Here is a 144,179-nt window from a genome sequence, read left to right as displayed (position 1 = left end):
GGCTAGGTAGCAGCAGCAAGACACAAGAATAGATTCAGACAAGAAAATGGACAGAATGACAAGGTAGGAAAAACTGTGTATCACCGGAATAGGTGTGTGGTGATTGCTTTTTTACACCAACAGGAACCAATCAGAGAGACCAGCTCACTAATGACAAGAATGGATTGCAGCTGTAAATCTACACGTATAGAGCAGCAAGTTTCCTGGTTCCTAGGCAACAGCCGGGAACCAGGGACAACCATGACCGCTTGGATTCCTGGTTGCCTAGCAACCTTTGGGACCACTGGGTGGTGGAGCTGGTGTGGCACGGCATCCTAGTTGATTAGCAATGACTGGGACCCACAATGGAGGACAGCCACAATGGAGGCTCATAACAGTATCCCCCTCCCCTTGAGGAGGAGTTAAGCAACCCTTAGATCCAGGGTTATCTGTAAATTCCTTGAAGAAGGCTTTTTTTGACATTGTCTACATGTACATTAAATTCCTTTCTGGTACCCATGACCTCTCTTCGGGCCCATAAATCTTCCAATACACAAAGAAATAAACTTGATCTCCAACATATTTAAAACTCAGGGGGTAATTCAGAGTTGATCGCAGCAGCAAGTTTGTTAGCAATTGGGCAAAACCATGTGCACTGCAGGGTGGGCAGATATAACATGTGCAGAGAGAGTTAGATTTGGGTGGGTTATATTGTTTCTGTGCAGGGTAAATACCAGCTGCTTTATTTTTACACTGCAATTTAGATTTCAGTTTGAACACACCCCATCCAAATCTAAGTCTCTCTGCACATGTTACATCTCCCCCCCCCCTTCCTGCAGTGCACATGGTTTTGCCCAACTGATAACAAATTTGCTGCTGCGATCAACTCTGAATTATCCCCCCCCAGGGTGTTCTCCACAACATACTCTTTAACAGCAAAGATGTTGTTCCAATGACTGATTTACACATTCGGTCTGTCCAGTAGATTGCAGATGATATCCAGAAGACAGGCTAATATTAATATCCAATGATGTACAAAATGCTTTCCAGAACTATGCAATGAACTGAGTACTCCTATCTGACACGGGGCCAGATGTAATGAAGTCCGAGATGGCCGGAGGTGCAGATACCTGGAACTCAGACATTTTGTTAAAGCAGCAATCGTACAAGGGAATACCATGCCCTTGCAAATTATTACCGCTTTAAAAAAATATCTGAGTGGCCGGGAACCTACACATCCGTCCAGCTCGGATTTAATTACATCTGGCCCCTGATCTCTAAAGGAAAACTGTGCAGCCTGAACATATGCTGAATTAACAATTTAGCAAGGTCTTTAGCACTAAGGAGCTTCTAAAGACAAACACAATAAGTTATCTTGCTGAAACAATCCAACACTACCCAGACAGTATCACAACCAGAAGAAATTGGCAGTTCGACAATGAAACCAGAAGAAATTGGCAGTTCGACAATGAAATTCATAGCCATGTGTGTCTATTATTTGGTGGCACTAGCCAAGGCAGGTGTTGTCCAACTGGGAGTGTTCAAGGATTTTTATTTCTCTATCGTCCTTGTGGATGCTGGGGTTCCTGAAAGGACCATGGGGAATAGCGGCTCCGCAGGAGACAGGGCACAAAAAGTAAAGCTTTCCGATCAGGTGGTGTGCACTGGCTCCTCCCCCTATGACCCTCCTCCAGACTCCAGTTAGATTTTTGTGCCCGGCCGAGAAGGGTGCAATCTAGGTGGCTCTCCTAAAGAGCTGCTTAGAGAAAGTTTAGCTTAGGTTTTTTATTTTACAGTGAGTCCTGCTGGCAACAGGATCACTGCAACGAGGGACTTAGGGGAGAAGGAGTGAACTCACCTGCGTGCAGGATGGATTGGCTTCTTGGCTACTGGACATCAGCTCCAGAGGGACGATCACAGGTACAGCCTGGATGGTCACCGGAGCCGCGCCGCCGGCCCCCTTGCAGATGCTGAAGTAAGAAGAGGTCCAGAATCGGCGGCTGAAGACTCCTGCAGTCTTCTAAAGGTAGCGCACAGCACTGCAGCTGTGCGCCATTTTCCTCTCAGCACACTTCACACGGCAGTCACTGAGGGTGCAGGGCGCTGGGAGGGGGGCGCCCTGGGAGGCAAATGAAAACCTTTTTTGGCGAAAAATACCTCACATATAGCCCCCAGAGGCTATATGGAGATATTTAACCCCTGCCAAGATTCACTAAATAGCGGGAGACGAGCCCGCCGAAAAAGGGGCGGGGCCTATCTCCTCAGCACACAGCGCCATTTTCTCTCACAGAAAGCCTGGAGAGAAGGCTCCCAGGCTCTCCCCTGCACTGCACTACAGAAACAGGGTTAAAACAGAGAGGGGGGGCACTGATTTTGGCGATATTGAGATATATATAAAGATGCTATAAGGGAAAACACTTATATAAGGTTGTCCCTATATAATTATAGCGTTTTGGTGTGTGCTGGCAAACTCTCCCTCTGTCTCCCCAAAGGGCTAGTGTGGGTCCTGTCCTCTGTCAGAGCATTCCCGGTGTGTGTGCTGTGTGTCGGTACGTGTGTGTCGACATGTATGAGGACGATGTTGGTGAGGAGGCGGAGAAATTGCCTGTAATGGTGATGTCACTCTCTAGGGAGTCGACACCGGAATGGATGGCTTATTTAGGGAATTACGTGAGAATGTCAACACGCTGCAAGGTCGGTTGACGACGTGAGACGGCCGACAAACTATTAGTACCGGTCCAGGCGTCTCAGAAACACCGTCAGGGGCGTTAAAAACGCCCATTTACCTCAGTCGGTCGACACAGACACAGACACGGACACTGAATCCAGTGTCGACGGTGAATAAACAAACGTATTTCTCATTAGGGCCACACGTTAAGGGCAATGAAGGAGGTGTTGCATATTTCTGATACTACAAGTACCACAAAAAAGGGTATTATGTGGGAGTGAAAAAACTACCTGTAGTTTTTCCTGAATCAGATAAAATAAAATGAAGTGTGTGATGATGCGTGGGGTTACCCCGATAGCAAATATTGGCGTTATACCCTTTCCCGCCAGAAATTAGGGCGCGTTGGGAAACACCCCTTAGGGTGATAAGGCGCTCACACGCTTATCAAGTGGCGTTACCGTCTCCAGATACGGCCGCCCTCAAGGAGCCAGCTGATAGGAAGCTGGAAAGATATCCTAAAAAGTATATACACACATACGGTGGTTATACTGCGACCAGCGATCGCCATCAGCCTGGAGATGCAGTGCTGGGTTGGCTTGGTCGGATTCCCTGACTGAAAATATTTTATTCATATAGAGCATTTAATAGGATGCATTCTATATATATGTACGTGAGATGCACAGAGGGATATTTGCTCTCTGGCATCAAGATAAGTACGTTGTCCATATCACCCAGAAGATGTCATGGACACGACAGTGGTCAGGTGATACAGATCCCATACGGCACATGGAAGTATTGCCGTATAAAGGGAAGGAGTTAGTTGGGGTCGGTCCATCGGACCTGGGGACCACGGCAACAGCTGGGAAATCCAACCTTTTTACCCCAAGTTACATCTCAGCTGAAAAAGACACCGTCTTTTCAGCCTCAATCCTTCCTTTCCCATGAGGGCATGCAGGCAAAAGGCCAGTCATATCTGCCCAGACATAGAGGTAAGGGAAGTAGACTGCAGCAGGCAGCCCCTTCCCAGGAAAAGAAGCCCTCCACCGCGTCTGCCAAGTCCTCAGCATGACGCTGGGGCCATGCAAGCGGACTCAAGGTGGGGGGGTAGTCTCAAGAGTCTCAGCGCGCAGTGGGATCACTCGCAGGTTGACCCCTAGATAGTACAAGTATTATCCCAGGGGTACAGATTGGAGAGTCGAGACATCTTCTCCTCGCAGGTTTCTGAAGTCTGCTTTACCAACGGCTCCCTCCGACAGGGAGGCAGCATTGGAAACAATTCACAAGCTGTATATCCAGCAGGTGATAATCAAAGTACCCCTCCTACAACAAGGAAAAGGGTATTATTTTTCCACACTATATTGTGGTACTGAAGCCAGACGGCTTGGTGAGACATAGTCTAAACTGAAATCTTTGAACACTTACATAAAAGGTTCAAATCGAGATGGAGTCACTCAGAGCAGTGATAGCGAACCGGAAAAAAGGGGACTATATGGTGTCCCTGGACATCAAGGATTACCTCCATGTCCAAATTTGCCCTTCTCAACAAGGGTACCTCTGGTTCGTGGTACAGAACTGTCAATATCAGTTTCAGACGATGCCGTTTGAATTATCCACGGCACCCCGGGCCTTTTACCAAGGTAATGGCCGAAAAGATGTTTCTTCAAAGAAAAAAGGCATCTAAATTATCCCTTACTTGGACGATATCCTGAAAAGGGCAAGTTCCAGAGAACAGTTGGAGGTCGGAAGAGCACTATCTAAAGTAGTTCTACGACAGCACGACTGGATTCTAAATATTCCAAGAATCGCAGCTGTTTTCCGACGATACGTCTGCTGTTCCTAGGAATGATTCTGGGCATAGTCCAGAAAAAGGTGTTCCTCCGGGAGGAAAAAGCCAAGGAGTTATTCGACCTAGTCAGAAACCTCCTAAAACCAGGCCAAGTATCAGTGCATCAATGCACAGGAGTCCTGGGAAAAATGGTGGCTTCTTACGAAGCGATTCCATTCGGCAGATCTCAGGGGATTTGCTGGACGAATGGTCCGGATCGCATTTTCAGATGCATCAGCGGATAATCCTGTCTCCAAGGACAAGGGTGTCTCTTCTGTGGGGGCTGCAGAGTGCTCATCTTTTAGAGGGCAGCACACTCAGCATTCAGGACTGTGTTCTGGGGACCACGGATACCAGCCTGAGAGGCTGGGGAGTAGTCACACAGGGAAAAAATTTCCAAGGAAGTGTGGTCAAGTCTGGAGACTTCTCTCCACATGAATATACTGGAGCTAAGGGCAATTTACAATGCTCTGAGCCTAGGAAGACTCCTGCTTCAAAGTCAACCGGTGCTGATCCAGTAGGACATCATCATGGCGGTCGCCCACGTTATCAGACGGGGCGACACAAGAAGCAGGAGGGCAATGACAGCAAGGATTCTTCGCTGGGCGGAAAATCATGTGATAACACTGTCAGCAGTGTTCATTCCGGGAGTGGGCAACTGGGAAGATTTCCTCAGCATAAATGAATTCCACCCGGAAAAGTGGAAACTTAATCTGGAAGTTTCCACATGATTGTAAACCGTTGGGAAAGACCAAAGGTGGTTATGATGGCGTCCCACCTGAAGCGCCAGGTCAAGAGACACTCAGGCAATAGCTGGGACGCTCTGGTAACACCGTCGGTGTACCAGTCGGTGTATGTGTTCCATCCTCTGCTTTTCATACCCAATGTATTGAAAATGATAGGAAGGAGAGGAGTAAGAACTATACTCGTGGCTCCGGTTTGGCCAAGAAGGACTTGGTTCCCGGAACTTCAAGAGATACTAAGAAGGGTCTTGATTCGGCAAGAACCGTGTCTGTTCCGGGACTTACCGCAGCTGCGTTGACGCCAAGGCGGGTGAACGCCGGATCCTAAGGGAAAGAGGCATTCCGGAAGAGGTCATCCCTACCCTGGTCAGAGCCAGGAAGGAGGTGACCGCACAACATTATCACCACTTAGGTGAAAATATGTGCCAGGGTGTGAGTCCAGGAAGGCTCCACGGAAGAATTTCAACTAGGTTAATTTCTACATTTCCTGCAAACAGGAGTGTCTATGGGTCTCAAATTGGGTCCATTAAGGTTCAAATTTCGGCCTGTTGATTTTCTTCCAGAAAGAAATTGGCTTCAGTTCCTGAAGTCCAGAAGTTGTTAAGGGAGTACTGCATATACAGCCCCTTTGATGTCTCCAGTGGCACTGGGCGATCTCAACGTAGTTTTGGGATTCCTAAAAAATCACATTGGTTTAAACAACTCAAATCTGTGGATTTGATATATCTGACATGGAAAATGACCATGCTGTTGGTCCTGGCCTCGGCCAGGCGAGTGTCAGAATTGGCGGCTTTATCTCACAAAGCCATATCTGATTGTCCATTCGGACAGAGCAAAGCTGCGGACTCGTCCCCAGTTTCTCCTTAAGGTGGTGTCAGCGTTTCACCTGAACCAGCTTATTGTGGTACCTGCGGCTACTAGGGACTTGGAGGACTCCAAGTTGCTGGATGTTATCAGGGCCCTGAAAATATAGTTTCCAGGTTGGCTGGAGTCAGGAAATCTGACTTGCTGTTTATCCTGTATGCACCCAACAATGCTGGGTGCTTCTGCTTCTAAGCAGTCGATTGCTCGTGGGATTGGTAGCACAATTCAACTTGCACATTCTGTGGCAGGCCTGCCACAGTCTAAATCTGTTAAGGCCCATTCCACAAGGAAGGTGGGCTCATCTTGGGCGGCTGCCCGAGGGGTCTCGGCATTACAACTTTGCCGAGCAGCTACGTGGTCGGGGGAGAACACGTTTGTAAAATTCTACAAATTTGATACCCTGGCAAAAGAGGACCTGGAGTTCTCTCATTCGGTGCTGCAGAGTCATCCGCACTCTCCCGCCCGTTTGGGAGCTTTGGTATAATCCCCATGGTCCTTTCAGGAACCCCAGCATCCACAAGGACGATAGAGAAAATAAGAATTTACTTACCGATAATTCTATTTCTCGGAGTCCGTAGTGGATGCTGGGCGCCCATCCCAAGTGCGGATTATCTGCAATACTTGTACATAGTTATTGCTAACTAAATCGGGTTATTGTTGTTGTGAGCCATCTTTTCAGAGGCTCCGCTGTTATCATACTGTTAACTGGGTTCAGATCACAGGTTGTACAGTGTGATTGGTGTGGCTGGTATGAGTCTTACCCGGGATTCAAAATTCCTCCCTTATTGTGTACGCTCGTCCGGGCACAGTACCTAACTGGAGTCTGGAGGAGGGTCATAGGGGGAGGAGCCAGTGCACACCACCTGATCGGAAAGCTTTACTTTTTGTGCCCTGTCTCCTGCGGAGCCGCTATTCCCCATGGTCCTTTCAGGAACCCCAGCATCCACTACGGACTCCGAGAAATAGAATTATCGGTAAGTAAATTCTTATTTTTTATTCACAAGCCTGAAAAAATTCTGACATCTTATGTAATGTTATACCACCAGACTGAACAAGAGAATTCCAGTGTCTTCTAAATTCCAGTGCACGCACAAATTAACCTCTTCCGAATTCACTGTGCTTTGTCATTTCTTGACTTGACAATCACAATCTAGGTGACCTTGGCTATCGCAATAGAGACATAGTCCTAGAGTACGTCTCCTAGTATTTTCCTCTGTAGAGAGTCAGTGTAATATATTTCTGTGGAATTTCGGCATTGCTTAAGGGCCCAAAAATTTGTATATGTGGAAGAGCCAGGTTTGGGTCATCTTAAAGGAGGCCCAGAGCTTCTAAAAAGGAGTTCACTACTGTAACTGTAAGACTGGGTTGTCTGCCAAATGCCCAAATGCCCAGGTCAGAGGGTCTCCTTGTAACAGAGAAATGATTACTCCCACTCACTGGAAATACAGCTTGCAGCTTTCTTTAAAATTAAAGAACTTCCTTTGATCACCAGAGAAACAATCACGAAGGTTCACTTTAGGTTCATTTATGGTCACCTGGACTGGTGGAGCCTACTTAAAACTATCCTCATGTAATTTTAGTCATAAAAACAAATCTTGAACCATTTGGGATAAAGTCTGAATCAGATGCTTTGTCCAGGGGATGCTTCAGTAATATTTTGACCAGTCATGTTATGCACCCCCCCCACTCTGTGGGATGTTTTTTTGTCACCCCTCCCCCTTTCTAGCACCTGATATATCATTATCTCCAGGAATGATTGAGCAACTGCCACTGTTTGTCTGCATGTTTGAGAAGGCATTGAATGGGAGCAGTACTTGGAAAGCATTCTTTTTCTTGTATTGCTAATAGGAGATCCTGGGTTGGCTCCCGGGTAAGTTAGCCCTCTGTCTGGATGCATTTTAGTATGAGCCTTTATCATGAGGCCTCAAGGGCTTGAACTTGCCTAACAAGCGGAGATTGGCTCTGTGCCACTTCACTAAGTGTAAAGCTCTTATTGTGGCACTACAAGAAACTCACTTTATATGTTCATCCCCTCACCATTTACGAATAGTAAGTCACCACAATGCTACATGTCCAACGGTCCTATCAAGAAAGCCGGTATAGCCATACTATTATCTCACACCTGCAATTTTATCCTGGATAAGCAGATTGTCACAACTGAGGGCTGAGGCTGACCTGGAGTGTAAGTGAACCGGGATGGTTAGATAGGGTTCTTAGACATGCAGAGGATTAGGCACTGAAGCCCGAAGGCGTGACGAAGACAACGTGGTCAAATAAAGTCTGTTTATTAAACACACAGTTCTGATACACCTAGGCAGTCCAGGTAATTCAACGATAGATAGTGCAAAGAAAACAACAGTACAGTTCCTTTAGCACAGTGGTAGAAAGATACTGTGGCAATATAGTATGAGTTGGTAATAAAGTCACTGCAAGACCCGGAGATGTAATGTCCATTGGCCACAACTAACCACTGTAGAGGGAAACAAGCAGGTACTGACAAGCAGGTTATATTCTGGGAGCTGGAGTCAAGATAGATGCACAGGAGAACTGCCGGGGGTACCGGATGGAACCGGACCAGACGGGAAGGTGTAGCAGAACTCACCGATGATGTTAGAGTCCGATGGTGAGTACTAATGGTGATGACTATCGATGGTGGAACACAGATAAAGCTGGAGATCGATGGCGGAACACCGATGGAGCTAGGCAGAGCTGCAAACAACGAGAGTGGAGAGATACCAGAATACTACTCGAAGCTGGAAGCAGAGCAGAGTCCAACACTGGAAGCTGAAAGCCGGTGTAGGTATCACAGCAGATAACCAAGAAGCAGAGCTGGAACACTGCAGAAGTCAGGCTGCACCGCAAGCTGGTAACCGGTGCGGGTCTCTAAGTGGAGCTGAATAACAGGAGTTGGACACAGGAGCTGGAATACCTGGAGACTCGAACTTAAGATTCCACAGACAGGAGAGACATGTGTACAAGTTTTGACAACTAAAGCACTGACGATTAGGCAGCCTTGATGCAGGATATTTATACCAGCTGGGAAGCAGGTATTGGCTAGGTAATCAGGCAGAGTTCAGATTGCAGCTGATAGGCTGTAAAGCAACATCCAAACATGGCTGCGCCCATGTTTGAATCTGGAGGGAAAGTCTGTTTGAACTTTAGCATGTGAGAGACTGAGGCCATGTTACACAGCGTGCTGCATGCAGACAGCGCAGGTGGAATCCAGGCTTGGAGCGCTGGGCCAGTCTCAGGAGATACTTGGAAGGTAAGAAATGGTGATGAATTACCCGGATCGTGACACAGATCTCTAATCAAGAAGGTAGATACCTGATCCTAATGGGAAAACTAGAAGATACACCAGTTACTCTAGAAGTATTTTATGCTCCCAATACTAAACAAATTCACTTTCTTAGGAGGTTCTCTAATGTTCTACAGATTTGTAGTTCTGGGTTGTTACTGGTATTGGGGGATTCAATATGGTCCTTGACCCATGCGTAGATAGATCCTCAGTACAATGTTCCATCCGAGCCCTTCCGATACGTGACCACTCCCTTGCCTTTAGGCACATTCTCCACGAATATGATCTTTATGATGTCTGGAGAGCCAGGAACCAAACCTGTAGGGATTATACTTTTTACTACCCAGTCCACAGTTCTTATTTCGAGAATTGACTTGGCCGTTTCTGATAGGTGGACCCTTCAGCAAATGAAAAGGGCTTCTATTCTGCCAGTCTCTTAGTCTGATCCTATTCTTATTTTTGCATTGGAACCTTAACTCAGTCAAAACTCCACCTAGCCCTTTGCGCCTTGGTGAACACCTCTTTTCTGATACAAAGCAAAGCAGTCCATATCACAAACATTTTCCTTACTTTTAGACACCAATAACCCAGCAGATACCTCTCACTTTAACCACTGGTGTGCCCTTTAACCACTGGTGTGCCCAGTGGTTGGAGGCTCTGCAATTTAAGCAGCAGTGCGTATCCGTAGATCATCTAATAAGCACCAAGCAGACGTTGAGGCATGCTTGGCAGGCTTTAAACATCAACTTAAATCATCCGTGTTCAATAGGAAAATCTATCAGGAACTCCTTAAAGTCCGAGACGAATGGATTATGCTGACTCTGAAAGAGGTTCACAAGAACCTTTTCAAGCTATTTTTTGCAGCACTGCGATCAGATAGTTGCCGCCTATGGGGGAGTGTATTTTTCGCTTTGCAAGTGTGCAAACGCTTGTTCAGCCGAGTGGAACAAAAAAGTTTTGTGCAGTTTCTGAGTAGCTCTGGACTTACTCAGCCAATGCGATCACTTCAGCCTGGAACTGACGTCAGACACCCGCCCTGCAAACGCTTGGACACGCCTGCGTTTTTCCAACCACTCCCTGAAAACGGTCAGTTGACACCCATGAATGCCTTCTTCCTGTCGATCTTCTTGCGATTGGCTGTGCGAATGGATTCTTCATTAAATCCATCGCCCAGCACCAATTGTACCCGTACGACGCACCTGCGCATTGCGGTGCATACGCATGCATAGTTTTGCAGAGTTTTGACCTGATCGCAGCGCTGCAAAAAATAGCTAGCGAGCAATCAACTCGGAATGACCCCAATGGTTTTGCCCAACTGCTAACAAACTTGCTGCTGCGATCAAATCTGAATTAGGCCCTATGTCCTATGGTAGCAGATTTCTGGGACCAAGTTCATTGCTATATTACCCCTGTTCTTCATATAAATGTACCTCTATTACCTAAATGGGTGTTCTGGGGCTCCTTCTCTGAAATACCTTTTCCCACTATCTCTATGGGCAATAAATTGCTCCGCTCTAAGATAGCCGGGGCAGCAAATAAAACGATCTCTCACGTCCATCAATAAAGAAGGCCTGGCAGAAAAGTTCTTTAACACATGGTGGCTGCCATATATACACATGCTTTCTCCTGACCTGAAACATTCGCTCACAAAAAGCTTTCATTTAACTTAGTGGTATAACCTGACTACTTTAGATGGCGGAATTCACTTTTTGGAACTGATCTATTTTTATTTGCAATTGTTGTTCATATATACAGATGGAGACACGCTAATCGTGGCTCCGTCTGTGCCTGGGCGCGCCTACTGCCGCGTCCACCTGGGCTCACCTATTGCCACGTACAGGACGCGCACTCACCCTATTCACTAGAATGGGAGCGTCTCTGTGCGCTCCAGGCGTGACTAGGCGGACGGATAGCCTAGTCACGGTGGGAACGCTCGTATGCGATGGAGCCGCATCAAATGAGCGAGGCTCAATCTGTGTATACATATATATATATAGAGAGAGAGAGAGAGAGAGAGAGCGCCCTAAATGAGTATTCCTACTGCTTGCATGAAAGTTCTTCTTTTTGCCACTGTTTATCCAACTAGCCGCATATGTCTCTCCCCATCATTACTGGGGGGTTTTTTGTTGTTTTTTTGAGTCAATAAAAAAAAAAGTGCAAAAAGTAAATACAGTCCAATACCTCAACTTCTGCGTCATTCAAAGAGTAAGATTTTATTTAACAAGTTGACTTATTTATAGTGTGGATGCGCCATTTGTGGGGGCACGTTTTTCGTTGAACTATGTTTAAATGATGCAACTACTGCATACTTGCCTACTCTCCCGGAATGGCCGGGAGGCTCCCGAAAATCGGGTGTCCCTCCCGGCCCCACGGAAGAGCAGGCAAGTCTCCCGGAATCGGGGGTCCCCCTGCCCGTCCGCCCACTTTGTGTGTAAAGTGGGCGGTCCGGGCAGTTGATGACGCAATTCTTGCAGAATCGCGTCATCATAGCCACGCCCCCTGCAGTGTAATGCAGGAGATCGCGGCATTACAGAGTGGGGGCGTGGCTTAAAGCGGGCATCAGCGAGACCCCGCCCTTGCTCTGCCCCGTCCCGCCCTTGCTCCGCCCCCGTCCCGCCTCCGGACCACCTCCTCACCACATCCAGCCCTCCCCTGCCCCCTTGCTGTGCCGACCTGGCTGCTCTCTCTCCCGCAGAGAGCAGCCAGAATGTCGGCAACTCTGAACTACTGTATACTGCTATGCATGATGTATCCTTTAGTTTCTATGTTGTAATATACAGTGGCAGAACTTGTGAGTGGTGGGCCCAGGTGCAAAAATATGATTTGGGACCCCCTCCTACTCCCCACCCCAAGTTCATAATATGTCACATGGCAGAAAGAGGGAGACAGAAATACTAAATATATACATAGGCATCTACTGTACATTTGCAATCTTTTGTATAATATTTGGGAAGAAGATACTATTATCCCTGTACCCAGTGAATGTGGTGACATGGGTGACAAAGCATGACCTGTTATGATGTCATAGGTGCAGTACGAGAGTAGCTGCACAGAAATTATGCAAAAGGCATACATTAATTTCTATACCTGGGAGTTACTCTTCTCTGAGAGCAATGTTAGCATTGGACCACTAGATGGCAGAATTGGATAATAAAAGCATTTCTACAACCTTATATGAAACAATTGTAGAATGGAAGATTCAAATTGTACACAGTACTGTATAATAAAAGTTTTCATATGGTCAGCACTGAAAAACAGAGACCTTTCCAGGGACAAACAGATCAAGGAAATTATTTTAAAAGCCTGAAAATGTACTAGAAAAGTCGAGCTAGTTGGAAGATATCTTGTATCAGAGGCGTTTCTAGAGAGGAGGAGACCCGTGTGCAGGCTCCATCTGGGCCCCGTATGTAGGCTCTGTCCAGGCCCCCTCCTTTCTACCGTAGCGCTGTTCCAGAATCTACAGCGCATGCGCAGATCTCTGGGAAAATGGTGCTGCTGTAAGAGGGTGGCGGTGCGGTGTAGTGCCTGTTGCCGTGCGGTGTAGACTCGCTACTTACCAGGCACCGCACTCTCTCACCTTCAGGTCAAGGAACCTTCAGCAGACCTGGAACCTTCTATTTGGACCCGGACACGGCGATCCCCTTCCAGATGTTGATGACGTTGGGTTTGGGAGGAAAGGAGATAAATGAAGGAGTATCAACTCTTTTCCCAAGGGAAAGAGGATACTCCCAGGGTGGCGGCGACTTTCACCGGTTAGGTGAAAATCATCATCGGCACAAAGCCTCAGACACCCAATTTTCACACACTCGCACTCTCGCGCGTAGTGTGATAAAGGGGGTTCTCACGTCCGTGCGCAAACCCCTAATCCGGCGCTCGGGGACAGACAGATACAGATGCTACTCACCGTTGTCAGTCTTGCTGTCACAACTGAGGGCCTGAGCTGACGAGAGGCAGCCTCAGTTGTAGGGGCTGAGATGTAACGGAACCTGGGAGGTTGTATCAGACCCCTAGACATGTAAGTAACATGTAGAATAACTGCCCGAAGGCGTGACCACGACAACCAGGATAAAAGTCAATGATGTTTATTATGACAAACTCCGTAACACAGCAGCAGTAAAAGGAAACATAAAAGTCAACAGAGGATAAATACAATTCCTGGGTACTACAGGGTGGCAAGGGCCACAGGCACTGGTAGTGTGAGACAGTTCTTATAATCTTCTAGTTGGAAAGTCCTTACCAGGCCTGACTGTAGCAATGGAGAGAACCCAGGATCGTACCAGCTGATGTGCCAGGAAAGGCTGGGCTGCTGAAGGTAAAACGGCTGCTGTGGATACTGGCTGGAACCAGACTGTTGTTGGTACGGAGTGGATACTGGCTGGAACCAGTTAAATAATAAACGAACTTGAGAGTGATGAAATAATAATGAAGTTTGGAGTTTGAGAGCGGTGAAATAATAATACCGGTGGAGAGTGGTAAACTGCAGAAAAGGACACCGGCCCTTTAAGAGAAGCTGTACACTGCTGGAAGCTAGGCTGGAAGCAGGTGATTGTTTGAGAGCGGTGAAATAATAATACCGGTGGAGAGTGGTAAACTGCAGAAAGGACACCGGCCCTTTAAGAGAAGCTGTACACTGCTGGAAGCTGGGCTGGAAGCAGGTGATTGTTGTAGCTGGAAACAGGTGAGTCCAGAATGGATCGGAGAGTCAGGCTACACCGCAGATGGAATGCTGGTGCGGGTCTCTATAGCAGAAGTCTGGAGACAGGAGCTGGAACCTGGAAGACAACCACAGGAGAGAGACAAACTGGAACTAGGTTAGACAACCAAAGCACTGACGCCTTCCTTGCTCAGGCACAGCTTACTTATACCTGCAGCAAGGAAGGGGTTGGCTAGGCAATTATGCAAATCAACAATACAGACAGCAGATTGGTGGAAATGATCAGATGACAAAATCCAAGATGGCTGCACCCATGCAGACACTTGGAGGGAAGTTTGGTTTGTAATCCATGTGAGAATTGAAGCAGCAATGGCGGCGCCGGCCACAGGAGACAGGAGACGCCAGACTGATGAATGCACATCCAAACCACGCGGGCACAGCGGAGGCCGCGACTGACGTAATCGCCACTCTGACACTCTGCATGCAGGAACTCAGGGACAGCGGTGGAGGCCGCGGGGAACGCCATTCCAGATGTTACATGGCGCCGCGGTGACCGCGTCTCAGAGTGACAGGAGAGGAGGCAGGAATGTGGACATCAGTGTAACGGATGGGATCCGGTCCTGGAACGCTGAGCCAGCCTCAGGAGGCATCTGAAGGGTAAGTAATGGCGTCCAGATACCCGGATCGTGACAGCACCCCCCCCCCCCTTTAGGAGTGGCCCCAGGACACTTCTTAGGCTTTAAAGGAAACTTTGCGTGGAAATTTCGGACCAAGGCAGGAGCATGGACGTCTGAGGCATTGGTCCAAGAGCGTTCTTCAGGACCATAGCCCTTCCAGTCAATGAGGTATTGTAACTGACCGTAACGGAAACGTGAGTCCAAAATCTTGGCCACCTCGTACTCGACTCCCCGTTGAGTCTGAACTTTGGGAGCTGGAGGAAGTGCGGAATGAAACCGATTCAGGATCAGCGGTTTCAACAAAGAAACATGAAATGTCCTGGGTATTTTCAAGAAGGATGGTAACTGTAACCTGTAGGCAACAGGATTGATGACTTGTTCAATCTTGAAGGGTCCGATGTAGCGAGGTGCAAATTTCATGCTGGGAACTCTCAACCTCAAATTCTTCGTGGACAGCCACACACGATCACCCACCTTGAGAGCAGGAACCGCTCTACGCTTCCTATCGGCAAACTTCTTATACCTGAATGAGGCTTTAAGCAGGGCTGCGCGGACGTTCCTCCAGTTATTTGAAAACTGACGCAAGGTTGCAGTCCGACCGACCAAGAGACATTATTTGCCGCCTACACTACTACAGCCAAAAAGAAGAGATAATCAGGAAACTCTGGAACTCCGGAGACCTAGACTTCAACGGCGCACCTATCCAGGTCTTTCAGGACCTTTCTCGTCACACCCTACAGTCAAGACGTCAAATAAAACCCCTAAGAGACGCCCTCCGTAAAAACAACATCAAATACAGGTGGGGTTTTCCGTTCAGCATCACAGCGACCAATGACGGCAGGTCTGCAACGATTCGGACCCCCGAGGATGTCGCCCCCTTCTGCTCCACCCTATCTATTGACCCAGTACAGGTCCCTGAGTGGCAATCCGTAGGCTCGAGAATACGCCCCCCCCAGCCTCCCCGGGCTGACATACCTTTCCAAACAAGGGGATCTCCTTCAGCAGCACAGAAGAGGAATCGCTCCCTTTCGTCCCCTCTGTCTCCATCTTCTCCCTCGACTGCGAAGACCTGATCGCACCACCTTTAAAATGGCAACCTTTCCTCGCTACGCAGGACTGACGGGCACGGAGAGGACTACTCCAATATGTCAAGTCCCCATGGGAGGATCCATGGCTTTTATATGAAGACTGCCTCCCTCGAGACACCATGCAGTTGAGGGGCGCGTTGCCTCTCGGTCTCTCGCCTCTATATTTAATAGTCCCGTCATGCCCGAGGGACCTAGACATTTTAACTTCCCGAATAGAGTGAGATTTAGGCAACTCTGCCACGGTATTTACTGTACTATCGTAGCTCGGGTAATGTACTGTACCCAGTGTGATGGCATGCAATGTTCACATTATTGTGGTTATTCATTATGTTCCATTGATATAGTTCGTGTGGGAGGGCGGATCCGTTCCCCCCCCCCCTCGTTACCCCATTTGCACCGCAATGTTTGGTCCTGGAATGATCGATGGGGACACTGTCCCCGTTGTTCGTATCACCAGGAGCGGTGCTACGTTTTCACATGTTCAACTGTTCTATATTGCTATGTTTTTCTGTTCTGTTGTTCTTCCCCTATCCCTTTCTCTCTCCCCTCCTCTTCTTCAGGTTCTCTCTTCCCTTCCAAAATTACCTAGACTCACCAATGCCCAAACCCTACTCTATGCTGCTGGGATCTCGGTAAGACCAGATTTACTATTTCTTATTGGAACAGATAAATGGCGCTACTAAAAGTGGTTTCTATTAATGCCCGGGGACTCAACATTCCTGAGAGGAGGTCAAGGGCCTTACGAGAATTGAAAGCCGAAAAAGCAGATATTGCCTTTGTGCAAGAAACCCACTTTAAAGAGGGAGTGGCCCCCTCTCTCAGGAATCGAGACTTCCCCACAGGGTATTTCTCAAATAACGTTGATGGTAAGACATTGGGGGTAGCGATTCTGATCGCCAAGCATGTTGCCCTCGCTGATGTTGTTTGTCACCAACTTGTCCCCGGCAGGGCTTTACTTATAAACTGCGCCATCGCTAATAGAGCTCTTACATTTCTTAATGTTTATGCCCCCAATAAGGCTCAGCCAGGCTTTTTGGAAAGAGTCCTCACGCTAGCCCAACCTCATATTAATGGGATTCTGCTTTTTGGCGGGGATTTAAACTGGTCTTTGGAGCCTCGGTTAGACTCCTCCAACCCCTCCCCAAGGTATTCAGATAAATTACATCGTAGGGTCCGGAAGATTCTACATAACTTCCAACTTATGGATGTCTGGAGATTACAACACCCCTCCACTAGGGACTTTAGCTTCTATTCACACCCTCACAACACTTACACTAGGATTGACTACTTATTTATCTCGCATAGATTTTTGCATCTGGCTGAGGTATCTGCTGTGGGCAACATGTCCTGGACAGACCATGCTCCCGTCTCTCTGGGGGTTCGCCTGTCCCCAGCCCGCCCGAACTCCTACACATGGAGACTAAACGAGACGATCATCCAGGACCCCGGTTGCCAGCAGCAGATCAGAGAGGCGATAGCCGATTATATTGAGGTCAACGACACAGAGGAGATCTCTAAAGTGGTAGTTTGGGAGGCACACAAATGTGTAATAAGAGGAAAACTCATCCAACTGGGTGCCCATAGGAAAAGACAACATATGGCGGCACGGGAGGCCTTGTTACAAAGAATTCAAGCCTTAGAACTTCTCCATAAATCCACCATGTCAGATGAAAACCTTCAATCATTACTAATAGCTCGGAAGGAATTAGACTCGCTTATGTCCCACAGATTGAAGTTAGAGGCTAGAAAATGTCGTAGTCGCTATTTCCTATGGGGGAAAAAACCTGGGAAGCTGCTAGCGCGGGCTCTCCAGGCTCAACGCGCGGCATCTTTTATATCTAAAGTAAAATCTCATACGGGAACAACACAACACACCACGACAGAGATAGCAGCAGCCTTCCGACATTATTATACCCAATTATACAACCTAAGAGGCTCCACGGAGGCAGAATCTGATCTCTCCCGAAAGGCCTCCATTGCAGAGTTTTTAAGGGAAATTAAATTCCCCACTCTTACACCTGAAGAAGTCGAGTCACTTGAGAACCCCTACACTCTGGCTGAACTCGAAGACGCTGTTAAGACCACCCCAAATGGCAGGAGCCCGGGCCCTGACGGCTTCTCTTTAGCCTACTATAAGACATTTGGAGATGTCTTGCTACCTATGATGCTCAGAGCTTTTAATCAGGTTTCAGACCAGTCCTCCTTCTCCCCCCAGTCTATGCTCGCACATATCACAGTGATCCATAAGGAAGGCAAAGACCCGTCACAATGTTCCAGCTATAGACCAATTTCCCTACTAAACGTAGACTTGAAGCTCTTCGCCAAATTAATGGCGAATCGCTTAAAACTCTTCCTTCCAAAACTGATACACTCGGACCAGGTTGGTTTCGTTCCGGGCCGCGAGGCCAGGGACAACACCACGAAGGTTCTCGATTTGATTCATTACGCATCAACTTGTAAATCCCCCTCCATCCTCCTCTCAACAGACGCAGAAAAAGCGTTCGACAGGGTGGACTGGGATTTCCTATTGGGGGTACTGGAACACATGGGCATGGGCATGGTAAGCCTCCAGAGAATTAGGGCCCTGTATTCTGACCCCGCTGCTCGCGTACGTATCAATGGTGAACTATCAGACCCGTTCCAGATACGGAATGGGACTCGTCAGGGGTGTCCTCTGTCACCACTTATTTTTGTGCTATGCATGGAGACCCTGGCGAGGGCCATTCGCCAGAAAGTTAACATCACAGGGCTACAGGTGGGGAGGACGGAGTACAAGCTCGCCCTATTTGCAGATGACCTCCTTGCAGTGATTTCCAATCCCTTGACCTCTATACCCAATCTCCTTAAAGAGTTCAAGCGGTTTGGTACTCTCTCCAATTTTAAAAATAATTTATCAAAATCTACAGCAATGAATTTAACACTAGACCAGACCAGCCTCCAAGTACTACAATCTATCTCGCCCTTTGCATGGCATCCAACACAGTTAAAATATTTAGGAGTAACCCTTCACAAGGATCTTTCCCAAATTTACCAACTGAATTTCCCTCCACTCCTTTCAAAACTCCAATCTGATCTCTCCAAATGGGGCGGGAAAAAAATGTCATGGATAGGGAGAATAGCAGTAATCAAAATGAATATTTTACCCAGAATTCTTTACCTACTACAAACTCTACCTGTTACTATTCCTCGATCATGGTTCCTCTTACTACAACGAAAGATCAGAGACTACATTTGGGCGGGGCGAAAACCCCGATTTAAGCATGAGATCCTCTTTAGACGGAAACATCAAGGAGGTCTCCAACTTCCTCACTTTTTATCCTATTACCATGCAGTACTCCTTACGAGAGCCATGGAATGGAGTAGTGAACCCCACAGGAAACAATGGGTAGACATTGAACTGGCCTCTCTTCCCTCTCTTAGCTTAAACTCCCTCTGGCTTTCTAAAGTCCCCCAAGTAATGCACCCACTGGCTGGTCCCATCTTTTCGTGTTGGCGTCTCCTACGCTCTATCCCACATATTTCAGCACATCCCTCCCCACTCTCACCACTGTTTGGGAATCCTGAGTTTCCCCCTGGATGCCACTCCTTGTCGTTTCATGCATGGCAAGAAAAGGGCATCCGGAGAACTAATCAAATGCTAGATTCATCTGGTATAATGCCCTTTCCCGAACTGCAAACTAAATGGAACCTACCCAATAAAGAAATCTGGAGATATCTCCAACTTAAACATTACCTACAGACTTTTTGCTCTTCTGGAAAGGGTATACGAGCACTGACTCTATTTGAACAGATGTGCCTCTCCCACACATACCCTAGACACACTCTTTCCACGTTTTACAAGTGGATCTTGAATCATAGATTCTCTTCCCAACCGAAATTTGTCAGGGATTGGGAATTAGACCTAGGGGGTTTGGTGACCACAGACGATTGGGAGGGTATTTATAAAAATACCTTTTCATTAACTACCAATGTGCTAGTCTTGGAGACTCACTACAAAATACTTACAAGATGGTATAGATGCCCAAATATCCTTGCGAAAATTTATCCTGGGGTACCCAACACGTGCTGGAGATGCGAGACAGCAGTAGGCACCCCACTACATATATGGTGGGAATGCTCTCTCTTGCAACCGTTCTGGCGCAAGGTGGTGGAGACAGCTAGCATTATCCTCGGTGAGGACTTACCCTTTTGCCCTAGCTTTTGGTTATTAAATCTCACGCGTACACCTAGTTATCATCTCAAGAAATCACTACTTCGCCATATTCTAAGTGCCTCTAAGGCAGTGATCCCAGTTCACTGGAAATCAACAGTGCCCCCCACTATGAAAGAATGGTCCGCCCGATTAGACCACTATATGGCAATGGAAGATCTCATTTTGTCTCTAGAAATGAAAAACACCTCCTTTATAGCTACTTGGAGCCCATGGCTGGAATACAAAGAGTCAACCCATTACAAATCTTCTCTTTAAGAGAAACCCCTCCCCTTTATCTCCAGTTGCCATATGTAACTAATCATGCTTTAAGCCCCTTAGGACAGGAAGAGAAAACCTCCCCCCCCCCTTCCTAAACCTTATCTCTCTAAGCTACCTTTCTTTCTCCCCCTCTACACTGAGAGTAATACTACCCCCTACCCTTCTATTTTTCTCTTTGTATCTCGTTACTCCTCTATCCTCTCCTACTTCTACTCTCTCCCTTTTGCATCAAGAAGTTGTAATTCATGAAACGTTTATGGTTCTTACTCCTTTATGCTCTATATATTTTTCTTTATCTGGAAGTATGATACGTTAGTGGAAAGAGGACATCCACCTATACAGTTATTTTTCTTTTCTTTTATTATACACGGTGTTAAGTCTCTCCAGATGATGTACCTCTGACAATCTGAGAAGCTATTCAAATGTTTCTGCAACTTCCTGTTTTCGTTCAATTGAAATTTCAATAAAATCTATTTGCAAAAAAAAAGAAAACTGACGCAAGGTGACATCCACTGCTGGAACAGAAGTTGCGGGAAGCGGTTGGAATTCTGGGACTTTAGGGTGGAATCCATAATTAATGAAGAATGGTGTAGAAGAAGATGAGGAATGGTATTGATTGTTGTGGCTGAACTCGGCCCAAGGAAGGAGTTGAACCCAGTCTTCTTGAGAGGAAGACACATATATACGGAGGAAGGCCTCCAAGTCCTGATTCACCCTCTCGGTTTGACCATTGGTCTGAGGATGGTAAGCCGTGGAAAACTTTAACTTGACTTGGAGGGCTTGACACAAACTTCGCCAAAATTTGGCTACAAATTGTACTCCACGATCCGAGATGATCTCTTCAGGAAGACCGTGAAGTCGGAAGATCTCTTGTATAAACACTTGAGCCAACTTGGAAGCTGACGGAAGACCGGTGAGAGGGATGAAATGTGCCATCTTGGTGAACCGGTCAACTACCACCCAGATGGTATTAAACTTGTTGCAGATAGGTAGATCGGAAACAAAGTCCATCGACAAATGGGTCCAAGGTCGACGGGGAACAGATAATGGAACCAGTTGCCCCGCAGGCGACTGGCGGGAGACTTTGTGTTGGGCACACTTTGGGCAGGAGGCAATAAATTCCATAACGTCCTTCTTCAGAGTTGGCCACCAGTAGGACCTAGAAATAAATTCAAGGGTTTTCTGAATGCCTGTATGTCCAGAAAAACGGGAAGCATGGGCCCAATGCATGAGCTTCTTCCTTAGAACTGGCTTAACAAAACTTTTCCCTGGTGGAGGCGTAGAGTCCATCCCTACCGTGGAGAATGCCAACGGATTAATAATAGGATGCTTGTCTGCAGACTCGGACTCATTTTCTTGCTCCCATGAGCGGGAAAGGGCATCGGCCTTACGATTCTGAGAACCCGGACAGAACTGGAGTTTAAAGTCAAACCTAGAGAAGAAAAGTGCCCATCTGGCCTGACGAGGATTCAGACATTGTGCGCCTTTGAGATATAAAAGATTTTTGTGGTCGGTAAGTATGGTGATTGAGTGGGAAGCTCCCTCCAACAGGTATCTCCACTCCTCCAGAGCGAGCTTGATGGCTAGCAACTCCTGATCGCCAATGGCATAGTTGCGCTCAGCTGGGGAGAACTTCCGGGAGAAGAAACTGCAAGGATGTAGATGTCCATCTTTGGCCCTCTGGGATAACACTGCTCCTACTCCAACGGAGGAGGCATCTACCTCTAAGATAAAAGGAGAGTCGGTGTCGGGCTGTTTCAGAACTGGTGCAGAGATGAACCGTTGCTTCAGAAGGTGAAAGGCCTGTGTAGCTTCCTCGGACCACTTGGACGGATTAGCACCTTTCTTGGTTAATGCAGTGATAGGCGCCACAATGGTGGAAAAGTCTCGTATAAATTTTCTATAATAATTGGCGAACCCTAAGAACCTCTGGACCCCTTTGAGGCTTAAGGGTATAGGCCAATTCTGGATTGCTTGGAGTTTCTCAGGATCCATCTCTAGTCCGGAACCGAACACAATGTAACCTAGAAACGGAATGGTTTTAACTTCAAACACACACTTCTCCAATTTACAATAGAGGTGATTGACACGGAGACGGGAAAGAACCTCTTTTACCCAGAAATGATGATCTTCGAGATTATTAGCAAAGATGAGGATGTCGTCTAGATAAACCACGACATGGCGGTACAAGATGTCCCTGAAAATCTCATTCACGAAGTGCTGGAAGACTGCTGGAGCGTTGCTCAATCCGAAGGGCATGACGAGGTACTCATAATGTCCGTCACGGGTGTTAAAGGCGGTCTTCCACTCGTCACCCTCACGGATTCGGATGAGATTGTAGGCACCCCTCAAGTCCAGCTTTGTGAAAATAGTTGCACCACTAACTCTATCAAAGAGCTCGGTAATCAGGGGTAAAGGGTATCGGTTCTTGACGGTAATGTCGTTCAGACCTCTGTAGTCGATGCACGGACGCAGACCACCGTCTTTCTTCTTAACGAAGAAGAAGCCTGCGCCGGCTGGAGAAGAAGATGGTCGGATGAAACCCTTCGCCAGGTTCTCTTTGATGTACTCTTCCATGGAGTGTGTCTCAGGCAGAGACAACGGATAAGTTCGGCCTCGCGGTGGAACCTTCCCTGGAATGAGGTTGATTGGGCAGTCCCATTCTCTATGAGGAGGAAGGATATCAGCAGAGGCTTTACTGAACACGTCCGTGAAGTCTTGATATGGAGGAGGCGGAACATCAGATGACCTGGGGAAGGAGGAACAAACAGGAAGAACTTTGGCTAAACAAGTCTCAGCACAGGAGGGCCCCCATGCCAGTATTTGCGTAGTCGTCCAGTCAATTGATGGGTTGTGGAGACGGAGCCATGGAAGGCCTAAAACCACTGGATGTGTGGCTCTTGGAATCACTAAAAAAGAAATATACTCAGAATGAAGAACTCCCACTCTCAGACGAACTGGAAGAGTCCTTAAGGAAATTACTGCGTCAAAAATCTTGCTGCCATCCACGGCAGTCAAAGAGATGGACGAGGACAGTCTCTCGGTGGGTAGGGACCACCGTTTAACATAAGCTTCGGTTATGAAATTCCCAGCTGCTCCGGAATCAAGGAGGGCAATGACGTTCCTGTAACGTTGAGCAATTTGGAGCGACACTGGGAGGTTACAGTCATGAGGAGATGGAGAGGAGATCATTACTCCTAGCCGGCCCTCTCCTTGGCGAGCTAGGATCTGGAGTTTCCCGGACGTTTGGGACAGGCATTGATAGTGTGCGACGGAGCTGCACAGTAGAGACAGAGAGACTCAGAGAGACGTCTTCGGCGCTCAGCGGGAGATAGATGGGAACGACTAATTTGCATAGGCTCATCCTTGGATGGAGATGGTTGACGAGGAGGAGGAGCAGAAGATTTAGGAGTAGATGATCTTCCTCGCTCGGTTGCTCTCTCTCTGAAACGTAGATCAACCTTCGTGCAAAGAGAAATTAGCTCATCCAACTTAGAGGGCAAGTCTCTGGTAGCTAACTCATCCTTGATGCGTTCTGATAAGCCATGCCAGAATGCAGCATACAGGGCCTCGTCGTTCCATGCCAGTTCGGATGCCAGGATTTTAAACTGTATAAGATACTGTCCCACAGTACGTGTTCCCTGGCGTAAACGGAGAATCTCAGATGAAGCAGATGTTATCCGGCCTGGCTCATCGAAGATGCGCCTGAATGTAGCTACAAAGTCAGTATAGGAGGATAGCAGGGGATCAGACTTCTCCCATAAAGGTGATGCCCAGTCAAGGGCTGAGCCACTGAGAAGGGAGATGATATAGGCAATTTTGGTACGGTCACTGAAGAAATTGCCAGGTAGAAGCTCAAAGTGGATTTCACATTGATTGAGAAATCCCCTGCAGAACCTTGGAGATCCATCAAATTTTGCTGGCGTTGGAAGATGAAGATGTGGACTGGAAATGGGTAAGGTGGGTGGGGTTACAGCTGGTGTCACTGTAGTGGACGCACCGGACGTGCCAGGTCCACGGAGGGTCGTTTGAATCCCATCCAGCCGTGTAGAGAGATCCTGGAGACAGCGGATGATGTGGCCCTGTGCAGCCTCCTGATGTTCAAGTCGGGCTGCCAGTTCTTGCATCGGCCTGGCCGCTTGATCCTGGTCTCCGGCTGGATTCATTAGGTCAGTGCTTACTGTCACAACTGAGGGCCTGAGCTGACGGGAGGCAGCCTCAGTTGTAGGGGCTGAGATGTAACGGAACCTGGGAGGTTGTATCAGACCCCTAGACATGTAAGTAACATGTAGAATAACTGCCCGAAGGCGTGACCACGACAACCAGGATAAAAGTCAATGATGTTTATTATGACAAACTCCGTAACACAGCAGCAGTAAAAGGAAACATAAAAGTCAACAGAGGATAAATACAATTCCTGGGTACTACAGGGTGGCAAGGGCCACAGGCACTGGTAGTGTGAGACAGTTCTTATAATCTTCTAGTTGGAAAGTCCTTACCAGGCCTGACTGTAGCAATGGAGAGAACCCAGGATCGTACCAGCTGATGTTCCAGGAAAGGCTGGGCTGCTGAAGGTAAAACGGCTGCTGTGGATACTGGCTGGAACCAGACTGTTGTTGGTACGGAGTGGATACTGGCTGGAACCAGTTAAATAATAAACGAACTTGAGAGCGATGAAATAATAATGAAGTTTGGAGTTTGAGAGCGGTGAAATAATAATACCGGTGGAGAGTGGTAAACTGCAGAAAAGGACACCGGCCCTTTAAGAGAAGCTGTACACTGCTGGAAGCTAGGCTGGAAGCAGGTGATTGTTTGAGAGCGGTGAAATAATAATACCGGTGGAGAGTGGTAAACTGCAGAAAGGACACCGGCCCTTTAAGAGAAGCTGTACACTGCTGGAAGCTGGGCTGGAAGCAGGTGATTGTTGTAGCTGGAAACAGGTGAGTCCAGAATGGATCGGAGAGTCAGGCTACACCGCAGATGGAATGCTGGTGCGGGTCTCTATAGCAGAAGTCTGGAGACAGGAGCTGGAACCTGGAAGACAACCACAGGAGAGAGACAAACTGGAACTAGGTTAGACAACCAAAGCACTGACGCCTTCCTTGCTCAGGCACAGCTTACTTATACCTGCAGCAAGGAAGGGGTTGGCTAAGCAATTATGCAAATCAACAATACAGACAGCAGATTGGTGGAAATGATCAGATGACAAAATCCAAGATGGCTGCGCCCATGCAGACACTTGGAGGGAAGTTTGGTTTGTAATCCATGTGAGAATTGAAGCAGCAATGGCGGCGCCGGCCACAGGAGACAGGAGACGCCAGACTGATGAATGCACATCCAAACCACGCGGGTACAGCGGAGGCCGCGACTGACGTAATCGCCACTCTGACACTCTGCATGCAGGAACTCAGGGACAGCGGCGGAGGCCGCGGGGAACGCCATTCCAGATGTTACATGGCGCCGCGGTGACCGCGTCTCAGAGTGACAGGAGAGGAGGCAGGAATGTGGACATCAGTGTAACGGATGGGATCCGGTCCTGGAACGCTGAGCCAGCCTCAGGAGGCATCTGAAGGGTAAGTAATGGCGTCCAGATACCCGGATCGTGACACTTGCACTGCGATCTTCCTCTCCACTTACAGGTCCCTGTAAGGAGGCAAACAAACAACAGCCGTGCAGGGCCCAACTCTATACTGGTGTAACACCATTACACTAACTGTAACGGCAGAGCCCTCAAACTAGCTCTGTGTGTGTGGTGCGACAAAATTAAACACACTATGAGCAACCTTGGCCTTGCATGGAAACAACACATATATCAAATCACAATAACAGTGCAAGTAACTACCACGGTGCTGTCCCTTTGATTACCTAACTGCTTCAGATTACCAGGAAGTGGGCGCCGCACAGCCTACCCACCTCATACTTGCCTACTTTTGAAAAATCATTTCAGGGAGATTGTGAAAGTAACAACTATTAGCGCGGAGGCGTACTGCTAAATCGGAGACGCGTGTTATAAAAATGACTTACGTCCAAATGTAAATGAGCCCCAAACTTAGTAATATCTATTTGTTGAAGAAAAGATACTGATATTTTGCAGGATTTGTTTGTATATTGTGTTTTACAAGAGGTTCCATATACTGTAAGTTGCTACAAGAAACCTTATTTGAAATGCATGTAGCCATAGCGATCATTTTGTCTTATAACCAACGCAGGGAAATGGCAGTGATGATTTCATTTGAATGTATTTATCTCTGATTTCTTTTTCCCCCTCAAGAATGTAATAGCTACAAAATGGGGGTAAGGTGTAATCAGGGAGATTGCTGGTGTATTCAGGGAGTCAGGGAGATCACTGCTATTTCAGGGAGTCTCCTGCACAATGAGGGAGGGTAGGCAACTATGACCCACCTTCCCTTACACTTACCTACCAGGGGCTCAGGCCAAGCGGGCCTGCCTACCTGTACACACGGGATGGCCTGGGCCTAGTGCCCAGTACCACCTTTATTCACCTTGGGGGTGAGGGTGGGGGGGGGGACACTGTCTTTACTGGGCCTAGTGCCCCCTAGCTGCACACAGGCCGGAGGCCTGACTTTATCCCACGGGCCTAGCGCCCGCCTAACATGTGGCCAGTTGGAGGGATCTGGGCCTAACGCTCTTATTGGGGTGCTCCTAATAAATTTGGGGCCTAATGCCCACCATGCGCCCTTGGGCCTAATGCCCACCTAAAATGCCCAATAGCGTGGCTTGGGCCTAATGCCCAAACCACCAAATCAGGGGATGACACTCCTAACTGCGCTACAGGCCTAGTGCCTGAACCATGCCCCCGGGCCTAATGCCCATTCCCTGGTGGTCTAGGGAGGAAGGGGGTGAGATCAGCCTCACTGAGTCCTCACCTGATCAAGGGGTCTCCGGCGCCCTCTTCTGCCGCTGACCCATCCTGGCCAGCAGCGCCGCCGCTGCTCTTCCTCGTCCAGCCCCCGCTGGATATCTTCTTTCAGGGGCCCGGCGTCTTCTGGCCTCTTCAGCGGCCACCGGAGCTCTTCCTCCCGCATCCGACGTCTTCTTCTCCCGCCACGATCCTTCTCCTCTCCGTCCGGCTCTTCTGCGCTCTTCCGCGCGGTCTCTCTCCTCTTCTGGGTCCCGGCGGCGTCTGACGTCACTGGCCAGGGGCGGGGCCTATGACGCGGTGAGCGCCGATTGGTTTGCCGCGCCCACCTGTGATTGGCCGGCGCCCCGTGAGCCGTGATTGGATCGCGGACAGCGCCGGATATGAAATCCCGCGGGAAGCGCTTCTCATTGGCGGCCAAATTGGCACCAAGTTTAAAGCACTGCTGCGCGGCACTGCCCATCGCTGCCTCCAGTCCGGTGCAGGGAAATGCCTGGTCCCTGCGCCGGACACCCGCCACCTACTGAGTGGCGCTGGGGACAGACACACTGTCCCAGCGCCAGCCACCACTGTACTCTGCAGGGGACGCATATCCCCTGCACCCCGTTGGGAGTCTGGCACTGGGAACGGACACACAGCCCCAACACCTGCACACATCCATTTTCCTAGTGATTTTTGTTATTGCGCACGCGTGAAACACCGGGAAAATGCCGCCACACCATTTCCCCAGTGATTTCGGATGTGCTGCTGCAGCGCAGCTGGATTGCGGTGAGTAAGTATGAAAAATAATGGATGCAGGGTTTGCGGTGTGGGCCCCCATGGGGCCCGTGTGCACTGCACACACTGCAGTATTTATATTTATCTTTATTATTGTGCACCATTTTATACAGTACATTATTATTATTATTAATATTAGTAGTAGTAATAGTAGTATTACTATAGTAATACATTTTGATTCTATAGTGCTAGCATATTCTGCTGTGCACAACAATTGAGAACATCCTGGATATTAAAAGACTCAGAGGTAATAGGGTCCTGCTTGCAAGCTTACACTTTGCAAACATTGAGGATTCCCTAAGGGGTAAATTTACTAAAGCTTCTAAAACAGAGAATTGGTGATGTTGCTCATAGCAACCATTCAAATGCTGTCTATCATTTCTCTATTGCCGTTTAGAAAATTATATAAGCTGATTGGTTGCTATGGGCAACATCACCAATTCTCTGTTTTAGAAGCTTTAGTAAATTTACCCCTAAATGTATGAAGAAGTCCCATCTTTTCTGCATACCAGGGACAATCTTTGCTCACTACGGACACCTGTTATTACTGTGAGTAAAACTGCTCTCGTATACAACATTGACTTTGATTTCTGGACATAAGAAACGGATTTACATCCCAGCAAAGGGTGTTTTATAGAAACATTCATGCACTTATACTCGTGCCTCATTCTCCAGTTAATCCATTTGGACTTTTATTATGGGGGACGAGTAAAACGCAATTCTGTGTATCTACCCCACAAAACACCATCTTTTTTTTTAATGTTTTGTGTTTTTGTGTTTGTCTATATGTTTTGTCCTACCTGTATAGTATACCGGTATTAGGTTATTATAATCTTTTATCTTATTATTAATAAACATTTTTTTATATTTACATGCTTCCTCTTGATCTTGTATATATTGGAATACAGTTTTTCATTAAAATTTGCCACTTGTAAAGCTATATGGTAAGCGCAGTGTAACACACCCACATTTTCATTGTCTATATCGGAAGGGAGTGTGGATCCCCTCCATTTGCTTGCACAGCTGCTGCCTAAATATAGCTGGTGATTAAGCGCAGCCCTCACCTCTACCCATTCCAATTAGGAGTGTATATGTGACTACATGCGAGGAGTGAATAAGTGCACAGAATCAAGGGTGTTGCCCAGGCACTGACCTTGATGAACTGAGAAGATGGTGATGTTGTCAACAGTGAGTATGAAATGGAAAAGCTGGAAACACAAGAAGGATGAAAGACAATTAGTTCAGTCTTGGACATATTAAGTATGAGAAAGTATTGTGACATAAAAGAGGAGATAGTTTGAAATATGTAAGATAAGGAAATGGGGAGAGGTCAGGGGAGAACAGATAGAGATGGTGTTGTTAGCATAAAAGTGGTACTGAAACCGAAAGAGCTGATAAGTTTACCAAGTGAAGATGTGTAGGGTGGAAGCAGTAGGGGTCCAAGCAGGGGCAGCGGAAGGGGACAGCTCGCTCCCCTCAATCATGAGAGAGGTGACAATACTGTAGGAGCAGAGAAGTGGTGGGTGGTCAGGCAGTGTCGGAACTGCCGGAGATAATGGGGTCAGTTGCCACCTGGCTCCAGGCCTGAAGGGGGCACCTTTCCTCTGCCGTCCCAGCTTCCACCATCCCTGAGTCTGCACCTGCCACTACTCCAGCACTTTGTGTCTTCAGTCAAGCAGCTCTACTTTGGTCCGTGACTGGGTACCATTACTGGGACCATCCTCCACACTAAAGCCAGTGGCAAATATAAGGGTCAGGCCGCCCCTAGGCACAATATTATTGCCCCCCCCCCCCCCCCCCCCCACACACACACACACCTATTTTAATATTTTCATTATTAGATTATTAGTCCTAACTTAACAATTGCCAGTATACTGTAACAGTAAAATAAGCCAAGAGCTAACACTTTGTTTATTTTTTTAAGATTTTTGTAAGCATGCCAAAAGAGAAAGGTACACAATGACAGAAAAATTAGCACAAGAGAGGATACAAAAATGAAATAGCAGTACAAGGAGAAAACCATTTGTATTTAACATAGACATGGGGCAGAAAAAACAAAGGTTGCTCAGGACATGGAGTCATAACATTATAAAGAAACATTATAACTAATATAAAATGAAATGATCCATGAGGTGTAGTGGTGTAGTCACAACACTTTTTCATTACTTTTTAATTATGTAGGCTATACATATCAAATAGGACAGCTTACAGAGGTTTCCTTCTTGTTTTCAGCAAAGGCAAACGCAGGGGGGGGGCAGGTTCTGGTTGCCTGGAAACCCCCCTCCTCTTGGCAGGTGGCTCAAATGATGACAACAATAGTGGTGGTATATAATACATTTATGACAGCTGCCGTCGCATCATGCAGTTTAAGGAACAGAGAAGAGCTTCTGCACGTTTTGCTGTGTGTGTGAATGTGAGTCCTCCATCAGTGCAATGGACCAGAGAGTAGCTACCAGGAAGGAAAGACAGGAGCCTTACCATGAGGGGGGAGAATCTGAGCTTAGAAAGTTCACTACTGGTTCTATTATGTTTGAGTATGTATTCATTATGGAATGTTTAACCTTTTCCTGACCACTTATTTATATTATTTAAATGTTTGATACAGTCTAAATTAGAGAACATCTATAGTGTTAAATATTAATACTGTAATCCATACAGTGTCTAGTGTATCAAAAGACCAATGTATACATTAATGTCCAGGGTCTTACTAGGTTCTTCTACTGCTCTGCCAGACTCCTGCACATGCTCCAATGTTCCCCAGAGTGGGAGACTGTGGAAAGCATTTGGAAACCCCCCTCAAGAAATCCTGCGTTTGCCACTGTTCAGTACTGCAAATTCTTCTATTAGGTCCTCATAATCAAAACGGCTTAATATTTCAGCTTCAATTTTAAGCAACTATAAAGAATTAAGACGTTTCTCTCCTATGGTTGCTCGAAGGCAAGTCTTAATCCTCTTCTAGGCTGAAAATGAGTGTTCAGCAGAACAGTTTGTCACGGCTGTGCACAAAAAAATGTAAAGTGCAATATCCAAGTTGGAGAAAAGTGACAAACTGCTTTTGCTCATTTCAACAGGTGTGTCCTTAACTTTGTGAATTTTGAAAAGACCGGCAAATTTAAATCATTCATTAGGGAAAGACAACTCCAGATCCATTCCATGCGTAGCCTACAGTTTTTCAGCGTGCTCATGAAGGGTACTAGGAGTGCTTTTTTGAAAGTGGCTGAAAAGACTAAAGTTGTCAGTCAGTAAACAATAAGCCACTTTTCTCCTTTCCATCTCAGATTTCGAAAGGTCTCGTATGACAATAAATGTCTCAATCTTAAGCTTTTCTCCCCCACTAAGCAAAACCTTATTATCTGTGTTTTTATCTGTGTGCAGTTTACGTTTTCCTACATTGTCTCAGCTTTATGAGACTCCAGAGAAGCTGGGATCTTTATTTCTTCCGCCATCGTCCAGCAATTTAAGATTCGGACTGTGCCCTTGGAACAGGCAATCTCCGTTACAGCGGTGGATGGGAGTCAAATCCCTGAAGGCATAATCACCTTTCAAACTACTTATCTTAGAATGAAAGTGGGCGTATTGCATTCTGAATATATCTCCTTTCTCGTGATTCCCAAAGCCTCTCATGACGTGATTCTCGGATTACCTAGGTTACAAAAACATAATCCAAAACTCTGTTGGCGAACTATGGAGATCCAATCCTGGGGAGAATCTTGCACCAATGCTTGTTTGGCCTCAGTTAAACCTCTTCGTTCAGTTCATGTCTCCGAATTACCCACAGTTTACCAGTCTTAAATAGATGTCTTCAATAGGCAAGGGGCAGATCCTTTACCACCTCGCCGTGAATGGGATTGCCCGATTGATTTGGTGCCGGGTAGGACTCCTCCAAGAGGTCAAATTTACCCGTTATCTATCCCTGAAACTCAGGCTATGGCTGACTACATACAAGAGAATTTGGCCAAAGGCTTTATTAGACCATCATCATCTCCTGCAAGGGCCGGATTCTTTTTGTCAAGAAAAAAGATTGTGGCCTGCGACCATGCATTGACTACCATGGACTCAATGAGATCACTATCAAAAATCGGTATCCACTTCCGCCTGATCCCTGAATTGTTTGATCGAGTAAAGGGGGCCACAGTTTTTACTAAACTTGATCTTCGAGGCGCTTATAACTTGATTAGAATCCGTGTAGGGGATGAATGGAAAATGGCCTTTAATACTCGGCATGGGCATTACGAGTATCTCATAATGCCATTTGGTCTCTGTAAAGCTCCAGCGGTTTTCCAAAGTTATGTGAACTTTTTCAGGATCTTCTCTATAAATGCTTGGTGGTATACTTAGATGATATCCTAATATTCTCCAAAGATCTAGAGTTCCATCATCTCCAAGTCAAGGAAATGTTAACTTGTCTGAGGAAGAATCGATAATACTGTAAATTGGAGAAATGTACCTTCGAGGTAGCATCCATTCCATTTTTGTGTTTCATCATTTCCGGATCAGAGCTATGGATGGATCCTGCCAAAGTTCAAGCATTTCATGACTGGTCAGCTCCCACGACTCTCAAAAGGATTCAATGCTTCCTTGGCTTTGCCAATTTCTACAGGAAATTTATTAAGATTTATACCACCTTAGTCACACCCATCACGGCCTTAATGCGTGAAGGAGCGGATCCCTCAAATTGGACTCCTGAAGCTGCTAAAGCCTTCCTCGGTTTAAAACAAGCCTACACATCTGCTCCCATTCTTCATCAACCTGACCTTAATCGTCCATTTCTCGTGGAAGTGGATGTTTCCACAGAGGCAGTTGGGGCTGTTTTATCCCAAGTTTATGAGGAGAAGAAGGTCCATCCATGCAGTTATTATTCTCGACTGTTCCTTCCGGCTGAACGAAACTATGCCATCGGGGAGCAGGAATTGCTTGCCATTAAGTTAGCATTTGAAGAATGGAGATATCTTTTAGAAGGAGCTCAACATCCCATCAGAGTATACACCGATCATAAAAATCTACTTTATCTTCAAACAGCTCAATGTCTCAATCCGTGGCAAGCAAGATGGGCTCTCTTTTTCACCCGGTTTAACTTCAAGGTCACTTATTGCCCAGGATCCTTGAATAAGAAAGCTGATGCCCTCTCCCGGTCCTTCAATTCTTCTGAATCCAATTACCTAAAAAGTGAACAAGCTACTGTAAGTCCAACATCTTTCTTAACGACTCAGATTTCTTCAGTTCCTGTACCGCCACCTGGAAAAACATTTGTTGCCCCAAATCTCCGGAAATGGCTATTGACTTGGGCTCATCTTTTAAGGGTCACTCTGGGGTCCGCAAGACTCTTAATTCATTCAACGGCCATGTCTTAGAACTGATGTTCAAGAATTTATAGCCGGTTGTCCTAAATGCACCCAACACAAAAATCCCGAGGGCCCGCCATCTGGTCTGCTACATCTGTTATCCATACCCAAAAAGCCTTGGACCCATATCTCGATGGATTTTATAACTGAGTTTTCCCTGATGAAGGGACTAAATACCATCTGGGTAGTGGTGGATAGATTTTTAAAAATGGCGCATTTCATTCCTCTAACAGGACTGCCCTCGGCAAAAGTACTTGCCAAATTATTTGTCTCTGAGATCTTCAAGCCGCATGGTCTTCCTTTAGAAATTGTTTCGGATTGGGGGATGCAATTTGTGGGCAAATTTTGGAAAGCACTTTGTTGTTCCCTAAGCATCAAACTGAATCATTCTTCAGCATATCATCCCTAGTTGGATGAACAAACAGAACGAGTAAATCAAGATCTTGAAACCTTCCTTTGTTTATATATTTCCTCTTCACAAGATGGTTGGTCGGACTATCTTCAGCTAGAAGAATTCGCTGATAATAATCTCTTTCATTCATCTTCTGAATCCACACCGTTCTATGTCAACTATGGTTTCCATCAGCGAGTACCATAATTTCAACTTCTTCCAACTCAGGAAGTGCCAGCAGCTGACCTAGTTCTCAAGCAACTTTACAAGATTTGGACTCAAGTACGCAAGTCTTCAGTTAAAACTTCCATACGCTATAAATCCTTCGCTGATAGAAGACGAAAGGCAGTGCCCAGTTACAAGGTGGGGAACCAAGTCTGGATATCTACTCGCAATCTCAAGTTCAAAGTACCCTTCATGAATTTGCACCTAGGTACATTCGTCCTTTTCCTATGGAAAGAGTGCTTAATCCTGTGTCTTATAAAGTCAAATTGCCGTCTTCCTTCAAGATACCTAATGCCTTTCACATATCACTTCTGAAGCCTTTGATTCTCAACAAAATTTGTACAGCCTTGCCCAAACCTCCTAAAATTCGCAATTTACAAGATGAAGAAATTGAGGTTATAGAAATTCTAGACTCTCGTCATCATTATGGATGTCTTCAATATCTTCACGACTGGAAAGGGTATGGTCCTGAGGAGAGGTCTTGGGTTTTCGCTGAGGATGTCCATGCTCCAAGGTTAATTCAGAACTTTTACTCCAAAAATCCTAACAAAGTTCGAAGGTGTTCGAAGACCACCCTCAGAGAGAGGGGTACTGCCACGCGGCGGGGGCTTACCGCCGCAGGTCCTGAGATCCATCCTCTGCCAGTGCAGCTGCCTGCGATACTCTGTGGCCGCACGGGGACGTGGCTGGGTCGGCGACGGGAGTGGCGGCTTCCGGAGGCTGGAGGGAGGACCTAGTGGTCTGCAGCTACCTGGCGTAACTGCAGTGCTGGGAGCGACCATGTTGGAGACCAAGGGCAGCACCAATGAGCGTGATAGGTGAGTGTCAGCCAATCCTGTTTTCCTGCTGCCTATAAATAGGCTGGGGTTATTGCATTCTGTGCCAGTGCTTTGTTGTGGTTACTCTGTGCCTTAGCTCTGTGCTCCCGCAGTTTGTTCTGTGTGTCTCTTGTTAATTGGTCCCATCAGGCTCTCCGAGTTCTCAGCAACTCTCATTGCACAACGCTCACCAGCTCTCCAGTGCGCAGTCACGGTCAACCGCTTTCCCACTAGTTCCTTCGGATTCCGCAGGATTCTCGCTGTGGTTCACCAGCTTTAGCCTGTGCTCTTCATTCTGATCTTTGCATAATCCTGCAACCAGTCTTCACAGTTCTTCATTCACGTCTTCGCATCACCCTGCAACCAGTCTTCACTGTTCTTTATTCATGCCCTCCTATCATCCAGCAACCAGTCTTCACAGTTCCACATTCACGTTTTCACATCATCCGGCTAACAGTCCTCACAGTTCTTCAGCCTTGCCTTCACATCACTCAACAACTCAACTTCACAGTTCTTCAGTCTTGTCTTTATATCAACCTAAGTATATTCCTCACAGTTCTTCAATCTTGGCCTCGTATCATTCAGTGACTTCATTCCCTGCAGTTTCCCAATCCTGAATTAATTAGTCTCAGTCTTCCTACAGGTTCATTCTGATCTGTTATCCTTAATAAATATATGAAAAGGAATTATCTTCGTCCTCCTTGTTTCCAGCACTCAGGGGTATCTGCTCCTTCGGTTGGTCAGAGTCCAACGGATCCACAAACACAGCCTGTTTTGACAGTGGCTTCTTGTTTCTCAAAACGAGAGGCTAGTTTCTGAATAGCCCCTGCACCGTGAGAATCCTGTGTATCCATTGAGGCCGACACTTTCCCTCCACATCAGGATTTTGACTGTCTGATTGATCTTATCCCTAATGTTAAATTACCCAAGGGGAGATTGTATGCTTTGCCAATTCCTGAGACTGGAGCCATGGATCAATACATTCAGGAAAGTCTGGCCTAAGGATTCATCCGCCCTTCCAGATCTTTAGTGGGAGCTAGATTTTTCTTCTTAGCCAGGAAGAATGGGTATCACATCCTGGATCCCTGTGTAGTCAGCTGATGGTTTACGGAATCAGACTGCCAGACTGTTTGTGGTCTATACGGCAACTCTTTAATCCATGGGCAAATTTAATTTCATACCCCACCTCTACTGCTTTCTATGAGCATTCTTCATTCAGAGAGGCTGAGTTTTTTTCCGTATTTGTTGCCCTCTTGCTCCTGTGGTCCTTGGGCTGCCTTGGTAGAGGGAGCGCAACCCAGTAGTAGACTGGAAGTCCAGAGAAATCATCTGCTGGAACTCTGAATGTGAATCTCGCTGCTTCTCCCTTACTGTCTGTTCTGTTCAGACTGATCTTAAGAATCTTCCAGAGCCATATCACACCTTTCAGGATGTGTTCTCTAAGAAGGAGGCCAACACTTTCCCTCCACATTGGGATTTTGACTGTCTGATCTTATCCCTAATGTTAAGTTACCCAAGGGGAGATTGTATGCTTTGCAAATTCCTGAGACTCGAGCCATGGATCAATACATTCAGGAAAGTCTGGCCAAAGGATTCATACACCCTTCTAGATCTCTAGTGGGAGCTGGATTTTTCTCCATAGCCAAGAAGGATGGGTATCACATCCTGGGTCCCTGTGTGCTCAGCTGATTGTTTTTGGGATGCGTTTACGGAACCAGACTGCCACACTAAACTAGGAGGATGAATGTAAGACTTCCTCGCGTGTTGCTATAACCGAGTGTTGGCGAGACCTAACCAGAGGTATGGAATCTAACCCACTGGAAGATTTTTACCAGTGACCCCCTCCAATGGGGATTTGGGTTTCGCTGCTTCTGATAGGCAGGTCATGGACCCCTGGACAGGTACTCAGAATAGCTGAGGAATCTTAAAAGAATTAACTAGTGGAAGACTAAATAATGAGAGTGTCTGAAGAGATTGAAGCACACCACACTTGGAAACTGAAGTACTAGAAAATACACTAGAGAAAACAATGATGTCCAACCGAGGACACTTGGTGCTTGGGAACTGGTGAACTAGAAATACTTGAAGAAATAAATGACACTTGACTACTAACACAGTACTTTAGAATAGGTGGACTTGAGACACTTGATGAAATGAATGATACTTGACCGATGGCACACGGTACTTGCGAATAGGTGAACTTGAGATACTTGAAGAAATGAATGAAGCTTGACCAATGGCACATGGTACTTGTGAACAGGTGAACTTGAGATACTTGAATAAATGAATGAAGCTTGACTGATGGCACACAGGACTTGTGAATAGATGAACTTGAGACACTTGGAGATGTCCGATGGTAATCGCACTGGAGACCACGTAGAGAAGTTCAATGGTAATCGGCACTGAAGAACATGTAGAGAAGTCCGATGGTAGTCGACACTGGAGAACATGTAGAGAAGTCCGATGGTAGTAGGCACTGGAGAACACGTAGAGAAGTCCGATGGGAGTCGGCACTGGAGAACACGTAGAGAAGTCCGATGGTAATCGGCACTGGAGAACACGTAGAGAAGTCCAATGGTAGTCGGCACTGGAGAACACATAGAGAAGTCCGATGGTAGTCGGCACTGGAGAACACATAGAGAAGTCCGATGGTAGTCGGCACTGGAGAACACGTAGAGAAGTCCGATGGTAGTCGGCACTGGAGAACACGTAGAGAAGTCCGATGTTAATCGGCACTGAGAACACGTAGAGAAGTCCAATGGTAGTCGGAGTTCTATGAGTCTTAACTCAGGGTGTACAAGGGTCACTGTCCTGAAGATTTCTGGAAACTACAGCCTATGCGTGAAGTAGATTCTTCAGTTTGTAACAGTCACACACCATAATGCGTCAAAAAACATACCTCATTGTAATTCCCCTTACACATTACGCCACACACAGTAATTCCCCTTACACATGGCAGCCTCATACTCATCAGACTGGGAGGCTACTTCCATTCCTAGTGGTTTTGACTGTAGCTGCCCGGCTTCCTTGTACTGATCATTATCAGGGGTTTTATGACCCTTCTCTTCCTGGCTGGTGCTTGCGGCAAGCAGTCCTGGACCTTCAGCACATATTCCTGTTTATTAGAGTGCCACTAGGGTGGCATATTTTACCTGGGGGGCTGCAGTTCAGCAGCCATTAGGTAAAAATCGTCACTGACTACAGTGTACTATTCTACCCGGCAGCAATGTAATGTCTTAGCCCCTGGAACGGGGACGTTACTGTGGTCAGAGTAACCCAGCGTGGCTGAAAATTGGGTGTGGCCTTGCACCCTGACCCTGTTTCATCACCCAGATGGCGATGCTGTGCTGCCCCAGGAGACTTGTGTGGCTGCACTGCCAGCTACTACACTATGACAGGAGCCGAGTGCAGCACCCGTTTCCTGTCACAGAGGAGGAGCCAGCATTTTGGTGTTATTCCACGAAGGGTGACACCCGAGTGTGGCCCGCACCCCCCTAGTGACGCCACTGCTTGAAATCATTCCCATTGCTGAACTTTTACACTATTTAGTCACACCCTAGATCTGAGGTTTACAAGACAATCCGGGACTTTAATTAGAAAACTTTAGTTAAGAGAATTTTTGAAAGTACAATATATTAATCAATACTTTCACTTCATTGCATTATTTAAGTTGATTACAGCTTACTATATGTTGTATTATCTAATACAATTCCAGCAACAACCTGTGTCTGTCTTATTAATTCATGTTAAATAATGTGCTATTATTTGCTACTTTTCCAGTTTAAATCTGAGACACTTTCTGTACAAAGGGGGTTTTACTCAAAGAGAGCATTACTACCGGTTTCAGTCTAACGGCGTAGTTAGAGCGTTACTCAGAGATGGTTGGTAATACAGCCACAACTGCTCTATCTACTCCAGCTACTCTCCTCAAATCCAAATAAACATGGAACCAGATGCAATGCCATCTGATTGGCCAGAGGTGCTGGTTGCTGACCGAACTCAGACTTTTTTTTAACATCCGGCCCATGGTCTCTGAAGAGGTGGATTTGTGAATAAGATCGCAGCAATATTCCCAGACATTCCCATGACACTCCCGTAACATGCCCATTAAACTGCCACTTTTTATGTTCAGCTAGGACACCTCACAGCCTCTACCCTGAAACACCCAGGGATCGCAAACCCATTTTCAAGTGTTAGAGATGCTTTACACCTTTACGAATGCCATCGGACAGTTGGGTTTGCGTGTGCACAGTAAGGGTTTTCAGGACTTCCCATGTGAGCACAGAAGCTAACACTCACTCAACTGTGGGAACGTTGCCACTGAATACATCTCTAAATCAGGCCATAAGGTGCAGTCACTGGCACAAACAAGCCAGCGACAAGCCCCTGACGATTAGCTGCCCTCCCAGTTTCCGCTCGGAAATGTACATTGGAATTGCTTGGATCTCCATGCCGTTTTCGTCTGCTTTTCCTAGTGGTAAATATTATAACGCATGAGCTGTGCGTCTCGGATGCGTGTTCAGAGATAAAACGTCAGGTGCTTGCGCCTAATGCTTTATCTGCTGCCACCTGTGAATCACCCCCAATATGTCAGAAATACTGTTTTTGCAATAACATATTATTATAACAAACTGACAGTAAAGGGGGGTATTGGATATTTATTTAAGCTTGACCAACTTATAAATGGCAGTATTGTAAGAGAGTTTGCATTGGGATAGATACTGTATTGTCACTTGGGTCTGACAGCAGAACGTAAGAATGGAAACAACAAAAGTTACAGTAGTAAGTTTAGCACAGACTGATCTGAATAACAGCAAGGACCTAAGAGATTGCCAGTTTCCATGCTAGAAGTGCTCTGGGATTCAGGTCTATCTGATTATTCTTTGTTTAATTGCAACACACATCTCTTCCGCTCCTGACTCTGGAGGATAAGGTCTCAGGTGCTTGTGTTACTGTGTGCTTCCACCTGCCAATTATAATGAAGAAAAAATTAGCCTAGCGAGACTGCTAACGGGTGCCTAGTGTTTATCTCTATCTTTACTATGGCTTGGGCGTGCCTTCGTGTCACCTGTGTTCCCAAACCTATCTGCCTTTGACGTAATGAACCTTGGCAGCAGCTGGCAAATAAATTATAGAAAATGCAAAGATTTAACAAGTAGAAGCATTGCAGTGAAGTTAGACAAGATTACATCAGAATTAAATAAATGTAGTCACCTATGCTCCCCCACCACCAATACGCATTTAGTGCCAATAAACAAAACAAATTATGTTTTGCAACGTTAAACTAATGTTTATCTTAGCAATACAAAGCAATGCACATTGTAATATTATAGTTTATATTATATATTGTATTATTGTTAATATGTTTATTCATTATTAGTGATTTGATTATCATTATCACCATCTTGAATATATTATACTTATGCATTATTTCTGGGTGTTTTTTTCTTTTCTTTTATTCTCCCACTATCTTTTGTCTTTTCTCTTTTTTTATTGTTTATAAGTATGTGCAAACTCTAATTAACACTGTTTTATTACTTTTTAACTTTTATATCTTCCTTGTATTTTATATTGTTTAGGCACACAGTAGCTGGACTTTTTTTATACATTTAATCAGTCTCAATAAAATGAGTACAGTAATAATGTAAGACACAGTGTGAGGGCATGACATTTCAGCTACATTGGTTGTACATTTTCATTATTAATGGGGCTGATTCAGAGATGGAACCTCATAGCACAGCCACTGAAGACGGGATGTAATGAAGTGCACATTTTTTTGCGGGACAAACCCGCACCTTCTCACACATTAGAAGGTGCGAGTTTGTCCAAAAAACTCGCCCAATGTAATAGCCTGCAAGTTTTTAAGTGCAAGGCTATTACATTGTGCGATGTAGCGTGAGTTTTCTAGAATGAAAACTTGCACAAAGTAATGTGAGTTTCATTACATTGTATGGGTTTGACAGAAGCATGCTTCTGTCTGTAGCAGTAAAGAAACAGTTAAAAAGTAAAAGAAAAACAAAAGACAACCCCCCCCCCAAAAAAAAAACAAAAAAACAAACAAAGCATAACTAGCTCCGGGCTCTTGGAGCCAGTCCTGGTTGGTAAAATACAGAGAAAAAATAGTGAATGGGTTCCCTTTATTTTAGCAACCAGCAATGGGTTCTACAGCAGACCACAAGGTTAATTGAAGTCACCCACAAGATTCACCTCAATTATCCTTGTGGTCTGTGCTATACCGCAGGTTCTCACTATAGTTACAATGGGGATTTTTTTTTCCCCATTATAGCCTTAGGGCTCCACTTGACTGATTGGCTGGGATCACATAGCCAATCAGGAGAGCGCTATGACGTGGCGCTCCCTGATTGGCTAGCGGGACTCCAAGTAACAGAAGTCACGAGGGGACCCACCACCATTCGGGTAAAGGGGATCCATGTATACACATGGATCCCCCTACCGTCTGGTGGAGCATGCTGATGTGTTTTTTTATTTTTTAACCCCTGGATGCCTACATAGAACATAGGTGAATATAGGTGAGTGAGTGTGTGTGTGTGTGTGTGTGTGTGTGTGTATGTATATATATTTTATTATTTTTTTCAGGAATGGCGGCACTCAAAGGAAAGGCGACACACGCCATACAGCCGGTTTACGTTCCAGTTTACTACAAACTTTCATCTGATGAAAGTTTGTAGTAAACTGAAACGTAAACCGGCTGTATGGCGTGTGTCGTCTTTTCTTACTGACATATACCACAAAACCCTTTGAGTGCCGCCATTCCTGAAAATATATTCTGTCTGCTGCTCCAGCTGAACTGGGAAGGCACCAGGGCAAGCTTTATGAAAACTGGTCCAGAGTGCCAGCTATCTGCATCATATATATATATATATATATATATATATATATATTAGGGATGAGCGGGATGGGTTCACTGAGAACCGAACACCTCCAAACTTCATGCTCTGAGTCCGGATCTGAGTCTGGCTCGGGTTTTCCCACCAGACTCGGAAACCAGAAGAAGGCAAAACGTCATCATCCGGCTGTCGGATTCTCGCAGGTTTTGGATTCCATATAAGGAGCTGTGTGTCACCGTTATTTTCACTCCAGTCCTGGAGAGTGTAGCGAGAGGACGTGTCTCCTCAGTGTCTGTGCGGGAAAGTGGCATGGCGTGTGGGGTGGCGACCTGCTCTTTTGTATTATTCCAGTGGTGCTGTCTTGTGCTGCATCAGTCCAGTCATAGTGGTGATGTCCGGGGCTGCCATAAGTCCAGTGCTGCGTGATAAGTCCAGTCCAGTGGTGCTGTCTTGTGCTGCATCAGTCCAGTGGTGGTGTGTGTGATGTTTAGAGGTACGCTCTGCTGTGCTGCATATTATTATAACAACTCCAAATAAAAAGGTTATTATCCAAATAATTTTATAAGGGTTTGCCCTGTGAGGTGTAGGAGTATGCTCTCCTGTGCCGCATATTGTTATATAACTCCAGAAACATAATGGAGAACAAACATTTGGAGGATAAAATACGGAAAGATCAAGAACCACTTCCTCCTAGTGCTGAAGCTGCTGCCACTAGTCATGACATAAATGATGAAATGCCATCAACATCGTCTGCCAAGGCCGATGCCCAATGTCATAATAGAGGGCACGTAAAATCCCAAAAGCCAAAGTTCAGTAAAATGACCCAAAAAAATAAAGTTAAATCGTCTGAGGAGAAACGTAAACTTTCCAATATACCATTTACGACACGGAATGGCAAGGAACGGCTAAGGCTCTGGCCTATGTTCATAACTAGTGGTTCAGCTTCACATGACGATGTTAGCCCTTATCCTCCCGCTAGAAAAATGAAAAGAGTTAAGCTGGCAAAAGCACAACAAAGAACTGTGCGTTCTAAGATGGTATCACAAATCCTCAAGGAGAGTCCAAGCGTGTCGGCAGTTGCGATGCCTGACCTTCCCAACACTGGACGGGAAGAGGTGGCTCCTTCCACCATTTGCATGCCCTCTGCAATTGATGGAAGGAGCACCCACAGTCCAGTTTCTGATATTCAGATTGAAGATGTCACTGTTGAAGTACACCAGGATGAGGATATGGGTGTTGCTGGCACTGAGGAGGAAGTTGACGAGGAGGATTCTGATGGTGGTGTGGTTTGTTTAAATCATGCCTCTGGGGAGACAGTTGTAGTCCGTGGGATAAATAAGCCCATTGTCATGCCTGGGCAAAATACCAAAAAAGCCACCTTTGTGGAATTATTTCTCCTCAAATTCGGACAACAGGTGTCAAGCCATCTGTTGCCTTTGTGAATCCATAATAAGTAGGGGTAAGGACGTTAACAACCTTGGAACATCCTCCCTTATATGTCACCTGCAGTGCATTCATCATAAGTCATTGTCAAGTTCAGAACTTTGGGTAATAGCGTAAGCAGTCCACTGACACCTAAATGATGTGGTTTTGTTTGTTTGAACATTATTTCTCTGTGAGGAGGAGGATGTAAACACTGAATGGGGTTGGAGGGAATCTGAGGATGAGGACGACATCTTGTCACTGTAGAGCCAGTTTGTGCAAGTAGAGATTAATTGCTTCTTTTTTGGTGTGGGCCAAACAAACCAATCATTTCAGCCACAGTTGTGTCGCTGAAATGATTGGATTGTTAAAGTGTGCATGTCCTGTTTATACAACATAAGGGTGAGTGGGAGGGCCCAAGGACAATTCCATCTTGCACCTCTTTTTCTTCTTTACATTATGTGCTCTTTGGGACCTAGTTTTTAAAAGTGCCATCCTGTCTGCCACTGCAGTGCCACTCCTAGATGGGCCAGGTGTTTGTGCCGCACACTTGGGTCGCATAGCTTAGTCATTCAGCTACCTCATTGCACCTCTTTTTCTACTTTGCATTATGTGCTCTTTGGGGCCTAGTTTTTAAAAGTGCCTTCCTGTCTGACACTGCAGTGCCACTCCTAGATGGGACAGGTGTTTGTGCTGCCCACTTGGGTCGCTTAGCTTAGTCATCCAGCTACCTTATTACACCTCTTTTTCTTCTTTGCATTACGTGCTCTTTGAAGACTAGTTTTTAAAAGTGCCATCCTGTCTGACACTGCAGTGCCACTCCTAGATGGGCCAGGTGTTTGTGTCGCCCATTTGGGTTGCTTAGCTTAGTCATCCAGCTACCTCCTGCACCTCTTTTTCTCCTTTGCATTATGTGCTCTTTGGGGCCTCGTTTTTAAAAGTGCCATCCTGTCTGACACTGCAGTGCCACTCCTAGATGGGACAGGTGTTTGTGCTGCCCACTTGGGTCGCTTAGCTTAGTCATCCAGCTACCTTATTACACCTCTTTTTCTTCTTTGCATTACGTGCTCTTTGAAGACTAGTTTTTAAAAGTGCCATCCTGTCTGACACTGCAGTGCCACTCCTAGATGGGCCAGGTGTTTGTGCTGCCCACTTGGGTCACTTAGCTTAGTTATCCAGCGACTTTGGTGCAACCTTTTGGCCTAAAAACTAATATTGTGAGGTGTTCAGGATAGACTGGAAATTAGTGGAAAAGAATGTTATTGAGGTTAATAATACCATAGGATCAAAATTACCCCCAAATTCTGTGATTTTAGCTGTTTTTATGTTTTTTTCAAAAATCATGCAGATCCAAAACCAAAACCTGAAAGGGTGGTTTTGGCAAAACAAATCCGGATCCAAAACACGAGCAGGGATCTAGATCCAAAACCAAAACACGAAAAGTGCCGCCGCACATCTCTAATATATATATAATATGCGGGGAAGGCTTGTTGAGACCTGTAGTTCCACGGCACAAGACAATATTTATTTCTAATTTTTACACTTTTAATGACTATAAGCCCGCCATCCACAGCCCACGGATGGCGGGGAAAGCCCCTGGCTTCACCCTTGGCTCTTCTGTGCCTGGAGGGGGCGACCCCTTTATTGGGAGTTCCCTGCTCCCCCGGTGACTAGTTGGGGGGGTAATGCCACGGCCGCAGGGACCAATATAAATGTGTCCCTTGGCTTTGGCATTATCTCCTTGACTAGTAGAGCCCAGTACTGGTTTAAAAAATATGGGGGACCACTACATCCTTCCCCATCCCCGTATTTTTAGAACCAGGACCAGTCCAAGAGCCTGGTGCTGGTTGTTAAAATACAGGGAACCACCTACACAATTTTTTCCCTGTATATTAGCAACCAGGACCGGCTCAAAAAGCCCGGGGCTGGTTTTGCTTTGGGTGGGGGCTGCACATCTTTTACTTTTTTAACTGTTTCTTTACTTTTACAGACAGAAGCATGCACGGATCTTACTGATCTGTGCATTCTTCTGTCAAGCTCTCCAGCCAGAAGCTGGTCTATTTATTGGAGAGATTTTGATAATGTTTTACAGCGGCTTGTGTAAAAGGAAGCCAATTGCCGGATTCTTTTATCCGCTGCTGTGTTCAAAGACACCATCACAACCATTGGGCAGGCAGTGGCCATCTGGTAACCCTGAGATCATTCAGAATGGCCAAATTGACTCCACCCCTGAGGCCAGTAAATCTGTATCGGAATACAAAGTTACTGGCCTAGGCACTGCCACTAAATGGAGGCAACACATCTCTGTTTTGTGCAATTGTCCCCGTTTACTTCCTCAAATGACCAAAGCCTGTCCCACACACTATGTCTGGAGCACATGCACATTGTGGCTCCAGCTTCAGTGCAGTCAGCAAAACATTTGTCAATAATGACCGATGCACCTATTGCACCAGGCCTGAATCAGGCCTAATACGTGTGAGGAAAATTAGTTGAAGCTAAAGTCTTACTTTGATACTATAGTATACTACTACCTCACTAGATTACAGATTGGAACATACAGCAAAACTTCTTAGTGAATGGGTGATCAAACAGGAGAGTTATAGACAAGTTCTTAACAAATACACATAACTAGGTGCTTCATCGCGTCCTACGGGCGTTCTTCACACAGTCGAAAGGGGCTACGCTCCCTTAACCCCTGCACGCCTTGCCTAGGTTCAATATTTGTATGAGTATTACCTGCATTCCTAGGTTTGTTAGTGGTTAAATATTGCACGACGAAAGTGCTTCCAATGGTGAAGGGGGCGTAGCCCCTTGCGACGGCGTGAACAGTGCCTGCAGAGCACGATGTACAGAATGTAGCGGGTGGTGGGGGGGACCGCGGATGAGGCAGGGAGTATATAGATGCTGCAAGTGGAGGGGGAGGTGGATGCAGGTGTGGGGGGGAGGGGGTGCGGGACCTATACCTATGTCATTTTATTTGTAACAATATATAGGACACGGATAAGGATGTATGTGATATAGACATACCCGCATGAAGAGGTAAATGGTGTCATTAGACACAGAGGGAAGTGCTGGTACAATGAGGAACAGAGGCAGCTGTGTCCTGTCTCTACACGTACCATCCTTCAGGTGTAGCAACACGAACATGTTGCGCACGCAAGGTCTCCACGCGGCCGCAGGTGCACCAGTCCCCTCTGCATGCACTATGTGCGCGCCCCCCTCAGGTGCAGTAGGAGGAGGAGGCGATGGCTGGAGCTGGTACCAGGGCCAATGAGCATGGACAGCGCGGTCATGTGCTCGGTGCTGGGCTTGCGTCCTGCACTTGCTGTGTGAGGGATAGGGAGGAGGCGGCAGAGCGGAGCATCACCGATATACCGGTAACTATGGGGGGCACCGCAGGGGGTTATGGCTCCTGTACTCCTGGTGAGGGTTTGTCAGGGAGGTATCCAGGAGCCAGTGGTATGGACCGTGTATGGGATACAGGGGGGTAGGGAGGGGATACAGAGACGCGGGGCGGTAGGGAGGGGATACAGAAACGCAGGGCGGTAGGGAGGGGATACAGAAACGCAGAGCGGTAGAGAGGGGATACAGAGACGCAGGGTGGTAGGGAGGGGATACAGAAACACAGGGCCGTAGGGAGGGGATACAGAAACGCAGAGCGGTAGGGAGGTGATACAGAGACGCAGAGCAGTAGGGAGGGGATACAGAGACGCAGGGCGGTAGGGAGGGGATACAGAGACGCAGAGCGGTAGGGAGGGGATACAGAGACGCAGGGCGGTAGGGAGGGGATACAGAGACGCAGAGCGGTAGGGAGGGGATACAGATACGCAGAGCGGTAGGGAGGGGATACAGAGACGCAGGGCGGTAGGGAGGGGATACAGAGACGCAGAGCGGTAGGGAGGGGATACAGAGACACAGGGCGGTAGGGAGGGCACACAGACGCAGGGCGGTAGGGAGGGGATAGAGAGACGCAGGGCGGTAGGGAGGGGATACAGAAACGCAGGGCGGTAGGTAGGGGAAACAGAGACGCGGGGCGGTAAGGAGGGGATAGAGAGACGCGGGCCGGTAGGGAGGGGATAGAGAGAAGGGGGCGGTAGGGAGGGGATAGAGAGACGCAGGGCGGCAGGGAGGGGATAGAGAGAGACGCATGGCGGTAGGGAGGGGATAGAGAGACGCAGGGCGGTAGGGAGGGGATAGAGAGAAGCGGGGTGGTAGGGTGGGGATACAGAGGCGTAGGGAGGAGGGGATACAGAGACGTGGGACGGTAGGGAGGGGATAGAGAGACGCAGGGCGGTAGGGAGGGGATAGAGAGACGCGGGGCGGTAGGGAGGGGATACAGAGATGCAGGGTGTTAGGGAGGGGATAGAGAGACGCTGGGCAGCAGGTAGAGGATACAGAGAGGCAGGGCGGCTGGGAGGGGATAGAGAGACGCAGGGTGGCAGGGAGGGGATAGAGAGACGTGGGCGGTAGGTAGGGGATAGAGAGACGCGGGGCGGTAGGGAGGGGATAGAGAGACGCAGGGCGGTAGGGAGGGGATAGAGAGACGCAGGGCGGTAGGGAGGGGATAGAGAGACGCAGGGTGGCAGGGAGGGGATAGAGAGACGTGGGCGGTAGGGAGGGGATAGAGAGATGCGGGCGGTAGGGAGGGGATAGAGAGACGCAGGGCGGTAGGGAGGGGATAGAGAGACACAGGGCGGTAGGGAGGGGATAGAGAGATGCGGGGCGGTAGGGAGGGGATAGAGAGACGCAGGGTGGCAGGGAGGGGATAGAGAGACGTGGGCGGTAGGGAGGGGATAGAGAGATGCGGGCGGTAGGGAGGGGTTAGAGAGACGCGGGGTGGTAGGGTGGGGATACAGAGGCGTTGGGAGGAGGGGATACAGACAGACGCGGGCGGTAGGGAGGAAATACAGGGACGCGGGGCGGTAGGGAGGGGATAGAGAGACGTGGGGCGGTAGGGAGGGGATACAGAGATGCAGGGTGTTAGGGAGGGGATACAGAGACGCGGGGCAGCAGGTAGATACAGAGAGGCGGGGCGGCTGGGAGGGGATAGAGAGACGCGGGGCGGTAGGGAGGGGATACAGAGAGGCGGGGCGGCTGGGAGGGGATAGAGAGACGCGGGCGGTTGGGAGGGGATACAGAGAGGCGGGGCGGCTGGGAGTGGATAGAGAGACGCGGGGCGGTAGGGAGGGGATATAGAGACGCGGGCGGTAGGGAGGGGATAGAAAGACGCGGGGCGGTAGGGAGGGGATAAACAGACGCGGGCGGTAGGGAGGGGATAGAGAGACGCGGGGTGGTAGGGAGGGTCCCCAGTGAGGAAGCTGATGAAGAGAGGGGGAAAGTAGTGGAGGGGGAGGGCACCAGAAGAGGAGACTTGTGTAAAGTGGGGACCACACATAGAATCAGTGGGTAGGATGGACTCACCGTTGGGGCTGTGGGCGGCTGCTGCAGGCTGGTTAACAGTAGTGTCCAGAGGCGTCACCGGGTCAGTATTACTGTTACACACATCTCTCACCCCCCGCGGCCGAAAAGGGGCATGGCCTGCTGTAAAAGGGGCGTGGCCTCGCGGGTATGTTTTCTCTCGCTCCGGGGGTGTTTCCAGCTTGCCTGTAGATGCTGGCAGCCCCCGGAGACTGGAGTGTGTGTGCCGGCTCTTCTGTGTGACAGGAGGCGAGTGCTGCAGGAGATGACGTCACTGCAGCACTCGGCTCCTGTCACAGCAGGAGAGCGGACAGCTGGATGTGCGTGGAGGAGGCGGCGGGTCTGTGTACACGGCGCAGGGAGGGCTATGAAAGCCTTCTCCTGCGCCACCCGTCCCTCCTAATGTGTATGCCGGGGGCGGCATCAGCCGTTGTTGTTGGCCCGGCGCCGCGGCTGGGGAGTCAGAGCTGCTGATGGGTGGGGGGAGGGGAGAGAGAGAGATGGACAGGCAGCAGGAGCAGAGACTTGCTGACTCCGCCCACCGCTGTGACTCCACTCAGCGTTACGGCCAGGCACAGAGTCACAGATGTAGCCAAATATATAGGAGATTATCATCTACAGGTTTCATAACTATGTAAAGACCAAAGAAGAAGAGAGGACCCTGAATGCAAAGATCTTACTCTCTAGAGGGGTTAAGGAGGACATATAAAGGTTGAGGGTAGCAAACTTGGGTGTTGCAGACTGTAGAGGCCGGAGAGTTGGAGATGGGGGTGGTAGGCTTGAGTAAATAGATGAGATTTGAGGTTGAGGGCATGGGAAAGATGGGATCAGTGAGAAGTAGAGGCAACAGTCCTTGGAAGAGTGGGTGGTAGTGGGTATAGGAATAGGTTTTAAGATGTAAGGAGGGGAGGTGTGGTTGGGGGATTTGAAGGTGGGTAATAGGAGTTTGACATTTAATCAGAGAGGCACAGCGAGCCAATGGAGTTATGGGGGGCAGCAGAAGTTGAGAAGATGAGAGAAAAATGAGGCAGACTATAGGGTTAAATATTGACTGAATTGCTGAAGGCAGGAGATAAGTAGACGTGCAGAGTAGATTGCAGTTATCAAAATTAGATATGATAAGGGCTAGGATGAGTATTTTTGTGGTTTGCATAATAAGAAAGGGGCAGATCCTGGAAAGATTACAGAGATGGAAAATACCATTTTTTTTGTAAAGATACTAGCTATTGCTATAGAAAGAGTGGTCAGTATAAATAAAAAAAAAACACAGATATTGGATTTTTTAAGCAAAGCAAAAGGAGGCATTTCCAATGGAGATGTTCAGATGGCAAGGAAAGGCAATAATAATTTTAGGTTGACTTTTAGAAAGCTGTGGGACCTCAAGAGCAGATGACAGGAAAGAAAAGGAAAAATAAGGGGAAGAGAGATTGTCACAAACACTAGGATGGATTAGAGGATGCAAACCTATACCTTATGATTGGCAGAGACCCAGTACAGAGGCGCGGAGTCTAACATGCTGATGGTGCTCACCCCCTCAAGTAGGCACAGGTTTCACTGCCAAGACACGCAGGTTAATGTCATCTGAATAGGTTACCAAATATGAAGTTGGTATACACTGGAGCGGATATAATAATTTGTTGTGAGATGCTAAACACAGAGATGAAGGACAACAGACAGGGATGGAGCTGGACAGGTACAGTAGGTTAGGAACAGGTATGGAGTCAGGAGGCAAATGTTAGGATGGTAGGAACCAGGAATGGAGCACAGGGAAGTCAGGAACCAGGAATGGGACACAAGGAAGACAGGAACCAGGATCAGGATGCACGCGCAGAACACTAGGAAGCACAATGCTAAATGCTGTAGTAAGGTATTAGAGTCTATACTCTAGCACATGAGTGTTGTTAGAGACTTCCTTATATAGGTGGAGTTCAAATTTGGGTGTAAAACTGATGTCAACTTTTTGGATTGCCTGGACCTTTGAATCTAGTACAGAGCAGTGTGTGCATCCCTATGGGATCCGCAGCCACATGCTGAGCTGGAAGAGGAGACAGAGACTGCAATGGGCACCAGGGACCTTCCATCCGCTGCCCTACAGGAGCTGCTGGAGACCAGTGCTGCTGGACCCAGTAAGTGAGTGTCATGTTCAGAGCGCTGTGACATAGGTTATTTTTGGTGTCACTGGTGTACAGGTGATATTGATGCACTCACCAAGGGCAGAAATATAACGAAGAAAGAATAGGGGAGCCAGAACGGAGTCTTGTGGTATGCAACAGGAAGAGGGAAAGTGAAGGAGGTGAAGGCAGTTATGGAAACAAAGAAGAAGCTGTTGGATAAGTATAGAATGATGAGTGGCTAGCATAATAGAGGTCAAAGGAAAACATGAACAGGTGACTTTAACAGGAGCAGGCACACAAGGAAACATCAGTGAACATAAATTATCATCAAAGACCCAGCAATGAGTGCTAGAATCAAGCAGACTTAATAGGCAGGAGTACGGTGTAGTCCATGCTGGTAATTGAATCATTAATTACTTGAGACCTGGGTGCAGAGTCCAGAGAGCCTCACCTGTGATAAGGATCAGTTCTGTTGCTCACATAACAGGAACCCCGGCAACCCCTGGGGGCAGGGAAACATATTACTAAAAACCCGGCAAAACAGACAGAGGGGTCTGTTCATGAAGCTGTGAAAAGCTGTGTAAGTGGTGGCAAGATCCAATAGTCTTATTGGCAAATATAGAAGATGAGGCAGGTCACCTCCTCAATGGGAGTACCCCTCCTGATTATAAGTCTCCTGTTAAACATAACAAAAAAACAGACAAAGTCAGTCATAAAACATTAACAAAAAACTACCAAAATAAATAAAGTGCACCTCTAAATGGATTACAAGGTATGTAGTCTGAGGGAACTAACCACCCATTAAACCTTACAGCAAACAGGATGCTGTTAGGGAACACTGGAGAATCTATTAAGGCTGTAACAACTAGCAGCTTCTCTCTTAAATATGAGAGTGCCAGAGTGAAGATGCATTAGGGGCCTGGGCCCCTTCCCTCAGGATTCAATCCCAAGATCGCTGAAGTTCCATTGTATGGCCCCTCAAACCAACTTGGTCGTTACTGCGGCTTTGCAAGTAAAGCCCACCTACTCAAGGCTCTGGTCTAGTCTATACACCTAGTGGATATATATCCCTGGTTCTTTAACACACCACAAGATACAGTATGGGAGAGGTTTACTGATATGACTTTCCTGTCAAAGTGCAGTGGTGCAGTGGTTGCTGGCAGGCAGCTTTTGCACAAGAGACTTCACTGGAAGAGACCATGCTCCGCATAGTCCTCCATCATTGGGGGCAGGGGCATGGCTGCAAAGGCATCACAAAGCCTCCAATAGCTGCCAGTGCTCTGAGGGCCTCTTAATTCTCTTATTTTAGACCTGACAGCTACATCTAAAATTCCAGAGTGCTAAACTAAACTGAAAAGCTGCCAGAAGCAATGTATTTAGAGAACATGGACAATCTTTTGAGATATAAGTGCCCATGCTTCTTTGCCCCCACTAAACCCTAATGTGTTCCCAGTGTCCCCAAACAGTCTGGGAGAACTGTTATATTGACTAAAATACTTTTTCTTTTACAGTGCGTGTGCTTATTTCACTGGAATTTTATAGCTGCACTACAGTTCTCAGCACATGGTGGATGCCAAGACACCCTGAACATGTGTTCTACAAGTGCCAGCATGCTCTGGAAAATGGGAAAGGTGGTGCCTATTGTATAAATGCCTAAGTAGTCAAAGGGTTCAGGACTCAGCGGCACCAGTAATGCAACAGGAAAAAATTTGGCTTAACAAATTAAACTTTATTACCCCACACCTACCTTCCCATGAGCAGTTTAGAAGAGCCCCAGTGCTTTTAACTTGGGTTGCCCCACATTTTTTCTGGGCCCAATTCCGCTAAAATTTCAGCCCTGCGCTGAACAGACTGTGGATGGTTTACATTATGACAGGATGACCCCATGCTGGAGGAGTCTCCGATAGAGTATTACCAATCCAATGTGACATAGCATAGTACTGGTAGCGGTTTTTCCATGTGGGCCCTACACTGTTCACCTGGCTGATAATTGCCACTGCCTGCCCAGGCTCTGAGCTCTAGTGCAGGCAACACTTTATGTTGGAGGAGGAGGCCTACACCATTGTTAAAAAAGGAACATTGGGCCGGATTAAGAAGTGCAGGCAGTTGCATACGCACCTACGATTCGTTCACAGGGTATTTGCAAAAATATGCTACTGGCTCAACCACCATCTTATACACAGAGATGCCCACTGCTGGCATCTCACATCCGCCACTCATGTACATAAATGGAAACATCGGACACACAGTGGTCACATCATTAGACCTTTGAGCAACCCTATGCTGTCTCAGGCCGAGCGCCTTTCCTAAGATGCTGGGACCGCTTCAGCTGTGATTGAATTTGCAGTGGCTGACTAGGGAACGCCCAGAAAATAGTCGCAAAATGCCTGCGTTTTTCTAGCCACCTCCCATTACCTTTCTCAAAGGCTGACTACCTGTAAATAAATCCTCTGTGGGTGCTATCACTAATATAATGCTGTGCACGCACAGTGCAGCTTTGGTGCTGTGTACAATATCGACACTGCATGCACTTCTGACTGAGGCCCATTGTCCTAATTGTTGACATGTCCTATTGGTATATAACCTAAGAGGTTTACAATAAGCACCAGCAGAATTATGAATGGAGTTTAGGCCATACAGTGATTCTTAACTAGACTTTCAGGTTTATTGAGGAACAGTGGTAACAGTGGCATATACACAGGGGCGTAGGAGACATGCAGCAGTGGTGATATTAGCGGTAGTACAGTGGCATCTTGTAGCCTCGTCTCTGAAGAGCTAAGACACAATGAGGCTCAACACAGTGAGCTGAACGGTGTCATGCAGGGCCAGTAGTACAGTGGCGGCCATCTTGGTAAAGGTGCCCAACTGGATTCACTGTAAGGAGAGGAGAGAGTGAAGGAGAGCACTTCTTTCCAACACTAATACACTTCCTGGGTTCATGCTCATGATCATTTTTGCCTACTCCCATTAATTGTGAACTTATTCCATTGGAGTAGTGCAGGTTTAATCATCTAGTCAACAGTTTGAGAGTTAGATATACTGAATAACAGAAATGTCTAATATCAGATTCCCACAGGTTTGGTGAGAAAGAAGTGATGGCCCAAAGGGATAACTTCCTGCACGCCCATTTCCTGAAGAGCAGGGAAATAAGTTTTCACTACATATAAAGTCCTATAGCAAGCGGCATACATGTTTATCTTTCATTTTATTAATGCTCTCCTTCCATTACTTTTACATGGCCTCAGTTCAGCATATTCTGCATATTAGGCTTTAAATATATATTTTATACCAAAAAAGAAAACATTTTAGACCAAAATAATATAACTTTATTTTTCATTTTTTTTCTTACTGCTTTATACGTTGATATACAGTACTACAATAAAAGCAGTTTAACGAATGGTACCAAATCGTTCATAAATAATTAACATGCAAGTTATATAGTGTCTCTTATATTGTAATGTATTCATAAATAAATTGTAAATGTTGTTTATGACAAGTGTTATTTAATGCAATCTTTTTTTAGCTGTATACTCTGGAGCTTCTATGTATACAAATAACAAATTATAAGTGTTTTCTGATGATACACAATCATAATTTAAGTCTCCTGGTACACAGATGCTAGATCCACTGGGAGTTACACAAACAGCAGAAAGTCTCTACTGTACACAGTAATTATGCTAAGAAATTGCTTCAAGAATATTTTTAAGTATAATGTATTCCCATATTGTGGACTGTGTTGTTAGTATAGCTAAGCTAAAATACCTGCTGACCCCAGACAGGAAAAAAACAAACACATTAGCCCTACAGAAAAAAAATCAAACACATTGACCTCAATAGGAAAAAAACAGATTATCCCCAACAGGAAAAAAAATTGACCTCTGAGAGAGAAAAAAACACATTAGTTCCCTCAGAAAAATAAAAACATATACACTCTGCCACCTCTGGAGAAAGTATGGGAGTAGTAGTAGTGGGAAAAAAGAGGCAGAATGGGATTAGTAGTGGTAAGAAGGGTGTAGGATGGGAGTAGTAGTGCAGATCAGGGTGCAGGCTAGGAGTAGTGGGGGTGGGAAGCAGGAGGCAAGCTGTGAGTAGTGGTAGTGCAGGTCAGGGGGCAGAATGGGAGTAGTAGTGCAGAACAGGGGGAAGGCTAGGAGTAGTAGTGGGTAGCAGGGGCAGACTGGGAGTAGTAGTAGTGTGGATCAGGGGGCACGCTGGGAGTGGTAGCAGTGCAGATGAAGGGGGACAGGCTGTGAATAGTACTGGTGGGGAGCAGGGGGCAGGCTGAAAGTAGTGGTAGTGCAGATCAGGGGCAGGATGGAAATAGTAGTAGTGCGAAGTAGGGGCAAGCTGGGAATAGTAGTGGGGGGAGCAGGAGGAAGAATGGGAGGAGTAGTAATAATGCACAGCAAGGGGGCAACAGCTCCTGGATCCCGGCCACCATTGTTCCCTGTGACAGCAGCACACATCACTCTCTCCACGCTGCATTACTTCATGCAGCTCGCTTCCTTCAGCAGCCCCAGGGGACGGCTATATACATCCCACAGACACAGGGCGGTTGGACAGGTGGTGGTGGAGGATGAAGAGGACACTGCACAGCACAGGAGACATAGTTGATAGATGTAGAGCAGGAAGCTTACAGGTTGCAAAATTGGAAGTGCGGCACCCGGCACTGGCAGTTCCGGCCTGGCCTCCAGTGTCAGCCAGACTGGCAGAGTGGACAAGAGACCAGCCAAGCAGAAACGTTCTCGCTGTTCTGGTGGTCCAACCCACCACTGGGTTTGCATATATACATAAAAGCAGGCCCTCTTTAAAAATTCCTAGATGAGAAATATTGCCATCTAGGGGTGTTTCATACATTTACCATTGTATATTTGCAAAAGCGTACAGTTGCTTTGCAGAGCTGGTAATGTGGTTTCTGAAAGCTTTAACCGAGCCTCATTTTACAAATGAATGAAGGATAGAAGTTACTGTCTGTGCAGATATAGGGGAATAATCTGTGTGAAACCTATAGTGAGAGAAATCAACCAAGATACTGAATCATACTTAGAGTGATAACAAGAATCAATAATGAACTAAAATCATCTGACAAACGCGCAGTTGAAAAACATTGACCATCTGCACAAATATTGGCATTGCTTCCAACTCAGTCAGGCCCTGTGCATTGATAAAATGTAGGCACAGATTGTATGTGTGCGAGCAGGGCCTTCCTACCTCCATGACTGTTTGTTATTACCCATTTTGTTTTATTACTGTTGTATATAATTGTAAAGCGTAATGGAATTTGCTGTGCTATACAGGGCCGTCTTTTCGTATGGGCTCAGTGGGCTCTTGCCCAAGGGCCCCAAGAGTATAAGGCCCTAGGCTGATAGCTGAGGGTCCCCTCTTTCCAGGGTTACCAGATTTTTGAAAATCGGCCCTGGGGAACCAGAGATATTCGACCTCAAAGTAATGGTCCCCATCCAAGCCTGTTAATTGCTCTTCCCAGCCAGATATCTCGGGTTCTGTCTGACTTAGAGTTTTTCTGAAGGTATAATCCAAAAGCTGGGACTCTCCCCTTTTGGTGGACACTGGCAACTTGTCTCTAATATGCCCTGAACCAGAAATATCAGCCTTCAAGCAGCTGATCCCTGCTCCAGCTCCACACGCCTAATATGCAGTTTTAGGTTTTCATTGGTGAATTGCTCTGGCACCTGAACTCTGAGCCCTAAGTCCCCAGTACATTGTGAAAAGTGGGACTCTCTAGTTTTTTAACCCGTTCAAAGCTAAGAAATATATTTTCAGGAACTTGAGATATCTGCAGTCAAGCAAGCTGCCCTCCCACCGGAAAATGATATCCACTATCCACCCCTCCCCTACGTATTAAACACCCCCTACCACCCTAAAAGTCATGTACCAGGGATTCTTTATTCAGCCCAATGCCCCCTTCTACAGTTTAGTCCTATCTGTGCAGTAAAGGAGCAATTAGCAGAAATTACTGCTCCAGGTCCTACATGCTGAGCGGAAGATAGAACACCCCCTACCACCAGCGGGACTTCAAATCTGCCGCTGATAGCACCCCCCACCCCTACCACTGGAGGATGTGCAGGGGCCCAGTGCATTGCTGTGCCCAGGGGCCTACACTGCTGTTAAGACGGCCCTGGTGCTATATAAGAAACTGTTAATACATAAATATGTTAACATACAATGGCAATTGCTTGAATCACCACTAGATGGCAAAATGAGTCTCACTTAGGTAGATAGGGCCTGACACAAAGATGGACGCAGTGTCGATGTCAGGTGCAGTGGAGCAATTTTTGTCACTGCATATGCATCTAAGCCACACTGTGAATGTGCCGCGATTGTTGCAGTGAGGATTAATTCGCAAAGTGATTAAAAAATAGGGAGTCTTTGTGTAGGTGGTAGCAGGGAGGGGACTTAAATGCCGGCAGGTTGCGACTGCTTTGGTGGCGTTTCACAACTTGCAACTGCAATCCCATCCACAGTAGAAATATCTCCAGCATCTTACTTCTGCGGGCCTCGTGTGTGACCATAGGGTTACTCCATACTTGCCTACTCTTCTGGAATGGCCAAGAGGCTCCCGAAAATTGGATGGCACCCCTGGCCACCCGGAAGAGTGGGCAAGTGTCTCCCGGAGCCGAGTGATGTGGACGGACTGGGCGGCCGATGACGTGATTTGTGCTGAATCACGTCATTGTAGCCACGCCCCAACTGTAACATGCTGGTAATTACGGTATTGTATAGCAGGAGGTGTGGCCATTATGACACAATTATGTATCCATGCCCCCACCCACAGCATCCTGTGTCATGTCACGCGCCCAGCCCCCTATACCAAGCAACACCTTCTTCATTGCCCATCACTGTGCCAACCAGACGGGTGTGGTTCATCAAATCGACAGTATCTAGGTCGACAATGTTTAGGTCGACCACTATAGGTCGACAGTCACTAGGTCGACATGGATGGAAGGTCGACAGGGTTTCTAGGTCGACATGTGCTAGGTCGACAGGTCTAAATGTCGACATGAGGTGTTTTTTTTGGGTGTCGTTTTCTTCGTAAAGGGACTGGGAACCCAAATAAGTGCACCGTGTCCCCTCGCATGGCTCGCCATGCTTCAGATTACCATTCCAATCGTAGTCCACGTGGATCGTTAAGTATGAAAAAATTCAAAAAAAGAAAAAAAGTGAAAAACTCATGTCGACCTTTAGACCTGTCGACCTAGCACATGTCGACCTATAAACCCTGTCGACCTTCCATCCATGTCGACCTAGTGACTGTCGACTTATAGTGGTCGACCTAAACATTGTCGACCTAGACAGTGTTGACCTTCAGACCAGATCCCCAACCAGACTGCCCCCTCTTGGAGCTGTGACACTGATCTTGTTCAAAGGGAATTTGAGACATTTCAACCATTAAATATTAAAAGCTTATTATTTTAGTTATTTTAATTACAATGGAAATATTGGCCCTCTTTCGAGTTGATCGCAGGTAGCAACTTTTTGCTGCTGGTGCGATCAACTTGACGCCGCCTATGGGGGAGTGTATTTTAGCATAGCAGGGCTGCGAACGCTTATGCAGCCCTGTTATGCTAAAAACGTTTCCTGCAAAACAAGACCAGGGTAAGAGTTACTTACCCTGTGCGGCGGATCCAGCGATGAAGGTCCCGGGATTGACGTCAGACATCCTCCCTCCAAACGCCTGGATCCGACTGCGTTCGCCCCACCACACCTTCAAAGCGGTCAGTTGACGCCCTGGAACGCCTCCCGCCTATCAGTCTTCATGCGATCGCCGCTGCGATCACTTTCTGCGCAGACGGCGTCGGTGCCCGGCGACAACCGTCGCCAGGCAATGACACGTGTGCACATTGCGGCCGCCATGCAGCTGCAGTCCTGACCCGTTCGCACCGCAGCGAAGAGCCGCTGCATGCGAACAGGTCGGAATGACCCCCATAGTTCCACAAATAAATTAGAGAATTGCGGTGGGTGATGGGAACGCTGCATTCAGTCTTCAGCAGTGATGTTGTTTTTTGTTAATACTACATGTAACAGACGCCTCTCCATGCTACAAAGATGTTACCTACTTTGCAGGACTCCTCTCTGGGAGAAGCCTGGAGAGGAGACACTGCAGGCAACTTCGGCGGGCGGGTCAGGGCTAACATGTTATTAGGCCACGATCCGTAGTGGCAAAATGCTGAGATTCCGCGAGGAAGAGACGGGACTAAATTACACAAGTGTTGTGTCACTTAGCTCCACCCATCCCCTCAAAATGGAGCTGCAATTCCCCGAGTTTTCCCCACATCCTGCCCACTTTCCTATGGCAGTAAGTGGGATGGGGGGAGATATGGCTACTCTTTCGAGGGTGCAGGGCACTACCTGAAAAATTGTGAGTCTCCCGCAACTTCCGTGAGAGTAGGTACTGTATGTATGCAATACGTATCATCCTTTGCTCTTACGTAAAGAGATTTATAATTCTCCTTTATTTATAGATGCACCACAAGGTGTCTACAGCTCTTTACAAAGTGCATACGCAGAGACAGCACAAACAAAACAAGAAAACATGGAAATAACTAAAGTAAAAAAACACTGCAGAACATGGGGTACTAGCTATATGGACATAATACTCAATAATACTCATTAAAGCAGCACAGGCTGAAACCAAAGGCTTGGAGGGGTTGTTAGCAGTGGGACGGAGATGATGGTGTAAGGGAGGGAGGGAAAAGCACATGAGGTAAAAAGGCCCTGCTCGTGAGAGCTTACAATCTAAAGATAAGTTCTGTTATATTATAACTTGGTGCCCTCAAGTCAACATATTAATTGCTTAAGACATTTGACTAAGGTAATCGACTTTGAACTATGGCAGGGTGCCGGTAAGCAACTTAGGGGTATATTCGATAATGCAGTTGTCGGAATGGACCCGACAACCCCTATTCAAAGAGCGGCCAATTCTGACTGTCGGATTTGTCCGTTGCCTGTGTCCCAGCGGAGGGGAACAGCGTGACGTGGCCAGCGGGGGGAGCAGTGTGGCGATCGGCAGCCGGAGCTGGCAGCAGGGGTGATGTCTGCGGGGGAGGCACTACAGGGAGAAAGGTGCCTGGCCGGGGGACGGCCGTCAAGGTACCTCTCATCCCCGTAGCCCGCCGCACCGCTCCCCATCTCCTCACCTCAGTCCGACTTATTTTCAAGTCGGATTGAGTTTGTCGGACCTGTCGGATTTGGCCCCGTTTCCGACAGCAGCAGGTGGATCGGCGGAATCGATCCACCTGCTTTCCGACAAGTGAGGTTTCCTGACTTGTCGGAAAAAATGTGCCCCTATTGAATAGGTCGGAACCGCTTCCGATCTATTCCAGTCGGAAACTGCCGTCTTTCCAACAAGATGGCAGTTTCCAACTCTTATTGAATACACCCCATAGAGGTAAATTTACTAAGATGAGAGTTCTATTTAAGATGGGATGTTGCCCATAGCAACCAATCATATTCCAGGTATTATCTTCAAAAAGGTGCTAGATAAATGAGTAGAATCTAATTGGTTACTATTGGCAACATCCCATCTAAAATAGAACTCCCATCTTAGTAAATTTGCCCATTAGACTTAGCGTCATGTTCACCTTCCACTTTAAAGTATGAAAACATTTTTGAGGGTTTAATACCACTCAGTGATGACAGTGACAATGACAGTGTAAAGTCAGGTAGTGATAGAGTATCATGCTTACAGCTGTCCTCTTTCTCCAGAACCAACATAAGAGGTTAACAGAGTTCTAGTCCCTCAGCGATGTCATCAGCGAAGGATAGTGAATCTTCAAGAGCCGAAGGAATTCATGGCAGCTTGCCTTTCCATTGTTAATGATCATACGCAGAGTCTTCCTGACCTGTTCCTGGGGAGTGCCAGACTGTATCATGTCCATAGTCTCTTGTGTTAAATAACTGCTAGAATAGAGGTCATCTAATATATCGCTCAGGTCAGGTTTACTTTGAACAATTTGAGAAAAATGTGATTGTAAGAATTCTGTGGAGGAGAAACCAATACTTAGTTAGCTAAAACAGATTTATAAAAGTGGTATCATTTTATCTATTCCACTACCTAAGGCAATTAGTAACAATGTTGGTGCATATCATGATCCAAAAAATGTTATTACTATACTAGCTCTGGCCATTTTACTGTTTAGAGTTTATCTTTACTGGAGCAGATAATTAGGAAATGTGGAATCAATAACTTGCAGAAGAGTACCTATAAGTTACCGCCTTCTTATATATAACAGCTTGGTGTGCAAAAATTGCGGCAGTTTTTCTGAACATCCACTGTTAGCATTACAATTACACTGTTTATCTGCTGTGGCATCATCATCTGATTCACCAGTTATAGCAGCAAGTGAGTAAATCAGTGGTAGGTAGCCTGATACTCTGGAGGTTGCATTGGAAGTGATCCTCTAATGCACAGGTTCTCAAACTCGGTCCTCGGGACCCCACACGGTTCACGTTTTCCATGTCACCCAGCAGGCGCACTGTGTATGACCAACTGCCACATTTTAAAAATCTACAGGTGACCTGCAAAACATGAACCGTGTGGGGTCCTGAGGACCGAGTTTGAGAACCTGTGCTCTAATGCACAGGTTCTCAAACTCGGTCCTCAGGACCCCACAGGGTGCATGTTTTGCAGGTCTCCTCACAGAATCACAAGTGACATAATTAGCTCCACCTGTGGACCTTTTAAAATGTGTCAGTGAGTAATGAATACACCTGTGCACCTGCTGGGTTACCTGCAAAACATGCACTGTGTGGGGTCCTGAGGACCGAGTTTGAGAACCACTGCTCTAATGTTCAAAAGCGCCTCACATAACCCTTAATCTCAGTAATGAACAGTTGCGACTGCTGCCCATGGGCTATTGGGGGTCATTCCGAGTTGATCGCTAACTGCCGTTGTTCGCAATGCAGCAATCAGTGAAAAAAATGGCTAATCTGTGCATGCGTATGCACCGCAATGCGCACGCGTGACGTACGGTTATAAAGTGCATTGTGGTTTTGCACAGGTTCTAGCAAAGCTTTCAGTCGCACGGCCGAATGCAGGAAGATTGACATGAAGTGGGCGTTTCTGGGTGTCAACCGACGGTTTTCAGGGAGTGCTTAGAAAAACGCAGGCGTGTCGGGAAAAATGCAGGCGTGGCTGGGCGAACGCAGGGCGGGTGTGTGATGTCGAAAGCAGTCCCTCCGTCGTTAGAATCAACGCACACGAAGAGTAACTACAGGGCTGGTCTTGTTTTGCATAAAATGATTTTGCCGGCGCTCTGCTGCACAAGCGTTCGCACTTCTGCAAAGCAAAAATACACTCCCCAGTGGGCGGCGACAATGCGTTTGCACGGCTGCTAAAAGTAGCCAGCGAGCGATCAACTCGGAATGAGGGCCATAGTGCAGACCACACTTATAAAGGGGGAAGGGGGGTGTGCGGCTAACACATATAAACATATCTGTAGTGTACAATTGTGCTACATTATAGCTATTGTGCAGTATTAGCCTCTATAAATAGATGCTCAGGTGATTGGCTTTGAAGAACAAAATATTTCTAACCTTCTGCTTCAAGAGCGTCTTGATTGTGATCCTGAAAAATTAAAATAAGAATTTACTTACCGATAATTCTATTTCTCATAGTCCGTAGTGGATGCTGGGGACTCCGTAAGGACCATGGGGAATAGCGGCTCCGCAGGAGACTGGGCACATCTAAAGAAAGCTTTAGGACTATCTGGTGTGCACTGGCTCCTCCCCCTATGACCCTCCTCCAAGCCTCAGTTAGGATACTGTGCCCGGACGAGCGTACACAATAAGGAAGGATTTTGAATCCCGGTTAAGACTCAAACCAGCCACACCAATCACACCGTATAACCTGTGATTTGAACCCAGTTAACAGCATGATAAAAGAGGAGCCTCTGAAAGATGGCTCACAACAATAATAACCCGATTTTTGTAACAATAACTATGTACAAGTATTGCAGACAATCCGCACTTGGGATGGGCGCCCAGCATCCACTACGGACTATGAGAAATAGAATTATCGGTAAGTAAATTCTTATTTTCTCTAACGTCCTAAGTGGATGCTGGGGACTCCGTAAGGACCATGGGGATTATACCAAAGCTCCCAAACGGGCGGGAGAGTGCGGATGACTCTGCAGCACCAAATGAGAGAACTCCAAGTCCTCCTCAGCCAGGATATCAATTTTGTATAATTTTACAAACGCATTTGCTCCTGACCAAGTAGCTGCTCGGCAAAGTTGTAAAGCCGAGACCCCTCGGGCAGCCGCCCAAGATGAGCCCACCTTCCTTGTGGAGTGGGCATTTACAGATTTTTGGCTGTGGCAGGCCTGCCACAGAATGTGCAAGCTGAATTGTACTACAAATCCAACGAGCAATAGTCTGCTTAGAAGCAGGAGCACCCAGCTTGTTGGGTGCATACAGGATAAACAGCGAGTCAGATTTCCTGACTCCAGCCCTCCTGGAAACATATATTTTCAGGGCCCTGACAACGTCTAGCAACTTGGAGTCCTCCAAGTCCCTAGTAGCCGCAGGCACCACAAATAGGTTGGTTCAGGTGAAACGCTGAAACCACCTTAGGGAGAAACTGAGGACGAGTCCTCAATTCCGCCCTGTCCGAATGGAACATCAGATAAGGGCTTTTTTAGGATAAAGCCGCCAATTCTGACACGCGCCTGGCCCAGGCCAGGGCCAACAGCATGACCACTTTCCATGTAAGATATTTTAACTCCACAGATTTAAGTGGTTCAAACCAATGTGACTTTTGGAACCCAAAACTACATTGAGATCCCAAAGTGCCACTGGAGCACAAAAGGAGGCTGTATATGCAGTACCCCTTTTACAAACGTCTGAACTTCAGGGACTGAAGCTAGTTCTTTTTTGGAAGAAAATTGACAGGGCCGAAATTTGAACCTTAATGGACCCCAATTTCAGGCCCATAGACACTCCTGTTTGCAGGAAATGTAGGAATCGACCCAGTTGAATTTCCACCGTCGGGCCTTACTGGCCTCGCACCACGCAACATATTTTCGCCAATTGCGGTGATAATGTTTTTGCGGTTACATCCTTCCTGGCTTTGATCAGGATAGGGATGACTTCATCCGGAATGACTTTTTTCCTTCAGGATCCGGCGTTCAACCATCATGCCGTCAAACGCAGCCGCGGTAAGTCTTGGAACAGACAGGGTCCTTGCTGGAGCAGGTCCCTTCTTAGAGGTAGAGGCCACGGATCCTCCGTGAGCATCTCTTGAAGTTCCGGTTACCAAATCCTTCTTGGCCCATCCAGAGCCACGAATATAGTGCTTACTCCTCTCCATCTTATCAATCTCAGTACCTTGGGTATGAGAGGCAGAGGAGGGAACACATACCCTGACTGGTACACCCACGGTGTTACCAGAGCGTCTACAGCTATTGCCTGAGGGTCCCTGGACCTGGCGCAATACCTGTCGAGTTTTTCCCAACGGTTTATAATCATGTGGAAGACTTCTGGGTGAAGTCCCCACTCTCCCGGGTGGAGGTCGTGCTGAGGAAGTCTGCTTCCCAGTTGTCCACTCCCGGAATGAATACTGCTGACAGTGCTATCACATGATTTTTCGCCCAGCGAAGAATCCTTGCAGCTTCTGCCATTGCCCTCCTGCTTCTTGAGCCACCCTGTCTGTTTACATGGGTGACTGCCGTGATGTTGTCCGACTGGATCAACACCGGCTGACCTTGAAGCAGAGGTCTTGCTAAGCTTAGAGCATTGTAAATGTCCCTTAGCTTCAGGATATTTATGTGAAGTGATGTCTCCAGGCTTGACCATAAGTCCTGGATATTCCTTCCCTGTGTGACTGCTCCCCAGCCTCGCAGGCTGGCATCCGTGGTTACCAGGACCCAGTCCTGAATGCCGAATCTGCGGCCCTCTAGAAGATGAGCACTCTGCAACCACCACAGGAGGGACACCCTTGTCCTTGGTGACAGGGTTATCCGCTGATGCATCTGAAGATGCGACCCGGACCATTTGTCCAGCAGGTCCCACTGGAAAGTTCTTGCGTGGAATCTGCCGAATGGGATTGCTTCGTAGGAAGCCACCATTTTACCCAGAACCCTTGTGCATTGATGCACTGAGACTTGGCTCGGTTTTAGGAGGTTCCTGACTAGCTCGGATAACTCCCTGGCTTTCTCCTCCGGGAGAAACACCTTTTTCTGGACTGTGTCCAGGATCATCCCTAGGAACAGAAGACAAGTCGTCGGAACCAGCTGCGATTTTGGAATATTGAGAATCCAACCGTGCTGCAGCAACACTACCTGAGATAGTGTTACACCGACCTCCAACTGTTCCCTGGATCTTACCCTTATCAGGGAATCGTCCAAGTAAGGGATAACTAAAATTCCCTTCCTTTGAAGGAATATCATCATTTCGGCCATTACCTTGGTAAAGACCCGGGGTGCCGTGGACCATCCATACGGCAGCGTCTGAACTGATAGTGACAGTTCTGTACCATAAACCTGAGGTACCCTTGGTGAGAAGGGTAAATTTTGACATGAAGGTAAGCATCCTTGATGTCCCGAGACATCATGTAGTCCCCTTCTTCCAGGTTCGCAATCACTGCTCTGAGTGACTTAATCTTGAATTTGAACCTCTGTATGTAAGTGTTCAAAGATTTTAGATTTAGAATCGGTCTCACCGAGCCGTCCGGCTTCGGTACCACAACAGTGTGGAATAATACCCCGTTCCCTGTTGCAGGAGGGGTATCTTGATTATCACCTGCTGGGAATACAGCTTGTGAATGGCTTCCAAAACTGTCTCCCTGTCAGAAGGAGACATCGGTAAAGCCGACTTTAGGAAACGGCGAGGGGGAGACGTCTCGAATTCTAATTTGTACCCCTGAGATATCACCTGAAGGATCCAGAGGTCTACTTGCGAGTGAGCCCACTGCGCGCTGAAATTCATTGAGACGGGCCCCCCACCGTGCCTGATTCTGCTTGTAAAGCCCCAGCGTATACTGAGGGCGTGGCAGAGGCGGGAGAGGGTTTCTGTTCCTGGGAACTGGCTGATTTCTGCAGCCTTTTTCCTCTCCCTCTGTCACGGGGCAGAAATGAGGAACCTTTTGCCCGCTTATCCACGAAAAGACTGCGCCTGATAATACGGCATCTTCTCATGTTGAGAGGCGACCTGGGGTACAAACGTGGATTTCCCAGCTGTTGCCGTGGCCACCAGGTCTGAAAGACCGACCCCAAATAACTCCTCCCCTTAATAAGGCAATACTTCCAAATGCCGTTTGGAATACGCATCACCTGACCACTGACGTGTCCATAACCCTCTACTGGTAGAAATGGACAACGCACTTAGACTTGATGCCAGTCGGCAAATATTCCGCTGTGCATCACGCATATATAGAAATGCAACTTTCAAATGCTCTATAGGCAAAAATATACTGTCCCTATCTAGGGTATCAATATTTTCAGTCAGGGAATCCGACCACGCCAACCCAGCACTGCACATCCAGGCTGAGGCGATTGCTGGTCGCAGTATAACACCAGTATGTGTGTAAATACATTTTAGGATACCCTCCTGCTTTCTATCAGCAGGATCCTTAAGGGCGGTCATCTCAGGAGACGATAGAACCCTTACAAGCGTGTGAGCGCTTTATCCACCCTAGGGGGTGTTTCCCAACGCACCCTAACCTCTGGCGGGAAAGGATATAATGCCAATAACATTTTAGAAATTATCAGTTGTTATCGGGGGAAACCCACGCATCATCACACACCTCATTTAATTTCTCAGATTCAGGAAAACTACAGGTAGTTTTTCCTCACCGAACATAATACCCCTTTTTGGTGGTACTCGTATTATCAGAAATGTGTAAAACATTTTTCATTGCCTCAATCATGTAACGTGTGGCCCTACTGGAAGTCACATTTGTCTCTTCACCGTCGACACTGGAGTCAGTATCCGTGTCGGCGTCTATATCTGCCATCTGAGGTAACGGGCGCTTTAGAGCCCCTGACGGCCTATGAGACGTCTGGACAGGCACAAGCTGAGTAGCCGGCTGTCTCATGTCAACCACTGTCTTTTATACAGAGCTGACACTGTCACGTAATTTCTTCCAACAGTTCATCCACTCAGGTGTCGACCCCCTAGGGGGTGACATCACTATTACAGGCAATCTGCTCCGTCTCCACTCATTTTTCTCCTCATACATGTCGACACAAAAGTACCGACATACAGCACACACACAGGGAATGCTCTGATAGAGGACAGGACCCCACTAGCCCTTTGGGGAGACAGAGGGAGAGTTTGCCAGCACACACCAGAGCGCTATATATATACAGGGATAACCTTATATAAGTGTTTTTCCCCTTATAGCTGCTGTATAGTTAATACTGCGCCTAATTTGTGCCCCCCTCTCTTTTTTAACCCTTTCTGTAGTGTAGTGACTGCAGGGGAGAGCCAGGGAGCTTCCCTCCAACGGAGCTGTGAGGGAAAATGGCGCCAGTGTGCTGAGGAGATAGGCTCCGCCCCCTTATCGGCGGCCTTATCACCCGTTTTTTTATGTATTTTGGCAGGGGTTAAATGCATCCATATAGCCCAGGAGCTATATGTGATGCATTTTTTGCCATCCAAGGTGTTTATTATTGCGTCTCAGGGCGCCCCCCCCCAGCGCCCTGCACCCTCAGTGACCGGAGTGTGAAGTGTGCTGAGAGCAATGGCGCACAGCTGCAGTGCTGTGCGCTACCTTGTTGAAGACAGGACGTCTTCTGCCGCCGATTTTCCGGACCTCTTCTGCCTTCTGGCTCTGTAAGGGGGCCGGCGGCGCGGCTCTGGGACCCATCCAAGCTGGGCCTGTGATCGTTCCTCTGGAGCTAATGTCCAGTAGCCTAAGAAGCCCAATCCACTCTGCACACAGGTGAGTTCGCTTCTTCTCCCCTTAGTCCCTCGATGCAGTGAGCCTGTTGCCAGCAGGTCTCACTGAAAATAAAAAACCTAAACTAAAACTTTCACTAAGAAGCTCAGGAGAGCCCCTAGTGTGCACCCTTCTCGTTCGGGCACAGAGATCTAACTGAGGCTTGGAGGAGGGTCATAGGGGGAGGAGCCAGTGCACACCAGATAGTCCTAAAGCTTTCTTTAGATGTGCCCAGTCTCCTGCGGAGCCGCTATTCCCCATGGTCCTTACGGAGTCCCCAGCATCCACTTAGGACGTTAGAGAAAAACAAATGTCAGTATTGGACAGAAAATAGGATTTTGGTACCTACCAGGTAAATCCTTTTCTTTGAATCCATAGGGGGCACTGGAGTACTCTTGGGATATGGACGGCTTCCACCGGAAGAAGGCACTGAATAAATTAATTTTTGAGACTACTCCTCCCCTCCATATCCTGCAGCACTTCAGTGTTTTTTACTGAGCCGAACAGGATCGATAGAGAGATTGACAAAAGGAGAATTACATATAGTCTCACAGACAACAATAAAGTTGACACAACGTAACAGACAACTAAACAGTTGACACCATAACTGATTAACCCTTGTTAAATTTAAACCAGTCGTGAAAGTGTGTTACCATAAGAACCACTGGACTCCTAAAACAGGTAAACTGCTCTGGGTGGGCGTCCAGTGCCCCCTATGGATTCAAAGAAAAGGATTTACCTGGTAGGTACCAAAATCCTATTTTCTTTTTCATCCACTAGGGGTCACTGGAGTACTCTTGGGATGTACCAAAGTCTCCTCCGTGGCGGGAGAGCTGTTTGGCACCTGTAACACTAAACGGCCAAAGCTAGATGCTGCTGCCGCGAACGTATCAAACTTGTAAAAGCGCACAAACGTGTGCACTGACGACCAAGTAGCCGCACGGCAAAGCTGTGTCGTAGAAGCCCCACGACTCGCTGCCCATGACGTCCCCACAGAACGTGTGGAATGAGCTGTTACTGAAGTAGGTGGCTGTAACTTAGCATAAAGGTAAGCCTGACGTATAGTCAGTTTGATCCATCTGGATAAGGTCTGCTTAGAGGCTGGCCAACCCCTCTTAGCTGCGTCATAGAGAACAAACAACGTATCTGTCTTACGCACAGTAGACGTTCGGGAAACATAGATGCGCAATGCGCGAACCACATCCAACGTTCCAGAATCTCCTGTTAACACAGGAACTACTATTGGTTGATTGATGTGAAAAGACGACACTACCTTTGGTAGAAAAGCGGGATTCGTCCGAAGTTCCGCTCTGTCATCATGAAAAATTAAATACGGTGACTTGCATGACAAGGCACCCAAATCTGAAACACGCTTAGCCGAAGCTAAGGCTAAAAGAAAAATCGTTTTCCAAGTGAGAAATTTAATATCCACTTGTTGTAAGGGTTCAAAGTAATCGGACTGTAAGAAATCTAAAACCAGATTCAAGTCCCATGGTGCTGTAGGTGGAATGAAAGGAGGCTGTATCCTCTTTACACCCTGTAGAAACGTATGTATTGACTGCAACGAGGCCAATTTCCTTTGAAAATAAATTGACAACGCAGATACCTGCACCTTTAGTGTGGAAAGACGTAGTCCTCCATCTAACCCCATTTGTAAAAATAACAAAAGACGGGATAATTTAAAAGACGATGTCGGAAATTTCCGAGCTTCACACCAACCTATATAAGTACGCCAAATTCTATAATAATGAGCTGCCGTAACCGGCTTCCTAGCTCGTACCATGGTTGGTATAACAGACTCAGGAATGCCCTCTTTCCTTAAGATGGCCTTTTCAACAGCCACCCCGTCAAACGCAGCCGCGCTAAATCGGGGTAAAGGAACGGACCCTGTTGTAACAGGTCCGGACGTAGTGGGAGTGGCCACGGATCGTCTGCGAGTAACCCGAGGAGATCCGAGAACCAAGCCCTCCGAGGCCAATGAGGCGCTATTAGAATGACTGTGACGAACCCTCTCTTGATCCGTTTTAGCACCAACGGGAGCAGCGGAAACGGTGGAAACAGATACACAAGGCTGTATGGCCACGTGGCTGTGAGAGCATCCACCGCCACTGCCCCTGGATCTCTTGTTCTGGACACATATCTTGACACCTGATGATTGTGGCGGGATGCCATTAGATCCACCTGAGGGTAACCCCACTTCTGGATCAACATCTGAAATACTTCTGGATTCAATGCCCACTCTCCTGGATGAAAATCCCGACGACTGAGAAAATCTGCCTCCCAGTTGTCCACTCCAGGAATGAACACTGCCGATAATATCACCTGGTGATATTCGGCCCATCTGAGGATCCGAGCTACTTCCCGCATAGCCATGCGGCTTCTCGTTCCTCCTTGTTTGTTTATATATGCGACTGCCGTCGCGTTGTCTGACTGCACCTGAACAGTCTGAAAACGAAACATGTACACCGCTTGTCTTAGAGCATTGTAAATCGCCCTGAGTTCCAGAACATTTATGGATAGCGATCTTTCGTGATCCGCCCAGAGGCCCTGGAGCCGATAACTCTGAACTACAGCTCCCCAACCTCTGAGACTTGCGTCTGTTGTCAGAATTATCCAATTCGCGACGCCGAATCGTCTCCCTGCAGATAGATTGTGTATTTTTAACCACCAGAGAAGAGACACCCTGACTTGTGGTGACAACCTCACCCTGTGGTGCAGCTGCAGATGTGATCCCGACCACTGTGCTAACACCTCCAGTTGAAACGGACGTGAGTGAAATCTTCCGAACTGAAGTGCTTCGAAAGCCGCCACCATTGTGCCTAGAAGGCGAATGCACAAATGTACTGAGACTGTGCGTGGCTTGAGCACTAATTGCACCAGATGACGAATGCCCTGTACTTTCTGTTGTGGCAGGTAAACCCTTTGTTTTACTGTATCGAGAATCATCCCTAGGAATTGAAGTCGTTGACACGGAATTAGATGTGATTTCTTTAAACTGACTATCCAACCGTGCTGAACTAGTACATTGTACGTTAGTAAGGCATGTTGGAGAAGCAATTGTTGAGACGGAGCCTTTATGAGTAGATCGTCTAAATACGGAACAATTATTACCCCTAGGGACCTGAGATGAGCTGTCATCACGGACATTACCTTGGTGAATACCCGAGGCGCTGATGAGAGGCCAAACGGTAGAGCCTGAAATTGGTAATGGTCTCGTCTTATCGCAAACCTTAAGAAACTCTGGTGAGGTGGCCAAATCGGAATGTGCAAATACGCATCCTTGAGATCTAGTGCAATCATGAATTCCTGTGGCTCTAACCCTGCAATTACTGACCTGAGAGATTCCATCTTGAATCTGTGGTAAGTGACGTAATGATTGAGACCTTTTAGGTTCAATATTGGCCTGACTGAGCCATCTGGTTTTGGTACCAGAAACAGACTGGAATAATAACCCTGCCCCTGTTCCTGCACAGGGACCGGAATTATCACTGCAGCATTCAGCAGAGACTGAATGGCAACCTGCAGAACTGCTTTCTTGTCGTCCGACACAGGCAGTCCTGTCGTGAAAAATCTTCCTGTCGGAAGATAATCGAACTCTATTTTGTAACCCTCTAATACTAAATTGCGGATCCACCCATCTGTGGACGTCTGCAGCCACGCCTCCTGAAAGCTCTGAAGGCGTGCTCCCACAATTGGAGATCCGAGATGGGCTGGGAGCCCGTCATGCCACTGGTTTGTTAGTGGTCTTGGTGTCTTGACGACGTGCATTGGATTGTCGGGCACTACGTCCCCGACCTCTTCTGCCCGGCGTGACTGCTCCTCCCTGCCCACGAAAGGGCTGAGTTCTAAAGGATTTGAACGCCGGACCAGAATATTTCCGTTTAGGTATAGTTGTAGGCGATGGAAGAAAAACAGACTTCCCTCCAGTAGCCTCAGAAATCCATTTGTCCAATTCAGGACCAAAAAGTTTCTCGCCATCATAAGGCAATGCCTCTATACCTTTTTTAACCTCCGTCTCCGCCTGCCACGAACGCAGCCAAAGTGCTCGTCGTACTGTGACTAGCGATGAGGACAGGCGAGAAGTAAGCTGACAGACGTCAGTAGAAGCTGTACATAGATATTCAGCAGCTTCCCAGATTTGATCCGCGAGAAGTATAAGATGGTCATCTTGCAGAGCCGACTTGAGCTCTTTTATCCATACCATTAAAGCTTTAGTAACCCAAATGCCAACCAACCCAGGTCTTAACAGCACTCCAGTTGCTGTGTACATGGACCTTAGCATAGCCTCTATTTTACGATCTGCAGGGTCTTTAAGCGTAGTAGCAGTTGGGACTGGTATGGTTAACTTCCTCGTAAGTTTAGATACGGATGAATCCACCAAAGGTGGGTTCTCCCATGTAGCTGTCATGGCCTCTGGAAACGGGTAACTCGATTTAAATCTACGAGGAATAGAAAACCGTTTGTCCGGATTTTTCCGTGACTCCAGTAACATTTTATTAAGAGATTCCGAGATAGGGAAACACATCGGAGATCTCTGTCGTTTAGTAAAGACTACCTCATCATTCGTCAGTGGCTCCTCAGTTTCCGTAAACTCCAGCGACTGACGTACTGCTCTGATGAGATTGTCAATACCTGGGCTGTCCAAGTCGTCACCTCTGTTGTTCTATTTCGCCCTCCTCGTACTCCTGTTCAGTGAGGTCTAGTATCCCAGAGACAGGAAAATTAGTAGGAAAAGGAAACTTATCTTTTCCACTCAAGGTGGACTTATGACCAGTTTGAGACTCCCCAGGTAACTCAAATGGTCTCATCTTAAACTCAGATCTTGCCGCCTCTCTTTCTTCACGAGAGGCGGCCAGTTCTGATTGTAAACCAACTAATACATCTGCAAGTAAAGCCCATGGCGGGTCCTGAGATGCCTTTACTTCTGGAATGGAAATCGTATTTATGGCTGTATTAACAACACATGCTGTACATGTGGTGGATCCATCAGGCAACACACTCTTACAGACATGACATGACAAATGTTTCTTAGATTTTGCTGGTGTCTTACTCATTATGAAGACAGACAATACAAACTCCACACAGACAGACTGCACGACTCAGTAATAACACCAAAGTTCCTGGTATATATCTAGGCAAGTGCAGTGCCTGCCAGAAATACGAAAACTGACCCCAAAATTCCTCTAGTACCACTCTTAGCCGAGATGTAAAAATAGGAAACCTGGAACAGACAGGAGAACATTTAAACATATTAAGCATTTCTTGCACTGCCAAATACTGTTAAAGTCTCCCCCCCCCACTCCCACGACCTCCGTGTACAGCACCGGGTCTGGGCCTGTGGAAGTTTTGCAAAGGGCCGTGTGAGCGGCCTGCCTGTAGACCCCGGACAACGGAACTCCTCGGCTGCTGCGGGCGGATGGCGGAAGCAGAGAGCGTGCTGCATAGAGCCGTGGAGCGGCCTATGCACACGTGCTCCCGCCCGCCACACACAGCATAACGGCGTGTCTGTGTAGCCAAGCAGCGCTGCTGCTGCGCAGGGAGCAGCGGTCTCTTAGGATGCCGGGAGCCGGAGAGTGAGAGCGCGCCGCATGGACCGTGAAGCGGCCCATGTACACGCGCTCCGGGCAGCGGTGAGTACCCAACAATCCCCAACAGTGGAGCGGCAGCAAGCGCTGACCGCCCCAACCCAACATACCTGGACCGTGACAAAAGTCTATGACGGGGCCTTCATCCAAGCTCCGTCCAGCTTTCCTGCAGGCAGCCTGCAAGTGGAGTGAGGGAGCTCTTTACAGAGAGGTCCGACACTCACGGCTACTCAGCCGCTTCCACTGTCCCTGACCCACGCCTGTTAGAAGGGGGGAAAGGACGTGGAAATTGAAGAAAAAAAAAAACTTAGAAAAAAATTCCAATACTTTGTGGATGAGCTCCACTATGCCTTCTAACTGTGTCGAGCACAGAAAAAACACTGAAGTGCTGCAGGATATGGAGGGGAGGAGTAGTCTCAAAAATTAATTTATTCAGTGCCTTCTTCCGGTGGAAGCCGTCCATATCCCAAGAGTACTCCAGTGACCCCTAGTGGATGAAAAAGAAATGTTCTTGGTTCAGTGGACAAAGAACGTAAAAAAATATTTGGATAACTCATTAAAAGATCTTACTAAATATGGTAAGGGACATTGGGGGTAATTCAGATCTGATCGTAGATGTACTAAATTTAGCACTTCTGCGATCTGTTTCTTTGACATGCGGGGGGGACGCCCAGCACCCTCATGTCAGCCCCCCCCCCCAAGGGTGCAAAAGCATCGCACAGCGGCGACTAGCTCCCTGCCTGTGCTGCCTAGCTGCCTAGCTCCGGTCCGGACACGCCTGCACTGTCTGGACCGGGTCCCGCTAACAGTGTTCTGACGCCGTTGGAACGCCCCGTTGGAACGCTGTTAGCATCTCACTGACCCTCCCGGGTTGCCGCTGCAGCGATCCAGTCTGAATTAGGCTCATTGATATAAGAGATACAGTATATAGCTGTATGCTATAGTAGATAAACTTGGTGAGACAGCGGGTAGGAAAGTAAAAAAAAAACATGGTAAAATTGGGAAACTGAGCCTTATGGATGGCAGATAACAGCAACACAGAGGTTAAGTGGAAAGAGAGAAAAGATGAATGGTAAGGGGGAGAAGATGGAGGATTCTGGGGGATACCACCTTGTCAGTCAGCAGATCAAGGAGTGTGGGTTAAGGAGGAAACCCCCGCCTGCCCCCCAATGGAGGAAAAGAGTTGTTAATAATAGCACATAGAGACTGAAACAGCGAAAGAGGCTTGAATGGATGGAAGTTTGTTACAGACATGTCTAGCATTGCAGAGCACATAGGAAAGTAGAAATGAGAATGTGGTTGGAAAGGTTGGCAATACATGGCGGGTGGAACATTTTGTGGTGAGCAGATGTTGGGGTCTGCGATGGGGAAATGAGAATAGGAAGGGTTCTGATGGTGAGAGCGTAGTTGCAGTAATTAGGGTACATGGAGCTGATCATTTGAACTTAGGGGCTGCTTTATAGCCTAACCTATCACCCTGTGCCTCATACCTCTACCCTAGCCTCATACCTTTTGCATTATACCCCAACAAAATTTAAACTAATTTCCTATTCCTGCAGGGGTCCTCTGTACACATTACTGTAACTAGCGTTGTGCGAGTGGTGCCACTACCCAGGATCATCGCTGCCTCACATCATCTACATTTAGCTTGCAGAATGCTTGGAATGGCACCATGCAGCCAGTAGAGCCACCCGGAACATCCACAGAACTCTCCAGGCATGCACCCTCCAGTCTGTAGAGCCACCCACAGAGTCCTAGGACACTCCAGGCAGTGCTCCTCTTCTCCTGGAGCCAGCAGCTTTGCCCTTCAAAGTAACAATATAATATCACGGGTGGGATTTAATGATGCCCGAATTCGGCAGCCCCGCGGGATGCTGGCCAAACTCGAGATTTTTAAAGGAGCAATCACAAGGCAAAACCATACCTGGTCAGTGACTGCCAGCATCCCGCAAGGCCGCCAAACTCGGGAAGCAATACATTCTGCCCTACATGTGTATGTGGGGGAAGGCAGGGCTGGCACAGGGTTAAAAATCGCCATCCAGCAGCACTGTCTGTAAAATCTATGTGTAAATGTAGAGATTTGTAACTGACTTTTCTTTGCGTAGTGTCATTTTGCCCAGGTCATAGGGATAAAGTATGGGAGGGGTTCTGATGGTGAGAGCGTAGCTGCAGTAATTAGGGCACAGGGAGCTGATCACTTGTACTTAGGGGCTGATGAGGTACTATAATTCAGGGAATGGTAGAGCTGATATGTAAGAGGAGGTAAGTAGGAAGAGGGATGAACATCAGTGTATAGAGGAGCGGTCAGAAATGATATGTGATATTAGAGGTTAGAAGAGTAACTGGTCCAGCCAGTGCAGAGGAGCGGTGGAGGTGAATAAGAAGAATGATAAGCAGGAGTGACAGAGGAGTAACTAGTACATGGGAATACGAATGATAAAGTGAAAAGGTTATTAGTAAACCTTGGTGAAAAGCAGAAATTGAGCACATGAGAAGTAGTGAGAGGTAGCCAGCCAATGCAGTCTGAAGAAGAAGACACTGCAACCAACGCAAAAGGTACAACTTCATTGTAATAAATGACTTGTAAGGAGCGTGATTCACAAACAGTTCAATAGGGAATGTTTCGATTTGTGCGCAATGTCAATGTTCACGCAAATTAGCCATTATCAGTATACTGCACATGCGTTGACGATCGCACTGCGCACGTGCTACGGTACCTTTGCGATACTGTTCGCAGTGAGGATTTATTCACAGAGTGTCACGGCCGTTTTCAGAGTGTGTTACTGCTTTTAGCTGCGGTCATGTATGTAGAGAAGCATAGAGCCAGTGCCGCTACTGCTGTACCAGTGGGCGTGACCATAGACTCACTCGGGGAGTCGATGTTCCTCATTTCTGCATCGATGCTGTATACAGTATGTGTGCTGAGGACTTTGCGATGGCTCCGTTGGACATCTCTAATCATTTCTGGATGGCTGCTTCACTTGCAATGGTTAGCAAGTCCATAGACTGAAAAATCGCAGCTGTGTATAGGGAATGGCTATTCAAAATCAATGATGATCTACTGTATGTCTGATGTTGAATAATTTTACCATTGATGGGGTAGAACCAGATGGTTTACCGCCACTGATGATACAGAACTACTGTATGGTTTTCTTTTTTCTGCAATGTGTCGGGGCACTGAGCCTAGCTCTGCCCCAATGCACCCACAAAACCACTCCCCCAGGTTCTGTTTTTACCATATCCCAGTGAATAGTAAACCACGGATGACCATCGGTGGTACACAACATTGATGATTCCCTTGCAGATGCTTTTACACTATCAAAGTTAACTATCAATGGTACCATCGATGGTTCACCCACTAATGGCCATCCCTAGCTGCGTAGGCTTTTTTCATCCAAATTGGAAGCAGGCCCTATGTCATAAACAAGGAGCTATGGCCCTCATTCCGAGTTGATCGCTAGCTGCTTTCGTTCGCAGCGCAGCGATCAGGCAAAAAAACTGCAATTCTGCGTATGGGGGTGGTATTCATGTGACCGGCGGTCAGCTGATCGACAGTCACATGACCTCCTCCACTATCCCGACGGCTCACTATCCCGATGGTCGGCATGCCGACCAACAGGGACTATTTCCACTCGTGGGTGTCCACGACACCCATAGAGTGGGAATAGAACCCGTGGCGAGCGCAGCATGGCGAGCGTAGCGAGCCCGCAAGGGGCTTGCTGCACTCGCCCCTCCCCACCGGGATCCCGGCTGCGGTATGCTGGCGTGGTCCCGGCGTCGGTAAGCTGACCGGCGGTCAGCCGTACTACACCCGCGTATGGGGCGCACTGCGCACACGCGCCGTACTTTCACAAAAGCCAATGCAGTTTTACACAAGCTCTAGCGACGCTTTTCAGTCGCACTGCTGGCCGCAGAGTGATTGACAGGAAGTGGGTGTTTCTGGGTGGTAACTGACCGTTTTTGGGGAGTGTGTGAAAAAACGCAGGCGTGCCAGATAAAAATGCAGGAGTTGCTGGAAAAACGTAGGCGTGCATGGCTGAACGCAGGGCGTGTTTGTGACGTCAAAACAGGAACTAAACAGTCTGAAGTGATCGCTAGCTAGGAGTAAGTCTCGAGCTACTCAGAAACTGCACAATCTTTTTTTGTAGCAGCGCTGCGATCCTTTCGTTCGCACTTCTGCGGCGGCTTAGCGTTTGCACTGCTGCTAAAAGCAGCTAGCGAGCTAACAACTCGGAATGAGGGCCAATATTTCTAAGATACTTCGTGTTTAGCCCACGTAATAGCCTGATTGCTGCTGCGTTACATACCTTTGGCGTGTCTGGACTTACCGCTGCTCTTCTAATTTGATCAATAACTTCTTGGAAAATGCTTATGCTGAAAGTATTGCTGTCTAGAAACAGACAGAAGTATTACAATGTGATCAGCTCTGGCATATACGAAGGATGCATTGTGAGGGAGCAGGGTACAAAGCACCTATGGTCACTCACCTTGGATGTTAGTATCAGATTTGAGCCCGTTTCTGCCATCCAGGGTGTCTTTGTCCTGTAAGGCCAACAAGAGTCCCTTTACAGGAAAATTAAACAAACTATAATATATGAGCAACCTAAAGGGTTATACAGCTAGTGGCCTGAGTCAGAGATGGAAGCCGTTCAGTCCAAAATTGCAGCAGTGATGTGAAAAGGTGCGAATGCCGCAGGAGAAAGCGTCTCGTGTAAATAGACACCTCCTGCCAGCTTCTGTGATCCACAGCATTGGATCCCTCTGCGAAAACACTGGTCATCTGAGTAAGCCTAAGGTTACTCAGATTGACAGTCACAGTTCCATAGCAGAGGCAGGAAGACAGAAGACGCAGACCCCGGCTTCGGCACTCCCAGAAAATGTGATTGTCACACCCCTATTTCCAGGAATACTGCTCATCACTGCCCTTATCCCACGGCCAAACAACCGCAACCTGTCAATCGAACTGTGACAGAACTTGCAATAGAAGCCCATAGTGGGCAAAGTACAGATCCTGCGCATGCATCGATCTTCTAGCAGCAGAGCAGTATGCAAACAAGGCCCTTGTTAACACATTTGGGGGGGGGGGGCATTCAATAACTAACAGATTTTGCGATCACGGCTGTGAAAATGGCTCTGTTATTGCATATTTATTTTCTCCTGCCTCCGGGCGATACTGCAGTGAATTGACAGTGTGTAGGTAGCTTCTGCATGAATGGTGGGGATCGTCGGATGTGATGTCAGCAGTGGGAATTAATGCGACCTGCGGCATTGACATTCATTTGTACAAAGATGCAGCAGCTCTGCTATTTGCATCCAACCCTGAATGAAGCACCCATGTGCCCGAGACAGGTAACTTAATGAAGCCACAAAAACTCTTGGGGTGAGAGGCGGGTGGGGGTTCGCTTCAGTTGTTACTGTCATAGGGGTATATTCAATTGAAGTCGAAAAATGCCATCTGTCGAAAAGACGGCAGTTTTCAACTTTTTAAGGTCGAATCCTAATTCGACCTATTCAATATATCCCTAAATTTTTCGACAAGTCGATGAATTTGACTTGTCGAAAAGCACGTGGATCAGCGGAATAGCTGCCGATTCACGTGCTTATGTCGAAAACCGACAAGTTTTGGCCCCCTTTTCGACCATCTCAGTCCGACATCAAAAGATGTCGGACTGAGATGCAGACCCAGAGGAGGAGAGGGGGGAGAGCCGCAGGGAGACTGGGGTACAGCCGGCGGGCATACAGGGGAGATCAGCGCTACAACAGCGCTGCAGAAGGATGTCACTCAGCTGCCCGACCTCACGGCAGCTTCCACCCGGCTCCAGCACGCTTGCGGGAGCAGAGTGGAAGCTGCCGTGAGGTCGGACGGCTGAGTGACACCCTGCTGCAGCGCTACTGTAGCGCTGATCTCCCCTGTATGCCCACCGGCTGTCCCTCGCTAGTCTCCCCGCGGCTCGCCCCCCTTCTCCTCCTCTGCGTCCCATCTCAATTCGACTTGAAAAAGTCCAATTAAGATGAGATTTAATAGGGGCTGTCGGATCCATTCCGACAAATACATGTCGGAATGGATCCGACTTTAATTGAATATACCCCAATATGTCATCTCACCAGGCTGTGTTATTTACCCTAGCAGACAAAGAAGATAGGTTTTGGAGTTTACGCGAAACATCTTCAACATCATGGTGAATTTCATACTTGTACGCTTCCTGCATCTCTGGTGTCCGGTTAATGATTGCTGGAATTGAAGAAGCAGAAAGTGAGTGTTTATTATTAGGGATGTTACATGTAACAGGTGTTCAACATGCCAGATTGCCATTGCTAAATAATCTTAGTTAGATATGGTGTTACAGAAGTTGTGCAGCCAAAATTTTTACTTGGGTAGAGTTTAAAGCAGCTTTTTCACGTAAAAGATTATTTTTCTTTAAATAGCAACTTAAGGAGGTCATTCCGAGTTGATCGCTCGCTAGCAGTTTTTAGCAGCCGTGCAAACGCTAAGCAGCCGCCCTCTGGGAGTGTCTTAGTTTACCAGAAGTGCGAACGGTTGTATCGCAGAGCGGCTATAAAGTTTTTTTGTGTTGTTTCAGAGTGGATCAAAACCTACTCAGCGCTTGCGATCACTTCAGACTGTTCAGTTCCTGTTTTGACGTCACAAACCCGCCCAGCGTTCACCCAGCTACGCCTGCGTTTTTACTGGCACACCTGCGTTTTTCCGAACACTCCCTAAAAACGGTCAGTTGACACCCAGAAACGCCCACTTCATGTCAATCACTCTGCGGCCACCAGTGCGACTGAAATACTTTGCTAGACCCTGTGCAAAACGACATCGTTCGTATATCGTTCGTTGTGCCCGAACGACGTGCGTGTGCATTGCGCCGCATATGCATGCGCAGAACTTTTAAGGTTTTTTAGCCTGATCGGTGCACTGCGAACAAATGCAGCTAGCGATCAACTCGGAATGACCCCCCAAAGTACCTTTATAAGCTTGCATCTTACAGTCACTTTTCTTAGCTACCATCCTACAAGTCATTATGTCTCTCTGGCTGGCCAACAAAAATGGCTGAGACACAGACACAGACATTGTGCTACACAGATGCAGACTCCCAGCTTTCAGTACGTCATGTGATGACAGATGGCGGAAAAGTTGTCACAGGGAAGACAGAAGCTCAAAGGAATGTTCTAAATCTAAAGCCTCTCAGTTCCTACATATAGGGATAGACTAGGGCTAACAATCGGCCTTCGCACACTGCAGTGGGTATGGCTGTGAGTCACTGGGGTACTAATTAATGAAAGGGAGGGGGTTTGCATTCAGGTCCTAATTCTTGTTTGTATGCAATGCTGATGTTTGAGCGACTGAGCAATTATCGGCAGACTGCACATGTGATACGATCGCACTGCGCACACGCACAAAGGTACCTTTGTCATTTTGCATGCAGCAAGATTTTTACCGCGGAGTGACTGACAGGAAGGGACTGTTTGGTGGAGGCAACAGGGAGTGGTGACAAAAACACCAGCATGTCACAGACATTTTTGGGGCAGGTGTGTGCTTTCATCTGCAATCATTTATGCAGATAAACATGGCACCACTGTCACTAATACTGTGGCCAGTCTGTGTAGCCATAGACTCACTCAGAAAGTCAATGCTTTGTTATTGCGTCGGTGCTGCGCATATGTGTACGCAGTTGCTGAAGACTTTGCGATGGACGTCTATATTCTTTTCTGGGTGGCTGCTTCCCTAGCAATGGATTAGCAATTCCATAGCCTGAAGAATCGCAGCTGCGTAGGCATGTGTTAGGTCCTCAGTATGTAAGTAGCACAACAGGTGTTCTGTGAACCTGTGAGACGCGACACGACCTAAACTGATCTTGGACATAATTTCTCTGTGCAAATAACCATAGGGCTCCATGCAGTTGATTACGCTCAAAAGGCATTACCAGAAAAACTGGGTCGTTTACCGGGGTCACCATCCCAACATTCCTGCATTAGTCGCTTGGCTTCACGAACCATCTTATTAGATTCCCACTTTTCAACCAGTTTAATATCAGGCCTGTTGTTAGGGTTTTGGGTTATTAGCAACTGGACCATGTTCTTGGCAATATCTGGAAAAACAAATTATAACCTGTTTAAAATAACGGAGAAAAATGATAAGGCTGCATCCTTCTCAGGAGATAGCACATTTACTGGCCTTGTGTAATGCCTGGGCAAATAGGGTACTTATTATAGGGCTAATGACTAATATCATCAGGCTTCACCATTTCCCATAGTAGATCCAGTGGGGTATATTTACTAAGGTCCCGATTTTGACCGAGATGCCGTTTTTTCTTCAAAGTGTCATCTCGGTAATTTACTAAGCAAAAATCACGGCAGTGATGAGGGCATTAGTAATATTTTGGAAGTCCTAGGAAAAAATTACGAATCAATACACCATCGGTCAAATACGCCTGCAATTTGGTAGAAATCGGTCATTTACTAAAAAGTGCAAATCACAAAATAACCAAACACTACCGTGAAAAATTACAATTCGTAATAAAGTGCTAAAAAAAACCAGACCTGCTTTTTTTACCGTGATTGGATAGGCATGCACGGATCCATGAGAACCGTGCATGTATATCAGTGGGAAGGGGTGGGAAAGTGTTAATTTTATTTTAAAAAAATTGCGTGGGGTCCCCCCTCCTAAGCCAAACCAGCATCGGGCTCTTTGAGCCGGTCCTGGTTGCAAAAATATGGGGAAAAAATTGACAGGGCATCCCCCATATTTAAACAACCAGCACCGGGCTCTGCGCCTGGTCCTGGTTCCAAAAATACGGGGGACAAAAAGCGTAGGGGTCCCCCGTATTTTTGAAACCAGCACCGGGCTCCACTAGCTGGACAGATAATGCCACAGCCGGGGGTCACTTTTATACAGTGCCCTGTGGCCGTGGCATTAAATACCCAACTAGTCACCCCTGGCCGGGGTACCCTGGCGGAGTGGGAACCCCTTCAATCAAGGGGTCCTTCCCCCCCAGCCACCCAAGGGCCAGGGGTGAAGCCCGAGACTGTCCCCCCCATCCAAGGGCTGCGGATGGGGGGCTGATAGCCTTTGTTAAATGTGTTGAATATTGTTTTTAGTAGCAGTACTACAAGGCCCAGCAAGCCTCCCCCGCAAGCTGGTACTTGGAGAACCACAAGTACCAGCATGCGGCGGAAAAACGGGCCCGCTGGTACCTGTAGTACTACTACTAAAAAAATACCCCAATAAAGACATAACACACACACCTTGAAAGTATAACTTTAATACATATATCCACACCAACATACATACATACTTACCTATGTTCCCACGCAGGTCGGTCCTCTTCTCCATGTAGAATCCATGGTGTACCTGTTGAAAAAATTTTACTCACATAATCCAGGGTAGAAGGCTCCTCGTGTAATCCATTTGTAATCCACGTACTTGTCAAAATAAAAAAACGGATACCCGACCTCGAACTGAAAGGGGCCCCATGTTTTCACATGGGACCCCTTTCCCCGAATGTCAGGAACCCCCTCTGACTTATGTCTAAGAGGGTTCCATCAGCCAATCAGGGAGCGCCACGTTGTGGCACCCTCCTGATTGGCTGTGTGCTCCTGTACTGTATGACAGGCAGCACCCGGCAGTGTTACAATGTAGCGCCTATGCGCTCCATTGTAACCAATGGTGGGAACTTTGCGGTCAGCGGTGAGGTTACTCTCGGTCAACCGCTGACCACAAAGTTCCCACCATTGGTTACAATGGAGCGCATAGGCGCTACATTGTAACACTGCCGTGTGCTGCCTGTCATACAGTACAGGAGCACACAGCCAATCAGGAGGGTGCCACAACGTGGCGCTCCCTGATTGGCTGATGGAACCCTCTTAGACATAAGTCAGAGGGGGTTCCTGGCATTCGGGGAAAGGGGTCCCATGTGAAAACAAGGGGCCCCTTTCAGTTCGAGGTCGGGTATCCGTTTTTTTATTTTGACAAGTACGTGGATTACAAATGGATTACACGAGGAGCCTTCTACCCTGGATTATGTGAGTATAATTTTTTCAACAGGTACACCATGGATTCTACATGGAGAAGAGGACCGACCTGCGTGGGAACATAGGTAAGTATGTATGTATGTTGGTATATATGTATGTATTAAAGTTATACTTTCAAGGTGTGTGTGTTATGTCTTTATTGGGGTATTTTTTCAGTAGTAGTACTACAGGTACCAGCGGGCCCGTTTTTCCGCCGCATGCTGGTACTTGTGGTTCTCCAAGTACCAGCTTGCGGGGAGGCTTGCTGGGCCTTGTAGTACTGCTACTAAAAACAATATTCAACACATTTAATAAAGGCTATCAGCCCCCCCATCCGCAGCCCTTGGATGGGGGGGGACAGCCTCGGGCTTCACCCCTGGCCCTTGGGTAGCTGGAGGGGGGGACCCCTTGATTTAAGGGGTTCCCACTCCTCCAGGGTACTCCGGCCAGGGGTGACTAGTTGGGTATTTAATGCCACGGCCGCAGAGCGCAGTATAAAAGTGACCCCCGGCTGTGGCATTATCTGTCCAGCTAGTGGAGCCCGGTGTTGGTTAAAAAATACGGGGGACCCCTACGCTTTTTGTCCCCCGTATTTTTGGAACCAGGACCAGGAGCAGAGCCCGATGCTGGTTGTTTAAATATGGGGGATCCCCTGTCAATTTTTCGCCCATATTTTTTCAACCAGGACCGGCTCAAAGAGCCCAAGGCTGGTTTGGCTTAGGAGGGGGGACCCCACGCAATTTTTTTTTTTTTTTTAACAATTTTAAAATCTTAAGAAAGGTGCACAATGAACCCCAGCACGGATCTCACAGATCCGGCCGAGATTCATTGTGTTAAAGTCGGCAGTGTTTTACAATAAACTCCCGTAAAACACTGCCAAAAAAATACGAATGACTATGAATGAATACGAATGACATCGACATCGGTAAATACGAAAATGCAGAATACGACAGCTTAGTAAATTAGTCGTAATAAATTCAAAAAGTTGCAAATTTACACTTTCGATGTCATTCGTGTTTGAACTTTAACCTCATTAGGAAAAATACGAATTTTAGTAAATATAACCCAGTGTTTCTTGTAGAATGAAAAATGGTGAGTCTGTGCCTCCATAAAATTTAGTGAAATCCAAATAATTGCTCTGGTATATGACAGCAGGGATATGATGACCAAAATATATTTTGGGGTTAGTACCTGAATTCTCAGTGATACCTCCAGAGGGGCAATCTGTTACCTCGTATTCTACACTTCCCCCCTAGTGAGAACATCTCTAGCAGTGAGGCACTAGAGGAGAATGGAAATCTAAACAACCCCTGATAACAGATTTCAAATTAAGGGGTCTATTCATTAAGCAGTGAAAGAGCGGAGAAGTGAGCCTGTGGAGAAGTTGCCCATGACAACCAATGAGCTGCTCCGTACAATCGTATGGTATGCAAATTTTAAATGTTACGTCAAAGCTGATTGGTTGCCATGGGCAACTTCTCCACTGGCTCACTTCTCCACACTTTTCACTGCTTCATGAATAGACCCATTGGGCTCCAGTTGACTGGACAGTTGCCGTTATCAATCTCACACCAAGGGGTCTATTCATGAAGCAGTGAAAACTGTGGAGAAGTTGCCATTGGCAACAAATCAGCCACTCTGTATAATTTTATAGTATGCAAATTATAAATGTTACTTCAATGCTGATTGGTTCTTCTCCACTGGCTCACTTCTCCACAGTTTTCACTGCTTCATGAATAGACCCTTAAGGCACACACCGCAGATGTGCACCGGTCCTCCAGTGCAGCAGGCTGTCTTCAGTGGCAGCCAACACCTGCATTAGGAGAGGTGTCCCGCTAGCCACCCACTGAACTCTTACTTAGGAAGGGTGGTAGTCATGTGACCGCCGGTCAGCTGACCGACAGTCACATGACCTCCTCCGTGAGCCCGACGGCTCACTATCCCGATGGTCGGCATGCCGACCAACAGGGACTATTTCCACTCGTGGGAGTGGGAATAGAACCCGTGGGAATAGAACCCGTGGCGACTTGCTGCACTCGCCCCTCCCCGCCGGGATCCCGGCGTCGGTATGCTGCCGGGATCCCGGCGTCGGTAAGGTGACCGGCGGTCAGGAGACCGCCGGTCACCAGTACTACACCCCTTAGTAAGGACACAAAAAATGGAGTCATTGAGCTAAATTAGAAAAACACTTCATGGTGAAATCATCTATTGACATTTTAGAATCAGCAATAATTACAATAAGAAACTCAAAAAAGTAGTTAGCATGAGAAAAAAAAAAGAGGAGCATGCAGTAGCTGCTTAGCACATACAGTACAGTTCCCGTTCTCGTATAAGCAGTTGGTATTTTGGGGGTCATTCCGACCCGATCGCACGCTGCACTTCTTCGCAGCCGCGCGATCGGGTCAGAACTGCGCATGTGCCGACGCCGCAGTGCGCTGGTGCATGGTAGTCATCGTTGCCTAGCGATCGCCTCTGAGACAGAGGCAGTTGCTGGGTGGGAGGGGGCTGAACGGCGGCGTTTAGGGGAAGAGGTCCGACCAACGCAGGCGTGGCCGGACCGTTGGAGGGGGCGGGCCGCGGTGGCTGTGTGACGTGCCGCTGCGTGACGCGGGAGCGATGAGTAACTCCTGGCCAGCTGCAGGAGCTGCGCTGGCCGGGAGTTACTCCTCAAATACAAAGGCATCGCCTCTGTGCGATGCTTTTCTATTTGTGCGGGGAGGCCGGCACTGACATGCGGGGCGGACTAGCCCGGTGCTGGGCGTCCCCCCGCTTGTCTGAGTTAACGATCGTAGCTGCTACGATCAACTCGGAATGACCCCCTTTGGCTGTTGCAGAGTAACAGTTTCCAACATCTGCAGGGAGTGCAAAGCATGGCTAATTTAGCTGGAGTGTAGTCTCCCATAAGTGGCTAGGCAGAAAAAGTGGAAGTACAGAAAGTAAAGGATGATAATGGAGGGTGGGACATACCAGAGTATGGTTCACAACCTGATAAGACTGACCAGGCTAATATGGCAAAGCTGCAACACAATGGTAGAGAAACAATGGCATGAGAAGTGACACAAACACTGTAAACACACAGAGTTCTAGGTACCAGTTATGCGGACCGGCATGATTTTGGTGATATACAGTAGCCACTAAATTTACATCAGCAATTTGTTTTAACCACTTAACTGGCATGGTTCGATCACATGCAACTGCACCACCCCAGTTTTTGATGAGATCTTGTCACAACTGAGGGCTGGTGAAGGTAACTGGAAGACTCAGTTAAAGGGGCTGACGGGTACCGGAATTTAGGAGGAGTGAGTGGACTCCTAGACATGCGTTAGACCAGAGGTTCTCAAACTCGGTCCTCGGGGGCCCACACAGTGCATGTTTTGCAGGTCTCCTCACAGAATCGCAAGTGAAATAATTAGCTTAACCTGTGGACCTTTTAAAATGTGTCAGTGAGTAATTAATACACCTGTGCACCTGCTGGGTTACCTGCAAAACATGCACTGTGTGGGCTCCCGAGGACCGAGTTTGAGAACCTCTGCGTTAGACAGTGGCAGTAAGTGCCCGAAGGCGTGACCACGACAACTGGAGTTATCTTTAAGGATGGTTATTAAATAAAAGTCATATAAGGTGCAACAAAACAAATGAAAGTCACAGGTGAGTATAATACAGCTGGTTAGGACCAGCAATCCGGAATGAGCGTGAAAGTTCAGTACAACACTTCGGAGCCCAGGTGAGGTATAACGTGAAGCTGAGAATAGCAGGTGAACTGTAAATAATACTGGGGTGCTCAGGTAAATTATAAATGAAGCTGGGGTTCGAAGATAAACTGTAGGCGAAGCTGGGGTTCGCTGGAGAATTATAGAAGAAGCTGGGGTTCACTGGAGAACTATAGAAGAAGCTGGGGTTCGCTGGAGAACTGTAGGTGAAGCTGGGGTTCGCTGGAGAACTATAGAAGAAGCTGGGGTTCGCTGGAGAACTGTAGGCGAAGCTGGGGTTCGCTGGAGAACTATAGAAGAAGCTGGGGTTCGCTGGAGAACTGTAGGCAAAGCTGCGGTTCGCTGGAGAACTGTAGGCAAAGCTGGGGTTCACTGGAGAACTGTAGAAGAAGCTGGGGTTCGCTGGAGAACTGTAGAAGAAGCTGGGGTTCGCTGGAGAACTGTAGAAGAAGCTGGGGGTCGCTGGAGAACTGTAGAAGAAGCTGGGGTTCGCTGGAGAACTGTAGAAGAAACTGGGGATCGCAGGAACACAGAGGGTAACTGGAGAGTGGCTACTGGGAAGCCGAAGCATAACCCTTTTGTTAGCACTGGGTGCGGGAGCAAGATGACAGGCTGCACCACAGGGCTTAAACACTGGAGAGCTGGAACAGTACCGCAAGGGGAAACCACCAGGGAGTCAGGCCAGGCTGAACTGCAGGAGAAGTCCACAGTGAACTGCACACTGTATTCACAGGATAGACAATGGAAGCACTGACAATCTTCTAGGAGCCGGAGCAGGATATTTATACCTGCTGCATAGCAGGGATTGGTCTGGTAATTATGACATGGCTCCAGCAGCACTGAGGATAGGTGAATGGGTATCATGTGTCAAAGTCCAAGATGGCCGCACCCATTAACAGAACCAGAAGGGGAACTAAGTACTATGAAGCATGAGTACAAACAACAATGGCGGCGGAGGCCGCAGCAGCCGGAGTCCACGCACCCAGCGCGCACAGCGGCCACAGGGATGGAAGTGGCGGCCGGTGCCCTCCAAGGACGCGCACCCAGCAGAGGATCACAGGAGCGGCAACGACGGCCGCGACGGGGCCAAGAGCGCCGCACCACCACCAGAGCTGTAGGCAGTAACCATAACCATAGCTAAAGCCCGGCCCTGGCTTGCTGAGCCAGCCTCAGGAGACATCTGACAGGTAGAAAATTATGTCTCAGTACCCGGATCGTGACATATCTTTTCTGCAGATGTGATGTTCAATATGGAAAAAAATACTTTTTAAACCATATTAAAATAGAAAAAAATTATTTATGAATGGTTTTGAAGGGAAAATTCATCAGTTAAAGGGTTTTGCCTTAAAGATGGTCCTCCTAAAAGTAGCCCCAATACGCCATGTGATGCAATACGTCTGGCACGAGTGAGCAGACAAGTTTTGTGCAACTCTGCTAGACTCAGGAAGATTTTCTTTTTTATTGTTTTACCCCCAAAAAGTTTTAGTCCCAATCTGATTACAGTAAGCTTTTAATAGCCCAAAATTCTGCCTATGGCACCCATGGTTGCTGGAAGATGTGCATGTTTGGCTATAGAATGTGCTCAGTGTGACAAACTGCAAGATCTGTCCGCAAACGAACATGCATGCAACTGTGAATCAGGTGCAATAACAGATTATTCCCATTACGTACTGTAGTGGTTTTAAATCACAAGAGCAAAATCTACTCTCCAAGATGAATGCTACTTCATGTTTGCATGTAAAAGCAATGAGCATTTGTGGAGCATAATAAAACTTGACATTTGGGTCTAATACATGAACCCACCTGAAAGAGTTAAATATAAGTAGGAAATAAAAAGAAAAAAGGTTCTAGTGGGAGCCAATACGCCTTTAGAATAACTATATTTAAAAGTATTTATTCATGCACATACAGACGACATTTACAACTTAAACATTCGTCTTAAGTACAGATTACTAAAAATTCAGTAAAATGATATAACATTCTTATATAAAGACATATTTCAGTTGATGTGAGGGTTTTACAATCAGGTGATCACAATCAGAATTTTGAAGAGATATATCTCCAACCATAATTTGTGGTGAAGGCCTTATGAATCCGAAATCGCGAAACCCAACGCGTTTCGTCCGTTAGGACTTCATCAGGGGTTAACAATCAATTCTTACAATAGATTGGATCACCACTGGTTTTGACCGGCTAGGGTTCTCAATGTTATATCCAATCACAAGTATGTTTTCAATTAATTTGGTATCTAATCTCATCAGGGATATTGAAACTCTACAGTCCACCTCGGCTTCAATAAGTATCACCAAAATGGTTTTAATAAATTCCCAATCCTGAATAGTACTGTACCTTCTTACTGGGACATGCACAACCTCACAGGATCACCACCACCCTAGGAAATACTTAATCTAATTTTATTTCAAGTTGACATTTTTATTAAATTTATCTTTCATACGGATGCAGGGCTGGACAGGTATTCAATGCTCATAACTAGTCATTTTTGTTGACGCTAAAGGAAGCACATCTTCCAGCCTGCTAAAGGGTAAATGCATACCCTCCAATACCACCGTGCTGAAAAACCTATACAAATTCTGGAGGGAGCGTGGCCGCTGGTAAAGGGGGCGTGGTCCATTATGCTCCCATAGGAATTAATGGGATTGGGAGACACCAAAACCTGGTACAAAGCCCTTTTTAGCTGGTTAAAAATGACACTGTACCAGCCAAAAAGGTACAGTTGAAGGGTATGTAAATGTTATCGATATTCAGACTGTCAACATTTAGAACGGCGACTTGGCAGTAGAATATTTTAGCTGATTTTAGGATAAGGCTGCAGTTAGGTTTAGTTCACACCCCCATGGAAAACCACATGGTCAACATACCACTGATCAGCATCTATAATGCCAACATTCTTGTAATGTCAACATTATGTCATAGTCAAAATTATGAATGTCAACCTCCCATCCATGTTTAAATTCTAGATAGCAAAGTTTTGAGAGTGACGGGGTGGGTGGGAGGTGGTGGTTTGGGTTGATGAGGGCCAGAATAGCAGAGAGGTAGGTGGGGCCTGAGAGTGGACAGGGTAGACACTGAGGTATCAATAAATATTGAGACCTCCTGCTCCCCGCTTCCCCCCAAGGATCCTGTGACAGCTTGCAGAAATAAACCTCCTGCAACCATCCCCTTCCAGGTAACAGCTTACACAGACCACCTCACCGCCACTGTCTCAGTGACAGCTTTCTGCTCCCAACCACCACACCGACCATGTGACATACCCCCCACCCAGTGACAGCTTGTATAGGCAGTCACAACCCCCCTCCCCCCAGATCTGAGGACAATTTGCATAGAACCCTCCTACCACTGCCCTGGTGACAGGTTGGACAGCTTGTCCCCCACCCTTTGCGGCAGATGTCTGCCTGGTTCCTGCAGCTTGTGGAAGTAGCTTGGAACTGGTGAGTGGCTGCAGTATGGAGTTTCATGCGTTTCGGGGTGAAAGGCTGCAAGTTCCGGTGAAGTGCAACAGCATGGCTTATCTTCCTTCTCCTCTCTCTTCGCCTGCTTACGCTGCACAGTCCCGGTGACACCACCCCTCCTACCCCCATACTACAGGGAACTAGAGAATATGTAAAAATAGGATTTTAATTACCTACCGGTAAATCCTTTTCTCGTAGTCCATAAGGGATATTGGGGGAATCTAGTACAATGGGGTATAGACAGGTATGTCCAGTTGATGAAATTTAAAGTGCACAGGCTCCTTTGGATCCCGTCTATGGGGGCCATTCCGAGTTGATCGCTCGCTACGGATTTTCGCAGCGCAGCGATTATGGCAGAACGGGCCTAATCTGCGCATGCGTATGCACCGCAATGCGCAGGCGTGTCGTACAAGTACAAAGAGCTTTGTGGTTTTGCACAGGTTCTAGCGACGCTTCCTGTCGTACTGGCGGACGCAAGGAGATTGACAGGAAGTGGGAGTTTCTGGGTGTCAACTGACCGTTTTCTGGGACTTTTGGAAAAATGCAGGCGTGGCCGGGCGTTTGCTGGGTGGGTGTCTGACGTCAATTCCAGGACCTTCGTCGCAGCAATCATCGCACAGAATAAGTAACTACAGGGCTGGTCTTGTTCTGCATATGTTTGCTGCCGCTCGGCTGCACAGGCGTTCGCACTCCTGAAAAGCCAAAATACACTCCCCCATGGGCGGCGACTATGTGTTTGCATGGTTGCTAAAAGTAGCTAGCGAGCGATCAACTCGGAATGAGGGCCTATACCCCATCGTACTAGATTTCCCCCAATATCCCTTATGGATGCTAGAGAAGAAGAAAAAACACGGTGCAGGGGTTGCTTACTGGGCCAAAGTGCCCCCCAAACAGCGTAGCCCCATAGCAAGTGCACCCCTTGCACCCGCTATAATTATGACACTGATCGTAGCAGTTTACAATGCACAGTAATAACAACATCGTTTTATACTAACAATTTTCACTAAAGACAACCAGAATTGTTTTTAGTCAACTGTATCTTGGCCAAATAAACTTTTTCAGCTGGATAAACTTCTGGTTAGTCTGCCTAAGCAATTTGTACCTTGCAATAAACATTTTATGATAATGCAAATATCAATTGTACAATCCTGTTAATAGAACACTTCTAAAGCAAACACGTTACTTGTACTTGGGATCAACTTCAAAAAGTATACAATTTCAGTTCATAGGTGGTCATTCCGAGTTGTTCGCTCGTTATTTTTTTTTCGCAACAGAGCAATTAGTCGCTAATGCGCATGCGCAATGTCCGCAGTGCGACTGCGCCAAGTAAATTTGCTAGTAAGTTAGGTATTTTACTCATGACATTACGAGGTTTTTTCTTCGTTCTGGTGATCGTAGTGTGATTGACAGGAAGTGGGTGTTTCTGGGCGGAAACTAGCCGTTTTATAGGTGTGTGCGAAAAAACGCTGCCGTTTCTGGGAAAAACGCGGGAGTGTCTGAAGAAACGGGGGAGTGTCTGGGCGAACGCTGGGTGTGTTTGTGACGTCAAACCAGGAACGAAACTGACTGAACTGATTGCAGTTGCCGAGTAAGTGTGGAGCTACTCAGAAACTGCAAAGAAATGTCTATTCGCAATTTTGAGAATCTTTCGTTCGCAATTTTGCTAAGCTAAGATTCACTCCCAGTAGGCGGCGGCTTAGCGTGTGCAATGCTGCTAAAAGCAGCTTGCGAGCGAACAACTCGGAATTTGGGCCATAGTCTCAACAATATTCAAGAAAAATCAATGCAGTCACATGTAAATGACTTTGACCTCGGGGCCCCATAATGTGTAACACACAATTCATCTTATTCGAGTACTCTTTAAAACTATTGAAATTCCTGGGTGTGCTACCTGGTTCCTTAGTGCAGCGTTATATATTAAATGTTAATAGTTTGCAGGAGCAGACTTTCCTGTTTGAAGAAGCTGATTTATTGATTTATGTATTAACAGTTTCTTATACAGGTTGAGTATCCCTTATCCAAAATGCTTGGGACCAGAGGAATTTTGGATATCGGATTTTTCTGTATTTTGGAATAATTGCATACCATAACGAGATATTATGGTGATGGGACCTAAATCTAAGCACAGAATGCATTTATGTTTCATATATACCTTATACACACAGCCTGAAGGTCATTTTAGCCAATATTTTTTATAACTTTGTGCATTAAACAAAGTGTGTGTACATTCACAGAATTCATTTATGTGTCATATACACCTTATACACACAGTCTGAAGTTCATTTAATACAATATTTTTAATAACTTTGAGTATTAAACAAAGTTTGTGTACACTGAGCCATCAAAAAACAAAGGTTTCACTATCTCAGTCTCACTCAAAAAAGTCCGTATTTCGGAATATTCCGTATTTCGGAATATTTGGATATGGGATACTCAACCTGTATAGCACAGCATATACCGTTGCGCTTTACAATTACAGATGTTTCCTTTCTTTGAATAGTAAAAAGCTGAAGCACCCAGCCAGACAAAACTATTACTTTATTTCTTCCTAGGCAATTAATATAACAAAGGTATTTTATTGAACTCTGGAAAGTATCTATACTTGACTGTAATTAAAGCGGGGTACACGAGAGTTGTGTGCTGAGCAATCTACACAGAATGCTCAGCACACAGCGCGATGTGTGCTGAGCAAGGAGGGGGGGGGGGGGGGGAACCGCTCACTTCACCCGTCGGTGAAGTGAGCGATATGACTAGATCTGGCATGCATGCAGGCCAATCTAGAGGCAGCAATAGCGCCGTACATCGCTAGCGCTATGGGCTATACACATGGAGTGATCCGTGCTTAATTTGGTTGAAGAGGACTGCTTGTGTGTTCCTGTGTAATGCCGGGTACACACGGTGCAATTCAGGCTATGGCCAATATTGACTATATGATCAGCCCGGTGGCATGAACCTCTGATATAGTCAATATTGACCTGCCTGTACAGTCTATTTTTCCATGCAGTGCCAATCCCGCGGGAGTGCACATTGGCATCGCAAGGTGTTTCCACACGGTGTGATATGCACTATGGAGGTCATTCCGAGTTGTTCGCTCGCAAGGCGATTTTAGCAGAGTTGCTCATGCTAAGCCGCCGCCTACTGGGAGTGAATCTTAGCTTCTTAAAATTGCGAACGATGTATTCGCAATATTGCGATTACAAACTACTTAGCAGTTTCAGAGTAGCTTCAGACTTACTCGGCATCTGCGATCAGTTCAGTGCTTGTCGTTCCTGGTTTGACGTCACAAACACACCCAGCGTTCGCCCAGACACTCCCAAATTTCTCCAGCCACTCCCGAATTTTTTCCGGAAACGGTAGCGTTTTTTTCCACACGCCCATAAAACGGCCTGTTTCCGCCCAGAAACACCCATTTCCTGCCAATCACACTACGATCGCCTGAGCGATGAAAAAGCCGTGAGTAAAAATACTATCTTCATAGCAAATTTACTTGGCGCAGTCGCAGTGCGGGCATTGCGCATGCGCACTAAGCGGAAAATCACTGCGATGCGAAGAAATTTACAGAGCGAACGACTCGGAATGAGGGCCTATGTTTTCTACCGATATGGACAGTGTCGGACTGGGGCATGAAGGGCCCACCGGGGGATGCTGCTGTAGGGGCCCATGCTTAAGGGTGTGGCCAGGCTCCACTGGGGCGTGGCCAGCCACCAGAGGTTTGGCTAACCATTACAGAGTACATGTTCTGTGCCCCTTGATAAATATATAATAAACCATATTCTTGTGAAGTATAATGTAACATATGTATAATGCATAACTCAAGTGTACCTGGATAAAGTCTGGAACCTGATCCCCAGAGAAGGAGGAGGGCCCACAGGCAGTGGGGCCCACCAGTGGTTTTCCCTGTTCCCCTGTGGGACAGTCCGACCCTGGATATGGACTATAAAGTCCATATCAGTAATTAATATTGCACCATGTGTAGGCCCCTTAACAGTCTCTCAAAATACAGTATGCAATGACGAGTATGCAAAAAAGTCTTTATGGGATGAAGAGTAATAACTGAGACTCTCACATCTTATCCATAAGTAACGAGCCACTGCTAGCTGAAATGTCTGACTTCTCCCTGGGCTAGCTAGTTACTTTGCCTTTGATCCAGCAGGTTCTGCTTAGTATCCACCGCTATCTCCCTCTTGCAGCCACTGGACTAGGAAAGTGTGACCTATTCTCCTTTTTGCTAACCGGTTGCTGCTCTGAAGGAGGAGGTGCTTTCTGACTCGCCTACACTGGGAGGAAAGTAGCTACGTTACTGCCCTTGGATGCCAGAAGATGGCTCTCAACACAGCCTCCACCATCTCTGCCACCGTCAATCTCCACAGGCTTACTTCTTCACTCTTTTCACTGCTTCATGAATACACCCCTATGTAACTTATAAACTGCAATTGCACTCAAAAGAATGTTTGTACTGTATGTTACAAAACATTAACAACGTATCATCATTCACTGATGCTTATAGAAGCAATCTGTAATCGTTCTCATGGGAAGCGGTAAGGATTCCCGGTGGTCTCGAGTCTTAGCCCTAGCCGCCAACCCCTGTGATTAGCCTTAGCTGCCACCCCCACTATCTTAGCCCTAGCCGCCACGCTAAGCGGGTTAGGGTAGGGGGCACAGAAGGGGTAAAATAATTACCCTGTCACCTGACGGCATATTAAAAGTCAGGATGTCGCGGTCCGTCATGTGATGCAGTCTCTGTGAGGTCATAGAGCTGCACTCCCAGTGTCCTAGCCATCCTCACCACCCTCGTTAGCATGACATAATGTAGATGAATAAACAACATTGTTATTAACCACTTGTCTGGCATGGTCACATCAGATGCGACCATGCCTGCAAGTGCTCTATCTGACCTGGTCGCACAGGATGCGACCAGTCAGACAAACAGTGTGTTCAGCGGCAGGGAAGGGAAACTTCCCTCCGCTGCTGCTGTCAGAGGGACCTGAAGGTCCCTCTGCCTCCCTGCACTCTCCCCCACTGATTGCCGTGCTGCCGATCAGTACTGATCGGTCAGCATGGCAGGTTCCCCCACTTCCAGCGGCTGCAGACAATAGCAGCCGCTGGTAAGTGTTTTGGCGAAAAAAATCGTCAGTTAAGTGGATAATAGACAGGACAGGGATGGGGGATTTACCAGAGGTTGACTTTTGTTGATTTGCAATATATTTTTTGCAAAAAATATGTGATTTCACGAATCACAAATTTACTAAGGATTAATTTGCATGAAAGTTACTTGGGAAATGTGACTTTGTACTCCAAATATTGGCAAATCGCCATCAGCACAAACATCATCAAAATAACATTAGTAACAGTGGAAATTGTAGATTTTTATTATCATAGCCCAAGGCGCAAAATCAATTTTATTTTTTTTGTCTTCACATGTGAAAAAATGTTTTTCCTAAGCTCCATCAAAAGCCCCACCGACATCATTCAAAAATTGCAACTCAATGCACCATTTCCAGAAAGCAGCATGTGAAAACCATTATTTATAATTTACCTGATGTCAATTGGGAGCGGTCTTTTGCAAGTTCAGCTACAAGTGGCAAATTTCTAAATTCCTTACAGAGAGCATCTCTCAAGCAATTGGTGAAGGAGCCCACTCGCAAATACTCAATATTAGATTTAATTCTTACAAATGGTGACAGGATATCTGACATATATGTGGGTGAGCACCTGGGATCCAATGATCATCAAGCAGTATGGTTTAGTATAAAAACAGGATCCAACTCCTGTCACACAAAAACAAAGGTGTTGGATTTTAGAAATGCTGACTTTGCAAAAATGGGGAGATTCATTGGCGGACTGGAGGAACTTGGAAGGAGTGCAGTAGAGGTGGGAAAAACTGAAAAGTGCAATACTAAGGGCAACAGACCTTTGTATCAAAATGGCCCAGTCAGTAGATAAAGGGGGCAAAACTTTTTTTAAGTATATAAGTGAAAGGAGAAAATCAAATGGAGGAATAATAAGACTTAAGACAGAGAGTGAGCATTTGGTGGAGGGAGACAAGGCAATAGCAGATCACCTATATAATTATTTTTGCTCAGTATTTACTACAGAAGGAGAAGGGATGGGGCCACAGTTAAGTTACAAGGACATTCATAAAAATAAGGTAGATGAAAGTACATTTACAGAGGAGAAGGTCCTAACAAAACTTTCAAAACTACAAGTGGATAAATCAATGGGGCCAGATGGGATACACCCAAGGATACTCAAAGAGCTAAAAGATGTGCTGGTTACACCTTTAACAGAATTATTTAACCAGTCACTAAATACAGGTGCCATTCCAGAGGACTGGAAAAGAGCAAATGTAGTTCCACTGCACAAAAGTGGAAGCAAGGAAGAAGCAAGCAACTACAGACCAGTAAGCCTTACATCAGTAGTAGGGAAAGTAATGGAAAACTATTAAAAGAAAGAGTTATGGAATACATTAAATCAAACAACTTACAGGATCCAAAACAGCATGGATTTATTGGTGGGAGATCATGCCAAACAAATCTTATTGACTTTTTTGACTCTGTGACCAAAATAATAGATCAAGGGGGAGCTATAGATGTGGCATATCTAGACTTTAGTAAGGCATTTGACACTGTCGCACATCGCAGGCTGCTAAATAAACTTGAAAGCGTGGTGGTGGATTATAAAACAGTTAAATGGATAAGAACCTGGTTGCAGGATAGGAAATAGACAGTTGTAGTAAATGGAGTGCAATGTTACCAGTGGAGTACCCCAGCGATCTGTACTTGGTCCAGTTCTCTTTGTTGGTGACATTGCAAATGGTATTGAAGGGAAAGTATGCTTTTTTTGCAGATGACACAAAGATATGCAACAGGGTAGGGGTCTGTCAGTCAAAAGCTACTAAACCAGTTTGTGAAGATACTCCCTCTTGAGCTCACACCTTGCAAAAGGTAAGGGAGTATCTAGAATTGTTATTGTATATCAAACTCACTGGCTGTAACTTGCTGGCAATATTTTAGACACTTTTTATTGTAAACACTACAATATGAACTATGTGTGACATCTATTTGTTCTAATGTATGTTATTAAACTAATTTTTTACTAATTGGCCTTGGGCCTCTTGTTTGGGTGATTATCTGGTGAGGGGTGTCTGTTACAGGTCCCCAGATATAAATATTCTCCAGTATACTATCCATACCTACGGGAATTTTATTGGAAGAACCATCGTAAATACGTTTCTACCTAGCGCACCTGGGAAATTGTGTTTTTGTTTTGTATGTTATTGAGATCTCTCCCATAGTGCTGCTCCTATCTTGGCGCAAGATAAAGATACTATTGGTATACTTGGTATGTATGATGAACATAATAAGGGTGATTATATCACAATCACTACACCCATATAGTATCATAAATTTCTTTTCCATTATAGATTCAAAATTACCTATGTAATTTTTAAACCGGGCTTTGCTCAATGTAAAAACACTAAATGGGTCACTTCTAATTCCAATTGGTATGTATAACTAATTTATGCCAATGTAAATGGAAGTGTTGTTTATGTGTATGTACCCACTTTTTTAAACCTCCAATTGGTGGACATTAGGATTATGTTAAAGGTGAATATGGATTAGTATACCGGCCTAGATATATATTTTTCAACTATTGCTTTCACATTCATTGATAAAAAGTTGAATGTATGAGTATGAATTATGTTGAATATTTGAATATGATTAATTGATATGATTTAAAAATGAATAGTCTTTTGACAATTTTCTGATTATTTTATGGGTTAAGTATGAAGCAGTAAGGCTGAGAATAAGCCCCTTTAAAATTCCATGCGAACCAGTCCTCCTCCCCTGTTCCTCCTCACATAATATATTCTGTTAGTATACGTTTTTGTAACATAAGTCATAATTTTACAGATATTCCATTTTGTGAAATCTGGTCTGATACCATTTTAAGTATTGTTTATTTGCCTTTTGAAGACACGATAAGATGTATGTCCATATTGTGATTCTTTGGTATGTATTTGATGGTTCTTTTGAAGTGATATAGTTGCATTATAAATAGATAAGAAAAGTTGGTTATGAATGTTTTTGTATTATTTAGATTATAATACACCCCTGATGAAGGCTGTAGGACGAAACGCGTTGGGTTAAAACAGTGGTTTCTGTCATTTCTTCAAGGAAGATTACTCCTGATATTGTTTGAATTACCAACACAACTATTGTCTGTACAAACATAATTTATTGTCATCTTGGGCAAATTGTAAACAGTTTTATTTACTGTATTTTAAAATAAAAAATCTCTTTTTTAAGATTGTTTTATTACACAACAAAATTTGTGCATACCAAAGAACGACATTAGCTCCCTGGGGAAACTTTTTTCTTAATTGTTCGTAATACCATACCCCATCTAACAGGGGGTATTTTCCCTAAGGTGTAGCTTTCTACATTTCTAGCGTGAGAAAGGTCTTATATCTCTCCAGATATATATATATATTTATTTATATACTTGTCTATGTGTTCAGACTGGATCCAACACAGCTTTTCACAAGAGAACAGAAAAGTATACCTCTTTTAGAAAGAATATAGCGGGTCGCACCCGGGAGCCTGACACGGGAGATTCTCGGGCGTGACCCGCCTCAGGCCCCTCTCTCTGCTGTTTTCCAACCTGGCATATTGCCGGGTTAGAGACGCTGCCGGTGATGCGGCGGGGGTGGCACTTGGAAATCACATGATCTCCAAGCGCCGCTCGTCCTGAACAGGAGCTGGGTCGAACCCGTGTTTACACAGCACAGGTTGCCGGGTTGAACCCGTATGTGGGCGGATGATTTATCTGCTCAATTGAAGAAGTTGAACCAGTCCCTGACTACAAGAAAGTCTGACCATTGCTCGCCTAAGTCCAAGAGGTCCTCTAAGTGAGCGCTTGTCTCCTCACTATCCACTGCTGTCACTGACACCTCGTCTGATAAAGACGGCACTTACACTGATCCCACAGGTTCTGACTCAGATACTGCTGATGGGGAGGGTAGTTCACATGTGGATGTTCCTGATCTTTTGGAGGCTATTAAATTAATTCTACAGATTACGGATGATCCCGAGCCATCCGTCCCTCCTAAGAAACCAGATAGGTTCAAGCGTCAGAAGGTGGCTAAACAAGCTTTACCTCACTCTGATCACCTGGTATATATACGTCAGGAACCCTGGGAAAACCTGGGTACAAAGTTTGTGCCTCAAAAGAAGATGCTGGCTCGCTATCCCCTCGCGTCAGAGTTGTCTAAGAATTGGGAAACGCCTCCTCCAGTAGACTCACATGTGGCTAGGATGGTGGTTTCCTCAGCTCTGCCTGTCACTACCGTCACGTCTCTAAAAGAGCCTACAGATAAACGTGTAGAGGGTTGTCTTAAAGCGATCTACACCCTCACGGGTGCTGCACAAATGCCCACTATTGCAGCAACATGGGCTCCAGAGGCTATTGAAGCATGGGCCTTGGAGTTAGAAGCTGAAATCTCTTCTGACCATGCTAGACAATGCTTGTCATATATTGTCACAGCTTCTCGCTATATTAAAGAGGCGGCTTCTGATGCCGGTATCCTAGCAGCCAAGGCCTCTACTACGTCAGTCCTGGCTAGCCGGATATTGTGGCTGAGATCCTGGTCTGTGGATCTGGACTCTAGAAAAACCCTGGAAGTACTCCCTTTCAAGGGAGATATTCTGTTTGGGGAGGACTTAAATAAGATAGTGGCTGACTTGGCTACTGCCAAAACTGCCTGTCTGCCAAGTACCGCTCCTTCTGTGTCAAAGGCTAAAGGTACTTCCTTTCGCCCTTCAGGTAAAGCAAAAGGTCAGGCGTACTTCCAAACCTGGTAAGCCAAAGCCAAAAAGAGCCTGGGCGGCCCGTCAGCCAGCTTCCAAGGCCGATAAGCCTGCCGCATGACGGGGCGGGCCTCCCCCTGGGGGATCCCAGGGTGGGGGGCCGGCTTCTAGGGTATACCCAGGAATGGTTGAAGACCACTTCAGATGCCTGGGTACGGGAAGTCGTAACTGGAGGTTACGCCATAGCCTTAAAAAACCGACCCCCTCATCGATTTTGCCAGACAGACGTCCCGTTGGACCAGACAAAGGCAAACAATCGGTTTACAGACCCTCCTGGATACAGGAGTCGTAGTACAGGTGCCTCTTGCGCAGAGGTGCCGGGGGTACTATTCTCCGCTGTTTCTAGTCCCAAAACCGAATGGGTCCTCCCGGCCCATTCTCAACCTCAAGGCATTGAACAGGTTTGTGAAGGTTTCCATGTTCCGTATGGAAACCCTTCGCTCTATAGTTCTGGCCTTGGAACCTGGGGACTACATGGTCTCCCTGAACATACAGGATGCTTACCTGCATATTCCTATAGCAGCGTCACATCAGCAATACCTGAGGTTTGCTATTGGCAACCTCCATTACCAGTTTCGGGCGTTACCTTTTGGTTTAACAATGGCTCCGCGAGTCTTCACAAAAGTTATGGCGGTGGTGACGGTGGTACTCCGCCGTCAAGGGGTCAGGATACTGCCGTATCTGGATGACTTGTTAATCCTGGCAAATTCCCCAGAACTTCTCCTGCATCATCTGGATATGACGGTCCGGTTTCTAAAAGCCCGCGGGTGGCTCATCAACTGGAAGAAATCCTCCCTGATCCCTGCTCAGAGCATGGTGCATCTGGGAGTGCTATTGGACATCACAACCAGAGGTTGTTCTTTTTGTGTCAGGAGAAAGTCCTGAAGCTTCAGAACAGGATTCATTGCTTCCTTTCTCGTCCGCAAGTGTCGATACATTCGGCAATGCAGGTGCTGGGCCTCATGGTATCAGCATTCGACATGGTGGAGTATGTTCAATTCCATTCTCGTCCCCTCCAGAGGCTGATTCTAGCCAAGTGGGATGGCCTGCCTCACCGGATCAGGTCTCAAATGATCTCATTGACTCCGGAGGTCCATCTGTCGCTGCTCTGGTGGCTCCAGGACCAACAATTGTGCAGGGTCCGTCCCTTCTGGATATCCAACTGGGTCCTGTTGACGACAGATACCAGTCTAAGAGGTTGGGGTGTGGTGCTGGAGCAACACTCCCTTCAGGGGCGGTGGACCAAGGAGGAGTCCCTCCTCTCAATGAACATTTTAGAATTGCGGGCGGTCTTCAATGCATTGAACCTAGCCCAGCATTTAATTCAGAACCGTCCTGTTCAAGTGCAGTCGGACAACGCCACCACAGTGGCTTACATAAATCATCAAGGCGGCACTCAAAGCCGTTTGGCAATGAAGGAAGTCTCACGGATTCTACATTGGGCAGAACGCCATCTACCGGCCATATCGGCAATATTAATTCCGGGAGTCCTGGATTGGGAAGCGGACTTTCTCAGCCGTCAGGACGTACATGCCGGCGAGTGGGGCCTCCATCCAGAAGTGTTTCAACTCCTAGTGGAAAAGTGGGGCCTTCCAGACGTGGATCTGATGGCGTTTCGACACAATCACAAGGTTCCGGTCTTCGGAGCAAGGACAAGGGATCCTCAAGCAGCATTCGTGGATGCGCTGGCGGTACCGTGGAGGTTTCGGCTGCCGTACGTGTTCCCTCCGGTGTCACTCCTGCCCAGGGTAATTCGGAAGTTCAAGCAAGAAAAAGGAATTCTGCTTCTCATAGCTCCAGCATGGCCCAGATGGCACTGGTTCTCAGACCTGCAAGGCCTATCGTCAGAGTGTTCAATTCTACTTCCACAATGCCCAGACCTCCTCATTCAGGGCCCCAGTGTCTACCAGGACCTAGCCCGGCTGGCTTTGACGGCGTTGTTTTTGAAGCTTCCGTCTTATGGGCTAAAGGGTTTTCTGAGGCGGTCATTAAAACTATGTTGCGGACCTGGAAACCAGCTTCGGCTCGGATTTACTATAGGGTTCGGGCTCTCCCTATCTATGTGAAGAGCACTGCTTCTATTAGGAAATCTGATTCTCTCTTTGTGCTGTTTGGATTTCACAAACGGGGCTGGCTGGCCAGATGGATTAGACTGGTGATTGCACATGCTTATGTGAGGGCTGGTCTGTCAGCTCCTGCCACATTACGGCCCATTCTACTCGGTTTGTTGGACCTTCTTGGGCGACCCTTGAACAATTGTGCAAGGCGGCTATGTGGTCCTCTGTGAACACGTTTATAAGGTTCTATGCCTTCGATACTGCCGCTTCCCAGAATGCTTCCTTTGGACGCCGGGTTCTTGTGCCCGCTACAGTGCGTCCCCTCCCATAAGGAACTGCTTTAGGACATCCCCTATGTCTATTCCTTGTGGAGCCCAATGTACCCCGCAGCAAAAAAACGCGTTTTATGGTAAGAACTTACCTTTGTTAAACTCTTTCTGCGAGGTACACTGGGCTCCACAAGGCGCCCACCCTGACGCACTTAACTTCTTTGGGTTGGTATGGCATTAGCCGCTGACACTTCTCCTATCGGGAGAGTGTGGTGTATGTGGCTACTAACCGTTGTCGTCTCTTTTCCTGCTACTGCATTGGGCTGGTTAACTAAAAACTGAGCTCCTGTGCAGGGAGGCGGGGTTATAGAGGAGGCGGCGCTGTGCAGTCTGGGAACAGTCAAAGCTTTGAGCCTTTTGGTGCCTTGGATCAAGATCCTACTCTACACCCCTATGTCTATTCCTTGTGGAGCCCAGTGTACTCCGCAGCAGAAAACGCGTTTTATGGTAAGAACTTACCTTTGTTAAAACTCTTTCTGCGAGGTACACTGGGCTCCACAAGGCGCCCACCCTGACGCACTTAACTTCTTTGGGTTGGTATGGCATTAGCCGCTGACACGTCTCCTGTCGGGAGAGTGTGGTGTATGTGGCTACTAACCGTTGTCGTCTCTTTTCCTGCTACTGCATTGGGCTGGTTAACTAAAAACTGAGCTCCTGTGCAGGGAGGCGGGGTTATAGAGGAGGCGGCGCTGTGCATTCTGGGAACAGTCAAAGCTTTGAGCCTGTTGGTGCCTCGGATCAAGATCCTACTCTACAGCCCTATGTCTATTCCTTGTGGAGCCCAGTGTACCTCGCAGAAAGAGTTTTAACAAAGGTAAGTTCTTACCATAAAACTCGTTATTTTTTGAAAGGCAAAACCAGGTTGATTTTTGCCTTTAAAAAAATTGCTGGCTAAATCACCGAAACCTTGCCGCTGTCCACAACTCACAAACTATTACATCTTGGCACTGATCACATAAATTGTTTTCATTCACTTTATGTTCCTAGTTGTCACAACTGAGGGCCTGAGCTGACGGGAGGCAGCCTCAGTTGTAGGGGCTGAGATGTACCGGAACCTGGGAGGTTGTATCAGACCCCTGGACATGTAAGTAACATGAATAATAACTGCCCGAAGGCGTGACCACGACAACTTGGATAAAAGTCAATGATGTTTATTATGACAACTCCGCAACACAGCAGCAGTAAAAGAAAACGTAAAAGTCAGCAAAGAATAAATACAGTTCCTGGGTACTACAGGATGGCAGGAGCCACAGGGCACTGGTAGTGTGAGATAGTTCTTATAATCTTCTAGATAGAAAGTCCTTACCAGGCCCGACTGTAGCAATGGAGATAACCCAGGATTGTGCCAGCTGGTGTTCCAGGAAAAGCTGGGTTGCTGAAGATAAAACGGCTGCTGTGGATACTGGCTGGAACCAGACTGTTGTTAGCACGGAGTGGATACTGGCTGGAACCAGTTAAATAATAAATGAACTTGGGAGCGATGAAATATGAACTGAAATGTAGAACTTGAGAGCGGAGAGACGGTATAGAATGTCTCTGAAGATCTCATTGACAAAATGCTGGAAGACAGCTGGAGCATTGCTCAATCCGAAGGGCATGACGAGGTACTCATAATGTCCGTCACGGGTGTTAAAGGCGGTCTTCCACTCGTCACCCTCACGGATCCGGATGAGATTGTATGCACCTCTCAAGTCCAGCTTTGTAAAGATGGTAGCTCCGCTAACTCTGTCAAAGAGCTCAGTAATCAGGGGTAAAGGATAACGGTTCTTGATGGTAATGTCGTTCAAACCTCTGTAGTCGATGCACGGCCGCAGACCACCATCTTTCTTTTTTACAAAAAAGAAGCCTGCGCCGGCTGGAGAAGAAGAAGGTCGAATGAACCCCTTTGCTAGGTTCTCTTTAATATATTCCTCCATAGAATGCGTCTCAGGCAGAGACAACGGATAAGTTCGGCCTCGAGGTGGAACCTTCCCTGGAACGAGATCAATCGGGCAGTCCCATTCTCTATGAGGAGGAAGGATATCAGCAGAAGCTTTACTGAACACATCCGTGAAATCTTGATATGGAGGAGGTGGAACATCAGACGACCTGGGGGAGGAAGAACAGACAGGCAATACTTTAAACAAACATGTCTCAGCACAGGAGGAACCCCATGCCAGGATTTGCGTAGTCGTCCAATCAATTGTAGGATTGTGAAGACGGAGCCATGGAAGGCCAAGGACCACAGGATGTGTGGCTCTTGGAATCACTAAAAAAGAAATAAGTTCGGAATGAAGAACTCCCACTCTCAGACGAACTGGTAGAGTCCTTAAAGAAATAACTGCATCAAAAATTTTGCTGCCATCAACGGCAGTTAAAGAAATGGACGAAGGAAGTCTCTCGGTGGGTAGGGACCACCGTTTAACATAGGCTTCGGTAATAAAGTTCCCAGCTGCTCCGGAATCAAGGAGGGCAATGACGTTCCGATAACGTTGAGCAACTTGAAGCGAGACTGGGAGATTACAATCTTGAGGAGATGGAGAGGAGATCATTACTCCTAGCCGGCCCTCTCCTTGGCGAGCTAGGATTTGGAGTTTCCCGGACGTTTGGGACAGGCATTAATGGTGTGAGACGGAGCTGCACAATAGAGACAGAGAGACTCGGAGAGACGTCTTCGGCGCTCAGCAGGAGTTAAACGGGAACGGCCAAGTTGCATGGGCTCATCTTTAGATGGTGACAGTTGACGAGGAGGAGGAGCAGAAGATTTTGGAGCAGATGATCTTCCACGCTCAGTTGCTCTCTCTCTGAAACGTAAATCAACTTTCGTGCAGAGTGAGATTAGCTCATCTAACTTAGAAGGTAAGTCTCTGGTAGCTAACTCATCTTTAATACGCTCAGATAAGCCATGCCAGAATGCAGCATACAGGGCCTCGTCGTTCCATGCCAGTTCGGATGCCAGGATCTGGAACTGTATCAGATATTGTCCTACAGTACGTGACCCCTGGCGTAAACGGAGAATCTCGGATGAAGCTGAGGTTACCCGGCCTGGCTCGTCGAAGATGCGCCTGAATGTTGACACGAAGGCAGTGTAGGAAGATAGCAGGGTGTCGGACCTCTCCCATAACGGTGATGCCCAATCAAGGGCTGAGCCACTGAGAAGAGAAATAATGTAGGCAATTTTTGTACGGTCACTGGGAAAATTGCCAGGTTGTAGCTCAAACTGAATCTCACACTGGTTGAGAAATCCCCTGCAGAATCTTGGAGATCCGTCAAATTTTGCTGGCGTTGGAAGATGAAGACGTGGAGCAGAAATGGGTAAGGTAGGTGGGGTTATAGCTGGAGTCACTGTGGTTGACGCACCAGACGCGCCTGATCCACGGAGAGTTGTCTGAATCCCATCCAGCCGAGTAGAGAGATCCTGGAGACAGCGGATGATGTGGCCTTGTGCAGCCTCCTGATGTTCTAGTCGGGCTGCCAGTTCTTGCATCGGCCTGGCCGCTTGATCCTGGTCTCCGGCTGGATTCATTAGGTCAGTGCTTACTGTCACAACTGAGGGCCTGAGCTGACGGGAGGCAGCCTCAGTTGTAGGGGCTGAGATGTACCGGAACCTGGGAGGTTGTATCAGACCCCTGGACATGTAAGTAACATGAATAATAACTGCCCGAAGGCGTGACCACGACAACTTGGATAAAAGTCAATGATGTTTATTATGACAACTCCGCAACACAGCAGCAGTAAAAGAAAACGTAAAAGTCAGCAAAGAATAAATACAGTTCCTGGGTACTACAGGATGGCAGGAGCCACAGGGCACTGGTAGTGTGAGATAGTTCTTATAATCTTCTAGATGGAAAGTCCTTACCAGGCCCGACTGTAGCAATGGAGATAACCCAGGATTGTGCCAGCTGGTGTTCCAGGAAAAGCTGGGTTGCTGAAGATAAAACGGCTGCTGTGGATACTGGCTGGAACCAGACTGTTGTTAGCACGGAGTGGATACTGGCTGGAACCAGTTAAATAATAAATGAACTTGGGAGCGATGAAATATGAACTGAAATGTAGAACTTGAGAGCGGAGAAATAATAATACCGGTGGAGAGTGGTAAAGTGTAGAATGGACACCGGCCCTTTAAGAGAAGCTGTACTCTGCTGGAAGCTGAGCTGGAAGCAGGTAATGTTGTAGCTGGAAACAGATGAATCCACAATGGATTGGAGAGTCAGGCTACACCGCAGGTGGAATGCTGGTGCGGGTCTCTATGGTGGAAGTCTTGAGACAGGAGCTAGAACCTGGAAGACAATCACAGGAGAGAGACAAACAGGAACTAGGTTTGACAACCAAAGCACTGACGCCTTCCTTGCTCAGGCACAGTGTATTTATACCTGCAGCAAGGAAGGGATTGGCTAGGCAATTATGCAGATTATCAATACTGAGAACAGATTGGTGGAAATGATCAGCTGACAGAATCCAAGATGGCTGCGCCCATGCAGACACTTGGAGGGAAGTTTGGTTTGTAATCCATGTGGTAATGAAAACAGTAATGGCGGCGCCGGCCACCGGAGACAGGAGGCGCCAGGCTGACAGATGCACATCCAACCACGCGGACACAGCGGAGGCCGCGGCTGACGTAATCGCCACTCAGACACTCTGCATGCAGAAGAGCAGGGACGGCGGCGGAGGCCGCGGGAGACGCCATGCCAGGTGTAATATGGCGTTTACTGTGACAGCGTCCCAGAGTGACAGGAGAGGATACAGGAATGTACACATCAGGATAACAGATGGGATCCGGTCCTGGAGCGCTGAGCCAGCCTTAGGAGGCATCTGATGGGTAAGAAATGGCGTCCAGATACCCGGATCGTGACAGCACCCCCCCCTTTAGGAGTGGCCCCAGGACACTTCTTTGGCTTTTGAGGAAACTTGGAATGGAATCTCCGGACCAAGGCAGGAGCATGGACATCAGAAGCATTGGTCCATGAACGTTCCTCAGGACCATAACCCTTCCAGTCAATAAGATATTGTAGTTGACCGTAACGGTGACGTGAGTCCAGGATCTTGGCCACTTCATACTCAACGCCTCGTTGAGTTTGGACTTTCGGAGTTGGAGGAAGTGAGGAATGAAACCGATTCAAGATCAGCGGTTTCAACAGGGAAACATGGAATGTCCTGGGTATTTTTAAGAAGGGAGGCAACTGGCGGGATACCTTATGTTGAGCACACTTTGGGCAAGATGCAATAAACTCCAAGACGTCCTTTTTCAGAGTTGGCCACCAATAGGACCTAGAGATAAACTCCAGGGTTTTTTGGATACCTGTATGTCCGGCAAAACGGGAAGCATGGGCCCAATGCATGAGCTTCTTCCTTAGCATCGGTTTCACAAAACTTTTCCCTGATGGGGGCGTAGAGTCCATCCCTACCGTGGAGAATGCCAACGGATTTATAATAGGATGCTTGTCTGAAGACTCTGACTCATTTTCTTGCTCCCATGAGCGGGAAAGGGCATCGGCCTTGCGATTCTGAGAGCCCGGACAGAACTGGAGTTTAAAGTCGAACCTGGAAAAGAAAAGTGCCCATCTGGCCTGACGAGGGTTGAGACATTGTGCGCCTTTCAGATATTAAAGGTTCTTGTGGTCTGTAAGTATGGTGATTGAATGAGAAGCTCCCTCCAACAGATACCTCCACTCTTCTAGAGCGAGCTTGATGGCTAGCAACTCCTGGTCGCCAATGGCATAGTTGCGCTCAGCTGGGGAGAACTTCCGGGAGAAGAAACTGCAAGGGTGTAAATGGCCATCTTTAGCCCTCTGAGATAACACCGCTCCTACTCCAACGGAGGAGGCATCCACCTCTAAGATGAAAGGAGAGTCGATGTCAGGCTGTTTCAGAACAGGCGCAGAGATGAACCTTTGTTTTAAAAGATGAAATGCTTGCATGGCTTCTTCAGACCACTTGGACGGGTTAGCACCCTTCTTAGTGAAAGCAGTAATAGGCGCCACAATGGTGGAAAAGTCTCGTATAAACTTTCGGTAATAGTTGGCGAACCCTAAGAACCTCTGGACCCCTTTGAGGGTTAAGGGTACCGGCCAATTTTGGATTGCTTGTAGTTTCTCAGGATCCATCTCTAGTCCGGAACCGGACACAATGTACCCTAGAAACGGAATGGACTTGACTTCAAAGACGCATTTTTCTAATTTGCAATAGAGATGATTGACACGGAGACGGGACAGAACCTCTTTAACCCAAAAACGATGTTCCTCTAAATCGTTGGCAAAAATGAGGATATCGTCTAGATAGACCACGACATGACGGTATAGAATGTCTCTGAAGATCTCATTGACAAAATGCTGGAAGACAGCTGGAGCATTGCTCAATCCGAAGGGCATGACGAGGTACTCATAATGTCCGTCACGGGTGTTAAAGGCGGTCTTCCACTCGTCACCCTCACGGATCCGGATGAGATTGTATGCACCTCTCAAGTCCAGCTTTGTAAAGATGGTAGCTCCGCTAACTCTGTCAAAGAGCTCAGTAATCAGGGGTAAAGGATAACGGTTCTTGATGGTAATGTCGTTCAAACCTCTGTAGTCGATGCACGGCCGCAGACCACCATCTTTCTTTTTTACAAAAAAGAAGCCTGCGCCGGCTGGAGAAGAAGAAGGTCGAATGAACCCCTTTGCTAGGTTCTCTTTAATATATTCCTCCATAGAATGCGTCTCAGGCAGAGACAACGGATAAGTTCGGCCTCGAGGTGGAACCTTCCCTGGAACGAGATCAATCGGGCAGTCCCATTCTCTATGAGGAGGAAGGATATCAGCAGAAGCTTTACTGAACACATCCGTGAAATCTTGATATGGAGGAGGTGGAACATCAGACGACCTGGGGGAGGAAGAACAGACAGGCAATACTTTAAACAAACATGTCTCAGCACAGGAGGAACCCCATGCCAGGATTTGCGTAGTCGTCCAATCAATTGTAGGATTGTGAAGACGGAGCCATGGAAGGCCCAGGACCACAGGATGTGTGGCTCTTGGAATCACTAAAAAAGAAATAAGTTCGGAATGAAGAACTCCCACTCTCAGACGAACTGGTAGAGTCCTTAAAGAAATAACTGCATCAAAAATTTTGCTGCCATCCACGGCAGTTAAAGAAATGGACGAAGGAAGTCTCTCGGTGGGTAGGGACCACCGTTTAACATAGGCTTCGGTAATAAAGTTCCCAGCTGCTCCGGAATCAAGGAGGGCAATGACGTTCCGATAACGTTGAGCAACTTGAAGCGAGACTGGGAGATTACAATCTTGAGGAGATGGAGAGGAGATCATTACTCCTAGCCGGCCCTCTCCTTGGCGAGCTAGGATTTGGAGTTTCCCGGACGTTTGGGACAGGCATTAATGGTGTGAGACGGAGCTGCACAATAGAGACAGAGAGACTCGGAGAGACGTCTTCGGCGCTCAGCAGGAGTTAAACGGGAACGGCCAAGTTGCATGGGCTCATCTTTAGATGGTGACAGTTGACGAGGAGGAGGAGCAGAAGATTTTGGAGCAGATGATCTTCCACGCTCAGTTGCTCTCTCTCTGAAACGTAAATCAACTTTCGTGCAGAGTGAGATTAGCTCATCTAACTTAGAAGGTAAGTCTCTGGTAGCTAACTCATCTTTAATACGCTCAGATAAGCCATGCCAGAATGCAGCATACAGGGCCTCGTCGTTCCATGCCAGTTCGGATGCCAGGATCTGGAACTGTATCAGATATTGTCCTACAGTACGTGACCCCTGGCGTAAACGGAGAATCTCGGATGAAGCTGAGGTTACCCGGCCTGGCTCGTCGAAGATGCGCCTGAATGTTGACACGAAGGCAGTGTAGGAAGATAGCAGGGTGTCGGACCTCTCCCATAACGGTGATGCCCAATCAAGGGCTGAGCCACTGAGAAGAGAAATAATGTAGGCAATTTTTGTACGGTCACTGGGAAAATTGCCAGGTTGTAGCTCAAACTGAATCTCACACTGGTTGAGAAATCCCCTGCAGAATCTTGGAGATCCGTCAAATTTTGCTGGCGTTGGAAGATGAAGACGTGGAGCAGAAATGGGTAAGGTAGGTGGGGTTATAGCTGGAGTCACTGTGGTTGACGCACCAGACGCGCCTGATCCACGGAGAGTTGTCTGAATCCCATCCAGCCGAGTAGAGAGATCCTGGAGACAGCGGATGATGTGGCCTTGTGCAGCCTCCTGATGTTCTAGTCGGGCTGCCAGTTCTTGCATCGGCCTGGCCGCTTGATCCTGGTCTCCGGCTGGATTCATTAGGTCAGTGCTTACTGTCACAACTGAGGGCCTGAGCTGACGGGAGGCAGCCTCAGTTGTAGGGGCTGAGATGTACCGGAACCTGGGAGGTTGTATCAGACCCCTGGACATGTAAGTAACATGAATAATAACTGCCCGAAGGCGTGACCACGACAACTTGGATAAAAGTCAATGATGTTTATTATGACAACTCCGCAACACAGCAGCAGTAAAAGAAAACGTAAAAGTCAGCAAAGAATAAATACAGTTCCTGGGTACTACAGGATGGCAGGAGCCACAGGGCACTGGTAGTGTGAGATAGTTCTTATAATCTTCTAGATGGAAAGTCCTTACCAGGCCCGACTGTAGCAATGGAGATAACCCAGGATTGTGCCAGCTGGTGTTCCAGGAAAAGCTGGGTTGCTGAAGATAAAACGGCTGCTGTGGATACTGGCTGGAACCAGACTGTTGTTAGCACGGAGTGGATACTGGCTGGAACCAGTTAAATAATAAATGAACTTGGGAGCGATGAAATATGAACTGAAATGTAGAACTTGAGAGCGGAGAAATAATAATACCGGTGGAGAGTGGTAAAGTGTAGAATGGACACCGGCCCTTTAAGAGAAGCTGTACTCTGCTGGAAGCTGAGCTGGAAGCAGGTAATGTTGTAGCTGGAAACAGATGAATCCACAATGGATTGGAGAGTCAGGCTACACCGCAGGTGGAATGCTGGTGCGGGTCTCTATGGTGGAAGTCTTGAGACAGGAGCTGGAACCTGGAAGACAATCACAGGAGAGAGACAAACAGGAACTAGGTTTGACAACCAAAGCACTGACGCCTTCCTTGCTCAGGCACAGTGTATTTATACCTGCAGCAAGGAAGGGATTGGCTAGGCAATTATGCAGATTATCAATACTGAGAACAGATTGGTGGAAATGATCAGCTGACAGAATCCAAGATGGCTGCGCCCATGCAGACACTTGGAGGGAAGTTTGGTTTGTAATCCATGTGGTAATGAAAACAGTAATGGCGGCGCCGGCCACCGGAGACAGGAGGCGCCAGGCTGACAGATGCACATCCAACCACGCGGACACAGCGGAGGCCGCGGCTGACGTAATCGCCACTCAGACACTCTGCATGCAGAAGAGCAGGGACGGCGGCGGAGGCCGCGGGAGACGCCATGCCAGGTGTAATATGGCGTTTACTGTGACAGCGTCCCAGAGTGACAGGAGAGGATACAGGAATGTACACATCAGGATAACAGATGGGATCCGGTCCTGGAGCGCTGAGCCAGCCTAGGGAGGCATCTGATGGGTAAGAAATGGCGTCCAGATACCCGGATCGTGACACTAGTGTGTTACTCTTACATACCCCAAGTTTGTAAATATTTCCATTTTAGGGTAATTGTACATTTTTAAAGCGGACCAATAAAAACTTGCCATTTTTAGAAAACAAAGGGTCGGATCTTATGACGCCTAAGTTCGGTGGCCGTGTGGGATGCCAGCCGAACTGGGATGTTTTCTTTTAAAGGAGCAATCACTTACAAGGCAAGGTTTTGCCTTGTAAGCAATTGCCCCTTTAAAAAAACCTTCGCGTTCCACATGGCTGCCGTACTCGGGCGTCATTAGATCCAGCCCAATATATCAGTGAGTGCAGCTCAAAAGTAACATCTTTAATTTGGTTGCACCTCCTACACAATACTGTTATAAAAGGAGTAAATGGATACGCTACTCTTTATAAAAACTGATGTGGTTGGTTTACATTTCATCTGCAATAATATGTTCTAACAGGTTTCCGATTGCCCCTAAAGTTGAGTAATCATAATCTTTGCAGCTGGAACTAACCTAACTTTCCCCACCATAATAAGAATTGGCTATAAACCTCACCTGTAAACATCAAACTTTTTTGTCGGTTTATAGCTGTATTCGGATTTGTCGGATGGGAGGGCCTCGGGAGGCATGTAAGACACGGTGCCAGCAAACGATACACTTGATGATCCTGAATTTTCATTTTTGGCAAGGCCGAAGTCTGTCAGCTGAAATGAGAAAGGCCTATGAACAGACTAAAAGACTTTTCCTGATAAAAGTAACAAGGATCATCTTAAAATGTCTAGCAGTAATAACAGGAGGGTGTGATCCTACAGTGCTGCTGATGACGTCACTTGGGGGGAATCTGTAACCCCTGAATTGCTGTCTTGTAGTAACAAGCACGGCCAGAGCGCTGTGGGGCTCCATGTAACTCATGTTAGACAGTGGATCACTCTGTGGTCTGTCTCCGTTCCCAGCACTAGAGGCAGCTTCTCTGCTCTAGTGTTTTCCCTTCTAGTGTCAGCTCAGTGCAGGAGGAGGTGCTTGGTGCACAGACTGAGAGAGTTCATCCTGACATGCAGCTTCTGCTCTCCTGAGTGTGCGACCTTGTCTACCCCGCAGCCGCACCCAGTGTGTACTGAGACGCCGTGTTACTGCTGTACTGCTTCACATGTATACTGTGAGTTCCTGCTGCTGCAGAACATCTTCTATTTACTACAAACTGTTATCTCTTTTATCTGAATAAACCAATCATCCTGGTTAAGTGCCATTGTGTGGACTAACATCCCTATCCGACACCGTAACACTCTGCCAACAGGTGAAGGGGGCTCAGGACCCCAAGTCAAAAAGACATTCTAAAACAGAGGTACATAAGAAATAAAAATGCAGCTGATTAAAGAAGGAGTACTTTTATTAAATATAGAGAAGAATGTACAGTACAGGGAACAGCGTGAACTTTACAAAGCTAAAAGGTTCAGAGAATTACACAACGTGGAAATTCGCCATGGAGATACAGCTTAAGCGGGAAAAGTTGTGGAAAGTCACAATTGAGCCAGGAGCAAACCCAAACCCAGTTGAAGAGGATACAGCCATCAGGACGATAGGCTTGGCCGAGGAAAAGCACGTCTACTCCATTATCAGTGGGAAAGTGTCAGCAAAAGACATGTGGGCAGCTCTGCAAATGGCGTATGAGGACAAAGGTCTGATGGGAAGAATAAACATGAGGCATATGCTTTACTGGACAAAGTTAAGTGCCTGTAAAGACATTTACGCTTATATTGATAAAATACTGTCAATAGCTCAGCAGTTGGCATCTCTGGGGGCACAGGTGGAAGGACGAGGAAGTGGTGGTGGCGATGTTACAAAATTTGACACCAGAATTCGATTTCCTGGTAGTAGCTTTGGAGTCTAACGATACCAAGCTGACAACAGAAATTGTAAGAGCCAAGCTGCTGCAGTTTCAGGAACGTATTCCTATCGAGACACATGCTGAGGGTTCTGCCTTATACACCAAAGGTATTAAGTCCAAAAAGCTCAAGTTCAAGTGCTTTATATGTCACAAGGTGGGGCACAAGGCTTCAGATTGCAGACTGAGAAATTGCAGTGGTACGCAGAAGAAGCGTGACAAACCAAATGAGTCAGCATTGAATGTAGCAGATAGTCACAAGAAGGATTGTTGGTACGTGGACTCAGGGGCCACGAGGCATTTCAGTTGTAATCAGGAATGGTTTAATTCACTGACAGCATGTGAACCCATTACAGTAAAAGGGATTGAAGACAAAGTCCTTACTGCTTAAAAATTTGGGACAATCACAGTGCCTCTAAGAATAAAAGGTGAAACAGTTATTATGGAAATCCAAGACGTCTTGTTCGTGCTAGAATTGGGAAGCAATCTCATTTCTATAAGCGTCTTGGAGAAAAAGGGTTACAGAGTACAGTTTGCAAAGGGCAAATGTATGGTGTAAAATGAGAAAGGGACTGTAATTGCTTCCGCAATTCCTCCATTCCCAGCACTAGAGGCAGATTCCCTGCTCTAGTGTTTTCCCTCCTAGTGTCAGCTCAGTGCAGGAGGAGGTGCTTAGTGCACAGTCTGAGAGAGTTCTTCTTGGAGAAACAACTGCACTAACGTGCAGCTTCTGCTCTCCTCAGTGTGTGACCTTGTCTACCCTGCAGCTGCACCATGTGTGTACTAAATCGCTGTGTCACCGCTGTACTGCTTCACATGTATACTGTGAGTTCCTCCTGCTGCAGAACATCTTCTGTATACTACAAGCTGTTATCTCTGTTATCTGAATAAACCAATCATCCTGGTTAAGTGCCGTTGTGTGGACTAACATACCAATCCGACACCGCAACACTCTGCCAACAAATCAACCATGGGTCACATCACTGGGGTGCCACGTAGCCACACAAGGGCTTTATCCTCAAGTTAGCGGCACACTTTCTAAATCTGGGTAGCTATCGGTCACAAAAAACGCCATCCAAACACTGATAGTACCAGGATGAGAATCAAACCAAAGACCTCAGTGCTGTGAAAAGCTAATCATTAAACCAACCATTACACTTTATGGTCGTGCAGCCATTTAAACTCAAGAGGCCAGCTCCCCTCTGCCATGCAAGTAAGGACCAGCCGATTCCCTTCCTAATGGACTTGCCTCCGTACCGGTTCAGTCTTGAAGTACGGAGGGACATCATAACAAGGAAGATGTGCTCCTCTCAGAGTTCAGTGACGAGTAGCTCCCGGACAGCGAGCAGGAGCTGCGCTGGTAAGGAGCTACTCTTGTGGGGCGGGGTAGGGCCTGACATGCGGGGCAGACTAGCCCTGTGCTGGGCGTCCCCCCGCATGTCAGGGCTAAATTTAGCACATCTACGATCTGCTATCAAATTTGCTGCTACGATCAACTCTGAAGTACCCCCATTATCTGGTGTGTACCCAGCATAAGGATTTAAAGTACTTTATCTAGACAGAGATGTACTATAACTTGGAAGGAGATAATAAGATTTTACTTACCGATAAATCTATTTCTCGGAGTCCGTAGTGGATGCTGGGGTTCCTGAAAGGACCATGGGGAATAGCGGCTCCGCAGGAGACAGGGCACAAAAAGTAAAGCTTTTCCAGATCAGGTGGTGTGCACTGGCTCCTCCCCCTATGACCCTCCTCCAGACTCCAGTTAGGTACTGTGCCCGGACGAGCGTACACAATAAGGGAGGATTTTGAATCCCGGGTAAGACTCATACCAGCCACACCAATCACACCGTACAACCTGTGATCTAAACCCAGTTAACAGTATGATAACAGCGGAGCCTCTGAAAGATGGCTTCCTTCAACAATAACCCGAATTAGTTAACAATAACTATGTACAATTTATGCAGATAATCCGCACTTGGGATGGGCGCCCAGCATCCACTACGGACTCCGAGAAATAGATTTATCGGTAAGTAAAATCTTATTTTCTCTATCGTCCTAGTGGATGCTGGGGTTCCTGAAAGGACCATGGGGATTATACCAAAGCTCCCAAACGGGCGGGAGAGTGCGGATGACTCTGCAGCACCGAATGAGAGAACTCCAGGTCCTCCTTAGCCAGAGTATCAAATTTGTAAAATTTTACAAACGTGTTCTCCCCTGACCACGTAGCTGCTCGGCAAAGTTGTAATGCCGAGACCCCTCGGGCAGCCGCCCAAGATGAGCCCACCTTCCTTGTGGAGTGGGCCTTTACAGATTTAGGCTGTGGCAGGCCTGCCACAGAATGTGCAAGTTGGATTGTGCTACAGATCCAACGAGCAATCGTCTGCTTAGACGCAGGAGCACCCATCTTGTTGGGTGCATACAATATAAACAACGAGTCAGATTTTCTGACTCCAGCTGTCCTTGCAATATATAATTTTTAATGCTCTGACAACGTCCAGTAACTTGGAGTCCTCCAAGTCACTTGTAGCCGCAGGCACTACAATAGGCTGGTTCAGATGAAATGCTGACACCACCTTAGGGAGAAAATGCGGACGAGTCCGCAGTTCTGCCCTGTCCGAATGGAAAATCAGATATGGGCTTTTGTAAGATAAAGCTGCCAATTCTGATACTCTCCTGGCAGAAGCCAGGGCTAGAAGCATGGTCACTTTCCAAGTGAGATATTTCAAATCCACCTTTTTTAGTGGTTCAAACCAATGAGATTTTAGAAAGTCCAAAACCACATTGAGATCCCACGGTGCCACTGGAGGCACCACAGGAGGCTGTATATGCAGCACTCCCTTAACAAAGGTCTGGACTTCAGGGACTGAAGCCAATTCTTTTTGAAAGAAAATCGACAGGGCCGAAATTTGAACCTTAATAGATCCCAATTTGAGACCCATAGACAATCCTGATTGCAGGAAATGTAGGAATCGACCCAGTTGAAATTCCTCCGTCGGAGCACTCCGATCTTCGCACCACGCAACATATTTTCGCCAAATTCGGTGATAATGTTGCACGGTTACTTCCTTCCTTGCTTTAATCAAAGTAGGAATGACTTCTTCCGGCATGCCTTTTTCCTTTAGGATCCGGCGTTCAACCGCCATGCCGTCAAACGCAGCCGCGGTAAGTCTTGAAACAGACAGGGACCCTGCTGAAGCAAGTCCCTCCTTAGAGGTAGAGGCCACGGATCTTCCGTGATCCTCTCTTGAAGTTCCGGGTACCAAGTCCTTCTTGGCCAATCCGGAACCACTAGTATCGTTCTTACGCCTCTTTGCCGTATAATTCTCAATACTTTTGGTATGAGAGGCAGAGGAGGAAACACATACACCGACTGGTACACCCAAGGCGTTACCAGCGCGTCCACAGCTATTGCCTGCGGATCTCTTGACCTGGCGCAATACCTGTCCAGTTTTTTGTTGAGGCGAGACGCCATCATGTCCACCATTGGTCTTTCCCAACGGGTTACCAGCATGTGGAAGACTTCTGGATGAAGTCCCCACTCTCCCGGGTGAAGATCGTGTCTGCTGAGGAAGTCTGCTTCCCAGTTGTCCACTCCCGGGATGAACACTGCTGACAGTGCTATCACATGATTCTCTGCCCAGCGAAGAATCCTTGCAGCTTCTGCCATTGCACTCCTGCTTCTTGTGCCGCCCTGTCTGTTCACATGGGCGACTGCCGTGATGTTGTCCGACTGGATCAACACCGGTTTTCCCTGAAGCAGAGGTTCTGCCTGGCTTAGAGCATTGGATATTGCTCTTAGTTCCAGAATGTTTATGTGAAGAGACGTTTCCAGGCTCGTCCATACTCCCTGGAAGTTTCTTCCTTGTGTGACTGCTCCCCAGCCTCTCAGGCTGGCGTCCGTGGTCACCAGGATCCAATCCTGTATGCCGAATCTGCGGCCCTCCAATAGATGAGGACTCTGCAACCACCACAGAAGAGACACCCTTGTCCTTGGAGACAGGGTTATCCGTAGGTGCATCTGAAGATGCGACCCTGACCAGTTGTCCAACAGATCCCTTTGGAAAATTCTTGCGTGGAATCTGCCGAATGGAATTGCTTCGTAAGAAGCCACCATTTTTCCCAGGACTCTTGTGCATTGATGTACAGACACCTTTCCTGGTTTTAGGAGGTTCCTGACAAGCTCGGATAACTCCTTGGCTTTTTCCTCCGGGAGAAAAACCTTTTTCTGAACCGTGTCCAGAATCATCCCTAGGAACAGCAGACGAGTTGTCGGCATTAACTGGGATTTTGGAATATTCAGAATCCACCCGTGCCGTTTTAGCACTTCTTGAGACAGTGCTAATCCCATCTCTAGCTGTTCTCTGGACCTTGCCCTTATTAGGAGATCGTCCAAGTATGGGATAATTAATATGCCTTTTCTTCGAAGAAGAATCATCATCTCGGCCATTACCTTTGTAAAGACCCGAGGTGCCGTGGACAATCCGAACGGCAGCGTCTGAAACTGATAGTGACAGTTTTGTACAACGAACCTGAGGTACCCCTGGTGTGAGGGGTAAATTGGAACGTGGAGATACGCATCCTTGATGTCCAAGGATACCATAAAGTCCCCCTCTTCCAGGTTCGCTATCACTGCTCTGAGTGACTCCATCTTGAACTTGAACTTCTTTATGTACAGGTTCAAGGACTTCAGATTTAGAATAGGCCTTACCGAGCCATCCGGCTTCGGTACCACAAAAAGAGTGGAATAATACCCCTTCCCTTGTTGTAGAAGAGGTACCTTGACTATCACCTGCTGAGAGTACAGCTTGTGAATGGCTTCCAAAACCGTCTCCCTTTCGGAGGGGGACGTTGGTAAAGCAGACTTCAGGAAACGGCGAGGTGGATCTGTCTCTAATTCCAACCTGTACCCTTGAGATATTATCTGCAGGATCCAGGGATCTACCTGCGAGTGAGCCCACTGCGCGCTGTAATTTTTGAGACGACCGCCCACCGTCCCCGAGTCCGCTTGAGAAGCCCCAGCGTCATGCTGAGGCTTTTGTAGAAGCCGGGGAGGGCTTCTGTTCCTGGGAAGGAGCTGCCTGTTGCTGTCTCTTCCCTCGACCTCTGCCTCGTGGCAGATATGAATAGCCCTTTGCTCTCTTATTTTTAAAGGAACGAAAGGGCTGCGGTTGAAAAGTCGGTGCCTTTTTCTGTTGGGGAGTGACTTGAGGTAGAAAGGTGGATTTCCCGGCTGTAGCCGTGGCCACCAAATCTGATAGACCGACTCCAAATAACTCCTCCCCTTTATACGGCAAAACTTCCATATGCCGTTTTGAATCCGCATCGCCTGTCCACTGTCGCGTCCATAAAGCTCTTCTGGCCGAAATGGACATAGCACTTACCCGTGATGCCAGTGTGCAGATATCCCTCTGTGCATCACGCATATAAAGAAATGCATCCTTTATTTGTTCTAACGACAGTAAAATATTGTCCCTGTCCAGGGTATCAATATTTTCAATCAGGGACTCTGACCAAACTACCCCAGCACTGCACATCCAGGCAGTCGCTACAGCTGGTCGTAGTATAACACCTGCATGTGTGTATATACTTTTTTGGATATTTTCCATCCTCCTATCTGATGGATCTTTAAGTGCGGCCGTCTCAGGAGAGGGTAACGCCACTTGTTTAGATAAGCGTGTTAGCGCCTTGTCCACCCTAGGAGGTGTTTCCCAGCGCTCCCTAACCTCTGGCGGGAAAGGGTATAATGCCAATAATTTCTTTGAAATTATCAGCTTTTTATCAGGGGCAACCCACGCTTCATTACACACGTCATTTAATTCTTCTGATTCAGGAAAAACTATAGGTAGTTTTTTCACACCCCACATAATACCCTGTTTAGTGGTACCTGTAGTATCAGCTAAATGTAACGCCTCCTTCATTGCCAAAATCATATAACGTGTGGCCCTACTGGAAAATACGGTTGATTCGTCACCGTCACCACTGGAGTCAGTGCCTGCGTCTGGGTCTGTGTCGACCGACTGAGGCAAAGGGCGTTTCACAGCCCCTGACGGTGTTTGAGTCGCCTGGACAGGCACTAATTGATTGTCCGGCCGCCTCATGTCGTCAAACGACTGCTTTAGCGTGTTGACACTATCCCGTAGTTCCATAAATAAAGGCATCCATTCTGGTGTCGACTCCCTAGGGGGTGACATCCTCATATTTGGCAATTGCTCCGCCTCCACACCAATATCGTCCTCATACATGTCGACACACACGTACCGACACACAGCAGACACACAGGGAATGCTCCTAACGAAGACAGGACCCACTAGCCCTTTGGGGAGACAGAGGGAGAGTTTGCCAGCACACACCAAAAGCGCTATATATATATCAGGGATAGCCTTATAATAAGTGCTCCCTTATAGCTGCTTTGTTATATCAAAATATCGCCATAAATTTGCCCCCCCCTCTCTGTTTTACCCTGTTTCTGTAGTGCAGTGCAGGGGAGAGACTTGGGAGCCGTCCTGACCAGCGGAGCTGTGAGAGGAAATGGCGCCGTGTGCTGAGGAGATAGGCCCCGCCCCTTTTCTGGCGGGCTCGTCTCCCGCTATTTAGAGAAATCAGGCAGGGGTTAAATATCTCCATATAGCCTCTGGGGGCTATATGTGAGGTATTTTTAGCCTTTATATAGGTTACATTTGCCTCCCAGGGCGCCCCCCCCCAGCGCCCTGCACCCTCAGTGACCGCGTGTGAAGTGTGCTGAGAGGAAAATGGCGCACAGCTGCAGTGCTGTGCGCTACCTTTAGAAGACTGCAGGAGTCTTCAGCCGCCGATTCTGGACCTTCTGACTTCAGCATCTGCAAGGGGGCCGGCGGCGCGGCTCCGGTGACCATCCAGGCTGTACCTGTGATCGTCCCTCTGGAGCTTGATGTCCAGTAGCCAAGAAGCCAATCCATCCTGCACGCAGGTGAGTTGACTCCTTCTCCCCTCAGTCCCTCGCTGCAGTGATCCTGTTGCCAGCAGGAATCACTGTAAAATAAAAAACCTAGCTAAACTTTTTCTAAGCAGCTCTTTAGGAGAGCCACCTAGATTGCACCCTTCTCGGCCGGGCACAAAAACCTAACTGGAGTCTGGAGGAGGGTCATAGGGGGAGGAGCCAGTGCACACCACCTGATCTGGAAAAGCTTTACTTTTTGTGCCCTGTCTCCTGCGGAGCCGCTATTCCCCATGGTCCTTTCAGGAACCCCAGCATCCACTAGGACGATAGAGAAAATGTGGAGAGATATGAAGTACTAACCAATAACCTCTTGTCATTTTACATTTGGTACTTCATATTTCTTCATTTTTTGTCTAAGATTTCATAATTCGCTTATCATGTAACTTAAGTATTTTTTATTTATTAATTATATGCAAGCATGGTGGTAAAGAAAGGTTATCTTAGTCCAGTTTATCTATCTCCAAGCTTTAATACATAGGGCCTAATTCAGATCTGATCACAGCAGCAAATTTGTTAGCTAATGGACAAAACTTAGGGGTTAATTCAGACCTGATCGTTAGCAAGCGATTTTTGCAGCGCTGCGATCAGATAGTTGCCGCCTACAGGGGAGTGTATTTTAGCTGTGCAAGTGTGCGAACGCATGTGTAGCAGAGCTGTACATACAGATGTTGTGCAGTCTCTGCGCAGCCCAGGACTTACTCAGCCGCTGCGATAACGTCAGCATGTCCGGTACCGGAATTGACGTCCAACCACTCCCTGAAAAGGGTGATATTCAGTATGCCGAATGACGGGATCCCGGCGCACAGTATACCGGCGCCGGAATCCCGACACCCGGCATACCGACAGCTATTCTCCCTCGTGGGGGTCCACGACCCCCCTGGAGGAAGAACAAAATAGTGTAGCACGCCACCGTGCCCGCAGCGTGGCGAGCGCAGTGAGCCCACAAGGGGCTCCTTTGCGCTCGCCCCTCTGTTGGTATGCTGGCGGTCGGGCTCCCGGCGCCGGAATGCTGGTCGCCGGAAGCCCGAGCGCCGGCTTACCATACTACACCCCCTGAAAACGGTCAGTTGACACTCACAAACATCATATAATTGTCAATCTCCTTGCGTTCGCCCGTGCGAATGGATTCTTCGCAAAAACCCATCGCTGAGCGGCGATCCGCTTTAAACCCGTGCGATGCGCCTGCGCATTGCAGTGCATACGCATGTGCAGTTTAGATATGATCGCCCGCTGTGCGAAAACGCAGCCTAGCGATCAGGTCTGAATTACCCCCTATGTGCACTGCAGGTGGGGCAGATGTAGCATGTGCAGAGAGAGTTATAATAAGAATTTACTTACCGATAATTCTATTTCTCATAGTCCGTAGTGGATGCTGGGAACTCCGTAAGGACCATGGGGAATAGCGGCTCCGCAGGAGACTGGGCACAAAAAGTAAAAGCTTTAGACTAGCTGGTGTGCACTGGCTCCTCCCCCTATGACCCTCCTCCAAGCCTCAGTTAAGATTCTGTGCCCGGACGAGCGTACATAATAAGGAAGGATCTTGAATCCCGGGTAAGACTCATACCAGCCACACCAATCACACCGTACAACTTGTGATCTGAACCCAGTTAACAGTATGATAACCGTAGGAGCCTCTGAAAAGATGGCTTCCAACAATAAACAACCCGATTTGTTTGTAACTATATACAAGTATTACAGACAATCCGCACTTGGGATGGGCGCCCAGCATCCACTACGGACTATGAGAAATAGAATTATCGGTAAGTAAATTCTTATTTTCTCTGACGTCCTAGTGGATGCTGGGAACTCCGTAAGGACCATGGGGATTATACCAAAGCTCCCAAACGGGCGGGAGAGTGCGGATGACTCTGCAGCACCGAATGAGAGAACTCCAGGTCCTCCTCAGCCAGGGTATCAAATTCGTAGAATTTAGCAAACGTGTTTGCCCCTGACCAAGTAGCTGCTCGGCAAAGTTGTAAAGCCGAGACCCCTCGGGCAGCCGCCCAAGATGAGCCCACCTTCCTTGTGGAATGGGCTTTTACAGATTTTGGCTGTGGCAGGCCTGCCACAGAATGTGCAAGTTGAATTGTACTACAAATCCAACGAGCAATCGTCTGCTTAGAAGCAGGAGCACCCAGCTTGTTGGGTGCATACAGTATAAACAGCGAGTCAGATTTTCTGACTCCAGCCGTCCTGGAAACATATATTTTCAGGGCCCTGACTACGTCCAGCAACTTGGAGTCCTCCAAGTCCCTAGTAGCCACAGGTACCACAATAGGTTGATTCATGTGAAACGCTGAAACCACCTTAGGGAGAAATTGAGGACGAGTCCTCAATTCCGCCCTATCCGAATGAAATATCAGGTAAGGGCTTTTATGGAATAAAGCCGCCAATTCTGATACGCGCCTGGCTGAAGCCAGGGCCAACAGCATTACCACTTTCCATGTGAGATATTTCAAATCCACTGTGGCAAGTGGTTCAAACCAATGTGATTTTAGGAACCCTAAAACTACATTGAGATCCCAAGGTGCCACTGGAGGCACAAAAGGAGGCTGTATATGCAGTACCCCTTTGACAAACGTCTGAACTTCAGGCACTGAAGCCAGTTCTTTCTGGAAGAAGATCGACAGGGCCGAAATTTGAACCTTAATGGATCCTAATTTTAGGCCCATAGACAATCCTGCTTGCAGGAAATGTAGGAAACGACCCAGTTGAAATTCCTCCGTAGGGGCCTTCTTGGCCTCACACCACGCAACATATTTTCGCCAAATGCGATGATAATGTTTTGCAGTTACATCCTTCCTGGCCTTGATCAGGGTAGGGATGACTTCATCTGGAATGCCTTTTGCTTCAGAATCCGGCGTTCAACCGCCATGCCGTCAAACGCAGCCGCGGTAAGTCTTGGAACAGACAAGGTCCCTGCTGGAGCAGGTCCTTCCTTAGAGGTAGAGGCCACGGGTCCTCCGTGAGCATCTCTTGCAGCTCCGGGTACCAAGTTCTTCTTGGCCAATCCGGAGCCACGAGTATCGTTCTTACTCCTCTCCTTCTTATGATTCTCAGTACTTTTGGTATGAGAGGAAGAGGAGGGAACACATATACCGACTGGAACACCCACGGAGTTACCAGAGCGTCCACCGCTATTGCCTGAGGGTCCCTTGACCTGGCGCAATATCTGTCCAGTTTCTTGTTGAGACGGGACGCCATCATGTCCACCTTTGGTTTTTCCCAACGGTTTACAATCACTTGGAAGACTTCTGGATGAAGTCCCCACTCCCCCGGGTGGAGGTCGTGTCTGCTGAGGAAGTCTGCTTCCCAGTTGTCCACTCCCGGAATGAACACTGCTGACAGTGCTATCACATGATTTTCCGCCCAGCGGAGAAGCCTTGCAGCTTCTGCCATTGCCCTCCTGCTTCTTGTGCCGCCCTGTCTGTTTACGTGGGCGACAGCCGTGATGTTGTCCGACTGGATCAATACCGGTTGACCCTGAAGCAGAGGCCTTGCTTGACTTAGGGCATTGTAAATGGCCCTTAGCTCTAGGATATTTATGTGAAGAGACGTTTCCATGCTTGACCACAAGCCCTGGAAATTTCTTCCCTGTGTGACTGCTCCCCAGCCTCTCAGGCTGGCATCCGTGGTTACCAGCATCCAATCCTGAATGCCGAATCTGCGGCCCTCTAGAAGATGAGCCTTCTGTAACCACCACAGGAGAGATACCCTTGTCCTTGGAGATAGGGTTATCCGCTGATGCATCTGAAGATGCTATCCGGACCATTTGTCCAGCAGATCCCACTGAAAATAAGAATTTACTTACCGATAATTCTATTTCTCGGAGTCCGTAGTGGATGCTGGGGTTCCTGAAAGGACCATGGGGAATAGCGGCTCCGCAGGAGACAGGGCACAAAAAGTAAAGCTTTAGGATCAGGTGGTGTGCACTGGCTCCTCCCCCTATGACCCTCCTCCAAGCCTCAGTTAGGATACTGTGCCCGGACGAGCGTACACAATAAGGAAGGATTTTGAATCCCGGGTAAGACTCATACCAGCCACACCAATCACACTGTACAACCTGTGATCTGAACCCAGTTAACAGTATGATAACAGCGGAGCCTCTGAAAAGATGGCTCACAACAATAATAACCCGATTTTTGTAACTATGTACAAGTAATGCAGATAATCCGCACTTGGGATGGGCGCCCAGCATCCACTACGGACTCCGAGAAATAGAATTATCGGTAAGTAAATTCTTATTTTCTCTATCGTCCTAGTGGATGCTGGGGTTCCTGAAAGGACCATGGGGATTATACCAAAGCTCCCAAACGGGCGGGAGAGTGCGGATGACTCTGCAGCACCGAATGAGAGAACTCCAGGTCCTCCTTAGCCAGGGTATCAAATTTGTAGGATTTTACAAACGTGTTTGCCCCTGACTAAATAGCCGCTCGGCAAAGTTGTAAAGCCGAGACCCCTCGGGCAGCCGCCCAAGATGAGCCCACCTTCCTTGTGGAATGGGCATTTACATATTTTGGCTGTGGCAGGCCTGCCACAGAATGTGCAAGCTGAATTGTATTACACATCCAACTAGCAATAGTCTGCTTAGAAGCAAGAGCACCCAGTTTGTTGGGTGCATACAGGATAACAGCAAGTCAGTTTTCCTGACTCCAGCCGTCCTGGAACCTATACTTTCAGGGCCCTGACAACATCCAGCAACTTGGAGTCCTCCAAGTCCCTAGTAGGCGCAAGGCACCACAATAAGCTGGTTCAGGTGAAACACTGACACCACCTTAGGGAGAGAACTGGGGACGAGTCCGCAGCTCTGCCCTGTCCGAATGGACAAACAGATATGGGCTTTTTTGAGAAAAAACCCACCAATTTGACACTCGCCTGGCCCAGGCCAGGGCCAAGAGCATGGTCACTTTTCATGTGAGATGCTTCAAATCCACAGATTTGACTGGTTTTAAACCAATGTGATTTGAGGAATCCCAGAACTACGTTGAGATCCCACAGTGCCACTGGAGGCACAAAAGGGGGTTGTATATGCAATACTCCCTTGACAAACTTCTGGACTTCAGGAACTGAAGCCAATTCTTTCTGGAAGAAAATCGACAGGGCCGAAATTTGAACCTTAATGGGCCCCAATTTGAGGCCCATAGACACTCCTGTTTGCAGGAAATGCAGGAATCGACCGAGTTGAAATTTCTTCGTGGGGCCTTCCTGGCCTCACACCACGCAACATATTTTCGCCACATGTGGTGATAATGTTGTGCGGTCACCTCCTTCCTGGCTTTGACCAGGGTAGGAATGACCTCTTCCGGAATGCCTTTTTCCCTTAGGATCCGGCGTTCCACCGCCATGCCGTCAAACGCAGCTGCGGTAAGTCTTGGAACAGACATGGTACTTGCTGAAGCAAGTCCCTTCTTAGCGGCAGAGGCCATAAGTCCTCTGTGAGCATCTCTTGAAGTTCCGGGTACCAAGTCCTTCTTGGCCAATCCGGAGCCATGAGTATAGTTCTTACTCCTCTACGTCTTATAATTCTCAGTACCTTAGGTATGAGAAGCAGAGGAGGGAACACATACACCGACTGGTACACCCACGGTGTTACCAGAACGTCCACAGCTATTGCCTGAGGGTCTCTTGACCTGGCGCAATACCTGTCCCGTTTTTTGTTCAGACGGGACGCCATCATGTCCACCTTTGGTATTTCCCAACGGTTCACAATCATGTGGAAAAACTTCCCGATGAAGTTTCCACTCTCCCGGGTGGAGGTCGTGCCTGCTGAGGTAGTCTGCTTCCCAGTTTCCACTCCCGGAATGAAACACTGCTGACAGTGCTATCACATGATTTTCCGCCCAGCGAAAAGTCCTTGCAGTTTTTGCCATTGCCCTCCTGCTTCTTGTGCCGCCCTGTCTGTTTACGTGGGCGACTGCCGTGATGTTTTTCCCACTGGATCAATACCGGCTGACCTTGAAGCAGAGGTCTTGCTAAGCTTAGAGCATTATAAATTTACCCTTAGCTGCAGTATATTTATGTGGAGAAAAGTCTCCAGACTTGATCACACTCCCTGGAAATTTTTTCCTTGTGTGACTGCTCCCCAGCCTCTCGGGCTGGCCTCCGTGGTCACCAGCATCCAATCCTGAATGCCGAATCTGCGGCCCTCTAGAAGATGAGCACTCTGTAACCACCACAGGAGAGACACCCTTGTCCTTGGATATAGGGTTATCCGCTGATGCATCTGAAGATGCGATCCGGACCATTTGTCCAGCAGATCCCACTGAACAGTTCTTGCGTGAAATCTGCCGAATGGAATTGCTTCGTAGGAAGCCACCATTTTTACCAGGACCCTTGTGCAATGATGCACTGACACTTTTCCTGGTTTTAGGAGGTTCTTGACTAGCTCGGATAACTCCCTGGCTTTCTCTTCCGGGAGAAACACCTTTTTCTGGACTGTGTCCAGAATCATCCCTAGGCACAGCAGACGTGTCGTCAGGATCAGCTGCGATTTTGGAATATTTAGAATCCATCCGTGCTGTTGTAGCAGTATCCGAGATAGTGCTACTCCGACCTCCAACTGTTCCCTGGACTTTGCCCTTATCAGGAGATCGTCCAAGTAAGGGGTAATTAAGACGCCTTTTCTTCGAAGAAGAATCATCATTTCGGCCATTACCTTGGTAAAGACCCGGGGTGCCGTGGACAATCCAAACGGCAGCGTCTGAAACTGACAGTGACAGTTCTATACCACGAACCTGAGGTACCCTTAGTGAGAAGGGCAAATTTGGGACATGGAGGTAAGCATCCCTGATGTCCCGGGACACTATATAGTCGCCTTCTTCCTGGTTCGTTATCACTGCTCTGAGTGACTCCATCTTGATTTGAACCTTTGTAAGTGTTCAAATTTTTTTAGATTTAGAATAGGTCTCACCTAGCCTTCTGGCTTCAGTACCACAATATATTGTGGAATAATACCCCTTTCCTTGTTGTAGGAGGGGTAATTTGATTATCACCTGCTGGGAATACAGCTTGTGAATTTTTTCCCATACTGCCTCCTTGTCGGAGGGATACCTTGGTAAAGCAGACTTCAGGAGCCTGCGAGGGGGAAACGTTTCGACATTCCAATCTGTACCCCTGGGATACTACTTGTAGGATCCAGGGGTCCTGTACGGTCCCAGCGTCATGCTGAGAGCTTGGCAGAAGCGGTGGAAGGCTTCTGTTCCTGGGAATGGGCTGCCTGCTGCAGTCTTCTTCCCTTTCCTCTATCCCTGGGCAAATATGACTCTTATAGGGACGAAAGGACTGAGGCTGAAAAGACGGTGTCTTTTTCTGCAGAGATGTGACTTAGGGTAAAAACGGTGGATTTTCCAGCAGTTGCCGTGGCCACCAGGTCCGATGGACCGACCCCAAATAACTCTTCCTTTATACGGCAATACACCTTTGTGCCGTTTGGAATCTGCATCACCTGACCACTGTCGTGTCCATAAACATCTTCTGGCAGATATGGACATCGCACTTACTCTTGATGCCAGAGTGCAAATATCCCTCTGTGCATCTCGCATATATAGAAATGCATCCTTTAAATGCTCTATAGTCAATAAAATACTGTCCCTGTCAAGGGTATCAATATTTTTAGTCAGGGAATCCGACCAAGCCACCCCAGCTCTGCACATCCAGGCTGAGGCAATCGCTGGTCGCAGTATAACACCAGTATGTGTGTATATACTTTTATATGATATTTTCCAGCCTCCTGTCAGCTGGCTCCTTGAGGACGGCCCTATCTATAGACGGTACCGCCACTTGTTTTGATAAGCGTGTGAGCGCCTTATCCACCCTAAGGGGTGTTTCCCAACGCGCCCTAACTTCTGGCGGGAAAGGGTATACCGCCAATAATTTTCTATCGGGGGGAACCCACGCATCATCACACACTTCATTTAATTTATCTGATTCAGGAAAAACTACAGGTAGTTTTTTCACATCCCACATAATACCCTCTTTTGTGGTACTTGTAGTATCAGAAATATGTAACACCTCCTTCATTGCCCTTAACGTGTGGCCCTAATAAGGAATACGTTTGTTTATTCACCGTCGACACTGGATTCAGTGTCCGTGTCTGTGTCGACCGACTAAGGTAAACGGGCGTTTTAAAACCCCTGACGGTGTTTTTGAGACGTCTGGACCGGTACTAATTGTTTGTCGGCCGTCTCATGTCGTCAACCGACCTTGCAGCGTGTTGACATTATCACGTAATTCCCTAAATAAGCCATCCATTCCGGTGTCGACTCCCTAGAGAGTGACATCACCATTACAGGCAATTGCTCCGCCTCCTCACCAACATCGTCCTCATACATGTCGACACACACGTACCGACACACAGCACACACACAGGGAATGCTCTGATAGAGGACAGGACCCACTAGCCCTTTGGAGAGACAGAGGGAGAGTTTGCCAGCACACACCAAAAAACGCTATAATTATATAGGGACAACCTTATATAAGTGTTTTCCCTTATAGCATCTATTTATATATTTCTAACGCCAAATTAGTGCCCCCCCTCTCTGTTTTAACCCTGTTTCTGTAGTGCAGTGCAGGGGAGAGCCTGGGAGCCTTCCCTCCAGCCTTTCTGTGAGGGAAAATGGCGCTGTGTGCTGAGGAGATAGGCCCCGCCCCTTTTTCGGCGGGCTCGTCTCCCGCTCTTCAACGGATTCTGGCAGGGGTTAAATATCTCCATATAGCCCCCGGAGGCTATATGTGAGGTATTTTTTGCCAAAAAATAGGTTTACATTGCCTCCCAGGGCGCCCCCCTCCCAGCGCCCTGCACCCTCAGTGACTGCCGTGTGAAGTGTGCTGAGAGCAATGGCGCACAGCTGCAGTGCTGTGCGCTACCTTAAGAAGACTGAGGAGTCTTCTGCCGCCGATTCTGGACCTTCTTCTCTTTTCAGCATCTGCAAGGGGGCCGGCGGCGAGGCTCCGGTGACCATCCAGGCTGTACCTGTGATCGTCCCTCTGGAGCTAATGTCCAGTAGCCAAAGAAGCCAATCCATCCTGCACGCAGGTGAGTTCACTTCTTCTCCCCTAAGTCCCTCGTTGCAGTGATCCTGTTGCCAGCAGGACTCACGGTAAAATAAAAAACCTAAGCTAAACTTTTCTAAGCAGCTCTTTAGGAGAGCCACCTAGATTGCACCCTTCTCGGCCGGGCACAAAAATCTAACTGAGGCTTGGAGGAGGGTCATAGGGGGAGGAGCCAGTGCACACCACCTGATCCTAAAGCTTTACTTTTTGTGCCCTGTCTCCTGCGGAGCCGCTATTCCCCATGGTCCTTTCAGGAACCCCAGCATCCACTAGGACGATAGAGAAAAGTTCTTGCATGGAATCTTCCGAATGGAATCGCTTCGTAAGAAGCCATTTTTCCCAGGACTCTCGTGCACTGATGCACTGACACTTGTCCTGGTTTTAGGAGGTTCCTGACTAGCTCGGATAACTCCCTGGCCTTCTCCTCCGGGAGAAACACCTTTTTCTGGACTGTGTCCAGAATCATCCCTAGGAACAGTAGACGTGTTGTTGGAATCAGCTGTGATTTTGGGATATTTAGAATCCACCCGTGCTGACGTAGCACTACCTGAGATAGTGCTACTCCGACCTCTAACTGTTCCCTGGACCTTGCCCTTATCAGGAGATCGTCCAAGTAAGGGATAATTAATACGCCTTTTCTTCGAAGAAGAATCATCATTTCGGCCATTACCTTGGTAAAGACCCGTGGTGCCGTGGACAATCCAAACGGCAGCGTCTGAAACTGATAATGACAGTTTTGTATCACAAACCTGAGGTACCCTTGGTGAGAAGGGTAGATTGGGACATGGAGATAAGCATCCTTGATGTCTAGAGATACCATATAGTCCCCTTCTTCCAGGTTCGCTATCACTGCTCTGAGTGACTCCATCTTGAATTTGAACCTTTTTATGTAAGTGTTCAAAGATTTTAGATTTAAAATTGGCCTCACCGAGCCGTCCGGCTTCGGTACCACAAACAGCGTGGAATAATACCCCTTTCCCTGTTGTAGGAGGGGTACCTTGATTATCACCTGCTGGGAATACAGCTTGTGAATAGCTTCCAATACTGCCTCCCTGTCGGAGGGAGACGTTGGTAGAGCAGACTTCAGGAACCGGCGAGGGGGAGACGTCTTGAATTCCAATTTGTACCCCTGTGATACTACCTGCAGGATCCAGGGGTCCACTTGCGAGTGAGCCCACTGCGCGCTGAAATTCTTGAGACGGCCCCCCACCATGCCCGAGTCTGCTTGCAGAGCCCCAGCGTCATGCTGAGGACTTGGCAGAAGCGGGGGAGGGCTTCTGCTCCTGGGAAGAGGCTGCATGGTGCAGTCTTTTTCCCCTTCCTCTGCCCCGGGGCAGGAACGAGCGGCCTTTTTCCCTCTTGCCCTTATAGGGACGAAAGGACTGGGTTTGAAAAGACGGTGTCTTTTTCTGCTGAGAGGTGACCTGGGGTAAAAAGGTGGATTTTCCAGCCGTTGCTGTGGCCACCAGGTCCGATAGACCGACCCCAAATAACTCCTCCCCTTTATACGGCAATACTTCCATAAGTCGTTTGGAATCCGCATCACCTGACCACTGTCGCGTCCATAACGTTCTTCTGGCAGAAATGGACATCGCACTTACTCTAGATGCCAGGGTGCAAATATCCCTCTGTGCATCTCGCATATATAGTAATGCATCCTTTAAATGCTCTATAGTTAATAATGTACTGTCCCTATCCAGGGTATCAATATTTTCAGTCAGGGAATCCGACCAAGCCACTCCAGCGCTGCACATCCAGGCTGAGGCGATCGCTGGTCGCAGTATAACACCGGTATGTGTGTATATACCTTTTAAGATATTTTCCAGCCTTCTATCAGCTGGTTCCTTGAGAGCGGCCGTATCAGGAGACGGTAACGCCACTTGTTTTGATAAGCGTGTGAGCGCCTTATCTACCCTAGGGGGTGTTTCCCAACGTGCCCTAACCTCTGGCGGGAAAGGGTATAGTGCCAATAATTTATTAGAAATCAGCAGTTTTTTATCGGGGGAAACCCACGCTTTATCACACACCTCATTTAATTCATCTGACTCAGGAAAAAATAAGAATTTACTTACCGATAATTCTATTTCTCGGAGTCCGTAGTGGATGCTGGGGTTCCTGAAAGGACCATGGGGAATAGCGGCTCCGCAGGAGACAGGGCACAAAAAAGTAAAGCTTTTACCAGATCAGGTGGTGTGCACTGGCTCCTCCCCCTATGACCCTCCTCCAGACTCCAGTTAGGTACTGTGCCCGGACGAGCGTACACAATAAGGGAGGCAATTTGAATCCCGGGTAAGACTCATACCAGCCACACCAATCACACCGTACAACTTGTGATCTAAACCCAGTTAACAGTATGATAACAGAAAGAGCCTCTTAAAGATGGCTCCTTAACAATATAACCCGAATTTGTTAACAATAACTATGTACAGTATTGCAGATAATCCGCACTTGGGATGGGCGCCCAGCATCCACTACGGACTCCGAGAAATAGAATTATCGGTAAGTAAATTCTTATTTTCTCTATCGTCCTAAGTGGATGCTGGGGTTCCTGAAAGGACCATGGGGATTATACCAAAGCTCCCAAACGGGCGGGAGAGTGCGGATGACTCTGCAGCACCGAATGAGAGAATTCCAAGTCCTCTTTTGCCAGGGTATCAAATTTGTAGAATTTTACAAACGTGTTTTCCCCCGACCACGTAGCTGCTCGGCAGAATTGTAATGCCGAGACCCCTCGGGCAGCCGCCCAAGATGAGCCCACCTTCCTTGTGGAATGGGCCTTAACAGATTTAGGCTGTGGCAGGCCTGCCACAGAATGAGCAAGTTGAATTGTGTTACAAATCCAACGAGCAATCGTCTGCTTAGAAGCAGGGGCACCCAACTTGTTGGGTGCATATAGTATCAACAGCGAGTCAGATTTTCTGACTTCAGCCGTCCTTGAAATGTATATTTTTAAGGCTCTGACAACGTCCAACAACTTGGAGTCCTCCAAGTCGCCAGTGGCCGCAGGCACCACAATAGGTTGGTTCAGGTGAAACGCTGATACCACCTTAGGGAGAAAATGCGGACGAGTCCTCAGTTCTGCCCTATCCGAATGGAAGATTAGATAAGGGCTTTTATAAGATAAAGCCGCCAATTCAGATACTTTCCTGGCGGAAGCCAGGGTCAGTAACATAGTCACTTTCCATGTGAGATATTTAAAATCCACCTTTTTCAATGGTTCAAACCAATGGGATTTGAGGAAATCTAAAACTACATTTAGATCCCACGGTGCCACCGGAGGCACCACAGGAGGCTGTATATGCAGTACTCCTTTAACAAAAGTCTGTACCTCAGGAACTGAGGCCAATTCTTTTTGGAAGAATATTGACAGGGCCGAAATTTGAACCTTAATAGATCTCAATTTGAGACCCATAGACAATCCTGATTGTAGGAAATGTAGGAAACGACCCAGTTGAAATTCCTCCGTCGGAACACTCCGATCCTCGCACCACGCGACATATTTTCGCCAAATGCGGTGATAATGTTTCGCGGTGACTTCCTTCCTTGCCTTAATCAAGGTAGGAATGACTTCTTCTGGAATGCCTTTCCCTTTTAGGATCTGGCGTTCAACCGCCATGCCGTCAAACGCAGCCGCGGTAAGTCTTGAAAGAGACAGGGACCCTGTTGTAGCAGGTCCCTTCTCAGAAGTAGAGGGCACGGGTCGTCCGTGACCAACTCTTGAAGTTCCGGGTACCAAGTCCTTCTTGGCCAATCCGGAGCCACTAGTATTGTTCTTACTCCTCTTCACCGTATAATCTTCAATACCTTTGGTATGAGAGGCAGAGGAGGAAACACATATACTGATTTGTACACCCAAGGTGTTACCAGTGCGTCCACAGCTATTGCCTGTGGATCTCTTGACCTGGCGCAATACTTGTCCAGTTTCTTGTTGAGGCGAGACGCCATCATGTCTACCATTGGTCTTTCCCAACAGTTTATTAGCATGTGGAAGACTTCTGGATGAAGACCCCCCTCTCCCGGGTGAATATCGTGTCTGCTGAGGAAGTCTGCTTCCCAGTTGTCCACGCCCGGGAAGAACACTGCTGACAGTGCTATTACGTGATTCTCCGCCCAGCGAAGAATCTTGGCAGCTTCTGCCATTGCACTCCTGCTTCTTGTGCCGCCCTGTCTGTTTACATGGGCGACCGCCGTGATGTTGTCCGACTGAATCAACACCGGTTTTCCTTGCAGGAGTGGTTCCGCCTGGCTTAGAGCATTTTAGATTGCTCTTAGTACCAGAATGTTTATGTGAAGAGACTTTTCCAGGTTCGTCCATACCCCCTGGAAGTTTCTTCCTTGTGTGACTGCTCCCCAACCTCTCAGGCTGGCGTCCGTGGTCACCAGGATCAAATCCTGTATGCCGAATCTGCGGCCCTCCAATAGATGAGCCTTTTGCAACCACCACAGAAGATATACCCTTGTCCTTGGCGACAGGGTTATTCGCAGGTGCATCTGAGGATGCGACCCTGACCATTTGTCCAACAGATCCCTTTGGAAAATTCTTGCATGGAATCTGCCGAATGGAATTGCTTCGTAAAAAGCCACCATTTTTCCCAGGACTCTTGTGCATTGATGTACAGACACCTTTCCTGGTTTTAGGAGGTTCCTGACAGGTCGGATAACTCCTTGGCTTTTTCCTCGGGAAGAAAAACCTTTTTCTGAACCGTGTCCAGAATCATCCCTAGGAACAGCAGACGTCGGAAAACAGCTGCGATTCTTGGAATATTTAGAATCCAGTCGTGCCGTCGAAGAACTACTTTAGATAGTGCTCTTCCGACCTCCAACTGTTCTCTGGAACTTGCCCTTTTTAGGTCGTGCAAGTAAGGGATAATTTAGATGCCTTTTTTCTTTGAAGAAACATCTTTTCGGCCATTACCTTGTAAAAAAGGCCCGGGGTGCCGTGGATAATTCAAACGGCATCGTCTGAAACTGATATTGACAGTTCTGTACCACGAACCAGAGGTACCCTTGATGAGAAGGACAAAATTTGGACATGGAGGTAATCCTTGATGTCCAGGGACACCATATAGTCCCCTTTTTTCCGGTTCGCTATCACTGCTCTGAGTGACTTTATCTCGATTTGAACCTTTTATGTAAGTGTTCAAACCATTTTAGATTTAGACTATGTGTCACCAAGCCGTCTGGCTTCAGTACCACAATATAGTGTGGAAAAATAATACCCTTTTCCTTGTCGTAGGAGGGGTACTTTGATTATCACCTGCTGGATATACAGCTTGTGAATTGTTTCCAATGCTGCCTCCCTGTCGGAGGGAGCCGTTGGTAAAGCAGACTTCAGGAACCTGCGAGGAGAAGATGTCTCGACTCTCCAATCTTTACCCCTGGGATAATACTCGTACGATCTAGGGGTCAACTTGCGAGTGATCCCACTGCGCCCTGAGACTCTTGAGACTACCCCCCCACCTTGAGTCCGCTTGCACGGCCCCAGCGTCATGCTGAGGACTTGGCAGACGCGGTGGAGGGCTTCTTTTCCTGGGAAAGGGCTGCCTGCTGCAGTCTACTTCCCTTACCTCTATGTCTGGGCAGATATGACTGGCCTTTTGCCTGCATGCCCTCATGGGAAAGGAAAGATTGAGGCTGAAAAGACGGTGTCTTTTTTAGCTGAGATGTAACTTGGGGTAAAAAAGGTTGGATTTCCCAGCTGTTGCTGTGGTCCCCAGGTCCGATGGACCTACCCCCAAATAACTCCTTCCCTTTATACAGCAATACTTCCATCTGCCGTATGGGATCTGTATCACCTGACCACTGTCGTGTCCCTGACATCTTCTGGGAGATATGGACAACGCACTTATCTTGATGCCAGAGAGCAAATATCCCTCTGTGCATCTCACATACATATATATAGAATGCATCCTATTAAATGCTCTACATGAATAAAATATTTTCAGTCAGGGAATCCGACCAAGCCAACCCAGCACTGCATCTCCAGGCTGATGGCGATCGCTGGTCGCAGTATAACCACCGTATGTGTGTATATACTTTTTAGGATATTTTTCCAGCTTCCTATCAGCTGGCTCCTTGAGGGCGGCCGTATCTGGAGACGGTAACGCCACTTAATAAGCGTGTGAGCGCCTTATCACCCTAAGGGGTGTTTCCCAACGTACCCTAATTTCTGGCGGGAAAGGGTATAACGCCAATATTTGCTATCGGGGTAACCCTACGCATCATCACACACTTCATTTTATTTTATCTGATTCAGGAAAAACTACAGGTAGTTTTTTCACTCCCACATAATACCCTTTCTTGTGGTACTTGTAGTATCAGAAACACGTAACACCTCCTTCATTGCCCTTAACGTGTGGCCCTAATGAGAAATACGTTTGTTTATTCACCGTCGACACTGTATTCAGTGTCCGTGTCTGTGTCTGTGTCGACCGACTGAGGTAAATGGGCGTTTTTAAAACCCCTGACGGTGTTTCTGAGACGCCTGGACCGGTCCTAATAGATTGTCGGCCGTCTCATGTCGTCAACCGACCTTGCAGCGTGTTGACATTCTCACGTAATTCTCTAAATAAGCCATCCATTCCGGTGTCGACTCCCTAGAGAGTGACATCACCATTACAGGCAATTTCTCCGCCTCCTCACCAACATCGTCCTCATACATGTCGACACACACGTACCGACACACAGCACACACACCGGGAATGCTCTGACAGAGGACAGGACCCACTAGCCCTTTGGGGAGACAGAGGGAGAGTCTGCCAGCACACACCAAAAACGCTATAATTATATAGGGACAACCTTATATAAGTGTTTCTCCCTTATAGCATCTTTTATATATATACAATATCGCCAAAATCAGTGCCCCCCCTCTCTGTTTTAACCCTGTTTCTGTAGTGCAGTGCAGGGGAGAGCCTGGGAGCCTTCTCTCCAGCTTTTCTGTGAGAGAAAATGGCGCTGTGTGCTGAGGAGATAGGCCCCGCCCCTTTTCCGGCGGGCTCGTCTCCCGCTATTTTTGAAGTTAGGCAGGGGTTAAATATCTCCATATAGCCTCTGTGGGCTATATGTGAGGTATTTTTTGCCTCTAATAAGGTTTTTATTTGCCTCTCAGAGCGCCCCCCCCAGCGCTCTGCACCCTCAGTGACTGTTGTGTGAAGTGTGCTGAGAGGAAAATGGCGCACAGCTGCAGTGCTGTGCGCTACCTTTATGAAGACTCAGGAGTCTTCAGCCGCCGATTTTGGACCTCTTCTCTCTTCAGCGTCTGCAAGGGGGCCGGCGGCGCGGCTCCGGTGACCATCCAGGCTGTACCTGTGATCGTCCCTCTGGAGCTAGTGTCCAGTAGCCAAGCAGCAAATCCACTCTGCACGCAGGTGAGTTCACTACTTCTCCCCTAAGTCCCTCGTTGCAGTGATCCTGTTGCCAGCAGGACTCACTGTAAAGTAAAAAACCTAAGCTAAACTTTCTCTAAGCAGCTCTTTAGGAGAGCCACCTAGATTGCACCCTTCTCGTTCGGGCACAAAATCTAACTGGAGTCTGGAGGAGGGTCATAGGGGGAGGAGCCAGTGCACACCACCTGATCTGGTAAAAGCTTTACTTTTTTGTGCCCTGTCTCCTGCGGAGCCGCTATTCCCCATGGTCCTTTCAGGAACCCCAGCATCCACTTAGGACGATAGAGAAACCACTGGTAGTTTTTTCACACCCCACATAATACCCTTTTTTGTGGTACTTGTAGTGTCAGAAATGTTCAATGCCTCCTTCATTGCCGTGATCATGTAACGTGTGGCTCTACTGGACATTACGTTTGTCTCGTCACCGTCGACACTGGATTCAGTATCCGTGTCAGGGTCTGTGTCGACCATCTGAGGTAACGGGCGTTTTAGCGCCCCTGACGGTGTCTGAGACGCCTGAACAGGCACTAATTGATTTATCGGCTGTCTCATGTCGTCAACAGTTTTTTGCAAAGTGCTGACATTGTCACGTAATTCTTTAATTACTACCATCCAGTCAGGTGTCGACTCCCTAGGGGGTGACATCACTAACACAGGCAATTGCTCTGCTTCCACATCATTTTCCTCCTCATACATGTCGACACAATCGTACCGACACCCAGCACACACACAGGGAATGCTCTGATAGAGGACAGGACCTCACTAGCCCTTTGGGGAGACAGAGGGAGAGTTTGCCAGCACACACCAGAGCGCTATATATATACAGGGATAACCTTATATAAGTGTTACTCCCTGTTATAGCTGCTGTATTTATATATTAGCTGCCAATAGTGCCCCCCTCTCTGTTTTACCCTGTTTCTGTAGTGCAGGACTGCAGGGGAGAGTCAGGGAGCCGTCCTTCCAGCGGAGCTGTGAAAGAAAATGGCGCTTGTGTGCTGAGGAGAAAGGCTCCGCCCCCTTCACGGCGGCCTTTTCTCCCGCTTTTTTCAGGAAACTGGCAGGGGATAAATGCATCCATATAGCCCAGGAGCTATATGTGATGCATTTTTTTTTTTAGCCATATAAGGTTTTTATATCGTTTTTATTGCGTCTCAGGGCGCTCCCCCCCAGCGCCCTGCACCCTCAGTGACCGGAGTGTGAAGTGTGCTGAGAGCAATGGCGCACAGCTGCAGTGCTGTGCGCTACCTTATTTGAAGACAGGAACGTCTTCTGCCGCCGCTTTCTCCGGACCTCTTCGCTCTTCTGGCTCTGTAAGGGGGCCGGCGGCGCGGCTCCGGGACCCATCCAGGCTGAACCTGTGATCGTCCCTCTGGAGCTAATGTCCTGTAGCCAAGAAGCCCAATCCACTCTGCAGTCAGGTGAATTCGCTTCTTCTCCCCTTAGTCCCACGATGCAGTGAGCCTGTTGCCAGCAGGACTCACTGAAAATAAAAAACCTATTTAAACTTTTACTTCTAAGCAGCTCAGGAGAGCCACCTAGCTTGCACCCTTCTCGTTCGGGCACAAAAATCTAACTGAGGCTTGGAGGAGGGTCATAGGGGGAGGAGCCAGTGCACACCAGCTAGTCTAAAGCTTTTACTTTTTGTGCCCAGTCTCCTGCGGAGCCGCTATTCCCCATGGTCCTTACGGAGTTCCCAGCATCCACTAGGACGTCAGAGAAATTTGGGTGTGGTGTGTGAAAAACTGAAATCTAAATTGCAGTGTAAACATAAAGCAGCCAGTATTTACCCTGCACAGAAACAATATAACCCACCCAAATCTAACTCTCTCTGCACTTGTTACATCTGCCCCACCTGCAGTGCACATGGGGCCTAATTCAGATCTGATCGCTCGCTATCAGATTTTTGCAGCGCTGCGATCAGATAGTCGCCCCCTACAGGGGAGTGTATTTTAGCTGTGCAAGTGTACAAAGGCATGCGCAGCCGAGCGGTACAAAAATATCTTTTGCTGTTTCTGAGTAGCCCAGCACTTACTCAGACGCTGCGATCACATCAGCCTGTCCGGGGCCGGAATTGACGTCAGATACCTGCCCGGCAAATGCTTGTGTTTTTCCAACCACTTCCTGAAAACGGTCAGTTGCCACCCACAAACTCCTTCTTCCTGTCAATCTCTTTGCAATCGGCTGTGCGAATGGATTCTTCATAAAACCCATCGCTGAGCGGCGATCCGCTTTGTACCCATGCGACGCACCTGTGCATTGCGGTGCATACCCATGCGCAGTTCTGACCTGATCACAGCGCAGCGAAAAAAGCTATCGTGCGATCAGGTATGAACGACCCCCCATAGTTTTGTTCATTAGTTAACAAATTTACTGCTGCGATCAGGTCTTAATTAGGCCCATAGGGGGTCATTCTGACCCGATCGCACGCTGCAGTTTTTCGCAGCATAACGATCGGGTCAGAACAGTGCATGCGCCCGTCGCTGCACTACGACGCCTGTGCCTGATTGACAGGCAGAGGCGGACGATGGGCGGGAGGGGGCGAAACGGTGGCATTTGGACGACGTTTCGTGGGCGCGGTCCAGCCAACGCCGAAGCGGCCGGACCGTGCGGGGAGTGGCCCGCTGTGGCTGCGTGACGTCACACGCAGCCGCTGCGGGCTGGGGAGTGATGAGTAGCTCCCGGCCAGCACGCTAAAGCTGCGCTGTTTGGGAGCTACTCTTGAAGTGCAAAGGCATCGCCGCTGTGTGATTCCTTTGTACTTCTTTGGGGGGCCAGCACTGGAATGCGGGCGGACTAGCCCTGTGCTGGGCGTCCCCCCGCATGTCAGTGTGAATGATCGTAGCTGTGCTAAATTTAGCACAGCTACGATCAACTCGGAATGACCCCATAATCATATACTTTACACAAACAGATTATGGATCAATTTTACATCTAAATTTCATTTTCCGGGTCTACAGTCAGCCACATGCTTTGTGATTCTTTATCTGATCTGAAGAAAGGAATAAATTGCACTGTAATTTGTTCATTCAACTTTACACTACCCAAACAGATACAGTAGGTAAGTTGCCCGACTCATTGAATGACCAAGAACATTTCTATAATATTAGTGCACTAGAGCCACAAACCTGAACATCTAAGGACTTGTTCAACAGAACATTGCTCGGCTTCAGATCTCGATGGATAATCGGTGGCTCTAGAGCGTGATGGAGATAATTCATTCCCAGCGCCACCTGATGAATAATCTGAAACCTCAGTGACCATGGGACATCAAGTATTTTGTCAAACAGGGTGTAGAGAGATCCATAGGGCATGTATTCCATCACTAGGCCATATTCACAATGCTCTCCTTCCCGTTTATCGTATACACCGAGAAGACGTAGCACATAGGTGTAATTTGCTCTGCTCATCATTTCTCGCTCTTTCTCAAGATCACTGGAATCAGCACTAGAATAAAAAGAGAACGTAAATAAAACTCAACAAAAACTATAAAATGTCAACAGATTAAACCAAACCCTAAAGTCAGTAAGTGACACACCCAGGTAGTATGGTTCATGGTTCAGTATATAGCATTAGGCCTATCATCGCAGGGACAACTGCCACTCTATAATACTGGAAATTCTTTGTGAATGTAGACAGGCAAACCCACACTTTAAGGAGCATTTATGAATTTCCCACAGGGCAATAGTTTGAGAGTGTGAACACTTGTGACCAAAGTTTATTGATACAACTGAGTGACTTGAGATGTGAAAGATTCTTTAAGTGATAAAACTAGAGGGGGACAACAGGAAAAGGAGAGAGCGTGGGAGAAAGAGACATGGAAGAGGTGGCAAGTGATACAGTATATGGATGGTAGGTCGACCACTATTGTTCAACATGCATTAGGTCGACATTGACAGAAGGCCGACATTGTAAAAAGGTCGACGTGGCAATGGTCGACACAGGAAAAGGTCAACATGAGTTTTTGAGAACATTTTTTCATTTTCAGCTTTTGTCATTACTTGCCAACCACGTGGGCTATGATTAGTAATAGTTATCTGTGCCCACGGCATGGTGTGGCTGGCCCACTGTAGCTTCTGATGATATTGTCAGATTGACCTGCATGTACGGCTGACAGAGGGGATCGTTGGCGACCCCCGGGAACGCGCATCGACCACCATTCGCAGCATAAGCATTGTGCAATATTTTAGTCAATATCTTTCAGAAGGGGGAAAATGAGCGATATTGATTAAAATATCGCACAGTGTGTAAACACCTTAACACTGAACTGATGCTACATGTATACTAATTTGCTTTTGCTCTATTTGACTGACACACTATGTCAAAAGTGGCGGCCAGTAAGCCTATATTGGGCCTAATTCAGGCCGGATCGCTGTGCTGCAAATTACACTGTCCTGTGATCATATAGCCGCCGCCAGGGAGAGTGAAAATTTGCATGTGTACGCCGTGTGAAAGTTCCCCTCAGTCAGCGGACAGCTGCAAAACCATTCGCACCACACTCACCATCGAATGTTTTTCCCATTCTATGCAGTGTGTACAGTCTGTGCTCAGCTCAACACTTACTCCTCCAGTGCGATAGAATCAGACTGATCGGGGCTGGAGCTGACGTCACACACCCTCCCGGAAAACGCTTATTGGAATGCCGGCGTATTTCCAGACACTGCCCAAAAACGTCAGTTACCATCCACAAACGCCCTCTTCCTGTCAATCACCTTGCGAGCGTCCGCGCGATCGAAATTTTCGCACCATCCTGTCACTGTTTGGTGACGTGCCTGCGCATAGTACTGCATACACATGTCCAGTAGTTCGATAATCGCCCGCTGTGCAAAAACGCCCAGAAGTGATCAGGTCTGAATTGGGCCTATTATACCTAGGAACGTATTCAGTAAGGATTACAGAGTCTACGTTGTAGCAGAATCTGCAATCCTTGCAATCGCATGCTGGTGCCGCCTATTGCGGGTCAAGGCCGCCCAGCATGCAACCCGCCCGACACCCACTGCGATCACGCCTCAATTACAGCATGGTCGCAGAAATTGTGTATGACTCCTGCCGTTGCCGTCATTTTCTAGATTGGAGCTGCTGCACATAACGACACGCAATCACCCCTAAAACGCCGCTGATACGTCCGTTTCCCCAACGCCACCCCAAAAATACTTGCTCGCTGCCACACGCCCACTCCGCGAACGCAGTTAATGCAGTCCACTCACATTAACTGCTGGCGCAGGACGGGACCTTTCTAAAAAACTGCACTCGCAACGGGATTGCGATGCGAGTCTGCGACTTGTATAAGGCACGTAGCGCAGCATTAGCAGTCATCCACCCATAGACACAGTGGTCAGCTATATTTGTTACACACAATCGATGTTTGTTTCTATCCTATTTAACTGGCAAACATCGCTATATACAGTATATAGGATTACTACAATAACCCTCTCGCCCAGGACGGGATCCGGTCTGAAGATCGACACAGCCTAGGTCGACAATGTTTAGGTCGATCACTATAGGTCGACAGTAACTAGGATGACATGTTTTCAAGGTCGACAAGGTTTCTAGGTCGACAGGTCAAAAGGTTGACGCGAGTTTTTCAGGTTTTTTCCTATTTTTGAACTTTTCCATACTTAACGATCCAAGTGGACTACGATTGGAAATGGTAACGTGTGCGAGGCACCTTGCCCGAAGCATGGCGAGGGGACACGGTGCACTAATTGGGCTTCCCGGTCACTGTACGGGGAAAACGACACCAAAAAAACATGAAAAACTAATGTCGATCTTTTGAACTGTCGACCTAGAACATGTCGACCTAGAAACCCTGTTGACCTAGTGACTGTCGACCTATAGTGGTCAACCTAAACATTGTCGACCTAGACACTGTCGATCTAATGATCCACACACCCCCAGGACACCTATGGATTACACAGGTTCTGTGTCTGGCTAAATTACTGTATATATTAGCACATACAAAGACTTACATCGTAGTAATAATGACCAGTTACAGACGTGCACCTTTATTCATTGCTTCTATCAAAAAATTACTACTATATTCTAATACTTCTCTCTTTGTATATTGTGAGATAAATCACTATACGTGACATTGTAATTATCACCCACTGCACCTTCTACAGACAACAGTGGTTGTAGTGTGCCGGCAGGAAGCGGCACTGGGGTCACTGGGACCGGCATCAGCAGCAGCCAGACTCCTCACTGAGCAGCCAGACACTGCTGTGACAGCAGCAGCAGCAGCACTGAGCGCTCCTCCTCACCCCGAGCGTCTCCACACGGTCTTCAGCGCCACGTCCATGCCCAGCTTCCTGCTCCTGCCTCTCTGCACCACCCCGAATCCCCCGCTCCCCACCAGCCTCAGCTCCGTCAGGTCCCCTGCCTCCAGCGGCTGCATCCTGGCGTCCCCGGGACTGTGTCACTCTGCACCCAGCCTCCTCCTGCTGCCAGCCAGGCTGCTGCTGCTGCCGCGCCTCCTGCCAGTGCCTGGACCCTTTCTACTCTGCCATAGGAGGGAGGCGCTGTCACTCCACATACGTCACGCATAACGGCGCTGTCATGTTATTCACTGCTAGGAGCTCCGAGTCCACAGACCACTGTGCAACCCTCCCCTGTACTCCTGCATCCTTCACTATGACACCCGAACTCTCCCCCCTCTGCCTCCGGCTCCGTCACTTTGGGGTCAATTTACTAAGGTGGGAGATTTTTAGAACTGGTGATGTTGCCCATGGCAACCAATCAGATTATATCTATTATCTGCTAGAAGCAGCTAGATAAATGGTAAGTAGAATCTGATTGGTTGCTATGGGCAACATCACTAGTTCTAAAAATCTCCCACCTTAGTAAATTTACCCCTTTATGTCTGTCCCAGTCTCCGGGAGAGGTCTGGCT

The 144,179-nt window shown here is 47.5% G+C and overlaps 1 protein-coding gene across 4 annotated transcripts; it reads right to left on the bottom strand.

Moving 5' to 3' along the window:
* Positions 1 to 57,801: 57,801 nt before the first annotated feature.
* Positions 57,802 to 143,890, bottom strand: LOC134981013 (receptor-interacting serine/threonine-protein kinase 2-like). Of its 4 annotated transcripts, none has more exons than XM_063948112.1 (10): positions 143,552 to 143,890; positions 140,420 to 140,738; positions 112,553 to 112,701; positions 85,966 to 86,015; positions 80,913 to 81,077; positions 79,107 to 79,216; positions 77,472 to 77,547; positions 77,313 to 77,374; positions 62,056 to 62,086; positions 57,802 to 60,499 (listed from the first exon to the last, which is right to left on the bottom strand). In XM_063948112.1, the coding sequence occupies exons 1-10, from the start codon at positions 143,683 to 143,685 to the stop codon at positions 60,252 to 60,254; spliced, it is 1,344 nt and encodes a 447-aa protein (XP_063804182.1). In that variant the 5' UTR covers positions 143,686 to 143,890; the 3' UTR covers positions 57,802 to 60,251. The 4 variants fall into 4 exon arrangements, with proteins under 4 accessions (XP_063804182.1, XP_063804180.1, XP_063804181.1 ...); XM_063948110.1 differs by having other exon boundaries at positions 77,292 to 77,374; positions 143,552 to 143,887; XM_063948111.1 differs by having other exon boundaries at positions 77,292 to 77,374; positions 77,472 to 77,526; positions 143,552 to 143,885.
* Between the last annotated feature and the right edge of the window lie 289 nt (positions 143,891 to 144,179).

Source organism: Pseudophryne corroboree, chromosome 12 (genome assembly GCF_028390025.1).
Source record: "Pseudophryne corroboree isolate aPseCor3 chromosome 12, aPseCor3.hap2, whole genome shotgun sequence".
In the NCBI taxonomy this organism is placed as follows: domain Eukaryota; kingdom Metazoa; phylum Chordata; class Amphibia; order Anura; family Myobatrachidae; genus Pseudophryne; species Pseudophryne corroboree.
The sequence above is the reverse complement of the archived record's forward strand: the minus strand, read 5'-3'. Positions and strand labels throughout refer to the sequence as shown.

What these genes read in the sequence shown, in the direction of transcription:
- LOC134981013 (XM_063948110.1), bottom strand. Translation starts at nt 143,685, where the DNA reads ATGCAGCCGCTGGAGGCAGGGGACCTGACGGAGCTGAGGCTGGTGGGG. An exon ending in TAAACGACCCAGTTTTTCTG is followed by an intron (nt 79,217 to 80,912) that starts GTAATGCCTTTT and finishes CTTCAATTCCAG; the next exon opens with CAATCATTAACCGGACACCA. An exon ending in ATCTGATACTAACATCCAAG is followed by an intron (nt 77,375 to 77,471) that starts GTGAGTGACCAT and finishes GTCTGTTTCTAG; the next exon opens with ACAGCAATACTTTCAGCATA.